This window comes from Camarhynchus parvulus, chromosome 7 (assembly GCF_901933205.1).
Source record: "Camarhynchus parvulus chromosome 7, STF_HiC, whole genome shotgun sequence".
NCBI lineage: Eukaryota > Metazoa > Chordata > Aves > Passeriformes > Thraupidae > Camarhynchus > Camarhynchus parvulus.
The window spans coordinates 15,971,956-16,116,134 of record NC_044577.1 but is presented as its reverse complement, the minus strand read 5'-3'; the positions used below and the strand labels follow the sequence as shown (position 1 = coordinate 16,116,134).

At 40.4% G+C, this 144,179-nt stretch overlaps 1 long non-coding RNA gene across 2 annotated transcripts; it reads right to left on the bottom strand.

Moving 5' to 3' along the window:
* Positions 1–42,038: 42,038 nt before the first annotated feature.
* On the bottom strand, positions 42,039–102,321 carry LOC115906039. Of its 2 annotated transcripts, XR_004060898.1 has the most exons (4): positions 102,026–102,321; positions 84,703–84,797; positions 52,119–53,123; positions 42,039–47,357 (listed from the first exon to the last, which is right to left on the bottom strand). It is a non-coding gene; the product is annotated as an uncharacterized LOC115906039 (long non-coding RNA). The 2 variants fall into 2 exon arrangements; XR_004060897.1 differs by having other exon boundaries at positions 42,039–53,123.
* Between the last annotated feature and the right edge of the window lie 41,858 nt (positions 102,322–144,179).

The following is a 144,179-nucleotide window of genomic DNA, read 5'->3' as shown; positions in this document are numbered from 1 at the left end:
TATGTTTAGCACCTTGAAGGATTAGGCTTCTAAATGTTTCTTCTGCTGATAGCACACTTGCTAGGAGGATTGATTTGACAAGGGTAGCAATGTATGGCCATTAAATTGTTTGCAGATTTGACCTATCTGTCCATAATAAGAAATAATATCTGAAGTGCCATAACTCTGTCAAACATTTGAAAGGAATACTTGCTTAAAGCCTGAATGCATTATGTAATCTCATAATGTTAGATTAGGACATAAAACTATGGAACATGACACAGAGCAGCATTACAAGACATACTAGGTCAGAAACTGTATAAACAATTTCTTCTGGACCTCTCACATGTTATCAGTTTGAGAAGTGACTATGATGCATTTCACATTTCTTCTGGCAGCTGGAGACAAAATGATGTGGCAAAAAAGTGACTGGAAATATCATCCAGGGGCTCTTGAAAAATAATTTTTCTATAGCAAAACAGTACAGAGCTGCAGATTTTGTCCTGATGTGAGAGAACCTATGGGGAAAACGAGAAGAGAGAAAGAAGAGCAGAACAATCAAAATCAAGGCAAAGTTACAGAGCTTAGTCCTGTCTGCCAGTAACTGAACCACAGTTCCCAGTTAATAGCCCCAAACCAATTAATAACAAACTAAATGTAAAAACCTGTTACCTATAACCAGTACAAGGGCTTAAGAGTATCTAACACTTATGCCTATGACTTCATAAGCACCAATTTCCTCCCTTTGTATTTATTTTTATTATATGCTATTTGCCTAGGTATGAGACTACCTAGGCAAGATAAAGATCTTTCACTTTGAAAGATGTGTTTGGTTTCTTTTAAGTATGAGGAACTTTGGAATTTGGGGAAATAGAAAAGCAAAAGAAATTCCTACAAACTAAAATTGAGACAGATATAAAAAGACAGAGCTGAGAGGAGAAAAGGAAATAAACCAGCAATTAAATAAACAGTGATCATTTTTTTGAGAGTCATAATAAAGAAAAATGATTTTAACTTTCCTTAAGTGACAACTAGTAGAAAAATAGGTAGCAGTTAAAAAAGTAACAATTGAACATGCTAGGCTGGTGAACGTAAGCAGGCATTGCTTTTTCTGTAATTTTCTTTTTATGTTTAATCTTCACAATTTTTACGACCTTATTCAATTCAAAGTGTGTATAAATGTACATATGTATATAAAAGTATATATGAATGTCACATGCAGCATTTTTGTGAATTAAAATTGAATCAAGCAGAAGCATATGGTGGGCACCTTCAGCAACATCTGCCTTGGCCAGTGTGGAATAACAGCTCACACATCAGTGATTGTAAAAGCAATTATTTTCACTCTCACACCCACCTCCACCAACAAGCACCGCTGAGAGCAGCAGAGGGGTTTCAATGAAGCTGGACCAGGGTGCAGACCAGCTTCCACTCAGCTCTTGTCTTCCCTCTGCAAAACTGTGTGTGGTGAAGGGACTGCAGCCCTCCACAAGACCTCAGAAATGAAGAGTTCAGGCCTGTCAAAGCAGCACTAGCGTGACACCCCTTCTTGAAGGAAAGTGGGGTACAGCAGGAAAGTGGCACCCAGATATTGCCTCTGTGGTGCTGCCACAATGCTGTGCCTTGGGGAAAGGGTGACAGGAGATGGATGCCAAGATATGGCTCTGACAGGGACCAGCTGAGAAGACCCCAGGGTTTTGTCTTGCTTGCCTTGGCACAGCTAGTGCCAAGCTGGTCCTGCACCCCAGGAGCCAGAGTTTCACTGAGAAATGTGCAAGTGCTGCTCTGCTGGGCACAGCGGAGTTTGAATGGGTTTGTCTCCCTCTGTGAGCCACGTGGGCGTATGAAGCGTGGGCACACACCACACATGAGCAGTGCAGGAGCTGTGAGCTCTCTGTGCTTTGCTCTCAGCACTGCTCTCAGCCCCTGGCTGCCCTTGCCCCAGCAGGCTGTGCCCTGGCCCCAGCAGGCTCTCCCCTGGCCCCAGCAGGCTGTGCCCTGGCTCTCTGCACAGGTGGCATCTCCCAGGACTTCGCTGCTGCCGCAGGACAAGCTGCTGACAGCACTGCTACAAGCCTGGGACCTGCACTTGTCTCGCGGGACAGGTGATGCCTTCCACCTTCCCCCCTCTGTGCCTCTCCATGCAGGAGCTGTGCAGAGCAGGGCTGTTGGGAAGCTGGGACCAAGCCATGCTGAGCAGCCTTAGCCTTGGTAGGGGCCTGTGCAGGACACAGCACTCACCACAAATGCAGGGAGTCCCCATGGATGGCTGCTCTCTGAAGCCTGTCAGCCAGCACCTCCACATCAGCAGATGCTAACTGGGTCAGTATTATGTTGCATTAGATGTAATAATGCTTTGTTCACTCCTTTTTCTTGCTAATAACTAGCTGCTTCCTTACACCCCTTCTGGTCAGCCCTGTCTGTCAAATGACAAGTCTGTCAAAATATACATTATTCAAAAATGGACCTGTTGCCAGCTCTGTGAGGCTGGGGGATGGGTTCCTGTATCATATCACTCTTCCCCTCCATACATCTCAATTTCCTGCTTTCTGCATGATTAATGCACATTTGCTTCCCTCTACATAATGTAGACAGCAAAGAATGAATTATGCTGCTTCATTACATTAACAGGTAACATGTCTTTCCATACCTATATATACTAATCACTGCTTTCTTGTGCCTTATGTTTGTAAATGAACTAGATAGAAAGAGTAAATACAGAATAATGGCATGTTATGCTCCTGTAATGTAATAGAAATCAGAGAGGGGCAAGAAGGCATTTCTCCTACTACAGAGTTAGTTTAGTAAATTTCCGTAACTTTAAAGTCACCACTATCCTCATAACACTGACATTTGACCTTTGATGTCGAGCTTCAGTAGTTTTTACTAAATTCAAGGAAAAGAAGATAGACCTTTGTTGCAGTTGATAGAAAATGGACACGAGGGACTGAAAACAACTAATCTATACATTAGAAATGTAGACTACAAGATATTGTTCACATATGGTTAATCTCTGCCAAAACGTAATACCAGATAAATAAGCAAATATTGGTACTCTCAGACCAACTCCAGTATTGTATCTGTAAATAACAATATTATGCAGACTTGAACACATTAATAGCTTGAAAACAGGGAGCAATAGCAGATGCTATAAAATACACAGAATCAATTCTGTTTGGACATTTATTGTATTAATACTATTTTCAATTCATTTAGCAACAAAGTGTTTTTATTACTGACTGCTGCCTAAGTATGAATGAGAATGTATGTGGGTGTTGTACACTCAGACATGTGCATATTAGCTGCTCTGCCTGGCTTAAAAATTCCCTAAGAGGATTCACTATCACGTTTTAACCACACCTAGCAGCAGCGTATAATATGCCATACAGGCAAAACACAAGAGAATACTGATGCCACAGATCCAGTCATAATTTTGCTGGAGGGGATAAAGGCATTATTGGCCAAACACAATTTGATTGGAAAAATTATCAGCTGGTCCTTGAGAAATGTCATGGGATGTTTAAGCAGAAGTAAGAAACCAGCTGTTGGTAGTTGTTTGTCTTTTTTTACTCTCTTACTTCACAGAGCCTCCAGAAGGTTATGTAGAAAGAAAATCAATTAAATAAAAATGGACAATGATAAAGAAGTCAAGAGAGCAATTTTAAAATCAATACATTTCTTCAAAAGAAGCTCTCAAGGTGGTTGTACAATATGGAACAGAAGCCTGACATAGCAAGCAGACACAATGTCAAGAACCAAAAGAAGATCCCAAAATACTTTCATGTTTATCAGAAAGGATGGCATGGAAAGATTTGTAATAACCCAAGGTCAATCACACCCAATCCTCTACTGCCTACCCTGACTCCTGGAGGACAAGTAATAAAGTTTCAGACACCAGGCCATGTCTTTAAATGGACAATGTTTGTGTTTGAAGAACCCAGCACCTAAAGAACCATCCAAGAATGAACTTTTGTGGTAGCAAACAGCAGAAATATCACCAACTTCTGCTCTAAGTACAAGATACAATTATTCAATCTTCAAAAAAACACATCATACATACACCAGCCTCCACCAAACCCTACATTTGAACAATAAAACTCTGCCAAAGCAAAATATTCCATTATGCATGCAATTTTCTCTCCAAGAAGAAGACTGAAGAAAGGACAGACGACACGTGAAATGTTAGAAATTAGCCATCAATTATGCACTTTGGTTGGTTTGATGCACTTTTGGTTGGTTCTCAACGTGGCAAGGACAGTAAAAGAGCTTATATAGACTAGTGGAGAAATCAAGGAAAAAAAGCTTCAACCAAAAAATGAACTTCATCTTAATGCTTGCTTACAAGCTGATGGGCAACTTTATGAAACCATCAGAGATCAAAATAATTTAAATCATCATAAAACACAGTGATGCCAAACTATTTCACTTGAAAAATAATTGTCAGAAAAGGGTCTTAAAAATGAACAGTGAATTGATACACTTAGCTCTGCTTTAGTGATGCCTCTAAATTTGCAAACTGTAAAACTCAGTCCAGAAAATATCTTGACCTCTTCTTCGGTGAAGATTAAGGCAGAATTAAATGTGACTCAAGTAGTCAGGTAGAGTATTTAGCTAAATAATTCTTAGCCATATTCACTTCTCATTTCAAAATCATTTCTGTTTTACTGCAAATTCATGTTTCTGAAAACATAGAGTCAAAAGGATAACTTTAAAGAAATTCCTTTTTGTTTTCCGGCGCAGAACATCTGTGTAGTGATAAACCATGACAAGCACGAGGCGTGCAAACACAGCTCAGAGCAACTGGCACTTCTGTCAGCACTGAAAGCACTGATGTCATTCAGCATTTGTGGTAAGCCCCAAATATTCCTCTTGCAGCAAAACAGTTGTTGCCTACTTCCTATGGAATTTCTGAGCAGGAATCTGGTCCGGCTATATCATGTTCTATTTCTTCCCTTAAACAAGGTTTTCTTTTTCGAATTCTTCAGTATTAAATGCTCTCAAGTTCACATGTGTACTTAAATATTTGGAAGTCCTGCCTCTTCCCAAAACCAGACTTGTTGACTTTTCTTTCAGCTATTACTATTTGCAGATTTCTCATCCATGCTCATGTTGATGAAACAAAACAATGTTGTAATCTTCCTTTTAACCAATACAGTATCTTCATTAATTTAGTCACAAAAAAATTGTACTGAATTTTTCTAAATAAAATTTTTATTTGTGTGTAAGGTGTAATTCTAGATCATTAACACTGAATCTTTAATACAGTCACTTTGCTTTCAGAAGCTGACATCTCACCAACATAGCATGTTTTTCCACAGGTAGTGGCCAAATTCTATACTCATTTGGGGCTGCCTAAAAACAGAGGCCAGACCAAGTGAAGGCAGTTAAAAGTGGTTACATTTATTGAAGGGCCCTAAGGTACATTTTGGGCAGACAAAGCCTCCCCAGGGGCTACACCCAAAATGGATGATGGGTCATGGGTTTTCACACTTTTCTAAGTTTGGTGTTTTTGCATATTGGGGGTGAATCTTCCAATTACAGCTCCAGGTAATGAAATAGTTTTCCCCAAATTTGCTCCCCCACAACTCACTTTTGTTTACATTTCTCAGAGCCTGGACAGTGAGGTGTCCCTGCTGTCCAGTAGCTAACACTCTATATGGAGTTTAGAGTTATACACTAAAGAATTGTAAGATTATGAATATATAAAAAACATAAAAGCTAAAATCTTAAAGGATCATCATTCCAGAGAGAGCATCAGTGATACTGTGTGTCCAGCTCTCCTGTGGTTCATTCTCTGGGATCTTGGCTGAGTGCTACTGCATAGGCATCAATAAGCACATTAATCTGGCAGCATCATTACTAGGAACAGACTTCAGGATTTCAGTACAACACTAAATCTACAAAAATATTTTCCATAAAATACAATGATTTCTGAAATTAATTTTGTATAAAGTCCTCTCTTTTTTTAAGCTGCTGTCTGAATGCCAGATGTTTGTGATCTGGTCATGCCAGCAATGATGTCTGGGATCAGCACAATGCTAACAAAAATACACAGAACTTAGGCCAAAAAAAAACCCCAAAGACCAAATGAGTGTTATATTTCAACATTTACATTTCAACATATACATTGTAGATATTTGAAAGTAATATTCCCTCATCCTTTCCATGTAGACCTGTGACTTGTAAACAAGAAAGCTGAAAACCCAACAGAAGGAAACAGAACAAATTAATAATCCTTTCCTTCAGCAAGTTGAATTTCACTCTGCTAAATTAGCTGGCTTTCAAAGTTTACCCCAGGGGAATCATGTAAGTTTGGAGGGTTTATCTCAAGAAACAATTATGAAAATGGGTATGAAAAATGTAAGTGGGCTAGTAGAGTGGATGGGCACAGAGAGCATGGTCTAGTTACCTTAAAGAAGGGTCTTTGAAAGGGGGAACTACCACCACCTCCACATAAGATTACATTTTGTCCTGACTGATTATTTACTGAAAGGGACTTAGCCTCAGCAAGAATGTGTGTGGACAGAAGGAGGAAATATTCTTCACAACACATTTAAGAGTGCTGCACCAGCTTGGACAGGGAACAAAAAGGAGGCAATACAGAAAGATGCTGGTTTTTTTCAAGATGGTCCAAGTTAAGGTACAGTGAGAGCACTGCCCTGCTGACACAAGGAGTCTTTAGAGTGGAAAATATTTCAAACCACCCCAGACACATGAATTGAGACTACACAGATGTCTAAGAACTGTAGCTCAGCTCCAGAGCATCTTCTTCTCTCTGGTACTTCAAACACACAGGGTTTCTGTCACAATGACCTCTTACAGCTGAAGAATAAGAAAAGGACTAGATCAAGTAGAAAAGACAAATTACTGTGTGGCTTCTTTAAAAAGAATTCTTTTGGAGTCAGCATGGAGCGTTTCCTTGCACAGCTAGGGATCGTTTGCTCCTGCAGACTTGGGGTCGATTGCCTTACCAGAGTGCACTCAGGGCCCTGCCTTACAGACTGTTCTGGAACAAATACTTTTCCTTATTTTGGAGGTTTTACTAAGGTGATTACCACTACACAAATTTCTAAAATTTATGATATGGGCTACCTGTACAATGGTTGCTGATTATGAATGAATGAGTAGACAGAGGTACTTTGAAAAGCCTCCCCCAGTCTCTCAAACTGTGAAAGGACAGAGTTAGTCCCCAGTACGAGGAAGACTCAACCACATCTCAGTGCAGATGGAACTTTGCCAACAGCCACAGGCAGATCCTCACTAGTGTGGTTCTTGTGACATGGTGATCTGACTAATATCTGAAGACACTTTACACGCTGGCTGCATTGATAGAGAGCAGGAAGTGTAACCTTTGACCAGAGAGTAATAACAGTGTGAGCTTTTCTGCAAACAAAACCTAGAGGAATTAATGTCCAGTATCAGTCACAAAGCGTATTTAGGACTCTCTATAAATCTAACTGAAGCATTTAATGAAATTATCATCTTCCTGTGTAATTTGAAACAGATGTAAGAGTTTTGCCAAAACAAAAAGGATGTTTAAACTCCTAGAGCACTAGGGTTAGAACCAACAGAGTGTATGACACTGAAGGGTAGGGGATTTTCACAGGCTCTGATCTGGTATCTCAAATTCATATGTGGAACTTCAGTGTCTGGAAAAGCCACCTCTGAATGGGTCTCCCAGCATCAACATGCTGAACAGAGGCCAGTTACCTCCAATCATTTGGAAGTAGTGGGGAGAGCAGGTTTATGTTATCTTTAAAAAAGAAACCACCATAGATTTTCCATTTTGTGTGACCTTTGGTTTTCATGCTCCCATGACATCTCACAGTTCACACATCAGAATATTTTTCTGCCATATGAAAAGTTTAGATTCAGTTTCTTCTAGCTCTTCCTCATCTGTGTGATTACAAATCTCTCTGCTCCATTTCTCAACAGAGTCTCTCCAAGAAGCATCAGAGCAGGATTGTATCTGAATACTGTGGTATAGTCAATGGCTGCTACTGAAAATGGGAGTGGCTGGTCTTTTTTTTCCACTGTATGTTCTGGTACTAGGCATATCTATAAAACTAACTCAAAAAATCAGCTTGCAGGCTCAAGTACATAAATAGTCCTAAATAAGAGATGGACCAAGAAACACATTATAAATTGTTTTCTATTAACTAATTAAAGACAGCTTATTCTACTAAAGTGTTTGGTGTCAGCTAGGTTGTTTCTTTCTTCACTTGAGGAAGGTAAATTTAGCTTTTTCTCTACCTAGATTTCATTATGATAGTCAATTTTAATTTTGATTTTCTATTTAATCTGATTTTATAATGACTTTTTAAATTGTCATATCTGAGCTCCCTAATGTGAAGCTTTTTTATGACCTTGCTGAAAATCTCTTTCTGACGTCAGAACCCCTGTGTGAGCAGGTGTTACATGCTTTGGCAGTGATAGAATTATTCTTTCATAGTCTACAGAAGCTCTTAAGCTGCCTTCATCCCCATAGCATCTCAACTCCATTGAGTAGCACATTAACTGACAAGACTAACATCCATCATCTCTGCCTCACTCTCCTCTCTGGAAGAAGCGTGCATGTAGGGCAGTGTATGGTTTGGGTGGGCTTTGCACTGTTTTATTTTTAAATGTCCCTGCCTCTAGGTATGTACCCTGGAAAAATTCTCCTGTCACATACAGCAGAGGCTGCAGAGAAGTTTCTAAAGATCTTTCACTCCTGCCATTTTTTACATTACATTTACACCTGCGTCTCCAGTCAGTCTCTATCTCATCCAGAAATGAAGTTTATCATGACAAACGTTCTAGTACAAGTGTTAAAAAAGGGCCCCTTTATTCAGAGCATTTCATTCTGATGAATCTTCTGTATCTACAGCAGAAAGTGCTTTCCAAACTTAAGATTATTTTTGTATTGTGTCCCAAGTATGCATAACACATGTTGCTAGAACAATTACTCCTTACTGGTAAAAATACACCCAGATGAAGCTTCACCAGTGAGTAAAAGCTGCTGTTAAAAACCATCTTTAACTTTCTGGCTTACTTATGGTTTTACTCATTTAGCTTGATACTCTAGGAACATCTTCAAGCTAAGCAGATGATAATACTGATGATAATGGAGCAGTCCAGTGCAAGGGTACTCAACCTTGGAGAGCTGCAGTCACTCTGTTATTAAGAGATGTCATGAAAACAAAATATAATTGCAGATGGATATCTTGGCAGTGTAATTGTGTTAACTTCAAAAACCCTGTAGAGGTAGCACTCCCTCACCACACTTGTAAAATGGATTGGGAAAGCTGTATAACTATCCATCCATGATATGATTATCCTGTGATTGTATCCCCTTATCTCACTCATGGTTTTAACTTCTAGGGCACTCCTCCTCAGTCCTGGCTCACTGCCTCTCTTCCTCAGGGAGAGGAGCTGCCAAGTCCTCTGGCACTCTGTAATGCTTGTGGCAAGATACAGCATCCTATCAAACAGGAAACAGACCCACTTCAGTGTGCCATCAAATATACAGATGATAAAATGCTGCTGGACCACAGAAGTTCTCATCTAATCTAATATGGTCTGTGTTAATCACAGCCCAGTGAAACACCAACTCATATGATGTTTTTTACCAGTTGTGGTGCATTCATAAACCACTGTTCTTAAACTCTGGAGATTTCTTGAAGAACACAGACAAATTTTGACATTATTTTGTAGCTCCATGAAAACAGGATTCAAATATATAAGGCATCAAAACCATGAGAATGCAAAGAGAACCCAAAATATATTACTTTAAAGAAAATTTCATTATCTGTGAAGAGCTAGAATTGTGATTTTTGAACTCTTAGTTTTGGTATTGCTGATGTTGCCAAGTATGAACTAGTCCCTGCTGACAGACCTATAAAGAGAACTTGAACTGGGAATTGTCATACATCCCAGATTCCCCTGCTTTGTCTGGAGCAGGTCAGCTTTCCTCTTCTTATTTCACAAGAAATCCCCATTAACTGTCCCACTCACTCTTGTCCCAAAGACACTCGTACCATTTCCTGCTGGATTTCACCCTCCACCTCCCTGTGCAATAGGCAAAGGAATTTTTATGCTCCGGTTTCTTCCCACCACCGCTGTTCTTCTGCTCTGTGCCCACCTCTCACAGCTCCTTCCCTTTCTTCTGCTGGCTGACTTTGCTCCATCCCTCCTTCTCCATGTTAACCCTCCTTCCACACCTTCTGTGCTCTCCCTCCCTCCATTCTGCCTCCCCGTCACTCCAGCAGCAGAAATCAAAGTCACAGCCCTGTCCCTGCTGCTATGGCAGAGCTCCGGCGCCAGGTCAGCTCTGGGGGCTGCGGGCAGAGCAGGGCACTGAGGGGACAGAGGGACAGAGGGGACAGGTGGGGACAGTGGGGACAGGTGGGAGGGAGCAGGGAGGCATCACAAAGGGCACGGTGAGGAGGGAGGGACAGCCTGCGGTGACACCGGGGGTGTCCAGGGAACGCGAGCTGCTGCCGGCTCTGGGCTGCACCATGGCCATCCCTTTGTCCATGAGCACAGCAGCTGACTCGCTACCTCACAAACACTGGGATATCCCGAAGATGAAAGGGAAAAATGCACGCTGCACTTATAGTCTTGTAATTAGCATTTGGCAGTAGAGAACCCATTAAAAAAGTCGTGACTTTCCTGTGGGCAAATATGTAGTAAAAGCACAACGTAGCCTTGAATACTACTGATCCAATAATCCAAAGAAAACAAAGGAAGAACTGCTTTTAACTTCCCATGAGCTGTGGTGGGGGAGCTCCCAGTTACACTCAGTCCCTGTGTTCTGGGACTCAGCCTGTTCACTCTGCCCCTGGGAATCTCTACCACAGGCGCACCTCCAAAACTTCACCCTCCTTTTTTGTAAGGAGATCACATTACGGTGAACAGCCTTGGTGTGCAGCAGCAAAAATACACATTCTTGAGAATGTCTTGTATCCCACTGTGGGGAATACAAGACATTCTGGATGTTGCAGCGGAATGAAGACCCTGCACTGTAGCTTACCATATCAAAAGCCACAGCCCCCACGGGCTGCTGGCAGTTTGTGCACTGACTCATCTGTATTGATCCTGATGTTGTTTCAAGCCCACTCAGTATGATCCTGAGCTGTCATTCCCAATCACACACAGTCTCCCCATCACCCCAATCAAGGAACCTGCCTACTGACCCACTACAGCAAAGACACATCAGGAAAAGGGAAAACGAGCCAGAGAAAGTAACCAAATTTTACTTTTATATCTTTGTTCCACTAGATGTATACAGAACTGAAACAGCCTTAATTAAGGCTCTAATAAGCAGCCTTTCTATAAAGTCTACTCTCCTATAAAGAAGAGGAGAAATGTGTTCTGGCCAATACCAAATTAATCTGTAACTTTTGCTGTCACAGAAGTCACAGAGGATATTCCACAATAATCCTGATATAGGGTGCTGAGAATCTGGCATTCAGTGAGTTATGATCTATATTCATTTTACATATAATTTTCTGTGGAATTCTCTGATCTCATGTAATCTGCAGGGAATGCAATCAGGAAAAGCATCAGACCTGATTCTCCTATAGGCCAATACCAGCAAACCTTAACTCCTCTTAAAGTAGCTTTGTTGCTTGACCAGATTTTCTGGAGACCAGCACACAACCATTACAGCCAAGATCAACCCTATGTGGGTAATCCTTCAGAACTCAAGCCTGAAACGAGCAGGGTAAGCTGTTATGGTGTTTCTGGATCAGTGTGAAAAGGAAAAGCTAAAGATCATTTTAGACAATTCCATGCATTTCTGAAGAGGAAACTCTCCTACCTGGAAAGTCTGTGAGAACCAGGGAAACTCAACAGAAGTCATGCATTCTCACCATCCTAGGAATTGTCAGTATAAGCAGGTTTTTTTTGCCTAGCTCAGGTCTTATATGACCTTCCTATGTTTGGGTAAAAAAAGTGCCACAGTTGCATGGTAAGCCTTGCAGAAATATTATGCTCTGAGTGGCATTTTTTAACACTCTACAAAGGTCTAGATGACACAAGAGGGCTTAAAGTTCCCCTTTGTAAAAATCCAATAGACTGTTCATACTTAGTATAAAACCCTGTAACCTTTTTGGACATTTATCTTGGTACAGCCACTTTACAAAAATGTTATTTTCTTTTTTTTCCCTTTTGATATATTTCCTATAGAGATTACAAAGTTTATGTTAATGTTAAGAGGGAAAACTCTCTCACCTTCTTTTGGCATAGAGGAGAGTCTGGAACTGACAATGTGCTTTCTGTCACAGGCTTTTTATCAAATCCTATTATGTCCAGCTCTTAGGATATCTGAATACTAGGGAGAATTTCATACTCAGCAGCCTGATATATATGGTCATCCATCTTCAGCCCAGTGCAAGGGATGACAGAGTTTCTCCAGCATCACTGTAGTGATTATTCTCCTGCTTTGGCCCAGAAGCAGCATGTTGTTAGCCCAAATGGAGAGGAGACCTGATCACTAACCCACATTCTTAATATATTTCTTTATCTTTCTTTGTTGAAACCTACAGTGCTGGGGAGGTAAGTCACCTTCTGCAGACAAAAATGCAGCACTGCACTAACTGGAAATTACATAGTCACTAGTAAATAGCAAATGTACCAGTGCTGTGCTGTATCAACACTGTGATGTCTCTATGGGGATATGACACAAATGGACAAAGGGAGAGATCTCTGACACCATTTAAAGCTCATTCAAAATATCATGTCAACCTACAATACCCACACTTTATCAAATGGATGCTTTAAGATGAAGTTCTGAATGCTGATTGTGCTTGCAATGTTGATGGGATTGCTCTCACTGTGCAGGCCTGTTCTGCTTTGACTGGAAAAATATTTTAGACTGAGTTCATCCTCACTGTCTCTAGTAAAATTAACATTAAAGCTAGAGCCTATTCTTGGCCTATTTGTTTTGATTCTCATTTTAAAAAATAGAGTGCACTTTAGAGATAACTGCTTCCCCTATAAGACATAGTCTGATAATGAAAACATCATTAATCTATAGTATGGAGACAGATAGATCTATGACAAAATGCCTTGTAAATGGCTCTAACAGAGTAATATTGACTGATTCTGTCAATACTTAGTCAGGAATTTGTTGCAATATCACAAAATCATGGAACAGTTCAAGTTGGAGGGACCTCTGGGACATCATCTGATCCAGCCTCGTACTCAAAACAAGTCCAACTAGATGGGTTTGCTCAGGGCCTTGTCTTGTCAAGCTTTGACTGCCTCCAAGGAAGGAGACTTGGCCTCTCTGGGCCCCTACTCCAGTGTTTAACCACCTGCACGGTGAATTTTTAAAAAAAGAATTTTTTTTTACATCTAGTGAAATTCTCATGTGTCACAACTTGCATTTGTTGCCTTTTGGTCATATCACCGTGTGCCTCTGAGAAGAGTCTGTCTTCTCCACAGCCTAGGTTGTCCTAGGCAGCAACAACACCCCTCTCCCTGTTCTTTCCTTAGGGCTGAATAAGCCACTTCCCTCAGCCTCTGCTTTACCTCAGGTGCTCCAGAGGCCACCCTGGTGGGCTCTGCTGGGCTCATTCCAGCATGCCAACATCCAGAACATCCAAAACACTCACCCTGATGCGCTGGGAATAATCACTGCTTTTGTGCATGGGGCTAAAATCTTGCTATGAAGGCAACAGTATGTTGTTGGCCTTATTTACTACAACAACACACTGCTGTCTGCTTTTCAGCTTCTCGTCAGCTGGAATCTTCAGGCCTTTCTTTTGGCAGCCCTGCTCTCCCTGTCCAGTCCATAGAGTCGCCCAGGACTATTTGGTCCTACTTGCAAGGAGTTGCTCTTCCCTGCACTGAAACCCTGAGGTCCCTGCCAGCCCTTTACTTCAGCCAAGGTCCCTCAGGAGAGCATCAGCATCATCCCTGCGCTCCAGCACATGCGCTGCTCCCCACAGCGTTGTGCCATGCACAAGCTCACAGATCATGCCCTCCCTGCCACTGTCTGGCTGTTCGGGATGTTGAGTCTCCTGGCCACAGTGCCAACACTGTGGGCCAGCCAATTTTCCTCTTGCCTTAACACCCATTTATTCAGGGCAAAGCTATCATTTCCCCTACAAGGATTCCACAGGAGACTTTGACACAGGCCAAAGCCAAAGCCGACCACATCCTCATAGTGAATAGCTCTCCCCACATTCACAGTTACTTATCTTGCCAGATCAGTCAGACTTCTGCAGATCAGAATGGCTGCTCTTGTCTTTCAGAGAGGTTGTCCTTGAGGATAAAATATTAATGCCAATTACATATATATGTATGTATTTTGAACACTGCTTAGGAGTGTACGCTCAATTTATCATATTTAAATAGTTAAGAATTGGAAGACTTACTCTAAGGAAGGTTTTTCTTTGGTGTGCCTGCTCCTGTCTACTGGTTTCTCATTCAGAAAACAGAGAAACAGCACAAACAAAATCAATGCAAGCTTGTCACCAAAAACTGCACATTCATGCTGTCTTGGGCAAAGGCAGTTTCTTTTGGGGACGTTTCAGCAACACTTGCAGGTGCTGACAGCCACCTGGAAAAGAGAATTATTGTATAAGCTTTGAACAGTATGAATTGCAATGGGAATGAATTGCAACAAGAATGAATTGCAAATCATCAGGTCTTCCCCACAAAAGGGAGACTACAGAGATAAGATTAGTTGAATGACAGGCACAGTACACTACATCCAAATGCAGTTGGAATGTATATTTTTTTTCTTTTTAATCCCTCATCTCTCAGGTCTGGCTTTTCACTTATGTTGAGACTTCTGAATTAAAAAGCAGATATTGGCCTGAATGTAAGATTTTAGGGAATAATTTTTACAGAAAATTGATTATATGGCACTACAAAGAGACTCCCATGAAACAAAGATGTGTTTAGGAAGTGATTCATGATCAGTGTGAAAATGCAGTTAATGCGTTTGGGCTACTCTGGGCCACCTAGGGAGCACCTGTCGCTTTATTAGAATAGAGTACACTTAAAAGAAGTTGTTATTTCTGTTATGAACTACATTATTTTTGATGGTGATAAAAATCATAGATGGCTTCAAAAATGTCTATGTGAATTCTGCCACCATCTACACTCTTTAACAAGTTGCCTTTTTGGCAGAGCCATGACTTTGACGAGCTCCTGGCCACCTGGGCAGAGCTGCTCTCCTGCTGCACATCCCTCTGACCCCTGGGTTTCAGTGGGAGAGCCAACAGGGCCTCCAAGTGAGAGCCACACTTGCAGATCCTAACAGAGCACAGAGCCTTTGGAGCATTTCACACACACACTGTGAGAATAAATAAAACATGAAGCACAGAGCCACAGTAGCTCCAATTAGGAGCAGCAGCACACTTTGTGAGATGGAACTACACTGCCATATAAACAAAGCACATTTTCATGCTTTTCCAAATATTTGCAGATATACCAAAGGGGAGATTAAACAACATAGGGTGAAAGCACTAAAATTATTTTCCTCCTTTTTTGCTAAAGAAAGGTATAGAAGGAGCTGCAGCTGTGATTACATGTAGAGGAAAATTCCAACAATGTGGTAAATTATTAATTAATATTGATGCACTATCACTCAGCAGAGTGCATTTATGGAATATCCAAAGTTAGAGAGAGGCTAATTAGCAGTCTGGAGTGAAGGCCATTTCACAAGGCACAGCAGAGACTTTGGCATGGATTTACAGTGGTGCTTATTTAGAGATTTTATGGGTGTATGGAATCTGTACATTCAGTGGTTTCAGAAAGTTAGTTACTTGCTGCTTCATAGGGAAAAAGTAAACCTGAGCAGACAGAAGTTTCCCCAGGTCAGCTGAAATGGAAATGCCTACACTGGACCAGAAGAGGAGATCCTTCAGACCAATCCATCACATCACTTCCAGAATTGCTCATTTGAGGTAAGAAAAACTATAGTTAGGTTATTTAGCCAATACTAGATTTCCATTCAACCCTCTAAAGCATGTTCCTCTGTCTGTGCAATATAAAAATATCCCTACTACAACAGTTAAAAACTGTTAAAGATTTTGGATATTAAGTAAACAGAGCCACATGCATACTTGTTTTCTCCTGACATAACATCTATTGCACAGCAACACAGATTAATTACAATGGTTTCAGGAGTTTTCCTACAGTATTTACAGCATTAAGATTCATCTGTGTGCTTACTGAAAGCAATAACTTTTGAGAATATTAGAATAATAATATCTGAGTTTCAAAATTACATTTTTGAAATGAAAAGACAAGTCCATAGACAAAATTTTACTTATGATGACATAATTTCAAGCGATAAATCGACCATTTGTTTTTCTTGCTAAAGCGATGCTTGATGACAGCCACTTTACTGGAGTGATTTGATTAATATTGTTTTAAAGCCAGTCGTCAAAATCAACTTTCCTCCTTTTCTTTAAACATTCCTGTAAGGGTTAATGCCTGCCTTGTGCAGGTTCATTCACATTTCCTACTCGACTTCATTGAGAAGTGAAAAATAAAAGTAGATTTGAAATTGTAATTCAGATTTCATTTTAAACTGCTTATATCTGTTCGTCTTCTGATTAAGCATAATTTTTTTGGAACCAAAATGTCACGTTATCTTTATGACCACACGCTCCATCAAAGCAGTAAAAGCTCGAAGGTTTACTGCAAAAAGGGTTCCCCTTACTGGCGTCTCAGTGTACTGCAGCACTCGGCTCTCCTCTATGGCTCTAGACCGCTAAAATCATTTAACCAGAAGCAGCTGCTGGCTGTGTCTTGATCCGGGGACCCCTCAGGCAGTCTTTGTTCAGTGCTTGTGCCTGTGTTTAACAAACATATGCCAAATCAGCAATAAACACGGGCTACTGCTGGCTGCATTTGCCAGTGTCTTCATGATATTTGATACTTTTCCATAGGAGGGACATGTTTGTGTTCTGTGTGTCAGCAAACATTTTGTGCTAAGATCCCAATCAGCATTTACAGCTACAATACAGACATGTTATAGTTCTGTAGGATGGCTGAAAGGTTTTATTGGCGTTTACATAGAGTGGCTACAAAAATGACTGAGGGACAATTATTTAAGTCATCCTGTAAGTGCTGCTGAAGCCATTATCCCCTGAGAGTCTGCACAGAGGATTCCAAAACCTCATGGCTTCAGAGAGAGGGTGCTTTCCAGAGCAGAGGCCAGCTTCAGCAAGGCATTTTCAGTGTCACACAAAGAACCCCACAGGGCAGAGCCCAGCAAATGGAGCTTCTCATTGAAGAGAAGATCCATTGCTTACAACAGCTCTACCACAAATGTGTGGAATAAGTCCTGAAAGCTCAGTATTTCCCATGGCTATTCCCAGTCTAACTTGCCAGAATAAGGAATATCCTATTTCTGTTTTTATTTTAAAAAGTCCAGAAAAGAAACATACTTTTGCTTTCCATTTGGAACATTGGAAGAAATCTTCCTCCATTTCCCGTGGCTTGTAACTAGGCACTTTACACTGAATTTTTTTTTCTGCTGGTATGGGTATAGCTATAACACACAGAGAGCACAAGTGTGTGTCTCTAGATGCTCCCCTTCACACTGAAGGCAAATTAGTAACCTTGGTCTGGAAGGCTGCTGCAGTCAGGTCAGGGACTTAGAAAACAGGTGCCCAGGCTATCCAGCTCCTCAGCTGGGTACTCTAGCATCACATCTAACCATCACAAGGTTGGGCTCCCCTCTGACAGTGACAAGGACCGTGCTGGAGTGTGAGATGAAGGATGCACACTGGCCAGCAGCACTGGGGGCAGTGCCACAGCCTCTGCACACCCTTCCTCTCACAGGCATTGCTTGCACATGCCCTACACTTATTCCCAGCCACACAGGCAGAGGTACTTTCACCGGCTGTCAGACAGCTGGCTTGGCAGAGAAGGCTCCTTCCCTGACAAGTGCTCTCCTGTGGCTGGGGTACAAACAGCTCAATTTATTGTCTCCCAAATGATTACTGGATTGCAAAAAAAAAAAAAAAAAAAAAAAAAATTAAAAAACCCTCCTAGAACATAGCCCTTTACCATCCCCTCCACACAGCTGATACACATGGATGTGCCCCAATGCAGGCACAAGCCAACTACCAAACATTTTCCCAAACCAGCCAGCTCCCACTATGCAAAGAAGAGAGGAGTGCAGCAGAGCTGAACCTGCTGCAGCCCCCATCACCAGCAGCACAGCTAAGCCTGGCTCTTGCTAAGCAGTGAGTGGCTCTTTCCATCCTGATTCCAGCCCAAGCTAGAGCCCCAAGGAGGCCACAAGGCCTCCTGAGCTCCACTGCCACACCAGGTAGGTGCAGGAAACCTGAGCTGCCCAGACATCCCTTGATCAATAATCATGGGACTCCTCTTTAACACCCCTTGCTGTGGTGGGATCTCCCTTCTAAGTCCCACCTGCAGGTTTTTAAGGTCCTCGGCTGTGAGGTTTGGCTTTGAAGGCTGTATTTTTTAACCATTTCCAGTTTGAATGGAGAAAAGACATTCCACAATGCCTGTATTTGAAATATTTTTTATTGTCAGGCACCAGAGGAAGATTCTGGTGAATATAGTTCCCCGATTAACTACCAGGCTGGGATTCAGAAAATGCATGGAAACTGTATTTAGAAAACACATGTAACTTCTCAGTTACAAAACATCCTAAAATCACATTCTTATGTGAAGTTATTAAACCGTAAATTCCTGACCATTTTTGAGGATTTCCTCTTTGTTGTATGGGGTAGTAATGGTCCTGCAAATCCATACTGGGCTTCTAACTAATTCTCAGGCTAAATGCAGCTGAAGCAAGTCATAATACTAGAATGCTGCTAGGAACTAAACCAAAGCCTGATGCTTCCTTTTTGGTAGTTATTCCTGTTATCACTTTTAAAACTTGTATTTTCAGGCAAAAATATGAAACTTCTAATACTTCTCTAGAATTTCACATTCTCTATTCCAAGCACTAATTTAAACAAGAGTATTGTCAGGAGATTCCCATGTCAGCTCTCAAGAGACTCAAGTTTTACTCAAGGAATATTTAATTTAAATTATGGTTGGTTCAAGTGTTACTGTGCCCTGGCTAGCTTTCAAAGGAAGGATAATCTGTCCTACAAGTGGCCAAGAGTCTGAAGCATCTGTCTGGCCAGGATGTACATTGTAACTAATTTAGGCATCTGCTTTTGATGATGCCTTTTTGGACAGTTGTGGGAAGCATCCTGCACTAATAATCATGCATGCCATTTTTGGCAGTAGGCCTGTTTCCTTAATTAAAGTAATTTCATTCATACAATCAATAAACACACATTTCCTTCCTAAATATATCTTGAAAAAATGTTAATTTAGATTGAGTAATAGAGTATTTGGCCATGCTATAATAATATTATATCAATATTTGAAGGAGATTAGGGAACTTCATTGAGACTATCAATATCTTCACTAATGGATTAATAGTTTGTCACATACTTAACAATAATTTAAAAAAAATCCATATTTAAGCCACACAGACCAACTAACAAGGAAAGTCTGGATTAAGGCTGCTTTTGGTCCCAAATCTGAAACACCCCCAAATATATAAAAATAGAATGACAAATTAAGTTTACTTTGGTACTTAGGATTTTCTAAGTCAGCTTCTTAACACTGTTTGAAGCATATTTTATGCTCTGGAGCACTTTAAAAAATGGCATGCTTTATTTCTGACTTTCTCACTTAACTAAGAAGTTTAACTACAGGCTTGAACACCAACAGAGAATTCCTTTTGAGAACTGCAGAATTTCAGATTAGACCCCCACCAATCTACTCCAAAAAAGCACCTTTCTCTAAGCAGAAGCAAAGGAGCATAATTAGCCAGTTCCTATTTATCTTTTCCTGGCACATGGCCTCTTCCCCCCTGTGAGGCTGCAATGAAGCTCTGGGTGTTTGGGGCAGTGGGAGCTCCCACAGCACTCTCAAGATGGGCAGTGCGAAGAGCTGCTCTTCAAACCATCCCATTTCCATTCTACCAGCATCTCTATCACAGCTGATCTCCTGCCTCTCCACCCAGGAAAATCCTCTCTTGGCCTCAGATCACAAAATCCTGACTGCTGATGCTGTGCTTTTCCTGCAGCTTTGCCTTTCACTCCTCCATGGCAGAGAAGCTCAGAGAAATCTTTCACCAGAGCAGCCATGGTTGGTGGAATCAGGGAGTGGGAGAAAAGGGTGAGAGAAGGGATAAACAGCAGTTCTTGTCCTATGCTGCAGATTTACTGCATTTTTAGCTGACTATAGAAAATATTCTACTTTAGAGTGTTTATAGGGAGCTACCAGAATTTCTTGTTGTGTGCAATTTTCATTTATTTGGAAATTAATATAGTCTGCAGTGTATATAAATTTCACAAACTTAAAGCTGGCAAATACATAGTACACACATGAAAAGTACTGTGAAAGTCTCCCAAGGCTTGTTTTTCCCCCATCTAAAATCTGTATTGAGGGACCATCTGGTTGCCACTCTTAAATCTCTGCAAAATGATTCAGAAATGACCCATTCCCCATTTCCAAAAAGATGACTTAATTCTATCTGTGTGTTACTGCAAAGTGAGCATAAATTCCCCAATCTCTTCCTACTTATATTATTGTAAGTCAAGTGACTTCAGTGCAACTAATCCTGATTTACATCAGTGTAAGCCAAGAGAGACATAAGGGCTCTAAATTTCCTTCTGATAGTTATCCATTAGCCTATAAATCTCAGTACTCCTAAACTCATACAGCTCATTAATTTTTGAAGTGCTTTGGCCTATTTTTAGCAATATACTTGAGCCACCCCTGGCAGTTGTGTCCCCTGATGCCTTGAGAAGATGCCACTGTGAGGAGCTCAGTCTCAGCTCTGTGCCCATGCAGGCCCATCCCTGCTCTGACGCCTTGCTGTGCATGTCTTAGGGTGCCTGAGCACTTGCTCAGCAGTGCAATATTTGAACACTTCCATTCACAGCTTCTGTAACTTCTTTCGTTAATAACAGCTACCAACTCAACCCCGCAGTTCTCAGTGCAGTACCTCTAAATGTTCCCAAGGGAAAGGAGGAGCCCCCAGAGGTCTCCAAGGAGCTCCCCCCCTTCCTTACTGCTCTCCAGGTGACATTTGGACACCTGCTAAGTGGAACAGGTATCAGACTGAAGCTGGAGCAACAATTTTAATCAATTCAGTAGCAGTTAAGAGATTGTTCAATACACTAAAGGGAGAAAAGGGAGTTTTCATCCACATTGTACCTTAGGAATCAAATGACATACTCACAAAACCAAACATTAGAAGCATGCTATCACCAGAATGGTTTGCCTTGCCTCATCAGGTCTTTAGGTTATGACTTTAAGTCAGGTTCAAGGGTTTTGGAAAGTTGATAACCCTCTCTTCAGTTGTTACAAGGCTCTGTGTCTAATAGTTGTTCATTAAAGAGTGATATCACTAGAGATTTAATGGTTTAACAATCCCCTGCTGAGCCTCCCCATGCAAACAAACCTCCCTAAAATGTCAGTTATGGGAAGTGATGTTATTTCTGTACAGGAAACTGAAATTATTGCCTGGCAAAACATCAGCCTTACATCCCTCTGCTTACAAATTTCTAAATTATGTAGTAATTTGTATTTACACAGTTTACATGCTTTCTACCAGTTGAATGATTTAAATTAATATTTCAGAGCATTCTTAGAGCTGTAATACTTCAACCTTCCCCAATGCTGAGATACAATTCCTTTAAGAAGGAATACACTTTATCATTCTTTTGCCATCGGCATGCCACCACTGAATTTAGACAACGTTATTGTCTTTCTGTAGTGAAACATAAGAAATTAAGTGATTTGTCTCAAGTCATGCACCAAGCCATGTATGTACACCCAGGAACTGAGTTTGGAATTCTTCATTCCCCATTTTTCTAATGCAAGTGGCACAGTATGATAAGGACACATGTTCTAGCACTGTAACTTTTCCATGCCATTTTGCTTAAAAATAATTGTTTGTTTTGTCTTTGCATAGGGTTGCTATTGAATGATGTTGCTATGTTTCTACTCCTGAGACATTTGCCTATCACCTGCCATGATAGGAAATTAAAACTGTATAATTTGCAACATGTTTTGGGGCTCTTGTGAATCAAAGGGACATTGGAAATAGAAAGTATTTCATAATTTTAACTGAACAGCTTAGCTTCAGAGTTGTTTCTGTGCAAGTAATAAATTAGCATTTCCTCTTCTAGTTGCTGTCTTTTGGTCTCTGCTATCTTTAATGTGAATTTGCAACTGTCAAAATGAATAATATGCAGCATCAATTTAAACCCTGCTTTTCGATAAGTTCAGCATAATAGTTTCACTTTGTCTCGATTCTGTTGATTGCTATTAAATTCTGGATTGTTTTAAATTCCTTGAGAACATCTTGGAAGTATCAATTATAAACTGTAGGGATTTATTAGAATTCAGCTTGAGGTAGAACACTCATTTGACTGGAAAGCAACTTTCTGTCCTTTGCACTTCATACAGAAGAGGTCATGGAAATATAATTTACTATTTAAGAAAGCAGAACGTTTAAAGAAGAAATGTGATAAATTATTGTAGAAATTAGAAAGGAGAGAAAGTAACCTTCAACAAGAGCATAGATGGAGATGAAGAACCACACACAACTAGCTTTATGGCCATCTACACAGTTCATGACTGGTCAAAGACATTGGAAGAAAAGTGACTTGAAAGCATGGAGCTCAGAAGTAACAGCAATTCTCACCATTTACAAAACAAACTTCCCTCTGAGCTGGAAATGGAAAACGAAGTCTTCAATTCTTGCAGGACAAAAGATTTCTATAATGATATGGCTTACAACACAATCCCTAAGAAATCTGTTGTTTTTGCATGACTGGAGGTTCTAATGGGTCAGAGCTGGGAATGCTGTTTGACACTAAAACCTGCATAAGTCTTCCCACCTTTTAAAGTTTTCGTTATTCCAAATATTTGGTGATACTCATTATAAACAGCAGCATCCATAGCTTTTCTCCACTGACACTTTTCACAGCATCAGCTGTGAAAGTACATAAAGTATAAAAAAATATCCTTTTCTCTATGCTTTGCAAAAAATAAAAAGCTTGTTATCACTGAGATCAGTATCAGGAACAGATTCAGAAATTAATGTCTAAGAGGAGATTGGTAGGTCTAGAACTAAAAAACTGGAATTGCAATTCAGACTGGATAATATTGAAATCTAGTTGGCTGCTCATTCAAGAGTACAGATGATTACTTGGAAAGTGTTTATAGCATCTTGATATATATTCATATTTTTTACATCTTGATTGTTACTTCATATACTTAGTCTCTACGAGCCATCCAATGCGTGAATTTCTATCTGAGTTGTACACAAATATTAAGAACCATTATTCAGGCCAGATGAAGGTATTAATTCTTTTTAATCTACATCCTACTTTTAAATCCTTCTTTGACTTCTTACACTTCAACCTAAAGACCATATTTTCTATTAATTATTCCAACTGAAGTCATCAGTAATGGTGATAAACTGATTAAGAATTCTTGATACAAGCTCAAATGGGAACCAAATTGCTACCAAATGTGTACTGCTTTCCATTTTAAATTTTTTTTCAAGGACGCTGAAAGTTTCAATGAGAAAGATTCTGCAGTGCTATTAGGAGGAGTCTTGAGTTTCTTACTGCCCTGATCTGAAGCAATATTCTGTTATTCCTCCAGACCCATAAAAAGGAAGGGTACAGCCTCGGCTTCTGGCCAGCTTCAACTTGGCCTTGATTCTAGTGTTGCAGGTGAAACTTCATTATATGCCTGGACAGTTATTTGTGCTTGAAATTACATGTCTAAATTATCTGGTAGAATCACTGATGTAACCTTTGGCACAGGTGAAATCCCAGCATGAATCAGTCATCTTCAATATTATTAAAATGCATGTACCTGAACATGAATTCTTAATTCATGGTAACATTTCCAAATAAACAATGCACTCAGTAGGGAAAGAGAATAGGAAGTTTTCATGCCAATGATGTATGTCAACTTAAGGAAATGCATAGACATGAGATTTAATCAAACTGGAAAAAAGTGGCAAAATATGATTACACTTTCAGAGCCTCAAAGTCCATAAGATCAAAAGGATAATATATCAACAATATACAATTATAGCTTTAAATGAAGAAAGATAGAGAGCAGAATGAAAAAGAAACTAAAGGTAGATGGTAGAATACAACCTTTGTCTAAAGTATTATATAAATGTCTCTCTTTTAATCTCCAGTTTAATCCAGTTTTAATCTCTCTCTTCTTGTTATCCAGTCTTAGTCATTTTTCCTATCACTATTTATTCCACCTAAGTTTGCCATTTATCCCCCTTCTTTCCATTCATATGTTTTTAACCTTTAGTCCTTGACTGCAGCACAGTAAGTCTAGTGTGGCATCTATCTTATCTTTCCTATTAAAAAAAGTCCTTCTGAAAACTAGCACTGAGATTCCCTTTCTTTTTTTTTCAGAACAGTAAGTTGATCTGGCAGAGGACTTCTGGAGAGGCCATTTCATTATTGAACTGAGCCAACTACCTTAGATGGAAATGGCTAAGTCAAAATGGATGATTTGTAAACAGCTGTGCACGCACACAATTCAAATCTGGGGCTTCCTGTGGCGATGGTATTTATTGTTTTCAAAGCTAAGCATTCCTGCAATGAATAGTGAAGCCAAGAAACTGAGCTTAAAATGTCATTTTAGTTCTGTCCACTTTTTTGCCAGACAAGTTGGAATTCTGTTTGGAGGCTTTGAGTGTGGTGATAAGTTCAATTGCGTTCCCTTTTGCTTTACATTTCTCTCCCATCACATCATCACTGGAAGCAATCAAGTGACTGGAGAGAAATTAACTAGAGTGGACAGAGTCAGAGAGTTTCCTGGAGAGACAGGGAAGACCGAGGTTGTAGTTCTACTTCCCTTCCTAGGAAATTACATTCCAAACCCACTGCAGAATCTCACCTATTTGCCAAGTAGAAACTTACTGGTGCTCAGCCTCAGCCCAAGCTCAGTACCTTTTAAGATGGAGCCTACTCTTGTTCTTGAGCTTATCCAGGGCTGTTGACTTCCTCTCACCAGGAGATGAACTGAGCCCATGCCTGGTTACAATAATTACCAGAACATTCATGTTGCTTATGTTCCCCACACTGCTGATGGGGGAAGAGGAAAATGGCATGTCATCAGCACCACTCAGGCACAGAACAAGTCTGCTGCTTTATTCAGTGCCCAGAAATCCAGATTGACACTGACGTCAGAGCTGCAGTGAATCCCAGCATGTCCTGGAAGCTGTGAGGGCTCGTGGAGCCTCCTGACTCACAAGAGCCAGGCTGGTCCCCACACTCTGCAGGGTTGAAAAAGGCAGGGAAGCAGAACAGAAGCCTCCTGGCAGGCTCCCTGACATCTGCACCCCACTGCCAGGTCAGATAAAGCTGTATGCCACTGAGAACACTTTGTGGGTGGAAGCTGGGTTTATTGGGCTGACACGACACAGGCCACTCTGTTTGCCATAGGAGAGACAGCAACTGGAAGCTGAGCAGAGAATTACACGGAGCTGTAATGACTGTGTACACTACACAACATTCATCACTGCTATTGAAGACTGACTGGGACCATAATAAATACATGACTATTTGATATATGTCCTCAAAAAGGTCATCCAGAAGCATATCCTGGGAAGCCCCTCCTGGCATGGTGTGTAAAACCAGGCAAATTGTTTTAAGTCACCAGTATATTTTTAGAGTTCATTCAAAGCATTTTGTCATGTATGTTCTCTTTTGCAGAATGATACATCACCACCGCCAGTCAGTGCATACTGTTTTCATAGCCTAACTTTCATAAATATTATGAACAAATATCACAGTGGTATTGTTATAATGAATTACAGTGATGTGTTTCTTGAGAGAGTGCCAATGACTGGTTTATATCCTCTGTGATGTTACTGTCACAAGAAACGCGGCACAAATCTTTTCCCAAGGTTCAGCAGTGTGTTTAGGGCAATAATACTACACATTTTTTCTTCTTTAAACAGTTCTCTGAGCCTTGATGTACAGCCTTTTAAAATTTTATTTTAATACGGTCAATGATCTAACAACACTTATTATGTTTGAAGTTGCTTTATTGTAATCTGGAAATAATTTTCGTCTGACTCTCACCAACAGCCAAACATAATAAAAGATGTATAAGCCAAGTAATGTTACACAGAGGCTCTCAGGACTACATGAGGTTCTCATACAGTTGTAGGGTCCTGCAGTATCATAGTGCAGCAGCACAAGCAGAAAAGGAAGCACTGAGCTTTCCCTGTGTGCTGGTAGCCTATCTGAGAGGGAAAGAACATTCAGCAGAGCTGCAGAGAGCCCTCACCAGGTTTCTGTCCTCGCACCTGTCCCTCAGAAGCTGGGCACAAGCTGAGCTTTCCCTGGGGGTGCTTTGCTCCCAGTCCCTGGGCACTGCCTGTACACGAGGATTGGTGCCTTCCCAGACCCCAGCAACCTTCCCAGATGAGCCACTTCCTTCAGGAACGACGTGCCAGCAGGCACCCTTAGAAAGACAAGGCTGGGTAAACACAAAATTCATTTTTAGAAGATCTGTAGCGGGGAAAAAATGTCATATGTTTGCCAGCTGCTTGTCTCGATACAGGCTTGTAGCTGGAGCTATGAAAAACACAGGATTTTAAACTTTTTCTTTTTCGTGGTTTTTAATCTAGCCTACCCTGTGAGAACAATAGTTCATTTAACTCCAGCTGTGTTCCACCACATTCATTTCAATAATGTTTGCTCTACTGAACATACAGAATTAAGCACCTGTGTGTTCTGAAGTGGCATAGATACTTTGTCATAGGCCCTCGGAAGTAGTTCTGTACAAAAATATACTAAGGGAGAATTATATGCAAATATATACCTGGCCATGGCTGAAATGGCATTATTTGCTAAGAGAAACACTGCACAGTATGGTATGCATTTTTAAACATACAGAATAAGATATAAAAGCAATTACCTTTGCAACTTTGTGACTCTACCTAACACATTAAATGCTGCCTTCCAACAGTAACCCATCCATAAGAAATTCTAAATGCCCTCTTTAAGCATCCTGAGGAGTTTTGGATCTTACAATGCTTCTCACATAAAGATACTTCCCTCATTAAAAAATCAAAAAACCGACCCCCCCAAAAATGAAATGCAAGCAAACATATTTCCAGAATAAGGAGATCAAAAGTAGTGAGTGAAAACAAAAAACTCTTTACCTAAAAGAACAAAATACCCTAAGGGGCTCAGAGCCACATTTTTTTAATGTGACAGGTACTTAGAAGTGTAATTGATGGGGCAGTTAACATGGCTCTTGACCAAAACAGTTCATATGCAGTATCAATGTCACATTTATAACGTACCAAAAATCATGCTAATATGTATTCCCTGAAAACACAGGTACTTCATAAATAGGAGAAAAAAGATCCCTGATGTTAGTAAATATATTCAAAGCTTAAGTTTGAAGGGGTATATTGTTATTTCAGATTCTTTATACTAATAGACATGGAATAAACTTCCAAAAGATCCCTCTTTTCTGTTGTATTAGTCTGTGCTACCTTTGCTACAAATATGCCCAAGGAAATTGTCTGTAGTCCAGGTTTACAGTGGAAACCAATTGCCTCCCACACTGGGGAGAGGGACAACCAGGCCATTTATCAAAAATCCCTCATGCCTAAAGCTATGGGTCACTTTTCAAGCCAAAGGATAATAGTTTTTCCTTTCAACTGCAAATTCCAGTCTAGACATGCTTTTGGATGCCTTTTGAAATGTCTTTTTGGTTAAAGTGTGCTCTGGTGTCAGTTACTCTTTTCTGAGGCTTTTTCACATGAGCCCAGAGCCACCTGCCTTCCACAGGCAGGAGAAAGCCTGAAGCAGGCAGGGACAGGAGTTCCTCAATGCACTATTTTTTTTTGCAGGCTGGTGTTCACTGACTCCCTGACACCTACAGCACTTACAATTAACATATATCTGCTGGATGTTACATAGATATCCATACACATATAAGTTGGTATTATTTTTACCCTGTAAGTATTATTTACTGCACTGGTTTGATGCACAATGAAGCAGAGGAACAAAGGGACACGTACTCACAGTGAAGGTGTGACTCTACAGGTATTATGTTGGCTCACCTAGGGTGTGGTAAGCTCCAGAAAAACATATGGAAAGACAGTTGGTGCCACAAGATACTTGGAGCCTGGCTCTGTCATCAAACTACACGTGCTGCAACTTGATAGTCTTTCCTGACAATGTTAACTGGTTGCCTTATATCATAGAAGAACTTTGAGCACACCAGAGTGAAAATTAATCTTAGTAACTATCTGCAGCCCTCTGAGACAGCTTGCTACTAATTACAAAGCTTACATTTATTACAGGTACATGGGGTCACTGTTGACATTTCAGCTCTTAATGGCCTTTCTTCCAGCACACACCAGAGCACAGCATGTCTCTGTTGTTTAGTGCCATGCAGACCTCACACCACCAGTGGAGCCAGCAGCAGCTTGCAGTGACAAATTCACTAGTTGTGATCAAAGTTCCTACTGTATCTTAACAGCTGCTACAGAGAAAAGCATCAGGAGTGAGGGCTCCGTTGTTCTTTAGCAAATGACTTCAAAGAGTTACAAACTGCACTCCCGACTGCCTGGAGGCAGGCTGAGGTGGCTGGGTGTGAGTCACCTGAAGAAAATGCAGTTCCCTCAAGCCTGAAAAGCAGAGTCAAGGTACACTAAGACATTGCAAGCTCCCTCTGCCACACTCTTCTTCCCTCTCCTACAGACTACAATGTCCAGAAGCTGTCAGCCCTGCTACTTGTGTGCATATTAATTTCATGGAAAGATAGCAATTCTACTTTGGAGTAGCTCATCTCTCCAGGCTACATACCAGTTAAACTAAATGTCTATTAAAACAAAACAACACAAAACCAAACCCCCCCATGCTCTCAGATACCAACACGTGGTAGTCGTAAATATCAATTTATGAATCATGACTAGCTTGGAAAATATGAATAAAGATGAAAGTAGTGAAAACAGTGGCTGAAATCTTTATGACTGAACATGCTGAATTTGATTGGTTATGATTAATGGGGGTCACATTTTGTCCCTTGTAAATAGTTGAGTAATTGCTGTAAATCTATGAAAATATTCTCAAAAAGTGAAAGGTTTTAGCACAAACATCAACCCACACAGGACATGTGCAATGCGTTACTGCAGAGCTGTTCAAAACCCAAATTCTTTAAAGCCTGTGGTATGACAACAACATTTTCCTTGCAGTTTCTGGCATTACCTTTCACTTCTTCACCTAAACATGATCACAAAACATAGCAAATACAACTCCAACTTTGTAAAAATTATTATTAGAAAAACAAGCACACATTATTGGCTACTTTGACTTTTCACGTTAAAAAAAATGTAATCACTATGTTTAAAGATCTTATAACAACATTAATGTATCAGCTAATAACTGCTGGGGCTGAAATAAGGATGTGAAAATTATTTTCAGTTGTTGACCAGCAATACAAATGTCTGCACTGAGTTTCCTTTGGTCAGAGAAAGCACGAGACAATTTAGATTCGCCATCACAAACAGGGGTCTCTGTGATGTCACACTCAAAACACAGTCAAACAGTCCATAATGGGGAGAAATTGAAAGTTCCATTTCATGTGTCCTTAGAACCTGGAGACCACTTCTGTGCCCTGCCACCCATCAAGCTGGCCCTTAATTGGGAAAACTCCTTGCATGGGGTTTGTCATGGATCTACTACCCATGGAAACTATCTGCTTAAGCTGAAAAAGCACTTTCCTTTTCAAACAGGAAAAGCTTCTGAATTTGAATCTCCTGCCACCTTATCTAAAGAGTCTTCATGAACTTTTCAGGTAGACTTCATGGTTAAAGTATTTTAGGTCCACCTCAGGAACTGTCTGCTTATCCAGACCTCAGTGGTGATTTAACATCCTCCCAGAAGTCCACACACAAGTTCTTCCAACTTAAAATCTTGCTGCTAAAAACTGAAGATGCAGCAAGGTGCATTTACAAAGTCATTTCTGTATTTGATGAATTCCACCAAGCTGTGCAAGATACATTATTGAACTGTATCTGCCTTAAGATAAAAATATTAACCAGCAAATGCCAGACAAGGTATAAGAATGTTCCTTGTTGCTGCATATTTACTCAATCAACTCTGCAGACAGGAGCATAAATGACCCACAGGGAATATCTTTCAGCTGTCAAGCAAAACTCAGTTTGGTTTTCTAAAGCACCAAAGGTTTTTATGTTCTGAAAGCCCTTTTGTCTGCAGAGACTCTCCTCTAATGAAAATCTGAAAACATTTGCATTGCTTTTAAATCTCTTCAGAGATTTTGTGTTCTATGCTTCCAGTATGGATAAGGAACCTAATTTTTCAAAGTAAATACAAAAGAAATCCCATGTTAGCAATGAAAACACATTTTCATTCTAAGTGACATTGTATTTTTTTTCTCAAAGAAGAATGTCCAATTTTACCCCTTGATTGTTTTCATCTGCCTTGAAGAGACTTGCCAAAATATTATGCAGATAGCACTTTTTCCTCCCAAAAACAAAGACAATTCCCCCTTTTTTTCCCTTTGAAAATATTTTTTTAAAAAAGGACTTTACTCCTCAGTATCCTCTGACAATGGTAACTGAATTTCTGCAGAGATCCCTTGAATGTGTCTTTCCCTCAAGCCTGCTACTCACACCAGGTAAGACAGGCTGGTCAGCAAACATCCCTGAGTCAGTGACTGTTGTACAACACTGCACACACACTACAGCTTAAAACTAGAAAAAGAGAGAAGGCTCAATACATCTAGTTTGTGACTATTAAATTCCAAGAAAAAAAAAGGCTTTTTAATAATTAGCAATTTTAAAAAGAATAACCCAATATCCCCTTTCCCTTCCAAAAAAAAAAAAATCAAAGGGTTATTTCAAAAGCCAAGAGGTCTACATAAAGCCTACAGAATGAAATCCACCATATTAGAAGTTTAGGTAATATGTCTGACACAGAACAAGAAGAAAATGAAGCAGTCCAAACCCCCTCTGCACAAATGGCTCAACTGCAAAGCAAAGGAATCTTTCAAAGGTAGAAGATCAGCATTAAGAAAAACCCAAAACAACAAAATCAGTAGAAAGTTTTCTGAAGTGAGCACAGAAACATCCCATAAAATAAAGCAGCCCAAATGTAAACAGGAAATACACAGGACTAAATCTTGAAGAGCAACTTGCAAATGATGCTCGGACTGATAGTAAAACATTCTTTGAACACATCAAAAGCAGGAAGCTATCTTGTCATTAGTGGGACCAGTTGATGACAAAGGCATAAAACGGATGATAATACCACTGCAGACACTCAGGGAACTATTTGTTTCTACCTTTACTGCTGAGGTGGTTCGGGAGATTCTTCTTTGTTTGACAAACTAGTTGTAGCACAAGGGTAAAAATTGTCTTTTAAATTTGTAATGACATTCGAGACTACTTAGAAAAGACCAATTGAAATCACCAGCGGGATAGAGCAGCTCTCTCCTACAGTGCATAGTCTAGAACCCTTCTGTTGAAAACAGAGAGCTAAAAAGGAGGTATCATCAGTTTACCATATCAGAAAAAAAGAAAAGCTGAATTGCAAGCAGGATCAAACTGAATAAAATCCTGCAAAACCTGAAAAAGTAGTAGAGGACATTCTATGAAACTAATACTAATAGCAGACTGATTTAATCAGAGTGAAAGTACTTTCCACAGTGAGTAATGACCCCAAACTTGCTGCCACGGGAAGCTGTTAGCACCAACAGAGAGTATCAACAATTTCACCTGAGAGTGAGGTAGGTTAATGGGAAATGTGTCCATGAGCACTAATAAGCCCATGCAGGTGTAAGGCCCCTATTATCTGTAATACCCCAGCTGTGATGCTGACAGAGAACGGGAAGTGACCACAGAAGTGGCCAAGTTTGCACGTTATCCCTAAAAGCCTCTCCTACTGCCTCTCCTGGAGGCAGAGCACGCTGGATTCAGCACTGGTTTCCTGCAGTCAGGCATTTCTTTTTCATGAATTTTGCCCAGCTTCTGCATCTCAGCTGGTGTTGTGGTTTTTTTTTATTTCTCAGTGAAACAGTCCATCCTACAACAGGCTGTGTCATTTCCATCCTTTCCAATACACTGCTGTTGCTCCAACCACTTGGGTACAGGTGCTCTTCTGCGGCTGCTGCATGAGAGAAGTTTGAATGATCCATGAGGGAATATTCCAAACCAAAATGGTATATACCATTTCACAGAACCAGCTATAGAGGGAAAAAACCCCTTGGTGTGCTGTAGATTTAATTCTCAATATCAAATACTTCTGTTTTAAATAAAGGGGGCAGAAACATGGGAAACATGCCCAGAAAACTGTATGAGCATTAATTAACCAGAGCATTGCAGAAGTTAACAACTTCACTTGCAAGTGAGACTGATTCTAAGAGTAAAAATAAAAACATAAAGGAAAAGCTGGGGATCACAGTTAAAAAGGAAATGTAGTCTTCTGAAGAGTAATTTCTGCAGCTTCTAATCTGCAGCGTTGCAAAGTGTTCAACAGCAGCCAGAATTACCAAAAAGATAAATAACTGCATCATAAAGGGATTGTAAATTACAGCACACCAACAGAAGTCACTCGGATATGGTCATTAGTACAAAAAAAATAATGCAACAAGCAGCAGCACCCCCACTGTCCTTCACTAACAATCAGAGGAAACAAACAGATTCCTCAGTGCACATGCACCAGACTCCCATCTGGAATATCCTGTATTTCCTTTCTCCTCAGAGTCTGATGAAAGGTGATAACAGACACTACAAATCATCAGCACGAGCTCACTTACTGGCTCGATGGAAATTCTGTGCAAAAAGATGTTAACAGTATTCCAGCCATCTCTTTTTCTGATTTGTTGGTGCACTACAACAAACAATCATCAGAGAGTTTTACAACCACTGCAATTGTGTTTTCTATTTATAACTACTGGAATGTGAATTTATGGTCTGCGAAAGGCTTTAGAGTTCTGACTGACAGACTGAGAGCCTTTTTATTTCATAAGCACTACATGATTTAATAAGCAAGAAATCAGGAAGCTTATTCTCAGAAATGAGCCTCCAGAAAGTATTTTTCAAGCTGAAGACAACCATGCTAATAAGTCTGAGGTTATCCTCGGTGTTGTTATGCACAGATGCACATGTAGTGCTGTACAGAAACACAGCAAGTTGCAGGGTTTATACAAACTCCTAGAAGGGAGAAAGTGTTGGAACAGCATGCTGGAAGGCAGCTGAATCAGAAACCCACCATAAGAAATAAATGACTTTTCAAAGGAAGCATAATACATGCTTTTACTAAGGACCATTTATTAGGGACTAACACATCGTTTATTTTGAGTGCAGCTTTGGAAAAAAAAAAATTGCAAGGGCCACTATGGTTAAATCTGAAGATTAAATTACTAGTTTGGAATTTTCAAAACATACTGTGCTAGTTTAACCTTGCTCCTCTTAAAGTCAAGAACAGATTTTTCCAATGATTTTAATAGGAAAGGAACTGAAGCAAGCAGAGCTATTCCAAAAGTTCTGCCATGGAGGTACTCCAGCTTTCCTCTTTACAGGAGTATTAGTTACATTTTTATGTGGATATCTAGACAATCTGGGCTGTAAGAGCAGGCTGAAGAGAAAGTTCTTATTAGTCCAAGGGGTCTGGGAGTTCAATCAGACTTCTAAATATTTTCCTGAATGAAGTTCATATGAGAATTTATTGATGGGTCACAACTTTCTAAATGCAAAGGCTGTTGACAGAATTATAGTGTTCAGCTTCAGAAGAGCTCAATAAATGCTGTAACAGTGTCAAGGTTTATACCTGCACAGGCTTTCCAAGATCCTTAAAAATATTAATACTTGTAGTCTAAATCACCTCTAAACTGGGCTATATCCATGATCACCCCCCACTTTTTAAATAAAGATGAGGGAGACAAAAATATAGAGGCTGGAGCAAAGAACCTACACAGTCAATACAGTCACACCACATGGAAATCTGGGGCCATTCAAGCTGTTCTCCTGCAGAGAAAGCAGCACCTAAGCAGTGTCCCAGTCTCATTTGGGCTCACATGCACCACAGAAGTCAATAAAATAATGCTATGTTTTATAAAGTGCATACAGAAGAACCAGGGTGTGAAATGACTACAGAAATTTTAAAGGCTGCATTTTTACAGTCCTATTTAGCTGCTTAAGTGATTGGCTGAAAAAAATCAGCACTTAGTGTCACCAGATGCAACCTGTCCTTGAATTTGTACAAACTCTGCTTCATACCCTCAAATTTCTTCTTGTATATGCTCTTAGAATAGGAATGTCCAGAACTATTCATATTCAATTTGCCATAGTGCAGCTTCCTCACTTTTAACTTCAGCTGCAGAACTCAGTTAACTGTAACAACAACTTTAAGTGTTTTACCTGTTTTCCCAGAGGAAAACATTGCTATGGTTTGCAACGAAAAACAACTTGGAACATTTTCCAAAATAGCAAACAAAAATTACACCTTTCAGCAGTGGGACTAGATCCTACATTTTACTAGATCTTACATTCTTAGCCACAGCTTCCTTTCAATATTATGGAGATGGAAAGTTTTTTTTTTTTTCCTCAGAAGCATCTTATAAATGTCATCTAGAAGTTTCAGCAAGGTAATGATTAAAGGCACTGTTATATCCCACCCCTTAGAAAGAAATCAGTTTTAAAATTCATCCCTGACCTACACTTCTCCCTCTGGGCACGCTACACACCAGGCTAACATCTGCACATCTGTTCTTCAAACCTGCGTCTGTCAAATGAAGAAATACAGAAAAATAAGCTACTGTCTAAATCAACAAGATATTGTATTACACTTTGTGGTTCCCATTAACTCAAAGCAATCAAACTCATGAAAATGAAACCTTATCATTAATCATATGTAATTTTACATAAAGAAAGACAATTGCAATTAAGATCTACCTAAATACAAAAATCTGAACATTTATTTAGCTTGTGATTTGTGCAAATCTTGTCTGAAAAATGCTCAAGAAAGTGATATTCATAATGTCACAGTCTTGTCTCTGAACTTCTTTGTCCTACAAAGTTCCCTTAGCTTCTGCAATCCTGATGCCCTGGATGACCCTTCTAACTACCTTGACAAGATTGCTCTTTAGCCATGCCTGGCTAGATGCTTCACTGTTAACACTAGGTTGTGGGGTTTCCCCCGCTGAAATGCTATCTGTTGCAAGACCCCAAAAGCTTCTGCAAAAACAACCCATGATGTGAAGAGATGAGATTTGACACAAGCATAACTGACAGGATCAACAAGCAATGCTTGTGCTCTTTCAGCTGTTGCTGGATGTGACCTCTACTAAGATAGGAAAGAAAGAAGTAGATGTAGAAGAATTCTAGCCAACAGTCCAGAATAAATAATACTTCACAAAGGAACTAAATCATAGCAAGCACTGGAGGCTTCTGAGCTGCCCCTACTCACAGTTAGTGGTGGGTCATCCATTGTTCCTATCTCTCTGTGAGGTCAATACATTTTTCTGTGGCCACATAAGCATCACTTTAAATTGGGAGAGGCAGTGCACTTGCATGGCCTTTCAAAACACTCTCTGGAAGCAGAGGTTTGATGAAATTCTGTGTCTGGTGCCAGCTCACTTGTTGAAGAGAGAGAAAATAAGTATTTAGTCTAAGAAAATACCATAAAATACCATATGATTCCAAAATATCTCACACTAAAATCAGCCATCTCCTTCAGACTCCTGAAACACCCTAGGCATCCAAGTGCTGTTCACATATCCCCATACAGTTCTGCTTGCAAAGCAAATGTTGTACTGATACCAGTACATGGATGGCATAAATACTGTGAGCTACTGAGGACTGCCCTAAAATTAACAAGTAACAGTAAGAAATGAAACTACCAGGACATATTGTGGGAATTTGTCAAGAGTCAAAGGACAGAAAGAACAGCCATCACAATCCATACATGAGTTATTCACACAGTACCTGTGGAAAAGTGGCATTGAAATGTTTTAGTTTGAAGACCCGATTGCAAAGCACACACTTCAGTATTTTCCTGAATTAAATCCTGGACAAATGATGATGTTCTGATGTTATCATCAAAAATGAGAGGTTTTTTGGAATCTCTCACATTCCAGTACCCAAAACTTTGCAGATACAACATATAACCATATCAACTCTGTTGGAAAAGAATTTATATTAGAGAGTAATGGAACAGACATGTCTTAATTAAAATTAGCGCTATTGTTCCTGAAAAACACAAGACACATCCACAGCTAATACTGCCCTTTTCACTCATGCTGATTGGGATCTTCTTCAGTGTCCACAAACACACAGGAACTCAAGCCCTCTATTTAGCTCTGCTTTCACAACTCAATGCCTACAATTTCCTGGGACTGTCCACCATAAAATCCTTACATGAAATATTTCTATTTGATGTTGTCTAGTTGGCTCATATAAAATGAAACATTTCAGATTAATTTTTCAGAATTTATAACAAAGCCCTTTCTATCACTTGCTTGCACAGATTGAAGTACAGTGGGTGTTTTTCAGCATGACATTCTTTCCACAGACAGATTAAATAAGATAGCTTTACTGCTCTGTACATGCTCCCAGGCAGCCAGAGGCACAGGAGGAGACAAGTCCTCCAGGCACTGTTACGCACATCCTAGAACAGCAGGAATACTCCTACATTTCCTTTCAGTTTGAATATTGGTCCAAAGCACCTATGGACAGTGGAACAGATGTACAGTGGAACAACAAAATGACAGCTAACAAGGGGGAGAGGAAATGTCCTCTCCAGTCAAGCCAAATATAATCAATCCACGATTAAATACCTTAAAAAAAAAGGAAAAAATAATTTGAACTTTGACTTCCTTTCATCACACTTAACGATGCTGTTTACAGCATTTGAGCATCTTACCAGGTTTTAGTACAGTAAGTGTGCTCAGCTACTCTCACAGTGCTCAGTGTCTAACCCTACATCACCCCCGGCCCAGCACATGTGACTGTTGCCAACAGAACACACACTCAGGGCATTTAAATCTCAGCTCTGAACAACGCCTGAACATTTCCTCTCTCAGTGCTACAAATGCTTGCAATAAATTACTTACAAAATATAGGCCTGATTCACCACTGCATTATACCATTTGTACACAGCTGACTTCAACAGAGTGACATGAGTGTAAAAGAAGTAGGGGAGCCCTGTGTGCAGATAATTAACCATCTTTTTCATTGAACCATAATATACTTCCTCCATAAACTGGCAACAGAACCAATCAGTGTATACATCCTATTTCAAATACAAAGTAATTTTAGGAGCTAGCATTATTGTACCGTTTGAAATATTCTCTGTTCTCATCAAATGACTCCCCCTGTAATTGATGTCATAAAGAATATCTGTGTTAAGCTGTCTTCATTTCCACAGTTTTCAATCCTTATGATGATCAATTATTTATATACAGACTAGATGAAAAGCAAGATTGTAATGACTCCAAGAGATTTAAGAGTGATATAATAAATCTTGAAAGCAGAACTCAAGTGGGTGATGGTAACAAAAGCCAGTCCTGGACGATCATATTTTACTATTTTTAAAAGTTTCCCTTCATCCCCTCCTGTAAAGAGACAGCCAAAGCAGCATCTCCTCCTGAAGCCCTCCTCCTTCTGTGCTAGAATAAACCTTTTTGCCCATGAGTTTCCTGCCACCCTCAGCCCTTTCAGCTTATTTTTCCTTGAGGACAGCAACAAATATGTGCTTTTTCCTTTTCATCAGCCCAATCATTCTGGTTGCCAGGAGGATGTCACTAAGCTACAGAGGAAACTCCTTGATCTAATAAATAAAATCCTAGTTGTACAAAGGACATTAACACACCTTTAGCCCACCTAATGACAACCCAGAACTTCAAGATTTACATTTGTATCCAAACTTTTCACAACCATCTTTGGCTTTGGTTCATGGCCACAATAAGTAAGCCTTGTCACCAGTCAGTATCCATGTCATATGTAAATGAAAAAAGACATAGACTTCATATGATTCTTATATGAAAAAGAAAGCAGAAAAAATATTAATCATTTAAATAAAATATTTGAATCATACTTCCCTCTGCCTCCTTTTCCCTCACAATTCTTTAAAAAGATTCAATTCCTAAGGGTCACCAGTGTATTTTCAATGATCCAGTGAACCATCAGAGAAGAACTTAACTCTACCCCAGGTGAATCCAGGGCACATCTAAGCCTGTGGGTTTGGGCCTGCTTCCAAGTTTAGCTTCCAGCCATATTTTGGGACATACATCCCAATGATTGTTCAAGAAAACCAACCCACACCTCTGGATTCTATGAAGACATTGTCCCAGTCTTATGAGTCTTCTTCAAGCTTGCAGTAATTCTTTGTAGTATCTTAGACAAGTGCATCATGCTTGGAAATAGACTTATAAACATACATTGCAAATTTAACCAATGATTAGGGTAACCAGCTTTGGAGAACTGTAAATAACCTAATTTCCAAATTTGCTCTTCATTGCATGAGCCCACCCTAAGGGGTCATGTTGAATGCTCAACTTGGACAACAAAAACAAAGGATCAGTAATTCTGCAGAGTTAAGGTCATAATCTATGGGTAAATAAAGGGCAAATTCCAAAGCCTTTAAATAATACAAATCTCACCACCACTTTGTTTCGACAAGTACATCAGAATTTTAGTACTTATATTAAAAAGATGTAGAGGAGGTACCTGTTGCAACATGATCTTACATTTTCAGAGTATACTAAAAAAAGTGTTTCCCCTTGTAGAAAAACTATGTGATTAAAAAATTACACATTTGAGGATCATGTTTTGCAAGCAAAAAAATGGCAGTTTTCCTCAATTCAGATTCACAAAATATGGTCCTAATTGATTTGTATAACAATAAACATAGCCATGGCTACAATTAGCGCCAAAGTCTTCTGTTAATTTGTTTCTTTCTCTCCTTTGGGATTTCTCCTTTTCATAATACACTTGCAAGAAACAATAACCCTTCAAAATGTCTGCATGGAGTTAATTCTAAACAATAAAGCAATCCAGTCCAGAAAGCAGCTAAGATTGAGCTCATGTCAACAGGTAGAATTTACAGTCCCACAAAAAGAAATGTTTAACAGTCAACTATTTAGCTGCAATAAATTAGACTTTCACTGTGTTCTTCTTATCACCACAATCTATAGATGAAAAGCAGTATATAGTAATTAATTTTTAATTTTATTTATTACCACAGGCGAGATTTTCTAATAGTATTCTGTTTCTTAATGTGAAACTAGGGATCAGAACTTTATGATGACCTGAAGCTGATTTCTTAACAGTTTTGATTTCCTGCTCTTCATAGTCACCATAAATCATGTTTTCCTCCTCAAAACTTCAGATGTTTCTAACTTCTTATCTATCAGCCTCTAAAGTGCTTCCAGACTCCCACAAATGTTTTAGCAGACTCCACAGGCTTGCTTGCCACCCTGCTAAATGTCAGGCCATACATCTCCTTGGGGGAGTTCCCCACTGAAGAAGCTATACCCTGGGAGAAACATGTAAGAAGGGAGGACTCGGAGACACCCCAGCCGTGGCCGTACGTGAAGTCTGAACCCAGTGAGGTCTGAACCCACGCTGTCATCCTTCCCTGGCACACTAACTGCTTGGAGAAGACTGCTTAAATTCCCCAGGCTAAAGCAGGACACAGGCTCCAGCAATTCCCTGTGCCTGCCAGGGTCAGGCAAGGCTGTGCCCTCATCCTCAGCAGCTCCTCCTCTGCGCTGGCACCGCGCTGCTCTCGGCAGGAACGCGCCCGCCCCACGCACAGACCGCGCTGGGCTCTACCCAACACTGCCAGCCAAGACACCACCACGTGAGTTCCCAGCCTTCAAACTTCTTATCTTAAAATAGGAGGGATGGGGACTGAGGAAGGACAGCACAGACACTGGAGAGCAGGGTGGTGACGAAGCTAAAGGAGTTTGCAAAAACATGGTTCATAACAGCTTAAGCACTTGAGAACTAGAATAATAGAAAGGTATTTTGGATCTGCCCTATCTTTGTTTTTACAGATCACAGCCACCAGAAGAGGCCAACAGAACAGACACTTTTCTGTTCTATCTGACCTTGATACTTGGTTGAATGCCTTTCCAGGGTTTTCAAACCAGGGTTTTTTTTCCCAGATTCACTATGACCTGTCAGGAATTGTCATATTTCTAGGGAAACCACAGGGCAAAGTCAAAAGGAGAGGACAGGGAATTTAAAATGTGTACATAGGTGTAAGAGCTGCTTCTGTAGTACAAAATGCTAACAGCAGTGGAGCTCAGCAAAGACATCCTTTTACCCACAAGTAATCTTTAAAAAAAACCCCAAAAGCCATGTTATAAAGGATATCCTGATACTGAAAAACAAGCAGCGTAACATGAAAGGACAGTATGGTATAGAATAAGAAATCTTGTGTGACACACTGGCTCCTCATGTGAAAAATGGTCTAAGATGTCATTCATTACTTTGGGCTGCAGTTCTTAGAGAATACAAAGTGAATATAGAAAAGGCTTCTCTCCTTCGACAGCAGTATCCTTTCAAGGGTGGTTGTATGTTTGATTAATATCCAGCAACCTAAGGAATAAGGTGCCACTTCTCTGTTGCATGAAATGACAGTGGACTCATTGTCATGCTTCCTGATGGTGTTTTCATGTTCAATTATGTTTGTCTTTAAGCTGTTTGTTTTGCTTCTGCCGCTTGCATGGGCTTATGTGAATAGTTTTGGGTCACACTGCTTTTGTCACATGTGGCAAAGCTTATTGTATTTTATACCTACATAAGTAGGTACTGAGAATATCCTGCCTTAGCACTGCACTTGTCTCCCAGATGCAGCATTCACAGAAGAAATTCTCTTGTTGAGGAGCTGAATGTCCACAGATGTGTCTCAGAGAATTAGCTTTTCTGCTTAAAACTCTTCCCAAATCACATTTCTCTTACAAAAATGAGGGAGAGGTCATAAAATGGGAATCCATGTTTGATGGGAAACACAATGCTAAGAAATACCATCAAGTTGTGAAACAGGAAAAAAAAAAGTGAGGTAAAGTTATGTGATGTCATTGGAAACCATTATTTACCTCTACAAAATTAGAGGGGGAAAAGGAAAATCAACAGCACCTCTGTTTATTTAGCTTTTCCCACATCTAGGGCACCCTGTCTCTGTTGGATGTTCCACTAAGTGCAAGAAAAACAGACTATTTTTCCCTAGGAAAACCAGATACTTTTTAATGGGCATTTAAAAGAAAATAAAATTAAGTGACCATTCTGTTCCACCTTCTGCCTTGTCTGCAGCTGCCAGGGCTTCCTACTCCTGTCTCCACCCCCTTTTCAACCTCAGGCAATGGGAATCTGCTGGGAAGCATATGAATGAATCAATGTTCTCAGGATTTCTTCTCTCCCCACACACCCTTAATGCAGCTCTTCCTGCTGATGTAAAGAGTTGCACTGACAGTTATAAAATTACCCTTCTGATTCCAATTATTTTTCCAGGCAGATGCCACTAGGTTACATTCTATTTGGATGCATTCTTATTATTTACTCATTCACATTTCTCAAGGGCAGGACCTGCCTAGTATTAGCAAAGAGCAGAAACTCTACATCTGTTCTCAAGCACCTCCCCTCAATTGCTGTATGCTCCTTCCCCCTCCCCTAGATCTTCCACGCCTTAATATTTTTGTCCACTTTGCCAAGTCCCTCAAACATCTGCTTCCTCCACCCTTGCTCCTGGGCTCAAGAATGTATCTGGCAAAAACCTGGAATGACTTTCCCAATCAGAAACCTATTCTTCCCGTTTTCAGTCTCACCCCAGCAGAACACCTCTCCCAGCACAAAGAAGTCTCTGGACTGCAGTTTTTAGTGATACCAATCTCCTTTGCCTTCCTCTGCTTTCTTTTTCACTGCACAGGGCTGTGGCAATCTCTCAACAGCAGCTTAACAGAGCATGACTTGATCTCTCATCAGTTTACCTCTGCTGTCAGTGATTGCTCCCAAGTCCCTTCCACGCAGTCTCTACTGCAGGTGTGCAAATTTCTCATCTTTTTTCCTCCAGCCAGTCCCTGATCACCTCCTGAACACCCCCCTCAGGCTCTGCTGCATTCTTTTTCACTCTTTTAAAATGGAAATATAGAACAAATGCTTCCTCCTGAAACACATACACAAAATCCAGCCACACAAAACCACAGCAACCTACTTCTTCCATCTCCTGGCTCATTCTGTGATGTCAATACCATTGCATAGTTGGTTTTTTTTTCCCCACACCACTTCCTCTTTAGTGTGACTTTCCTCCTCACATTTCAAGAAATATGCTGTCATTAGAGCCTCAAGAGACGGTTTCCTCGACAAATCTCACAATCATTTATTCAATTTTCATTCCCTCCATGCATCATTATTTTTAACATTCTCCAGTGCATATGTTCAAATAAATATTTACATCCTTATACCCTCTTAATTTCAATGATAACCTCATATACCCAAGCACCTTCTTTCTTCTACTGGTCCTTTAGAAGGACTCTCCCCTTCTTTCCTCCAGTTCCTGTGGGACTTCTGCTTTGCACCACACAAAATGTTACCCTTTAGATTCTTTTGGCCTAATTTCAAGACTAGAGACTTGTTTGTTGTCTCTCCAGGCTCACAGCAGCAATCTCCATCGGCATCACTGAAACCTGATGGATACGGAACCAGCAGCTAAAGCCCAGCACAACTTCAGGACATTCTTCCTCCTTCCTCCATTTTAAGCACCTCCCACCCATCTCTTGATCTCAACCACAATGAGCTACACCACATGATCACTAGCCTACTTGTGTTATAAATTTGGGAAGATTCTTACTGTCTTGAGCTCTTTAGTCTTTGCATTCAGACCAGGTCTAATTTTCTCATGTTTTGTAGCTTGGCTGAAAATCCTTCTTTCTCTATCTAACTGAATTAGCTTTGTCTCATTCAAAGGCAAAGCACAAAAATCCTTTTTCTAGATTTAGCTCTAGGCCTTCTCTTTAAGCATCTTTTGAGGTGCTACTCCTTCCTTACTGCATTTTCTTTTTGAGTTTTCTAATGGAACAAATACAGTACTGGTTTTCTTGCTCTGGGTTTAGAAACATAGAGATTAAAACAAACATGGAAAACCAGACCAGAATTACTCACCCCTCTCCTCTTCCCCTTAACTGAGCAAAGCTCATGCACCAGGCAGGAAGGGGTAAAATAGCTTTGGAGACCAAGGCAGCTGGTCTCATCAGACAACCGCACCCAGCTGTTTTATATATGGGACAGGAAGAGGAAATTAGAAGCTAGAGTGGGAGGATAATTCCCTGTTCAGAACCTTAATGTGAAAAGACTGTTGTATTAAAGGCTGTATTTGTCTGTACCACGTAAAGATTTGAACAAATAGGAAGTATAGTTAATGTTGCATGGAAAGAAGAAGAAAGCATTTTTATTTATTTCTCCTATGGCTTATGCCTTTTTTTCCTTAATATGACAGTTTGGTTTGAATATGTTTTATCAGGATACTGAAAATTGAAACTGGTTTTGTTAGATTTACCTTTCCAATTTTTTTCCCCATTGATATGTGTTTTCCTTTATGCACTCATTTGTCATAAATGACAAACTATGAAAATTAATATATTTTATAATTTCTAAGAAAGTTTTAGCCTTGAATCTGTGCCAATTTAAACAATTCTCCCAGTACAAACTTCACCCCCAAGATGCATGTTTGGTGTCCAAAATAATCCTATCAAATTCCTATGGCCTATCAAACAGCTGGTTTCAACTATTAAAGGTCACTGGAGCAAGCAGGGGTTTCTTTCTTTCAGTTTGTGAAACACTTTGTGAAAATACTGTAGCTAAATTTAACTTTTAACCCACGTAGTATCAGAAGAAGCAAAAAGAATTATATACCTGTTCTTCCCCTGCTCTTACTCTCTGAATAAAATATCCATTTATTTATTGTAGTGGTAACATCTTTCTTTTAATACCTAAGTTAATTCATTAGTTTATGACATGAAGCCCTATTCATAAGGATAGAGAGGAATACTGAGTCTCAAAAACACAGCTTTTGTTTACATCATTTTTCTCATTAGGCATGGTTTGTATTACAAGCAATACACAACACAACTTAGACTTGCCAGTCTTGTAATAATTTCCATCAGAACTACTTTAAAATGAAACAAACATATTTCTAAACCTCATCACAAGCTGTATCTTCGTTCTTACTTTTCCTTTCATTAATAAAAAGACACAGTCCATATCACATTTCCTATGAATCAGTGAAGACTAATGCAATCATACTTTACACACTTGAAAAGAGAACTAAGTAAAAAATAAATATGCAAAGCAGTATAATGTATTTAGAAATTTACCATTACTGCAGTAAAAACTCCAGCAACATAATAAAAAAGACCCATAATGACTGCAGATCTATTTCATGGACTCATAGTTTCCCTTTTCATAATCAACTATAGCTTCTAAAAATGAAAAGTCTAATTTCTTGGGTTTAGTTACTAAACTCTTGTGTAATGTGTTTATTGCATAATGACAAAGTTTTAATACCAAGACCATTTGGCTTATGTGAGCAACAAGCATCACTATTTTTACCTGGTTCTTATAATCATTGAGTTCGATGGATGTAAATTCCTACATTTTTCTCTTTTAATTCCTTGTCATTCTTAAAGAACAGATAGTGAAGAAAAAAATATTCCTGTTGATAGTGGATATTGCTAGAATGTTCGCAGTTCCACAACACTTGTGGACTGCGGTTTTCTTCAGCTGCAGGTGCCATCTGTAATGATGATGTTTCTCTCAAGTTTGGGAATACCAAACAGCAGACTAAGTGGCTCTAGTTATCTAGAGAAGTCACTTGCTGCAAACACCTCACAGTGGCTCCACAGCAGCTGATTGTTGGTGGCATTCCCCCTTCTGTAGGAAGACTTAGGCATATGGTAGATTCCCAGATTTAATCTCAACTTGTCTCAAAGCACAGAACGCTGTGCTTGGAATCCTAATATTTTTCTGGCAGTGTTAGATATTGTTGTTTACATCTATGCCAGTGTTTTTTATACTAAATCACTACAATGCCAATGAAATGCATTACTTCCAAGAGTTTGGCATCCCTGGAATATAAATGGAGCAAGTGTGTTGCAAATGAGTTTTTTTCCACATAAAGGATTGACTTCTCTGAGTAACTCTGCTGAAACCACTTGAACGACTTGTTTTCTAAGAATTCCAGAGGCTTACATACATAGTAGAAACTTGCACTAAATATTCTTCAGATTATTGATCTCTGATGAATACATATTAAATATGGGACGACGAAGAAAAATCATTACAGTCACTTTAGCCACCAATGCCTATTATGATATTAAAATAGATACTCGCACTGACTTTTGCATGCAAAAATACAGAGGCTTAAAACCTGAAGCAACATTCTTAAATGTGAGTTCATGGAGCAGCCACGGCTTTGTGCAAGAGCACCTCTGCAGTGCTACAGACTTTCCTCTGGGAATGAGTGGGAATCCATACAGGCCTCTGAAGGGGATGGGAAGAAATGCACTCTATTACACCTTCATTGCAAACTTCCAATAATATTTATCTTCTTTTGGCAAATGTCAGTAGAAAGAAAATTTCTTTGCCCAATAGATATATTACAAAAATTAGCATGTTGACTTTGATATGCTGCTTTTTCTGCCTTTTTTTTAGCATGGAAAAATACTGGAACAGATGGGCTATTTAATGAAGAATGTAGGAAACTGTTACTATTCTAGATATATGTGTGTAAAATTCAGTAAAAAAAAAAGGTTAGCTCTAACAGAATCTACGTTCCAGGCACCCATGTGTTGTATCTTCAATCTAAAAACCAGAGTTAAGTTGTAAAGTGGAAGCAAACAGAATCTATATTAAAAACTAATGATGTAAAAAATGTCTTCAGTAATAACAATTTAAAATGTGAGTAACCTCAGACATGCTGCCTTATTCCATTATGGAAATTTAAAAATATATTTTCTCAATTCTACTGTATTCCACACTGTTAGCAATACCTTCTCACCCTATTACAAAAAGTAAACCTTGTCATGTGCAAGTGGAGCAGCTGCCTATGCAATAAAGATGTATTTGTTTGTCTTTATGACAGAATTTTCTCAATTTATCTTCATTCAGATTTGTTAAATATTCATTTATTCATTGCAAGAATATTGTGTATTTCCTTACTCTGCACTCAGTCAAAGTGTTAATAAGGGACCTTAACTACAACCCGTATTTTCTGTCATTCAGTCGTTTCTAAATATACCAGGAAGCACTTCAATATACACTAAATACACCAGAAAGCACAGCTTGGTGAAGGCATTTTCTCTCTTGTCCTTTCTATCACTGACACAAAACAGCCTATTTCATAAAAATGGGTTTGATGCTTTCTGTTACTTACTCTGCTGTCTTTCTGATTCTGGAAACAAGGCCATTACTGTGCAGCAGGAATGGAAATGAATTTGTATGTAGATTTTTCTATATCATTAAGTGTTTATTTCTCATTATTCCATATAAAATGAAGACTCCCTATCTGAGGGACCCTCTCTATCCTTTATATGGTTCATCCTTGAAGGTTGGTTCATCCCTGAACCATCCTTTATATGGTTCAGGGCTAAACAGTTCAGGGAATATGGTATCGTGCAAATTCACACAGACCAAGTTATTTCTGTGAAGCAATCTACTGCTGCAGAAGCAGAAGACAGAGGGGGAAAAAATGCCCATCATGTTTGATGCAGAAGTCCTTGTGCGAGTGGAAAACACATGCTTAAGCAGCTGCCTCTTTGTAGGAGCTGAAGCAGGCCAGTTCTGGCTGGCAGGCAACTCAGAATTTGGACATGTTTGTTAACGTAAAGAAAAGCTCTCAAAAATTTCATGAGTGGGGGTAGAGTCAGAACTGAGCCACAAGCATGCATCTCATCAGACTTCAACACGGTAACGATTCATGTTTAAGTCCTAGTACTCCTCTGCTGTCTCACACATGGCCTCAGTTCTCCAAGGAGGCCTCTCTCCTTTGGTCTGAGAGCTGCTCTCATCTCTGGGCTATACCACATAACCATAACTACACAACCATCAGTTACTGATTAACCTGAACCCTCTGTAATGGGAGGCAGACAAGGAATGGCCCAGCCTATCTGAGCCCTACTCAGTGGGCTGATAGCACATACAGGACCTCTTGTCATGTGCCACTGAGAACCTCTTCACGAGGTCCTCATCCCCTCTTTGTGGTCTTGGCTCAGTGAAGATTCGTGTAGATGGTTCTGAGGATAAGGGAGGTTGGGCTGCTGCATTCCTGCACATTGGATTTTACCTGTGGATTTAGAAAAGGGTATGTCACGCTCTAAATTTTGGAAAAAATATTTTATTCAAAACAACACATAAATTCCTTCCCACTCGAAACAGAGTTAGTAGATGGGAACCAAGGATGAAAACAATTGTAAATATCCCAGAATAGCTGGGAAACAAATGGAATAAAGTAGCAAAAAATAAAAAAAGCAAGCAGCACAGCTCATTTGAAGCCTCCTGTAAGTGTTTCTGAATGAATGAACTGCAATTGCTTTAGGAATACAGGTGATGCCAAGGTCTTTGCCAGCCTTAAGTAATATATGAGAAATTAATGGGAAGGGACTGGAAAGTTGAGTGTAAAGTAGCTTGGAAAACTTCCCTGGTGCCCACAGTCTGAGTTATTTTGAAGCCCCTGGTAAGTCTGCTGAGCCGCTGAAGTCATGTGGAGGACTGCTCAAGCCCCTACTCCTCTGAGTCACTGCAGGGGCCAGGCCACTGCTTGGACTCACTCCACAGCCCCTCCATCTAGAACCCCTGCCTGTCAGCACACATACCCTGCACTGGAATCTGCAAGGTCTCTACAAAGCGTACTCCACATCAAAGGAATCCTTTTGCTGCAGAACTGGGACTTTTACAACTCCATCCCACTACATTAAAAGGACTGTATTGAGGATCTTCACCATTTGTGCAAAAGACTTCCTTCTGTGTGCTTACTTGGGGTTAAGCAAACAACTTATTTTTATATGGCCCTCAAAACCAGCTTGAAAGCACTAGAAAATCAGCTGCAGTGAGCTGTGTTCTGCTACCAGCAGCAAAACAGAGGGGGACTTCAACATCTGTGATTTTATTTACAACAACTGTGCCTTGGACAATTACTACAACTGCTGGATGACAAACACAGAAATCTCATTTGCCTGTTCAAATTCAGTTCAGCAGTCCAAAAGGACTGGTGTGATCATCGGATGGTCACCCACATAAAATAGGCGTGCAGCTCTAACAGAGACCCTCCACCACGCAGACTGCTGTCACCAGTACATCCTCCTGGCTGTGTGGGTAGCAGGGAGCACCCCTGCCACAGCTGTGGGGCTTTTTCCTTTGGGATGGACACACCTTGGGTGATTACTCACAACACTGCTTTATTTTGTTTATTTATTCCATGGCTAAATTCACAAACAAGGTTGGGAATAGTACTTGTAAGAAAGAAAACAACTCCCGGATGAACTCCAATCTCATCTGTCTAGTAGAGAAACACATGTTCTTCGGGATGGGGATTGGCTTCAATATGTCCCCCTTTGCAGCAGCAGAAAGATCTCTTTTGCTCTTTATGTCTTAATTGATGTCAGGCTATGACACAAACTGCACACAGCAGGTTTTGGGACCCAACACCTCTTCTACGGCAGGATTTAGAATGTTTATAAAACATGGGATTGCTCATTCCTAAAATCAAGGATATTAGTACAGCTTTTAAATGAGAAAGATTAACCAAAACATAAAAAAGAAAGAAAAACCTTGTATTCATTAATCCCTTCTGGTGTTTGTTTGATGTCTTTCCCAAGACCTGTTCTGGCTGTCTGTGCTTTCTGATTCATGTTAAGCAGCAAAGACACTCAGTCTAGATGCCCAAGGTTAGCAGGCTAAGGGCCACCAACTCCAGCTTAACAGTCTTGGGTTTCTAAAGAATTTTTTGAGTTGCAGATATTCCAGCTAAATTCTACCTGGAACGGGCAAATTCCCAACTTTGGATGAGAAGTGTAGGCTTTGCACTTTGCTTTGCAGGGCAAAGCCATGAGAATGATTTAAACCTATCTAGAAATGATTGTTTCACACTTGTCAGCAATCGGCTGCCAGGGTAGACTAGACTGAGTCTGTGTGCCTGGGTGTGTGTTCAAGGTGCAAAAACCACACAAAACACAACAGGCTCCCAAAGTGTCCCTGCTGCTCTTCTCATGGACTGCCAAAGCTTCTTGCTTCAGCGCTGCCACTATTGATGTATGCAGGCTTCTCATTTGAACTGCAACATTTTTAAAGCTGAATTTACACAGCTCTTTGCTGTGATGAGGAGTGTTCCAAAGGTCCTCTCAGTCCAAAGGGATTTGCAGAGCTCTTGAAATACCTTGTTTTATTAGACAAGGTATTTATTAGATACAAGATACTGCTCCCTGTAAACTCAGGCAAGTGCCATAATCAGCTCTTCAGGAAAGTTCATAGACTAGGGAGGAAAGGAGATGGGCACAAAAGGAACACGTTCTTGTTTATGTTTAGTAACAAACTGCCAGTAGTTCCTTTTACAACTTGCTAAGGCATCACAGACCAGCAGCCCTGCAGGGCTCGGCAGGTGACAGCTGTGGCTGTGTAATGACCTACCAGGGCATGAATGAGGGGCTGCATTTTGCTCCCCTCCACCTTAGTTCTGGAAGGAGGAAGGTGTTCAATCCAAATCCTCTCCCATCTCTGTTCTTTAATGGCAGCAGCACCCCCAGAGAAAAACAATCCTACATAGGAGAAGTAGGAACCTGCCTCAAAATGCTGCTTGAGCTGAAATATATGGATTTGCTGTGGGCATTCAGCAACTTTCACAAAATCAAAGAATTTTGGAAAAAGACAGTATCTTGCTCTTCCACATACCCTCATTCAGATCAAATAACTTTCCTGTAAGAACCCAACAGCTTGATTCTGTGCTGTTTTTCATTGAGTCTGCCTTTCAAAATCATCGGCTTGTGTCAGAGTAGTTCTGGGCCCTCTACTTGCCTAAGGCATTGAGCATCTTTCACCTCTGCACACAGTTGTCATGACAAATCATTCTTATTACAAGCTTCTCAGCTCCTAATTTGCATTCTTCTCCACTTTTATTAAGTGTTCAGACTACTGCACACGGGAGGGTCTCCAAGTGGTGCTGCCAGAGGGATCCATCTGAAGAGGGTCTGTTGCTGAACAGTGGCCCTGACCAGAAGGGCTCCTGGCATATTCCTGGAGAGGGATCACTCTGTGTGACAGATTGTTGTGACAGACCCAGCCCGGGCTCCTTGTCCCTCCTTGTCCCCCTTGCAGTGGAGCGTCCCTGGCGGGGGAGTGTTACCCTGTCACTTGGGAGTGCCCTGGGGATGGGAAACATCTCCCATTTGGAACCAGATGACGCCATCAAAAATGTACATGGACACCGTGGCCTAAATCAATGTCCAGGGACAAAATCCGGGGATAAAGGGGAGGAAGGCATAAGTTCCATGACGAAAAATGTCCTTCAACGTGACCTGTCCTAAGAAGGGACCAGGAATGAGTGTCCATTTCTGCAGCTCTGACTTCCCCATAAACCCAACTCCAGGTTTAAGGAGGCATAAAACCCAAACGCACCTGCACTGGGCATCTACGCCTTACACCACCTCCCACATCCTCCCTCAATGTCAGGTAACTCAGCCTGCTCGGCCTTTTCTACAGCTGCAAAACCTCCACAAACCCTTGTTCAGCATTCTTATCACTTTTCTGCCCCTAATCTGATTTTCTCTTTGCCCCGAAATTCAATTTTCCAGCAAATTATCCCAGCTGCTCGCAAGCCTCCCCCGAGCGCTGGCAGCGAGGTGCGTTCCTTTGTGGCACAGGCCGCTCGGCGAGGAGCGACGGACACACGGCGGCGGGGCCGCCCTGTCTGCGAGGGAGCTGCTACACCGGGCCTGGCGGCAGCCGACCACGGGCTGCCCGAGGGCTGCAGTGCCAGGGCCCCTCCGGCCCCGCAAGGTGCGAGCTCGGCCGGGCAGCGCCGCGCCTGAAGGAGCCGCGGGGCCGGGCGGGGCCATGCAAGATGGCGGCGGCCGCCCCGCACCGCCCCGGCTTTGTACCGCGCTGCGCCGCCCGGCAACAGCGACACCCAGCGGCGCCTCAGCGCCAGCGCCGCCGCGCCCGTGCGCCACACCGCGCGTGACGTCACGGCCGGGCCCTGTGCTGGGTCTGGGCTGGGCCGGGAGCCGCCCGTGAGGGCCGGGTGTGAGCGGCAGGCGCTGCGGGGCTGCGGGCCCGGCTCCGGGCACCGGGCACCGGGCAAGGGCCTGTCATCACCGGGGCACTGGGCGTTTGGCTTGGAAGGGAGCTTTAAAGCCCCTCGAGCCCAGGCCCCGTGCAGTTTCCACTAGACCAGCGTGACCACCCTGAATGTTTCCAGGGATGGGACGTTCACCACCTCTGTGGCCAACCTGTTCCAGTGCTTTGCCTCTCTCAAAATAAAAACTTCCTTATATCTAATCTAAATCGACCCTCCTTTTGAATCATTATCCTTTGTTCCTTTGTTCTTCACTACAACAGGCCGTGCTAAAAAGTTTGGCCCCACCACAATCTGCTGCTCTGAAGTGCAGCAGGTGGTGGGCTTTGACAATGTGACAAGCACGTGATTATTTTCTGTGCTTTTTACAATTCTTTTCCTTCTGCTGACAGTTTTGGAATTCTCTGTTTTTGAAAGCCGAAGACCTTTGATAGGAGGGCTATATTCCTTAATCTGTTTAGGTATTTGCATATTTTGCCCAACAAAAACATGTTTACAGTTGCATATTTCTAACACTGCACATTTCATGTTTGCATTTGCCTGATCCTATTTGTGTGATATAAAATGAAGACCAGTGCTGTAATACGAGTCGATCTAATGGATTGGGTCAGGGATAATAACCAGTGAAGGCTGATGAGTCTGCAGAGAGTATTAAGAGGATGTTGCAAGAAAATTAAAGGATCACTTATATAGCAATTACTGTAAAAAATACACATCTGCAATTTCCAGGAAACTCAGAATCCCCATGAAGTTTAGTACCAGCTCTCATTCCAGGATGAGATGGATTTGACAGCACTGAGTTTGACTAAGGAGTTTGCTTCGCTGTCTCAGCCTCCATTTTTACAAGTCCCCAGTGTCTAATAATGCAGCTAGTCTGGGTTTCTGTTTTCTGTTGGAAAAAGTGTCCTCAGGTGACAGCTCCATGCATGCTCTGAAACTGAGTTGTTCTAAATACAGATCAAGCTCTGATTCTGTGTGCTTTTCAATAAGGTCTTTATTGGCACCTTTTCCTACTGAAGTATTAATGTGGGAACTTTATTGTCATCAGCTGCAATACTGTCTGCTGTTATGCCAGAGATTCACTTGGATTTTTAGTTTTTATCTTCCCATGCGTGTCCTGCCAATGGCTCCACACATATTTTCCTGGGCTGGCACCTCCCTTATTGTCTGCTGCTTGTGTCAGAGCAATCACTCCTGTAAAATTGCCTTTGCATGAAGTGTTGTCTTTTTCTTCATGACAAATTATAATTTAAAACATTTAAATAATTCTGGTACTGTTCCACTGAGATTTTTGTTCCAACTCACAACGTTGAAGTCTTACCAGTGACTCACCCCAATTAGTCCTCTGTACCAAATCACCACAAACTTTTGCAACAAACCTTTTTCATTCCCCTCAGAGGTATGCACAGTCCAGAGGGAGCCATTTTGCCCTCACAGCCCGTGCTGGGTCCTGTGTTACACAGGCAGGTCTCCAGCACATGTTTGCTTCTGCAGCATCCAGCACCCTGAGCTGAGGCACTAAGCTGGACCCATGGCATGGCAGTAGTGGATGAGGTTCCACAACTACAGCACAGGGATGCAGGATAGGGATTAATGGAGGGGAGTGATGGAGGCCATTGTGTCACGTGGTGGATCCATACTGATTTTTATAACACTTTCTTCTTATAATATCCTTGTGAAAAACTGTAGCCTGTGTCTTGGTCTCTTGGTGGAGTGTGCAGTCTTCACTGTCTGTCTGTGGGGGTTGTAATTAGCCGTCTTCACCTAGAGTGAAAGGAAAGCTGTTAAGAGTATAAGAAACCAAACTCCAAAATAAAGCCAGCCTGTCTTCCTTGTACTAGCAGGGAAAATTCACTCTATTTCAGTAAATTTGCATGTGTGGGGAGATGCTCATTACTCCAGTGCTTCAAGCTGAACACTTTTCTTAATTCCCTTTTACTGGTGTAACCATGGCTATTTAAGCCCAACTAACAGCAGTCTTTACACCCCTTGGTTTCATGAGGAATAAGCCCCCAGCTCTGTTGGAAGGCTGAGATGTGACCTGCAGGTGGTTTGCTGCAGCCCTGCTCTCAGTGCTGGGTGCCCACTGCAGTGGTGGGGAATTGACAGGATAGCTGGCTCGGGGCAGCTCACCCTGTACCCCTGAGAGCTCATCACCCCTCTGCACAGCACAGCACAGCTCCTGCAGCTCCTCCTCAGCCCAGAGCCTGCTCCAGCCTTGCTGCCAACGCTGAGAGTGAGGGACAACAGTGTCTAGTTCTGGTAACTGGTGCTAGCTCTCTAAAAACTATTTTAGTACAATGGGACTTGATGCTACTGCAGCTTGATAATAATAGAAACCAGTGATACATGCAAGTGTTTGAATTATAGGAATTATTTCAGAACAGTAGGACAGAAATGGCCCTTTTCTCAGCCCCTCCAGCTTACTGAAACTGGTTGTCTTTTCTGGCTTTTCTTAGTACACCATAACTGCTATTTACATATAATTTATTATAAGCACATGTTGAGTAATAGACCATCAAGCTTTTGGAGCTTCTATTTTCAGTTACATTGTACCGCTGCTGAATAAGAAATGCAACTGCTGAAATTTGTTTTCAATGGTATGTTGATTAAAAGCTGCTTGAGTTTAAAATTTCCAACCATCTAAAATGAGAACCCTTCATATGCTTCATGTCCCTGGCCAGCCAGAGAGTTTATTTCCTACAGTGTATAAATTATGGATTTTGCTGTTTATATGTATCCATCATCAAACTAGGTTAAATTCTCAATTGGCAGTGTGAATTGTCGTGCAGTGAAGCTAACTAGCTGGAACTAATTTTGAAATGGGTATAGTGCATAATTATGGTAACCTAGTGTACAGGGACTGATCTACCTGAATCAGTCATGTCTGATGAAGAAAAACATGAATAAAAATTACATTGAAAACATAGCTGCCTGCTTATAAACTAAATCAATTTTTTTAGGGATTTAAATTCCTTTACTAGGCAGAAAGCAAGTGCCAAAGTTGAATATATTTCACACTAGGTTCTTCAGTGAACGCTTTAAGCAAAACCATTGGCAGCAGTTTATGGATAATTTTGCCTCTGGAGAGGGGAAAAATGTCCATGGAAAAAGTGAAAACCTTCAAATAACTTCATGGTTTTAAAATTGACTCAGTCAATTCTTTGTTCTTGGTTATTATTTAAATAATTTAGGTTTCCAGTACTGGGGAACTATTTACCGGGAAAGAAAGTAGCAATGTTGATTTCCATAATGGGCAAGTTTTTGATAGAAAGGAGGTTGCCAGCAGAAGGATTCAGCAAGGATGAACTTAGCAGTGAAGTATTGGAAGGAAATAGGTGAAAGACATGGAAGGAAGTATGAAGAGGAAGATAATTTAAGGGGATTAAATACAGAGAGATTTGCCAGTCGTGCTGGAGTTTGTGGATATCTGAACTAGGGAGGGACTGGGGGAAGGGATGAAGCCTTTGAACACAGAGAAATTTATGGACCTCTGAAAGCAGAGATAAAGATAAGACCTTTCAGAGATGGCTGAAGATGAAAGATACACAATTAATCTGACTTTGGGAGATATATCTAGCTAAGGGAACTGCAAGATTTAAAACTTCTGCTGCTGCTGCATGACACGTGTTATGGCGTTGTGTCTCCCTGGGAAACACTCTGTGGCTGGATGAAGAAGGATTCCAGTTACCTTCCAGCTCCATGCCTTGCCAGGTTCATACTGTTTTTCCAGTGTTATTGGCCAACCATGAGCTTTCTGACAAACCAGAGTAGTCGGGCTTTGCTATACTGTTATTTTTTAACTTTAAAAAGAAAGGAAGAAGCACTTGCATCTAATATTTACCGTGAATGTAGCTCATCAAGAGCCCAGTCACTGAAAGGCTCTGTAGGTGTCTGACTGCTGGTTTGTTATTTGCAGGCAGTGGTAAGACAGGTGCTGAGACTTTTACTGGCCCTCAAGTAACAAAAGTACTTCTCTAACAGCAGCTCCATTTTTTTTTTCATTTTATGAATGCCAGGGGAGCAAGCAGCATGGGAAGAAACACAAATTAGAATGTAACAACTGTAGAAATATGGCCAAATCATCTTGCGGAAGAGGGAATTATAGACTGCATGCAGCTTGGCTGAGCTACAATGGATCAGAGAGGTCGGAGTTCAAACTTTTGCAGTTGTGGGTACCTAGGTTTCTTAAGAAATTCTTCAAGTTTGTGTTTGAAAGCCACAAGTAAAAGCCACATTCCTCTCCTACTGAGGAAATTATTCCTCACATTGTGATAATTCACGATCAGTAAGCATTTCTTGATACTCAGTATATGTTTTTGCTTCTCAGTTGCTCTCTGAACTCTGATGTTCCATGAGAATACTGCTGAAAAATGCCTTTCCTTCAGCGGTGGTCTTCTTCAAATATTAGTAGGCTGTTATCATGTCCCCCATTAATCATTTCTTAGCCAAGCGATTTATATTTTTAACTCTTCTAATGTCTCCTCATAAATCAATCCTCTTAGTCTTTGGATCATGTTTGGTGCTCTTCTCTGAACTCTCAAATTTGTCAATATCCAGAAATGTGTATGATATGCCAGATGGAGCTGTACCAGCAGCATGCAGAAAGCGGTATTTGTTCCTTTCTCAGTGATGTGACACTATTTACCCTGTCCCATACTGTACTGGCCTTTTCACACCACAGCACGTTACCAATTCTCATCATTTAGCCTGAGCTATCTCCCTACATCTCTTTCATCATTATTGCATCTGAGATTTCGCCCTCCTGTAATTCTTTGTCAGATGCATTCCCAGGCTGCATTATTTTCCATGTTGAATCTCCTTTGATTATTATGTTTCCATGGTTCTATCTTCTCTAGGAAATTCTCTATTATTTTCTTTGTACACTGTCTTTCACACTCATACCTGTGAGTTTCATCAAAGTGCTGTGTATTCTCTTTTCCAGATTAATAAAGTCCAACAGTCTGTTCCTAGCAGTCGTCCACATGGCAGCCAGGAGACAGTTCCCACCACCTTGCTACATTGCTGCTTATTTCCTGTTATTTCATTACCTCAGCAACTTGAAAGCCACATGGAAATGGCTGAGCCAATGTGAATTACTTTTTCAGCTAAGATCCTGTGAGATAGAACATTGTGCCCCTATTAAAGCTCATCTGCACTAGGACAGTCCCCTGCCCTTGCTCAAGGCCCTGCACCCAAGGCTCACTGAAGACAGAGTGACCATTAGGGACAGAAACTGGATTTACGAGTCTGTCTGCAGTACCCTTGCTGTTGTTTAAGGTGGTAATGTTAATATTTCCCTCTACTTTAATTTTTCAGTTATTTGTCTTGTGAAGATGAAGGAGTTTAGCTAATTCTTTAAAGTCTTGTAGAATGCATATTGTCTAGGTTTTTTACTTTGTTCACATTTCCCCAATGTGTTTCCCTGTATGTCCTTCATTAGTTGTTGTAGTTTCTTTCACAGGATCCTCATCCCACTCTCCCTCAGTGCTTCCAGGATTTCTTCCTTTTTCTTTCCCACTGAGGAAACACTTGAAAAGGAACTTAATGTCAGAGCCATTTCTGAATCTTTAATTTACTCTTCTCATGTGTGAAAGGATCTGTTCTCACTAGCATTCCTTTTCTTCAAAGAATACTTCTTATAGCCTTTGAAAGAACCAAAGGTCAATCTCCTTGAACTCTTTGCATAATATGAGATTTTTGTAATATGTTTTTCTCAATTGGTTTGGGAGGGCTGAAGGTTTTGGAGAGGGGTGTATTTTGGGTTTGGGATTGTGTTTAAGGTGTGTTTATATTTGACTAGCAATTCTTGATTGATCAGATAGAAGAGAATAATTTGGTTTTTTATTTAGCTCCACTATTTCTGTGAGGAAAATGAAATCCTTGTTGTGAACAAACTTTTGCTCCATAACTTGATACTAGTTTTATTTTTCTGAAGCACTGGTGAACTTACACTGTTTGAAATTAGCATAACTGACCTGGATTTCTTATGCTAGACCCTGAAAGTGGATTAGAGTATATATAGTTTTTCTTCATTTCATAATTTCCATGTATAATTACAGTTAGTGATCTCCAGAATAAGATGAAATTGAATGATTTTGCACTCTTTAAATTATACAGCTAAAAAAATCATTAGAAACATAGCCTTGGATGACAGTAACCTTCAAATAATTGATGAGAGAAGGAGTAGAACATGATAGCTATCAGAAACGAGTCTTGGCTCTCAACACAAAAAGGAAGAAAGAAACATGGTGAAAGGCAAATTTATGTCTCATATTGCCTCTGTGACACTTCTTTCAGTTTGAAAGATTTTGGTAAGTGATAAGTAATCAGCATAAATGTCTTAAGGAGCAGACAGGTATTACTATCTCTCCTATTAAAGGTGGGAAAGCAAAGGGATGGCAGTGAGGCAAATTGACCACACGGCATGAACAAGACCTATAGTGAGGTAAAAAAAACCTCTTACTTATTCTGTTTACCCAACATTCTTTGCCACTTAGTGTGATATATTAAAAAAAATAACAAGCACACAAAAGAACTAGGAAATAATATTGCAGGAGAGTCTCCAGTTGTCAGGAGAAACGCATGAGACTGATCTAATAATTCACATTTCTAATACTTAACATTCTGAGTTATAATCCTGGATAGAGCAATTTTTTTGAGATGCTGTCTGGTTCTATCAAGATCTAAGTTTAAGTTATTAGGGATATTCTTACAGTGACTAATTTGATCACAGGTAGGGCTCACTCTCTCAGAAGTTCATGGAATATGCTGCAATGATTGCCTGTAGTCCTCCCAGATGTGGTAGTAGTGCACTGTAGCTGGGTTAATTGACAGAACCATTGTTTCAGCCCAATGCATGTTGTCCTTTCCCCATACTGCTGGATGCAGCTCAAGTTCAATACTGTCTATGCAAAGTCTGCTCTTGATTTCAGTGTTCTATGAATCCACTCTGCTTAGGCAGAAGGGACTCAGAGCAGCATGTTTATTCTAAGTGTCTCATCTGATGTTCTGATGCAGCTTTGTGCCTTAAATGTGAATCTTACCAAAGAAATTGATAAAAAGTGTGAAAAGTACCACATTTAGCAGGTCAGGTCTCTGGCTTTCATTTGATTCCTTTTAAACAGAGGAATGTCTGATTTTATATGGAATACAGTAAATATCAATGTTGAGTTAGAAATACAATTAAAAAAAGTATTCTTGGCTTACTCAGAGATGAGAAGGACTTAGATGTCAATTAATAGTAGTTAAGAGCCTACATGTAATGAATGGCTAATTTCAGTCATGTTGTTAGAAAATAGGTGACTTCCTTATAAAACTTTATCATAGTTGGCACTCTTTCTCTTATTGAAAAGAAACAAAAGAATGGTCTGGCATGAAGCCTATGCTGCATTTTGCCTTTAATGGAGATCTCTTCAGATCTAAGTTTTAGGCAGACTCATGAGTTATATTGCAGCAAACTTCCATTTTTATTGCTTGTTATGAATGTGAGTTTTATGGAAAACAGGACTCTCAAGCTAACAGCTTTTTGGTCTTATAAAAATTTAAAGTTTTTTTTTAAACCTAGGACTAGCAGAGTATTATTTTCTCACAGTGTGCAAGCTTGAGAAATAAAAGCACCTGAAGAACAGCCTGCATTTAGGTGACTAACAGCAAATGTGTGTGGTCTGAAGGTGGAGCAGGCAACGCTTAGGTGTTGGCTGTCTTGCTGGCTGCCTTCATTCAGAATAGGTGTTGTGGGGGGCTCCTCTGCCTTTCCCCTGCACAGCTGCTCAGGAGATGCCAGCGGTGCGTACACAGCCATAAAGGTTTAATGCCTCCCACTTGTGGACTGCTTGAACCTCATGGCTGGTTGGTGCCAGCAGCAATATTTCAGCCTTGTTCTCTGCTGGGTCAGGGTTGGTGGTGGCTGTGGGCACGAGGAGCAGCTGGGGGCAGAGCAAGGGGGTCCTACCTGGCCCCAGCCCAGCAGCACAGCTCTCATGGAGGTGTGCCAAGCTGATTTTGTAGGTCTGCAGTGGCTCTTCTCTTCTAGTCTTCATACAGTTGCCTATAGTTATCTGAATTTATTGTTAGAAAAACCCCTCTGTTACTTGAAACATGTTCTTCATGCTTTCTGATGTTTTTTCATTACACTGGAAAGGAATGTGGTTATATTAACGTTTGATTATCTCTGGTGGTTTGCCTCTGCCGTTGCATTTCTGTAGCCGATGTTTTCCTTTTTTGGGCTGAAACGCTTTTCCCCTGGTTGTGCGGCCGCTGTCCCTCGCTGTGTGCGCAGTAACCCCTGGCAACACGCGGCACCTCGGCACAAACACGACGGCTGGGGCTGCCCGCGCTCCAGCGCACGTCTGCGGCGCCCATCCGGCTGGGACACCGCTCTGCGCTGTGTGGCCTGACACGCTCCCTCATGAGCTGCCAGGAGCCCTTGTCCCTGGCTGGGCTCTGTTCCTCAGCGGCAGTGCAGCCAGTGAAGGTGCTGTGAGCCTCTTCGTGGTTCACACCATGTGTGGTTTTCAGACTCGTCCATCACTGGGCTTATTTTGTTTCAGCAGGTTTTGCTGACATCAGTAATGACACAATGAGGTCAGCACTGAATTCTTCTGCAAATCTGTCCTCTAAGGAATTTGTTTTTCCCCAGTAAACCAGTAAATAAATAATCTGGTACTCTATAGTGATTTAGCTTCTTGAGACACTTCAGCTCAGCAGTGCTGTGTGGCTTTCAGAGAAGACCTGGTTTTGCCCGGTTGGGTGGCTGGGTTGGCAGAGGAGCAGCAAAGTTAGGCCATCTGTCAAAGGGCTTCACCAGCAAAAGGATGGCTTTGAGTTGGACCCAGCCATGTCTCGGATCTGCGAATCCAATTCAGTGAGAAGTGTTATTTTGCTTTTTCCCTTATGCTTACACATCCAGAATGCACTGAACAGCCATGCTGGTTTCCAATAATGCTTCTGATAGTGAGGCAAGGAAAAATGTGGTGATCTTAAGGAAGGGTGGGTGGCGATTTCTGTTGTTGTCTGTCTGTGCAGAGACAACTCGAATTAGTGGAAACCCCTGGGAGTGTCTGAAGACAAAAGCTGACCCACTGAGTATTTTGCCATCTGCTTTCTTTTGGAAGGAATATTCCAGAGAAAGTTGGGAAAAAGTCATGAGTGCTTTAGAGCTAGCATTGTGATATTATTTCCTGAAGATTTATTGCCTTTTGATGGCAGTCTTTCAGCAGAAACTTATGAGTAGTTATGTTGTGAAGGAATTAGGAACTTTTGTGGCTTGTCTTTAATTTACAAATCAGCAAGAGTATATCTCTCTGAGGTGACATGTGATCTTGAGTAATTTACATTATATGACACGGCAACTTTCTCCTGTGTGCAAATTGCCTTCCAGGAACGTGACAAAATGGCAGTCACTCACATTCAAATGTTGGCTTATAACACAAAATTTAGAGCCAACTCAAAAGTTTTTTGGACTTGTCAGTGGTCCCATTAGAAAAGAAGAGATCCAAAAACTGAATTTGAATCAAACTGGAGTATTGTCTGTAATTTCAATTTGTTTGCTCATCTTGTCTTTCAATACAACTTATATTTTAAAAGGCCTTTTTGTGTTCAGTATTTCTTTGTTTAGAAGCACCCTTTTGCATATTTATATCCTTCCATATGTCTGTGCACATTTAATTATTGTTACATTTTTTGTCTTATTTTATTTTCCTTCAAGATCAGAACAATATGTTAAATATGCATATTCGTGCTGTTTCTCTCTACTCTTATTGCCTAATTAGGAGAATATTTTCCTATTTGTGCCTGGAAATAGAAGATTTCTAAAACAATTCAATAGATCTAGATTTACTGTTAGGTTCTGTTTCGGAAGAAATTATTCTCCTGATGAAAATACAACCATTGTATCAATTTATTATTCAGTCTAACTCCCTGAATCCAATGTTTATGGCAAAGGATCAAGTCAATAAGGCTTTATGACTTTGTCACAGTAGAGTCCTTTCCTCATTCAAGGAATAAATCCCAGGCCACACAGAAACCCATTATGTATTCTTGATATGTAAACCATTCCAGAATAAAATTTAATAACAGTAATGAAACTAAATCAACGTGACAAATTTCAAATAATGCAGTGGAACATTTTTTTATCCTCCAGCTGTTAAGACTAACTGAAATGGCAGAATTATGATGTGCAGAGTCCTGCAAAAAAACGCTATGGATTTTGCTGCTACTTCTGCAACAAGAAACAACCTTTATCAAGAAAACATCTGCTGAGTTCCTGTTGCAGTCACTGGCAGCTGAAACTACTGCACAGTAAATTACTCTCCCCATTCCATCAGCTCTGTTCTTTATTCCTCTGATACAGCATGCAGTGCACCACCAGTAGTTGTTAGAATATTTGTGGTGCTTATATGCTTGCTCTTATAAACAAAGAGGTAAACAACAACAGGCAGAAGTCCACATCCATGAGGTTTCTCTTTCCTACCCTTTGCATATGTTTAAAAGGAGATAAAAACTAGATTTTAGGAGTGTCATTATCATTTTAATTGTGAAAATAATCTGCCTCAGATTCTACGGCAAGAAAGATCATCTCTATAATAAGCAAAGAATTTTGGGCACATTTTTGATTGATTCAAATCAGTGTATAGTTTGGACCTGGCCTAGTTTTTGGTAAGTTCTTTCTTGTCTATTGTTGTTGGCAATTTTGTGAAAGGTGTAGATCTCCACCGGTGTATGCTACTGGAGAGTGAGCTAACAAAGGCTGTGTTAACTAACAAATTATGCTCCCAGAGCTGTGGAGGTTGCTGACATGATGGATGGTGCTGCAGTGTCAGGTAGGGCCCTGCTTAGCCCCCCTTCAGGGGCTCCTGAGACTTTGGAATGCCTTGTGCATTGGTTCCATGTCAGGACTTCCTATAAAGTCAAGTCAATCCCAGTATGAAAGGCCCATAAAAAGAGCCAATTAAAGCACAGCCTTCCCCTGTGCTGTCAGATAGCTGCTCCACATCAGACCTGGCTGCTGTTGCAGAGGGCTGGTACATATGGCTGGGTTTGCTCCACCTGTGGGAGCGTGGAGAAAGCAGATCCTCTGGAAATAAAGCAGTCGTAATGGTATAGGTAATGGTATAGTAAGTAAGTAAATAAATAAATATATAAGGGGGTGGGGACTTGATCCACATGTCCACCCCATGCCCATCGTTCTGGCATCTCTTGGTCCACTGCAGAGGGACTGGAGGAGGCAAGAGCCACCTGGGACTGGATGGCTTAGGCACACAATGCTGCTGGATCTGCAGCTGTAGGAAGAGGACACATGGCTTACGTGCTTTTAGAAAGGTGACAAAAGTTTGTTCCTTCCTTGAGGGGAAATGGGGAAGGTGGACTGGCCTCAGAGAGAGTTTTGCATGTGGACCCTTGTGCATTTACCCTTCCTGTTTATGCATTACTCCCATTGGCACGACAGTTAAAAACAACTCAGATCCTGGTAGTGCTTTTAATATAGATGTCCTGCAACTGTAAAGGGATATTCCCTACTTATATGATTCAGTATTTTCTAATTACTTGATGTACTTTTGCCTCTGTGGAGCCTTCAGCTTGTTGTGCTTGCAGAGCTATTTATATTCTGTCTTGCCTTGGGACTACTTTCAGAACAGTTGGTATTCAACCTTTCTGAAGAAAAGCCTTTAGGCTCTGGAAGCAGGCAATAAAAAACTAGAAGGTACACAACACAACAAATAATACTAGTTGCACCAAATCCTATTAATTATTTTTAAGTGTCCTTCAGCTCAATTACAGAGGAAACGATTGCCTCTTGGTTTAGAATAAAAGCAGAGAGGCTGCATGATGGGCTGCTGTAACCCTTCCCCTGCGCCCTGATGGGAATGGAGAACAGACTTGTGTTCACTGCCCTCACTGTGTACATAAGGTCAATGTATCAGAAAATAGCCAGTCAAGCTACTAGTTTCAAGGCCTTTCATGCCCTGATTATGATTTTTATTTAACTGTTAATTTTCCTTTTAGGATTGATATTAATCTCCTTATTGCATTACACACAAAACACAATTTTAATTATTTATTTATTTTTAAAATATATAAAGGAAGAATTAAAATACTCCTGAACCATCTACCCAGTTCACAGAAATGTTGAGCAATGGACCCAAATGTGTGACAGGATGGGAATCTGCTCTCTCTAGGATTTCACAAGGGGATAGGGAGTCACGTGTAGTCACAATGGTATGTTTTCTCATAAAACTAGCGAGTCATTGCAACCAAAATGATTTCAAGGAAGGGTCATAGTTTCAAAATTGTTTGATTTAGAAAGTAGTGGGAAATTTTTTTAATTTTTGAAGGACTTGTGTCAACATTTTTTTAATGGAAAACAAAAATTGTTTGAGGTTACATTTTCCTTTGAAACTCAGGCTAACTCAAGACAAGCTTAAATATCCAAAAAGGAAATATTAGCATTTTGAAAATAGTAAAGACACTGTCATGTTTTATCTTCAATTTTGTGAATTTTGATAGCTGATTTTTTTAACACAATGAAGCCTTTCTTGACTTGTTTGTGGTTATACAGAATCTGAGACAAATTAATTTGGAGTAAACATTCAAAATGTTATTAACCTCACTGTGCTTTGAGTGAGGTCTCCTACGACTGACCACAAAGTAAGAGATATTTGTTATTCACGTTGTCTGCCTCTTTCCTGGGTTATCTCTGAGATAGCCCATGGTCTCATGCACACATGTTGCCCATCCCTCAATGACATTTTGGAAAAAAGGAATTCTCAATGAATGCTTTTGGAGAGTTCTGAATATTCTGGACTTCCTACATCATCTCTTGGTTAGCAGAAGCTGAGAAGCTGAGAAGATGCTGTCCAGTTCTCTTGCTTTCACTAGATAAGCTTCTATTTTGGGAGATGAAACAGGCAGCACCTGGTGTATTGTAGATCAAGTAGTAGGAAGTCTAAGAAAAGGTTGGGCTTAACTGTTTTGAAACGCATATAAATCTTAAAAAATATGTTTAAAATGAGAAAAAAATTGCACCTGTTATGTGCCAGTGTTCTTGCCAGTCTAACCTGGCAATTTTTAATATTCTACTTCTCTGCTTGCTCATAGCTGTTATTCACTCAAACTTGTATTGCAGTGCCAGTATAATGCAAAATAAGCTGTGTGCAGGTACAGTGACCTCACTGGTGTTCTGGCTGAAGTGTAAAAGGCTCTCGTGAGCTGGGCAATATCAAATTGCACTGTATATTTTGCAATCCTTTTTATAGCCCAGCACTTTGGTTTTATTAATCTTATTTCAATTTCCATGCCATAAATCCACAGGAAGATGGGGCTGTGTTTTCAGGAGGTTGCCTGGGAGCTTTCCCATGCCACAGGAACCACCAAACCTCTGACCCAGTCTCAGCATACTTGTGGTGGGGGCTGTGTGTGACTGTGGCTTGTGACCAGGACAAAACTTGCCCTAAGTCCCACAGACTGCAGGGTAAACTGCAGGGTATTAAATTCCATTTTGGAGAAGCCTCCTTTAAATTTTGATTTCCAAAGATGAGGACAACCAAAGTGTTTCAGGTGCAAGAGGGCATGACATCCCTGCCTGACAGTCCATCAGAAGAAGGACCATGCCCAGAAGAAGCATTAATTCCTCTAGCTATGAACCACGAGGCCAGCAAAGCCAGGCATTGATTCCTGGACTCATCCTGCCCTGTTCTATAAAATGCCCAGGTTTGACTTTAAAATTAACTTACTGACCAGCAAGAGGTCTTTCATAATTTGTAGTTAAACCCGTGCCAGCTAGAACTTTCATTTATTTACCTTTTATGTAATAGTGAGGTCATGTGAATAATAAAGGTTAAGAAAATCCTGATTATAGGAACTATTTGTATAGCTCATTCTATCAATTTCCCCACAAGTATGAAGTAAGAATCACCCTCTTGTGACAGCTATGACTAAGAGGACTCATTTGTTGCAATGTCTGAACTGCTTTGCAGGTATCACAGCAAACTAGAATAATTTAGCAGACTCTGGTAATATTCAGTCTTTTCTTCAATGACCTTTACTAGAGAAAATCAGGATTTCTGACTACATATTCTCATGTTTGAAAAGTCCAGACTAATAGATTTTAAAATTCCCAAGTGTTATTTTTGTTATAATATTCATTAAAGAATGGCTTGAGGTTTTTTTGATAATTATACTGTTATTAATCTTTGAACTTTAATGTGGCTTTATTGTTCTCTAACCAACTGAGCTTATAATTCTATTGCTGTATTTGTGGTTGGCCAGGCATGACATTGTACCACACTAACTTAAATTTTTTTTTCCATTCTGTTATTAATGGTCTACTGTTTTTTTTTTTTTAATAGCAGGAATCCTATAACATCTTGTAGTTGACTCTTAAAGTACAGAGGAGAATTAGTATGTGGTAGTAAAGTTCCAGCCTCTTGCAAAACCAGGAATATGAAATAGGAAGGAAAACTAGTATTTCTTACTGACAGTCTTCTAAAACAAGAAGTTAATAATTGTTAAAAACATAAATGAAAGTGAATAAATTTGTGGTTGGCATTTAAATACACTTGCCTAAGTAATGACTACATGCAGTTTAATGTAATTATATTAATTATAACAAATGTTTTTATTATTGCCATGATGACAAGTACACATTCTGAAGTGGGCTGAAGTTCTCAAGAACTTTCTTTTGTGATTTTCACTTTAGAGAACACTGGCACTAGTGTAGCAGTCAAATTTGCAGCAGTGACAATGCAGCTGGACATTTCAACAGCGGTGTAAATGCCTGTATCTCTGATAACCTGTTCTTAGGTGCTCATGAAATTGCAGGGTTCTGCAGTCGCACAGAACCCCCTAGAGGCTGCTGAACAAATGATCACGGGTGGTGGCGAGTGCTTAAAAAATCAGTTGCTTCCAATTGTCGTAAGAATTTAACATCCTGTTTTTGTCTTTCTACAGTCTCGGTTCTCTCAGTAGTTCCAAAGTTGCATTCCTGCATGTTTTTAACAGGATGCAACTGCCATTTCCTTATTTTGTATGGCTATTTTTATTAGATTACAATTACTTTACGTTACGATTGATTGAAGGCTAAAACTCAGCTATTCATTTGATGTTCGTATCATCAAAAATATTTCTTTGAAGTTAGAATTCTTCTCAAAACAATATTTCTCCTCAGTTTTGAACACAGTTTGCAAAATTAATGAACAGCCGTTGTAGTGGAGAAGAGTGCTGTGTTCTGTTTATGCACAATCTGTATTGCTTCGCATGAATTAAGCTCATGTTAGAAATGGATGAAATCACTTGAAATGGTGTAAAAAAATTTGCTTTGTTAAAAAGACATGCTTGCTTTAAAGACTACATAATGCATTGTATGCACACCTCATTTATTACTCCATGCTTTTCTGCTGCTGTAAAACTGCTGTCAAAACAGATCATGCTAGCAAAAATTTTCTCAGTTTCTCGGTAAAGCTAAATGAAATCAAATATAAAGTTTGTGATACATTAAATCACAAATATAAATATATTCTTTACAGCCAGCTGTTATGTCTAAATGTGCACATTTTAAAATGGAAACATTTATCCAACATGCTGATTAGCAATTTCAGTTCTGAAAAGCCTGATTACATTTAAGATGCAAAAGATTAAAATGACTAAACAGATAATGTTAATAGTTCATCTTCCTTGATGGGTTTATATGTTCAAAATCACAAAAGTTACACCAGAACTTCTCACATAGTAAACTCACCAGAAATAGGGTGGTTGTAATGTCTCTCACTGCAAGTTGTAATCTCTTATGGCCACTGTTTGAAAGAAAGCTTCTGGCTGAGAATGCCTGTCTGTGTTTCTTTTATGATATTTACACACACGCACACATCTATATCTAATTTAAGCTACAAAACTACATAATAAATGGTTGTACTAAAAATGCCTGAAAAGAATAATGAACGGTTATCTTAATTACTAGTAGAACTCTAACTCCTGTAGTAGTTCATATTTGCTGTTAATAATTCATTTTTTAACTATTCTGCTGCTCTATGAATACAATTAATTAAAAGAAAAAACAATGTCTGGGTTTACATTTTGTCTAATCTAATCCTGGTTACAGCTTAATTGTCCCATTTTTGTTATCTATTTCTTATACATTTGAACATGCAAATGCAGAGGTAAAAATATTGCTAGCCTTTTTTAATATGTTGGCAATCAGTGGTTCAAAAGTTCATGCAATACCATATGTCCTAAGAATATTTATCTAAATCTAAAATAATATGGAACTGTCAAATAGGATCCTACACAGTAACAAATGATGGAATGCAGGGGAACTCTTAGATTTAGCCTTTTCTTTTTTGTCCTACAAGCTAATGCAATAAGAGCAATAATAAAAGGTTGTGTAGTAGGCCAAAAGTCTGTGACAGATAAAAAAGAAATGTTGGAAACTGATGAAGCTTTTGCACAATTAGATTTTTTGAGGCAGTGCTGTAAGGATTGTCCAGGGCCTGTTCAGTTCTGATTGATGGTAAAATCATAACTACATCATATTAGCTGTGGAGTTCACTGACAGGTTACTGCAGATTAATATTGCTACTGCTGCTCCCTTACCATCAAACTGGTGGAAATATGAATTGAGCTGCTCCTACAACAAACCCTGCATATTAAGAGGAAGAGTGTTTTACTGAACCATCTCCATTCTGTCCTTAGGGAAGGGGATATGAACAACATTTATCTCCCAGGTATGCAGATATATAGTAACATACTAATTAGTTTTTCCAGGGGACTGTGATGATGCTGACCACTTAGCAATCATGCACACTTAGTGTTGCTTTGAGGTTTAGTTTATGATTAAATGATAGTTGCAAATTATAATGAATGGTATTTTTCAGTGATTGAGATATGGAATCTCAAGCAAAAAAGCAATAGCATGTTGTAGATACATGCTTGTTGGGGAAGATGAAATAAGAGATATTTTTACGGCCCAGGCTGAGGGAGATGCTTCACCCCTTCAGTCCTGGCTGAAGAGACAAGGCTGGGTGAACTGGAAGTCAGCCCAACGTGCCTGGCTCAGGACTGTGCATCACCAGTTGCCAAGGTAGAAGCAATATTTTGTGGGTTTGAAGTCACAAAGAGCCCTCTGGTTTTTGTTTCTTTCTCTGTTGATATCGAGAATTTATTCTGCAGGATCTCCTCTCACATGGCACCTCTAACACCCTCCAAATACCAACTGATATTCACTCTCTGCCTCACGGGCCTTGAGAGATGCACACTTTTTCCTTGGAGGAAAACCCAAATCTGGCCATTTCCTCTGCACACCCTGTAGGTATTTTCTTCCCTTTCCCATTGTCAATGATTGTGACAAGTACTGTTTCTCACCATTTCAGATGTGACAAAAGCATACCGACATCCCCTGGTAGGCACTTCTCACCTGCTCCTATCCCAACTGCCTGAACCTGTCTGTTTCTTTCCTCATGGGCCAAAACTGTATCAGAATGCTTTTGGCTGGAGAAAAAAAATACATTTCCATAAAAATAAAAAAATTTTAAAAGTCCACCGGCTTCTGCAAAAGGGCAGCTAGAGGAAAGGTACTGCTGGTGGGTAGTTGCAGAGGAAGCAAGGTACCTATTGTTGGAGCTGGCAATCATGGGAAACATGGGGCATCAGCTGCCCAAAGCAGCATTTACTTCTGCCCTCTGCCTTGAGCTTTGAACTTTGCTTCTCCCCTGACCTCCTTACTGAGCTCCTCTGCCTCAGTTTTACCATGTGCAAAATGAGAATAATGCTGCCAGGAGCAGCACCAAAGTGCACAGGTCTACAAAAACAGTTCCCCAAGTGTAATGTAATAGTATTTGTGATTTTAAAAATGTAGGCATGAATCTTAACTGCAAATCTCAGCTGAGTTAAATGTATTTTTTGTCAAGGAGACATTGTTTTTTTTTTATGATAGCTACTCTGTGATTCATGAGTCAACATGCTATACAAATACCAGAAGGCATAAGTGAATTATAGACATTTCTCAGGAGTGGCACAGCAGTTCTCTATTACCCAATTCAGTTAAAATATCCTATTTATCATACTTTTTTTTTTTTTAATGGATGAATCCTGCAGTTTTTAGTTAAGTGAAAAATCTGTGTGAGGGAACATGCTCTTTGGCTGGAAATGAGTTTGGATAAGAACTGCAGCTTATGTTATAAAAACAATTTAAGAAAATGATATATAATAGTCTCACTGTAAATTATGTATCTTCAGTGAAATTTAATAGCCTGTCATTTCTATCAGTTGTACATTTATTTAATAAGACATCTAGATTCTTATATCTATGTGGTTTAGGATATTATTTCCCCTTGACACAAATAACATTTAAATTAAAGTGTACTAGTCTTTTAGAAAAGTTTTGAATGTGTTTTTCTGAGGGTATAGGAGGTTGGCAAATTTGTGATGAGGCACTGTTCACTGAAAAATACCTATCTGTCAGTATGAAAAATGCTTTGTGAGTATGCAAAATCTTTCAGGGAAGAAGCCCTGTTCAGAACAGAATTGCAATTTCAGTCCAAAAAGAAGCCAGTGTGGGACCAGGAGCTGGCATATCTACCTGTCATATGTGGGAGACCCAGGTTCAAGTCCCTCCAGGAATTTGAACCTGGGCTTTCTGCATTCAGGTGGGTGCCCTGGCAATGGGACAGGCTTAGATCATGTGTTGATAGGTTTTAGTCAGACTATTTTGCTTTTCTTTCCAGGGCAACACGAGAATTCTTTGGTTACTTTGAAATTTCCCAGGTCAGATGAAGCAGTTTCTTTGAAATCAGTTCCCTGCAGTCCAAATTTTCAAAAATTTTTAGGAGATTGGATAAGCAGAGTTTCTTACAAGTTAAATGCATCACAGGGGCAAATTTATCCATGGCATAAACTTGTTGACTTTCAAGTTGGTCTTATTACCAGCAGGATTGAATTTGGCCAGTAGACAGTATTTATGCAATAAAGAGCAACATATTAGTAAGGAGAGGATCAGATGTTCATGTGGGGACAGGGGGGAGGAGGACATATGGGGGTGAGCTGTAGAGAAGCAAGGGGAAGGCAGAGAAAGGAAAAGGTCATAGCGTGAAAGGGTGCTGTGAATTCCAAAAGTGTCTAATTAGGTTTCTGGCTGTGGAATTTGCCTTTGCCCCAAGCCAAGAAGCCCAGCTGTTTTACAACAGGGCTTTTGCCTCCTAGCAATGACTGCAGACAATGTGTGACCTAAACCGCAAGTGTATTTATAAGGACAACTTCCTTCACTCTTCTCAACAGATTCCATAAAATATGTTCAAATGTTATTTAGAAGGTTGCATAACTGTTTCAGTTTTTAATGCACTTTTCTTGCTTTTGTTGGGCATCTAAATGCAATTTGGAAAAGTCCTAAAAAGTGGGGAATGGCTCTCATTAAAGGCACTCTTCTGAACTTGTAGTCTATTGCATTATTTTTAAAAAGTGTCAGTCTTCAAAATTAAATGTTCGACGGAATATTAAATTTGATGAATCATTACCAGTTTCCATGTTTGTTAGCTTTTATATACCACATTAAAGCATTCATTAATGTCACACAACACTGCTTTGATTGAGTCCTAAAAGGTTAATGACTTGATACGGGCTGGTATTCTGAGCTTTACTGTTTGCAGGAGGGTTGTGGTGAATGCGAACTGCTTTGAAATTCTAACAAAGAGAAATCTTTCATTTTTTCTCTGTTTCAAGTCCAGAAGGTGTTCTCAAATGATCTGAGTGTGCTAGACAAACTAGAATTAGCACCATTAAACTACAGTATTTTTTTTCTTTTTTTTTCTTTCTTTTTTTCTTTTCTTTTTTTTTTCCCTTACAGGACTTAAATTTAACAGTAAAAAGCTTCATATTCATACGACTCCTCAGAGAAGGGTGGAGCGAGGTACATACAGAGCCCATGTTTGCTGTCCATCTACTGTTGGTATCTTTAAGCTGCCTTGTCAGTCGATTTGGGAGGCTGCAGCTATATTTTCCCCCTTTTGAAAGTGATGAGCCAGTCCAGAATTATTCTCTACTCTTAAATATGCCAAATATTTTACAAATTATCAGAAGCTTTCAAAATAAAGTTATTTTAGTGTAGCTGCTGTGGACACATCCTTGAGGTTACACTTTGAACAAGTCAGAGTGCAGGTTGGAGATACAATTAATATTTTGCCCACTGCCCTCTTGGCAATGGCCAAGCTGGGTAACCTGGTCAAGTACAGGCATTTTTATACGCTTAAGAAAGCATTGCCTTTATGTTACCTGAAAAATCCTTGGGTGAGTGGCCACTATGGGCAGCACAAAGAAGGAAATAACATTTCCAAAGTTTGTCCTCCTAACTACACTGCGTCCAGATTTCATGAAATTTGAACTCTCCTGAGATGGAAATAAGCTTCTTGACAAAGTCATGTGTGAAGTTAATTTTGCTTTAAGATGGTATTGAGGTTCTGCTCTGAGGGGAGTTGTTAGTAAAACAAATGACTCTAACTGTTTTAGTATGGAAGACAAATCAAAGCATTTCCATGAAGTAACAGGGGTGACCAGCTGTAACTTAACCATTTCCTGAGCAAATACAAGCTGCACTATTGGAGGGGGGATAGTTCCCATGTTAGCCATTGTACGGAGAAAAATAAAAGTTCATATAAAAGAGCCCACCAAGGGTTATATGGCTGCAATTGTTTCCAAACTGAAACAACTTAGTATCTGTTTATGATTGTCAGTATCATGTTATATTGTTCTGGTAGAATCCATAAAACATAAAAGTCTGCAGTATTGCCTCTAAACACCCAGCGTCTGCAGCCAGGAGACTTCAGAGCCAATGCCTTTAAACAGAGGGAGAATAAAAAGCAAAAGCTAATAAAAAGTGGCCCTTGATTTTATTTATAATTGTAATGTAATTTTGATTAGGTGCTTCATTTGAACATAGAAGAGCAAAAAGCCAAGCCGAAGCTGATGAGATTAAGATACTTAAACTTACGTCCTTTAAATGTTTTTTTTCTTTTATTCAAGCATTGGAGATGAGAAGAAAGAAGCAGTAAATCTGAATTCCAACTTTTTCGCCATGGCTCATGTTTCCACAGTTCAAAATGGTGCCCATTAGTTTTCTGAGCCACTCAGATGTATAGCATGCTATCATATTTGCACCACTTACATGAGAATATTCATTTGCATTTTCACAGTTACTTCCTTTGCATTGTGTATGGCAAGCGATGCAGAAAACAAGTGGGCAAAGATGTGATTCTCCGCACAACAAAACTATCCCTTGGAAGAATCTACAAAACCATTCCGTGTCTTAGAGACAGGGATTTTGTCACTCAGTACAAATATAAACTATTCTCTTTTTTCAGATAATGCCAAAGTGTTTGTAAAACAATACATACTTGGACTTGAAAGCAAGGTGATGCAAAGGCAGAACATTCCTTTCTTGGTAAATCAGATGTATTTTCAAGCACTGTCATACTGGCTAACTAGAATGGCTTTTTATTTTCTGATTTTAGCAGTTCCACATTTCTCTATGCTATTTCTGGCAGTCCACACATTTAGTGTAAGATACAGACAAACTGCTCACAAGGTGTACAGATACCACGTGGGTATCTGCAGTCCACAAACATTTCTGTAGGAACAGGACCACAATGATGATTGACAACACCACCACCACCAAGAGAGACAGAGGGAAAGAGGGAAAATAAAAAAAGAATACATCATCTGGCTAATCCTATCTTAAAAGATACTTCAAAGCAAATTATGCAGAATAGCTCTTATCAACTGCAGCTGCTTACTAGGAATGTCATGTGAGCAACACAGTTTGTAGGATAATGGATTTATGTCTAGCAGGAAGTCAAATGTGTGACGACTTCATGCAGATTCTGCTAGGAATCATGTTGCTAATATTTCTTCCCATCCTGACAATGTCATAGAAAAACAATGAAAATTTGATATTTGAAGCCCATATCAGATGACACGGGGAATGCAGATGAGAGGAAGCTTTATTTCAAGGGCAGATTGCATTAGGAATGATTCCTTTTAGAGTTGTCCTTGCCAGAAGCAAAGCTCTTAGCTTTCCTGATTCAAAAATAAGGGGCATATTTTCACATGGAGGAAGTGTCACTGTTCTCTAAAAGCCAACAGTAAGATGGTAATTTATGATTTGGCTCACATACTGATGAGTCTGATAGATGAGTTTATATTGCTTGCTCATAAACCCAGTTTGTTTCAGTTCTCAAATTATTAGTTCTATATAATCACAGGTGCTCCGAAAATGAAAGAGAAAAATAATCATACTTACTGAACTTGGAAAACTCAGCACTTCCTATTTTAAACCGGTCATTATATCTCTCATAATGATTTAATATTTTATTATCCTTGCCTACAGTGGTCTTTTACCATGTCTATATAAACTTCATTTGTAATGGTCTCAAAGGGCATACGTGGTATTTCCAGAACAAAACAAAATTAAAACATACACCCAGAAACCACACACATGCACACACAATCCCAAAGTACTATAATAATACTTAAGTCTTGATCCAAAGCCCATGGAGGTTTCTGTGTGGGATCTGGGCTGTGCTGACTGACAGACTGGGGCTGTGACACGCTGAACAGCAGCTGAGCCTCCTGCCTTCCCCCTGGCTCCTCCAGCCACTTGTGGGGTAATTCAGAGCTGTTCAGCCTCTGGAGATGGCACTTTGTGTCAGCCTGGAACAGCCTCATCTGGCGACCATCACTGGTGAAACACACACACCAGGGGGTAAAAATGCTGCTCAGCCCAACAGCAGGCTTTAGAAAAACCAAAACTAAAAATGACTTGTGTGGGGAGAAAAGCCATAGAAATTGTCTTAACTAATTGTTTGTTTTTATAAGCTTATGGAAAGAGAAGAAGTGATCCAACAATGTAAGTGGCAAAGTATGTGAAATGGCTAATGAATTTAAAGTTTTGACAGTAGGAACTGTATGGAATTGTTGCAACTGATTGTTATTTGTATTGCAGCAGGTTTTCCAGGAACAGTAGAGGCATGGACCACTTACTCCACAGAGGTCTGAGTTTTAATTGGGAATCTGTCCTGCTGCAGTGGGGGATGGGGTGCACATGTGGCATGCACGCTCCCAGAGCACGCACACACACGCAGCTGTGTGCCTTGGCATGCAGATCATCAATTAGCAGGTATGTCCTATGCATTTTCATTTCCTTACGCCTGTCTCCAGCCATGCTACATGTATTACATATGCTTAGGTCACAGAAGGGTTAGGGACATAACCACTGGATCCCAAAGGACAGGTGGAGCAAAGCTAGCATAATCTCTGCATCCAGCTCTTTACTATTATTCTCTGATCATGAAAAGCCCCATGAACTTGGAACACACACTTCTATCCAACAGCTGTTTGCACATCAGAGGCTAAAATCATAAAGAAAATTTCAGACTTCATGCATGGTCAAAGCAGGCAGGAAACCAGAGTCCTTTTTTTGTCATGGCAGCAACTCTGAAAGAACAGCTCGAGTTTTCTGTGGAGCTCTTTCTTTTTGGGCTGCAGCTCTCTTCCTGTGCATAGATTGTCTGCTCCCTGCCCTTTTCTGTTTGCAACTCCCAGCACAAAGTTCCTATCAAAGCAGAGCACTAGAATTGTATAAATGTTTAGTGCTATTAACCATTAGAAGTAGCAAATATCCTCATATACTCCTGTCCCTCCTCGTGGGAGCTCTGACTATAAACTTTGGTGTTCTGAACTCAAAAGTATAGCCCTGGAATTGCACTCTGTTTGCTCTTTTTGGCATAAGTGTTGTATTCTCTCCTGCAGGCTGGTATCTTCCTTTCTTCTCTGTAGGAAACTCAAAGGGCTTCTGTTTTACAGATATGTTTCAGGCATGATTAAATTCACCTCAAAGGAATGGGATTTAACTGAAAGAAGGCCAAGTGGTATTTTTTAACCATGCCCAAGAATCCATGCTTCATAAATAACAACTGGTGAGCCCATCACCATGTGCAGTCAGAATGCCACCAGATGAACTTCAAGGAAAAAGCATGTCTTTTTCACACTGTGTTTAAAGGACAGAAGACATATATTTTAGAAAGCATACCTTTTCCCTTTCCCTTCTCTGCTTCTTTTCCATAAATTTGTCAATAATTTTTTCCACTGAGCTGTTTTTCTTTAATTTAATATATTTTAAAGACGTTCACCTCAGTCTTTGCACAATTCAGTTTCTGCATCAGATGCAGATTTTCTGTTTGAGAGAAGGAATTTCTTTTGTAAAGACGCAGTCCTGATTTAAAGACTTCAAATGATCTACCACATCCTGTGGTAGGTTGTTCCAATGATTAATGACCCATGCTAGAGAAAGTACGACAGCCTCCAACCATTGGATCTTATTGTGCCTTTTTCTGTTAGACTAAATAGCTATTTGTTATCAGAAATCTCTTCCTTATGTAGATACCTGCAGACTTTGATTAAGTCACTTTTTAACTCCTTCTTGGATAACCCCAACAGATTAAGGCATGTTTTCCTGATTCTTTTTTTCTTTGAATGTTGGGGTTTTTTTAAACCTTTTTTTTTTAGTTTCATAATGTACTTCAAGAACCAACTCAATATTCCCACGAGCATTTTCACAAATGCTGTTTTTAGGTATGGTAGCACCTTCTGAAATCCAGTTAAGGCTGTGTATCTTCTTGCCTTCACATCCTCCTCTGTATATTGTATGAAAAGTCTGTGTTCCTTTGTTTATCTGCCACAATTCCCAGATACCAGCTGAGGCCCTGAGCTGCTCTGCAGATTCTTCTCCTCAGCCCCACCATGGCTTTCACTGCTGCACCCTCTAATGCCATGCAGTTGTGGGGCTCTGGATTGAGCTGCTGTGAAAGCAGCCAGGCTGTGAGAATGAGCTGCATGAGAAAGATCTGGAGAAGCCTTGTTGTGAGGCTTTTGTCCAGCGGCTTCCAAGCTGCATTTAAGGTCAGGCTTCCACCCTTGGTCCTTGCTGAAGTTACACTTTAGGTGTGTCTGTGCCTGCCTCCTACCGTGCCAAGCCCCAGGTGGCCTTGCTGACCTGACTTCCTTGCTGGACCCCAGACCAGCCTTGGCTCTGTGGACTTGTCTGGGATGTGAGGATTTGGCTGACTCTGGTTACTATCACTGTTCCTATATGGGTGCTGTGTTCCTGCCCCTGCCTTGCTGTTACCATCAGCTATACAACAGGAGAGGAACGAGGCCCTTGAGGGCTCAACAGAGCATGGTGACTTCTAGTTTTCAGTTACTCAGTATCTCTTTGTTTGGTTTAATCCATTCAGTGTGACTGTGTGGCTTTGTTGTGGTTTTTAGCACCAGAACTTGCTATTTCATAAATAAAAATAAGACCATGCTTGTCTGACAAGACTTAACTTCCCTGAAAATGTGCCAAGATGAATGTTCTGTTGCCGTCATTTAATTATGTACTGATTGTCTCCAATGTTAAGCTTCCAAGACTGGGATGATGCCTCTTTTCATCTTAATAGGTTGAATGTCTATTAGTCATCATGTTGACCATTTAAAAACATTAGCATGACTTTAGCTTCTTTTATAGTCCTCTCCGACTCTTCCAGCTTTTAAAAGAAGTCAGTGTATGTGGATCAGAGTGTTCCCTGGCAAGATGCTTTCATACCCAAGTAGAAGTTGGCCAGCAGCATTTATTTGCAGCCTGGCAATATTTCTCTGCCGGCTGATGGAACGAGAAGACGCTCCACAGTCACTGCAGGATCTACGAGCACTCCCACACACAGAAGTGCTGGCACAAGCATGAAGTAAATGCAATCATCAGAAGGACTTTAAAAGGAGTTAAATATTTGCAGAGAGATTAAAAGATTGGATTTTCCATTATTCTCCTCTGTAATGGAGACAGAAGAGTAGCCCTGGCTCTAAGTCCTCCCTGTATTATTGTATTAAATGTATGCCTGCCATGAACTTGTTTAATTTATGCCTTACTTTACTATCCCAGTGCAAGCCTCATCTAGAATTACCACTGAGCCCATAGTCCCCAGACCCTTTATTGAAGAAGCTGGAAGCTTCAGCCCAGCTCTGGTCCAGGTGGGAGCTCCCAGCTGCAGGGAGCTGCCTTTCCACTGCTGGAGCAGGCACAAAGCACCCTCAGTGCTCCTGACAGCTCCTGACCCTGTTCTGAAAAGCACTTCAGTTCTCAGTGACAGGGCAGGAAGTGCTGCAGTTTTGGGTTGTGCAGAGACATTTTCACTCATATTCTAGTTCAAAAACTGGACAACAAACCCAACCGTTTTGTTTTTTCTTGGTTTTTTTTTTTTGTTTGGTTTGGTTTTTTTGTTTTGTTTTGTTTTGCTTTTTACAAAAGAAAGCACAGTAAAACTAGCCCCAGAGTGAGAAATTATTGGTGAAATAATTTGCTTTAGGAGTTAAAAGAGTGAGGAAGTGGTCAAAATAATCCAGATGACTCTAACAAAGAATAAGCATGAGAAATAATTGTAGTCATCAATAAGCCAATATGGGAAAAACATTTTATGTTCTTTTTCCTTTGTTTTACTTTGAAAACTTTCTGAGTTGTAGAATATATTGAGAGATTTCATAATATGTTAGATAAAAATGTATTCATTATTGAATACATTTGCTGTTATTAAAGTACACTGTTAAAGACTCAAGGTATCTTTTTCTAATCCATAACCAAAATTTCACACCTCTGGTCATCTCTTGAGCTCCACTCATCATTTTTCCTAAGTGGAACTTTACTATTAATTTATTAGACTGTGCCAGCGAGAAAAGCAGAGGCAAGGGGAAACAAAATAACGTTCCTAATAACTCATTTCTTAGAACAAAATCCTTCCAGCCCGCTGTAGTAAAGACAGTCATATGGTAGAGGTTTGTGCTTCTTCTGGGATACAGCACTTGCTGTGTCTGGGTTCGATCAGAGTCCCATTGCAGTCAATGGGAGTTTTGTGCTAAAATGTATCTTGTATGCTGTCACATGGGCAAACGTCCACCTCGGGCTACAGCAGAAGCAAAATCACCACATTTGTTTTCACTTCTGACCTGCTGAAAGTAGGATTATATTACTTGTATATTTCATTCTGATTCTTTTTTTTTTTTTTTAACTTGGATTTAAACAAAGATACCACTGTGGTATAATCTGATACCAAGTACTGTGTGAGAGGCTGGACAAGTCAATTATGACTGAAATTGCAGACTTCCTTTACTGTTGCCTTGCTTTTAACTCAATGTTTTTCTTCATAGGCAATCAACATGTAATTTCCTTTCTTCAGCTCATACTTTTGTGTCTCACAAACACTAGCAGTGGCACTGTTCACTCTGAATTACCAGATTTTTCTTACATTGTGCCACTTCCTTCATATTATTTAACTCCATCTTTCCCCTGCACAGATATATTACAGAAGAAAAGTGAACATAGCTTCTAACAAGTTGTCAAATGAGTGCAGCAACACTGAGACATGCTGAGACATTAAACACCGACTAAGTCAATTTTCCTCTATACAAAATGCAATTATTAGTATTTTGCTGAGATAACTCAAGGGGCAGAAACACTCTTCCAGTGTCCGGTTAAAACTGATTTTTGCTTGTGACCAGCATGAATGCTGACCTTTGGCTTCTTGACTGATCTTTGCACCTCCTAGAAAGTTCATGGAAAGGTCACAGAGCGGCACCAACTTCCTCCGTGTGTGCCTGTGTGCCTGCATGTGCGTGGGGACACCCTCCTGACACTGGCTCCATGCAAGGCTGGCCTTGCCCACTGACAGCTTTGGTTTCATGTTTGTGGAAATCTGGACCCACTTACACCAACAGCAAACCAGGCTAAAGGGCACATAATTTTTTATTTACCAAGAACCTTTGCTTGCTTTTCGTTGGCAATTGCTCCCTATTTAGCTTTAATGTTTGTTTCAGTTCAGATACATCCTTGGCTTAGAAACTGCTGCACAGAATTATCCTTTTTTTTGTAAAAACAAAAGGACTAAAACATGACTAGAAACAACTACAAAAGAAATGGCTAACATTTTTTTTTCTAAAATACACACATATTGAAGAGAATGAGTTCTTTCCTTAGATTGCTTTGTCATAGGCACATCAGAAAATTAAAAAAGATTTATTGTATATTCTTTAGCTGATTCCTTTCACTGAAAAGTGCTGCCTGTCACTGCAAAAGAGAGCTGTGAATCTCATGAAAGTTGCTTTGCTGACACCATCAGCTGTACAACATCCGCTTCCAAACCAGACCTCCGAAAGCAGCACTGTTAGAGGGTTTTAAATCTCTGCTCAGAAGCTGTATCTATTTCCAAACAGCGAGAATAGCTCTGAAATTGTGAAAAATGCACTCAAGTCATATTTAGAATGATTGTATGTGGGGGATATAACAATACTTTTCAAGACTGTAAGCACTGCGTATATTCATATCTCGTGCTATTTATCTTGCAGATATACGGCGCTGGAAGTCGCTGGCTGCAAGCTGGCAAGCTTGTAGCAGTGAGAAGGAAAGATCTCTCCGTTTGTCACTGGCCGTATATCACTGCAGCTGTGCCCTTTGATTACACAGAGGGCTCCTCCAGCCATTAATAATAGGAAACACTTTTTGTCTGGTGAATGCATCTCAACGCCATCCTCTAACACCTAGGCTTTGCAGTGAGGTAGAAGAGGCAAATTAAGGATGGAGCTTGTTCATTTTACATTCACACTAGATGTGTAAACAAGGATAACCTTTGTTTTCCTCAGAAAAGAAAATATGCCATTCTTTCTCCTACCACCACAGTGACTGCTTTTTTACAGAAACAATATGCACTGCCAATTACAACTTGCTGAGGAAGTGACACTAATGAATCACAATAATGCTGCCACAGCATCGCGGAAAGTCCTGTGACGCCAGCCTTCCAGATTAATTGCGTTACATATAATAGCCAAGCCACATCTGCTAACCAGGTGTATCAGTGCAAAAGATTTTCCCAAAAAAGAAAAGCTTAGAGGAAATAAATATACAGGGAATGAAGTCCTAGGTATGAATACTGCACTGCCAAAATTAGATAGCTATCTGAAATTGTCACAAATAATTGATGCTAAGATTGGAAAATTCTAAACTGGTGTAAATCATTTAGCACCAGAGAGCACTACAAGAGGCATTTCATGCTTGACCTGCAAAATGAATCAAAATTAATGCTAAGCTCATGTGGCATGCTGTTGCTCTTACCTATTGCAGCACAGTGTATCAGGGCTGCTCCAGAGAGGTGTTTGCAGTGAGTGGAGCGTGGAATCTCTCTAGGCCTGGCCTACATTGATCATCTTCCACAGCATCTTTGACACAATAGGAGAAAGCTATAGACCATTTGCCTTAATGCTGCTTTTAGTCATGTGTCAAAAGCTTGCTTTAACCCATCCCAGTTTTTATTTAATATTAGGGCTTTTGAGTAGTGAAAAAAGCCAACAAGAAATTATGAACTCCCTCAAAACAAACCCTAATTTTGCTAGCCATCATTTTACCTCCTCTGCTCTTCAATTGCTAGAGGTAGCCACTCCATCACCACAGCCATGAATGGATTTGCACTGGGGGAAAGCATTCCACAAAATGCAGCTGTTTTGGAGGTATTCCAGATGTCACACAAAAAGGTATCATTCCCATCTCTGCGTTTATCCCAAAACAGTGCCCTCTGTTTATATTTTGGTAGAACCCACAGTTGCTTCATTGATGGTCCTGTGACTATGGTATGTTCCTCTTAAATCTGTGCTGACAACTTATTTAGGTCATGGAGTCAGAGTTTAATTTCCTCAGGTTAGATTTATTCCCTCAACTGCAAAGAAGTAAGAAAGAGCATGCTTGTTGCTGAGTCAAACATGGAGCTGAGAGTCTCCAAGGGGAAGCCTTTGGCCAACATGCTGTGCCTCTTTTTTCAGCCTCAGTTACTGGCTTCATGATATAAGAATTTGGAAGCTGAGGCTGTTGCAGGATGCTCCCCAGCCTCAGCTGCAGGCCTGCCTGAGCACTGCTGCCCACCTTGCTCCGTGGGTGTCTCTCTTTACTGAATCCTTTCTCTGGTGGACAGGCAGTACATCATTCTGGGAATCACAGAAAAGCCTTTACAAGAGAACCCACCCTGAGTTATGTGACTGACATAACACCTAAAAAATAAAAAAAAGGATTTTATTTTATATAGGGCTGTTCTTTCACGGACACATAACAGCCAAAAACTACCATCTATCCATATGAATGCCCAAATAAGAATTATTTATATATGATTGGCTAAATTTCACCAAGAGAACAAACCTATCGGTCAGTTTATATTTTTCTGGGAATCCAAAAGTCATATTTTTCTAGAAATCCAAAAAACTATAGCAATCTTTTTTTTTTTGCTATTTTTATAAACTACCTGTCCCAAATACAGTTGTTATGTTAGTCACTGAATTTAAATGATGAATTTCCTTCTTTTAAGGCTAAGAGGAAAAGATCACTAAGTTTCTTATCAGGAGATAGTGATAGACTTTGCAAAAATGCATGGCATCTTGAAAGTTTTGTCTCATATCACCATTTATATTCCTGAGAAATAGACATGTCTCACATTCTCTAGCAGTGTTTTGTGACATTTGGATTTACAATGCTCAAGTTTAAGTCTCTAGCCCTTTGCAGTCTGTCAAAAACAGCTTCTCTGTCCATTTATTTTTGTCTTCTGTGCTCTGTCTAAATATCTTTTGTAAATTTATACTTGACAACCCTCGTATTTCAGCAGCTGGCTTTGTTTCACAATCTACCTTGCTTGCTCTGTTGCATTAGCTGAAACAACAAATTTAATCCATGATGTCAATAGTAAATTATAGCGAAGATATAATATATGCCTGACATCACTAAGGTCAAGGCCATGGTGAAAATGTTGCAAATAGATCCAAAGGGTCTCCTCATTGTGGTAGGTGCTTGCTGCACATTTAATATTACGAGAAACAGATCAGTGCTGCACACTGCATTATGTTAGCCTTCTAGTTATAGCTTGCATAAAACTCCAGCTAATGTGAGAGTGCTCCCTCAACACGAAAAGGGATTCCAGAGAAGTTTGCTATGTCATTATATTTAATATTTTCTAACTGATAAATAATTAAAACAAGAATTACTTTACTGAAAAGATTCATTTAGAGCGCACATTTTCCATTACTCTAACTGTTTGAAGGGGTTGGGGGAAACATTTATTGCATACCTTACCTAAACTACCTTGCCATTAGAGTATCTAAATTACCTCAGTGAATTCTGAGCACAGAAGTGGTTGATGAATTGCTTTTTGCATAAATGCACTTTCCCTTTGCTAGAATCTAATTCTGTGTATAAACATACACACACATACGCACACACACAGAGAATAAAGCAACTACTGAACTCTCTCAAGAAGAAAATTGAAGCCTGGAATTTTCTCTGTGCAATGAAGTTTTTTGAAACGTTGCTTGTATTATAACATCCTTGGACTCTCTGAGGACTAGCCAAAAATGGACTCTTCTACAATGGCTAAAGAACAGTTAATGAATCATTTTCTCCTGTGTGAAAGTGCTCATTGCTGTTAATTTGTCCATTTTTTATAGCCAGAGCTTTCTTAAAGTAAAAATTAACTTTCAGCTTAAAAGTCCATTTATTGTCCAAGGGGAAAAAAATTGTGCCAAGTGAACCATAAACAAATTCAGTGTATGGCAGACTATAGAGATTTCCATTCCATTGAACTCTATTATTTGTTTTATCTGGCATAAAGAGCATCAACAACCCAAGGACTTTCAATCTGCAATTCATGCCTTCAACTTGGCTCTAAAGTATTTTCATTCCTAAACAAAAGGAAGGACCAAATTTACAAAGGTGCAGCCTATACCAGAGCACAGGTATGGCACTTGGCTTTACCGATGCCCTGGCTGGATGTATGTGATTTAATAGCTTCCTCCTCAGAAAATTGGTTACTCTTTGTTCCTGCTGTCTCTAATGCTGAATGGAGGAATGTGCGTGGTAACTTTTGGCTTCCATTTCAGCTTAGTTTTAAGAATGTGAGTAGCTCCATGAGCTGCAGAAACATGCAGGGGAAAATAGTTGAATCAACATCTTTACATACAAATCCATACTTTTAAAAATAACCACCTCTGCAGGAGCTTTGATCTTCATGTACCTTTGTCTATGTCCTTTATTCCTTCATTCAAATCTATGCCAGATCAGGGTGACCAACAGTAATTATCATTTATCTTGTCACTGTATTTTGTGTTCTACATGCAATGGTTAATGGGTTTAGGTCAGTTCTTGTGGGCCAGGAGTCAACACCACCTCTGGCCCACTGTAGTGTCAGTTGGTTAAAGCAGCCAAGAAATTGAATGACCAACCACATGATAACCCTTTCCTGAGGTTGTCTGGCAAGCTTAAGTGAGGCAGGATGACCAAATGGAATTACTGAATCTTAAGCTTCTGGTCTTTGGGCTGGTCCTTTTGGAAGGGCAGTTTTCATTATTGATAATGTAATGGTCAACTGCCATGAAAATAATTGCTTTATATCCATAAGTAATAATGAAAACTCCAAAACCTGTGATAGTCTCTTGTGTGCAAACGAAAAATAGAAAATGGAGCCAGTGACTCAGTATGGGCTGCTTTAATGACTATTTAATCTCTCCCATAAAAGAAGTTTAAATAATGCTGTTACGTGCTGATACTCTTAGCACTTGCTTTGGTGCATGATATATGGCCAGTGTCTGCTCCAAGAATCAACAAATGTGCATTATTCCATTAGCAGTTAGCTGTTTTCTACAAAGCTTTACAATCTATTAGTTATTTATGTTAATGTACTAGTGCCTTATTTTACGTATTTGTAATATTTTCTTTCCTCTGCCACGAAAAGAATTAAAAGTTTAGGTATTGCAGATCAGTTCAGTTTACACACATTTACAAAATGTTGTTTATAGAAACAGTTTCATAGATAATCCTTTCTATGCTTGGGACTGCTGTTATAACTTACGTGAAACTCTTACTGAGATCAAAACAAGACTGAGGCTTTTCTAATACTCTGCTCCTTCTTTCCTTCTGCTTTTCAGGAAGGGGGAGAATCTCAAGGTGTATGAACAGAAATGCCACGTTTTCCCCAGTAAAATCTGGGAGAAGTGTAGGACAACGAAGAACAACAAAAGGCTGAAGAAGGTTTCAGTAGGAGGAAGAACTGACAGGGCAGAGCGTAGTGGAGCTCCAGAGGGTTTCTAAAAGCGTATCTATCCAACAAAAATGTAGCCAGTATCACAGGCTACCCAGGAATTTATTCCTGTGCCTGTGTTATGCAGCGGGGGATCCTACATCTTGGACACAAGTGAGTTACTTCTGGCTGATGGTCTTTCCTTGATTTCCATGGCACATGGCCTTTACAGCACTTACCAACTCTGAACGTTGTCAGTGTCGCGGCTGCAGGACAGACTTCTGAAATTCCTCTTTGGAAGATGTCTCTGTCACACTCAGCATCTCAGCTCTGCCTGTACAAGAGATTTAGCACCATGATGTCACTCTGGGCTAAGTGCAAGCAAAGGCACTGGGTTAGCGTGATGCTTTTAGTTCTGGCTGCTGACTGTATGAGGTCAATCCTGGAGCATCTCTATCCAGCACTGCAATTTAAAAGCACGCGTGTGGGGTGTTAAGAGTTTCATATTTCAGGGTGCAAATTATCAAATTATCTGTTGATTCCTTATGTGTGACTTCAATTTGTATTTTTAGCCATGCTTATGTCCTCTAATCACACATTATCAATGCTTTTGAGTAAATCCACTCATTCAACTCAATGACCTATGCTACCACATCACCTCAGCCAAGGCTCGAGTTCATTAGCATGTGCTGTCTCCTTGGTGGCCTGCGTGAAGTGAGTGGCCTGTTGATGCAGTTCCTAGATATCTTAGTGCTGCATTTTCAGATGTTTTTAGTTGCATTTCTGCCTGTGCTAGTGAACATGTCCCTGAACACAATGACAGTGAAAAAATATTTTAATAAAAATGTTAATACACTGTTTCAGACACAAATCTACTTTAGAGGAGTTTCAAAACCTTTTGATTAGCTGAAAACCACACCTGACTTCCCTTTTTGTGTCCCCATAATGTGACTCAGCTTAAGCCACATTGGTTCCTAAATCCCCGTGTAAAACAATGAAGGATGTGCTGCGTATGAGAATCCCTTATTGACTAAAGTCTGCATCCACACTGACAGCTCACTTTGCACAGCCCTCCTAACAGACATGAGAGGCAAACAGGTTTCAGCTCTGCTGAGATGACATCAGTTCATCTCAGTGACAGAGACCTGGGCTTAGTTTCCCATGCTCCAAACACTCACAGAAAGCACCTGTGAATCACATTCATGTCTTCCAACTAATTTTCATTTACTTGCTTTATCAGAGATTTCTTTCTTGACATTTATGAAAGCATTTCTCAGTTGTAGAGAAATCCTTTTCTCCCCAAGAACATTTCCAAGGCTCTGGATTATTTAGGGTTTAGTTCAGTTGCATGTAAGAATTTAAAGGTTAATTTATCTAAATTAAAAACAAACAAATGAAAACAAACAACCCCCCTCCAAAAACCAACAAAAAAACCCCAAACAAACAAATGAACAAAAAATGCCAAAAATTCCCCAAATAGAGCTTGTAAATTATGTCTAAGCTTCAGCTGACATCAACTTCTCAGTCTGCCTTTGATGTTTTCTGCATGATCAGAAGGGAGAAATCTAATCCAAAAGCCAACAGTTTAAAATGACCCATCTTATTCTACATATTCATCTACATGTTCATCTTTACTGAAGAAAACGAATGCCTACATGGCTGTAATAATGCTGCTTCTACCGTTTTAGCTAAATAGGAACATGTCTGTCCGTCCTGCCATAGCACCCCCACACCACCGCACTTGCAGTGGGTTCACTCCAAAGGTGTGTTGCAGTGAGAGCAGGTGCAGGAGCAGAGGAAGACTTTTCAGCTGGGAAAGCAGTGTGTGCAAGGGTAATGCTTTTCAGAAGAACTTGTATTAGGACCCAGAATGCCCATGGCTTTTCTCATGCCAAGCAAGCCAAGGCTCATACTTTTGGTTCCTGAACAAGTGCTACAAATACACAACTGCCCCAATGACACATGCTGCAGCCTCCTCCTAGACCTTCCACTCTCTCCAAATGGCAGGCTTCCTGAATTAAAATATAAATAAATCCTTCTATAAAAGGCCAAGAAAAGGAGAGTTCTGTTTTCTGCAGAAAACCCAGATGATTTAAAAATAAATATAGGGGAAATATATAGCAACCAAGAGTAAATGTTATTTCTCTTCGAACTTGTAAAACTCAAAAAATCAAATGGTCTTAAAATGTCCTCTCTGTCTCTGGTCTTCCAGAGCTTACTTCATCCAGCAAGCTTACTCAGAGTTCAGAATGTTGACAGAAATAAGTTACAAATAATTTTATAAGGAAAAAACCAGGAGCAATTTTTGTCTTGTTTGCAGGAATGTGTATCTTCCTAGGCCTTGAAGAACACTGCTTTGGATTTCTTATATAGCAGGTAACATCTTTGGGGAAATGAAGAAGCAAATTAAAGTGCTCTTTATGGCTGCTGAATCACCCTGAAAGCACATATTAATTATTATGAACATGTTATTCCTACAGATGTATGTGCTACCATCATAAATTATCATTTGTATCACAGCAGCTCCTTAGGCCACATCTGAGAGAGGAAAGCCAGGGTCTGTCTGGAGTGTGCACCCACTGGTGGGAGTGCCTCCTCCAGCCATCTCAGAGCCTCCTGCAGGTAAAACGCAGATGTGCTTGGATTTTCTGATCCCAGCTTATCCCTCATCCTCCCACAGAAAGGACACTGAAGGGTATGGCTCTGACAGCCCTGAGCATCCCAAAGCTGCCTCAGGCTTCCCAGGCGCCTGCTCCCAGCATGTACCATCAGCTGCCTGAAAAACACACTTGTGACCTGGACCCTTGTTCTGGGAACCACAAAAACCAAGAGCAGTTTTCCAAGTTCCTGCATCAGTGCTTTACAGCCTTATGCACTAGATGCTTGACAGATGAAGATCAGAGATCCACCCTCAAGAATGTACAAGAGTCCAACTGAAGGAACAAATAAATTGAACTTCAGAAAAAATCTGTTATTTTTAAAACTGGCTTAATACTTGGGAAGTTAGCAAAGCCATGTGAAGAAATTCTGGCAAAAAAACCCAGTAAAAATACTGTTTTGTACTATTACTTATCTAGACAAAGTGAAATAGAAATTGCAAAATGCACAACCAAATGCTGAAAGTTTTGATCTTGCTCAGGCATAAATGGGTAGATTGTTTTCCATCATTGGGGATTTTCTGATTAGATAATTTGTTCATGCTTCTTGGTCAAATTGAGACATTTTCAAGGGAGAGTTTCAATGGCTCCTTTGTCAGGAAAAGTTTCTTAGCTTTGTTCTGCAGTTGAAAATGTGGATAAAAGAGAATAGGCAGATAAAAGAGAACAGGTCCAGCCTAGCAGACGAGTCACAGACTCAAAACAGGTGAGACCTGCCTGGGAAGTGGCCAACGCACTCAAACAGTTCATACCATGACCTGCAGAACCAGGGATCACGTTTACCATCTGTTGATTCATTTATTTGTTCCTTTTGATTTTTTTTTTGCTAGTTTCTCCTTTCTACTAACATTTTACCAACATTGTTTTTTTTAACCCCCACAAAGGTTCTTGCTCTCCTTCAAGTCATTCCCCTCACCTCCAAAAGCAAGGAATTGCATGTGCTCAGTGCTGGGGTGCCACGCCAGCTCCTGTATATTCAAACCTGTGTTTTGTGAGCTCTCTCTAGTGCAGCTCACAAAGACAAAGCAAGCCTCCAACCCTACTGAAAATTGCAGCATATTTTTGTAGCAGCTAGAAATTAGTATTTGCCCTCCCTTCCCTGCTGAAGTTTCACTTACAGAACACCTCAGAAATTCAAGACCCAACTTATAGCATGTACAAGACTTTATGAAAAAACCCAAACAACCAAACCCTGTAAAGAGACCTTACATTTCGTTCATCTTAGCATTTGTGTCTGCTCTGCTGGCAGAGAGCTCTAATTGCCAGGGCCACAATAAGCTGTGCTCTTATCTGTGATTAATAGACATGATCTTTCCAGAATGATAAATGCAGGTAGGTAAAGTCTCTGTGACTATATCTATGCTACATCATAGATTATCAAAACCCCTACAATGTGGACATGATAATAAGTATCCATGGTGTCTAAAAGTGCTGCCTAAGAGTTCCTAATGTCTAAATTCAATTTTTATGATTTTTATGTGGCTTTGTGGGGGAATATCCTCCACACCATTGCAAATCAGTTTCCTAGCTTTTGTTCAGCTCTCTTCTGGGGATTTGCCCCACATTCCTCTTTGAGATTCCCTTTAAACAGGAAGAGGGATCAGTGACCTGCACAACAGGCCAGTGAGGACCTACAGAAGTGTGCACCATCCCCAGTGTGGCTCTTTTGAGGGCAAAAGGGCAGGAATGGATCTTACTCACAGAAACCAGCAACCCTCTCTTGCCTGTTTGCCATGGTGGCACCACAGCTACAGTCCCTCAAGAGAAGTGATGAAAGACTCATGCCCTTTATTTCTGATAGCAGTGTTTCAGAAGCCTGAGGGCCTCTGACAGCTGCTAAGAGATGAAATACCATCATTATTATATCTCATGCCATCCAGTCATCAGGGCAGTCATGGTGGTTGCAAATGATAACCAGCACGATTAGAACTACCCATTAAAGAGATTGAGAAACTGCAAATGCTGTGGTATGTGAGATGCACAGCACCACACTACTGTGCAGACAGAAACATCTGCAGTAGAGATGGGACATTTAGAAATGTGCTACAAGTTTTTCAGACACTCTCGCAGCCCAAGCCTCAGGCCCCACACTGCGAGCAGAAGGCTCCACCATGCTTCGTCATACACAGAAGCACTGCTCTGTTGTCATGCAATGGTGTAGATTTTCGTTGATAGCAGGTTCATGGCATTTGGCAGTAACCATTGTGGAGCTTTTTTTCCCATTTTTTTGGTGTTATGGGTTATTTTTCCAGAGGAATACCCAGTGGTGCTGAGATGTCGGCTCTGGTATTTCCTCAGACCACCATGTGATGATGGGAAAGGAGCAGCGTAGCTCCTCTCTGTTTGCGTGGAGCCAATGACCAAGGAGGAGGTTTTGGCTTGCATACAGCTCTCTGAGGCAAGCTTGGAGATAAGGAGGTTTTGATACTCAGATCCTGAGAAGTAGTTTTTTTTCTGTGTAAATATTATGTAGCAGGCTAAGAATTAACCATGGTGGAGAAACTTGTATGAGGTTTGTATTTGCTTTTTTACCTCAAGTTTGTGATAGACTTTCTGTCAGAGAAGTATTGGCCAGAAAAGGTGTTCAGTAAAGGCTGCTTATTAAATATCTCTTAAATTTCTTCCTCTTAGAAATGTTCAGCTCTAAAACTACTGATAGTTTTTCTTGCAGCTGCTTAAGAGAGAAGCAGACTACCCAGAACTCAGGACTGTGTTAGCTGAAAGCTCCAGCTAAGCTACAGTGAGCCTGCTTGTACTGCAGGCAAGCCTGATTTGCCCAGCTGCACCAAACTTCTGTTTTGGTGTTCCTGACAACCATCACCCTTCTGGGGAGAGCTGACAGTTTTGTTCTGTGCCCTCGCAGCCTTATAACCCACCAAAGCATCTTTTCCACAGAGGCAACTCCGTTTTACCAAAGTACTTCACCCAGCAGACCCAAATTGGGAATCTACAAAAACAAGAAGCAAAAGATGGTCTGACAAAGGTTGTCCCTCAGAAAAACATTTGAGCCCATGACTGGCTATGTCTACTTTGTAAGTGTCTTAATGCCTTTTTTTACATCAGGCTTTATCTGTCTAATTGCTAAGTTTCCTCCAAGACTATGAGTTGCTACAGGTATCTACTTCCATTTCTGCATATCAACAACTTTTAATCTTCTAATGAATACCAACAAAATATGGGAAAGCTCATCTCCTAAATACTGATGCTAATGATCAAGATGATAATGTTCAAAGACATTTAATGAGCACATTTATTCCCGCAAAGCACATAAGCCATGGTATCCTGGGTGCAGAGATAGGATATATAAACAGGTTTTTTTTTAACATGAATGAAGAGTCTTCTTCTATTTCTAAATAACAAAAGATACAACGAGTGAGAAGAGAAATTATCAACAACTTGACAATTTGGTGGGCAGAAGTACTGTCAGAGAAGCAACAGGGGGAGGAATCAAAAATATGAAAGAAATTTTGAAACAGCTGCAGGAAAATGCCCACTCAGAAGCCACATGGGCATTTTTGGATGCCATATGCTTAGAAGACCAACATAATTAGTTTTTTATCACCTTGAGGAAATTCTAATAGGACAGGTGTAGAAGATATTTCAGGAGAAGCAATATCTTTTAGACTGGTCACCTGATTAAACGAAGTTAAGCACATGTTTAAGGGACTTGTTGCCTTGGGATCTTAATTATTACGGACAATTTCCATGTGTGTGTTTGCTTTAACATTGTCTCCTGCTGGAGAACAGCTGGCTGCAAATGGGCTGGCAAGGTAAACAGAAACAGGCCTGCAATGCCCAGCAACTCAGACAAGTCTCATCACCAGCACAAATCCGTTGCCAAGCTGACAAGCATGAAACATCTCGGAAGGATCCACATTTCATAGCTTTGTGCCTCGTGGACTGTGTCACAGGCAAGCAGCAAACATTCAGGGCACAGTGACACAGTATTAGTGCATGTCAAACATTGAGGAAAGAACATAGATCCTTACCAATTCATTTTTGTTCTGAAACACACAGGTTAATTTGGTGTTTGCAAATGGACCCATGCTCTGTTCATCTACAGCACAATTGTCTGGCTGTCCGTTAGCAAACCTCAACAGCATATTATTTTTGAGTTAATTGCTAATTTTTCAACTCAAAGACTGATCCAAGTGATTCACACGTTGACAGACCTACTGCTCTGTCTACATGCCTAAATTTTAAATGACTGTTTGAGGTGAATCTCGTTAAACAAATACAAACAGAGCTATGTCAAGAAAAGGCTGCATAGAGCTGAGTAATTCCATAGTTTGAACAGTGAGAAGATGTACAGAAAGAGATGAAAACAGATGTACTAGGGGAAGGTTATCTATAATACTGAGTAGTGGAATAGATACTGGCAACAGAAAGCAAATATCTAATGATGGTGCCAAGGTTTTGAGCCTGACAAGATAAGAGAGTTGTGATGACTGAGGAGACAAATGGGATGTGATGGAGAAAATTAAGAAAAAAAACCACCATACTTTTCTTTTGGAGAATGATAGTATAATATAGTCATCTAGAACAAACAGCAGAGAAAGGAGCAGGGGCAAGGGTGCTGGATAAGGCAAAAAGACAAAACCCAGGCTTTGAGGGGTAGTTGGAAAAGAAGAAACTGATACATGCGTGTGGAAATACAATTAAAAAAACCTCCCAGAATCACAAGAACCACGATGGGGTAAAAGGGATCAGGAGATTGCAGGTACCTCACATTTCCCTTATCTATCTACTCATGGGCTGACCGGAGTGTGTATTAAAGTACACAGCTTAGGAGCTTCTCCCCTTGTCCTCACTGATAATGAGATACGGGTAAGTGAAGGAAGCCTGTTAAAAACGGCCTCAGACAGGTACTCAACAGATGAAATGCAGCAAAAATAAAAGTTAAAATATCACCCTTTGAGGAGTGGCTCAACCTATGAATTGCATGAACTGCCTGGTGGTCCTGTCCATGCTTCTTCCATGGATGTCATACCTGGGAGGCACTATCCTTGCAGCCTTCCACTTCACAGGCAGCAGGACACCTCTGACTGCATGAGTCTGGTCTCAAAAGCCATAAAGTTGCAATACACTGGCCTACTTTGCTGTCAGGACTGAACTATGAAGTGGAAAAATTTGAAATTATGTTCAAAGAGCAGAAATAGTGTTTTTGACCACCAGGGTTCACAGCATCTATATTGCAGTAATGAGACAAGTATAATTTTATGGTTTTCCTGTCTCATATTCCACAGAGACTTAATACTTCCCAGCTTCACTTAGTACCTACATGGAGAGAATACATATCTACAAAGCATTCTTGAAATCACAAAATTCATCATGAAAATATTAAGTATGCATTTTTTGGAGCAGTGAATGGCACTGCAGCAACCATGCACTCACAGACCTCTCGGTGACTGCAGGACTGCGCTGTGTAAGTAGCAATTATGTTGCTACAGCTCCTGAATGGCACCATTTTGTTGTTAAAGTGAACAAAGGATGCCTACGAGGCAGTGAAATGTAAGGTGCTGAGAGGAAAGTTTTCTGTGGCGTGCTGGGGGAATGTGGGCAGCAAGGCTAACATGACAGGACTTGATGAATGATGTTACACGAGGAGAGGCTGGGCCAGATGTGTGCATGCAGTGAACGTCTGTCCTCGGTGAGCCGGGTAACTCACTGGGAGTGAGTGAAGAAAAGCTCCTTTCTGTGACAGGATTTCATCCCCCTCTTTTGTCAGGACCTTTCATTTAGAAATGCTACTCTTGTAGCATGGTGGCCATGGGCTACACTGTGTTGACCCATTTTGACAGGAGGGTAACACAGTGGAACAGCTTCATCAGCAGACAGGAGTGACTTGGGCTCCCTCCAAACCAAACCTCAGGAACCAAGCTTGCTGATGATGAAATAATCATCACCTCAATTGTCAACAATTAGCCCAAGCAAATTTGACTCTAGCTACACGCTGTAAACTCAGTACTAGGAATTAAAAAATGTTGCACAGTTAGAAGTGTCTTGATTGATCTTTTAGTCTTGAATCTAAAGACAAAAAAAAGTTTTATTACATTTGGGGAATTAAAAAATATTTATATAAAATTCTGATAAATAAATTACTTGAGCGGAGTATTTTGCCCACCTCTGGTTAGCACTGCCATATCTGAAATCTTTTCTAAACAGGTAATATTTAGTTCCACAACACAACTATCATCCTACTCTGCTGACTATTTGGATGTATTGTTGACAGCAGTGCGTGGGGAGGAGTAAGGTTAAAATGGTAACCAGGTAGAACTTAGTTCTCACAGCACTTCTAACACCAATCACCAAAAAAAGAAATTAAAGAAGTTAATAAAGTCTTCTCTGAGTAGAGATTTCCTTTACACTGTAGTTTTTCCATCTTTGCAAATGAAATGTACAGAAACACGTGCCAATTGTAAGGTCTTTTTTGTGTAGTTTTGCACTGAAATCTCCTGTGTTGTAATCTTCCTGTACTGAGAAATTTTTTATTTTTAATGTTACATGCCATCTCCAGCACTGTGGGACAAAATATCTCATGAAGAAAGATGTTAGAGGTAGGTGGGCTCAGCACCATTGTAATGTAACACTGCAGCCCACAGTGGTAAAATATAAATGTTAGAGGTGGCAATGTAAAATATAGACGTCTGTGGCTTTATACGAAAGCAAAGTGTGTGGAAAAATTGCAAAGCATTCTGCAGCTTGCTGGTGATTGGATCTCTGGAAAAACAGCATTTTTTTTACAGCTAAACATGATATAAAGTGTCTGATTGCATGTTTTCCAGGTTTTTTTTTCCTCTTGACTTACAAAACTTCAAGCAGATTAACAATAAAATCAATTAATGTAAACTTTATGTGACTCTTCATTGGCTGTCAAGGACAACTGGGATAATGGACCCACCAGATAAAGAAGCATGTTCCCCTCCTGAACCCATTTTTTATCTCGGTGTATTACAGTGAGTTGTCTTTTCAGTGGATGTTTGATGAGAAATCATGTTTTTCCGAGCCCTTTTTAGGACAGACAAAAATGAATTGGTCCCTTTTTAATGACCTACATCAGGCAATTTATCTAAACATGGTAACATAGTCATACATAAAAGTTGGGGCAATTCCTTCTCTTAAACCATGTAGTGATTAACTTTACTTGTGTATCTATTTCAACATGCTAGAAATGTCAATCATGGGACTTACTTAAAAGTGTTCTAACAGCTCCCTTTTCCAGGCAATTATATTTAAGAAACCTTAAATTTTGTTGTACCTAATCAAAAGAGGAAGTTGCTTTAACAGTATATGAAAATAGTTTGGATACATTAAAATCACATATAAGCACAAAATTGAAACAAAATCTCTTATCAGGACAGTATTTTATTACAAAATACTCATAAGCAGCTTTGTATTTTAGTATTCTTATGTGGGCATTTAAATGTCAGCAGTTTTCTTTCTGTATTCTTGCTTTTCTCTGGGTCACTGGCAGAGTAACAGCTGAGATTTGTATTTCTTTTTCAACTACCATGCTGTTAAAGGCTCTTGCAGATACACCCTTGATTTCCAATTTATTACCTGATACCAACTGTTATAAACTGGTACTTGCACATACAAAGGACGGGAAATATGGGGCAGTACCAGAAAAAAAAAAGAATCCTTGAAGCCCTTTTAGTGCTTGAAACAGTGAAATAATAAAAACAGTGAACTAGTATGTCAATCTTACTATTTCAGCTACAACACAATCCAAGGCTTGTATCTCCCCCACCCTTTGATGGGAACCAGTGGCCAGCCATGTGTAGCCACACTGTGTTCACTGGGCTTGCAGAGCTAAGTGCAGCACCAGGCTTTCTGCTGGCTCTGCTCATGCTGAAAAGTGACTTTCCTACTGCAGTCACCTGAAGAACCTGCATATTTAAGTCACCAAATCAGAATCTGGCATTTGGCATACAGTCCTACTATTTCCCACGGAGTGAGTAATGATCTACAATGCCCAATAAAACACAGCTATTCTGGAGTGAATGTTATGATTGTCACAAGGTCCAGATACACTCTATCAGAGAGCAAGGGCAGCATTAGGTGTTCACAGGCTGCAGGAGTTTAAGGTACCTTGTGTTAGCACCTGTTTGCATTACTCCAGGAGGAGCTTGTGTGCACTGAGTCAGAGCATCCAGCTCCAGAGGGGGTCTGCCAGCCCTGGGGTTCAGTCCTCCTCTCACACATGTCCCACCCCAGAACTGGGAAAGCCAGAACTCTTCCAAACTGGTATTTTCTCATTCTGGCTGGCAAAACTGGCCAAGCAAAGCGCTAAGGTCTGTACTGGCCCTCCTTAGAGGGACATGGCAATGTGCAGCCCCTGGTGTCCTGGCAATCTCTGAGCAGTGAGCTCATTAAGGCTCAGTCCATACTCTTCCTGGCCCTCTTTTGTATTGGTATAACAGCCATCTGATGGGAATGGGAATGAAGTAAAACTAGCAAACTTCTGATAGTTTTGAAAATGACAGTGTCACTGTCACTGAATGGATGATGCTGGAAAATGGTGTGGAACTTTAGAAATGCCCAGTCATCTACCCACTGATCAGACACACCATCAGCATTCATACATAATAAGGTAAAAATGCTCTTCTGGAAATGCCTAAGTATGTTGGCCTTTGGCCTTTGACAAATACTGTAGGCTGGTTTTTATTTTTTTTTCAACTCAGAAGTAAATAATGCATATTTTATAACCATCAAAAAAATTCTCTGCTTTCCCTCTTCAGATCACCATAAGAATAAGTGACACAGACAACAATTGTCCAAATAAGTAGACTGACTGATGTTTTTAACATTGATATTCTTCCCCCATTTGGAAATCATAGAGAAGAAACAGCAGCTATGCAACTTCAAAGAACTTTCTAGCACTGGATGTCATTAGAGATACTACAGCTGTTCTTCCTTACTCTGATGGCTCTGGCTCTCAGATGCAGCACATTCTAAACAACAGTGAGCAGGGAATGGATGATAGTTTACTCACTTAAAGCTTTGGTGTAAGTACATACCAGGAGGTATATATACCAATCTATACCAGAAGGTTTGTGCCTTCTGATTTGATTTCAAAATTCTGCTGACCCTGCTTACAGCTAAACCATGGGAGCCTGGAGCTGACCAAGATGCTTTACTGGTTAATGGACTGAATGTGTAAACCATGAGGGAGGGGTGGATGTGTGCTTTTGGGTGCTGTGAAGAACCCTGAGCAAGGCAGAACTTCCGGGTGGTAGAGGGACTCCAGGCAGTGTGAGAGGATCCATCCTAAGTCTTTGGTCTTGGGACCAAAGGCATTTCAGGAGGAGTTATTCAGCTTGTCTGCTACAGGAACAGACACAAGAAGATGAGACTTTACTGTGAGAGCACCCATGGCATCATGACTTTGGTTTCATTTCTGTGTTACACTCTCAGGTACCCTGGTGTAACTGGCTGTATGGTTTGTATAGAAAAAAACTCCCCAGACAAAAATGAAAAAAAAAATACTACTGGTCTTAGCATCACTCATACTATTATAAGGCCAAAACAGGTATCTGTCACTCAGTAACTTATTTTGTTGTTCATGCTAATCATCAAAATTTTAATGTATCAGTCCTTCCCATAGCATTCCACATCACCCTGCACTGCTTTCACAGAATCAGAGGGTATTCTGAATTGAAGAGACCCACCAAGATCATTGTGCCCAGCTACTGATATGGGCCATAAGCCAGATCCTTCTGCTTATTCCCCATCTCACCTCCCTCACAGGGCACACCACGTACGTGCTGATTCAGCAAAATACACAATGCTACCAAGGGAGCAGAGTGACAAGAACGAGATGTCCTGGTACTGAACTGGGACATTCCTTCTGCCTGGGAATGCTCAAGCCCTGGTAAGTTTGCATTTCCTCTGCATATGGATGGACTCCCCCAGTGGGATGAGCAGGTTAGCCAGTTATTTGTGTTACCATTGGGCTTGCCATTAATAGTTAATATTGTCTGCCACTGAATGCATTGTTATCAGGCCTCTAAGGTATCACATTTGATGGGCACAAATTCACACTTCTCGGAACTATTATTCCAAGCTTCCTGCCAGCTCCTTAGTTTACTCAGGCTTCTTATTTCCAAGGTTATTTTTGCAGCAACAAAGGCTGAAATGTAAGATCTGATTCTCTGCCAGAGAGAACTGTGCCCTGGCTGCCTGTGCTGGGGCACACGGGGCATTCCACGGGCTCCTGAAAGCCGAGGCCACCCCAGCAGGGACTCCCCAGCTCTGATTACAAGCCTGCACCCAGCCAGTCACACTAATGTGTCTCTCCTTCAGGACCACAGTAAAGCACTTCGACCAGCCTGAAAGCCATGGATTTCCCTACCCAGCTTTTCATTATGAAAATCTGTAATTTCATTTTCAGTTTGCTGATGTAGCCAGGTGGGTGTGGGGCTTCCTCTTTACTCGGCTCCATGACCTGCCCTCCACTGTACTACCATACCTCCGTGTTTGGTATCTGCAGGCAGCAACTGGCAAATGAAAATCACCCAGCAGCTGATAATGCTTTATTAAAGTGTGTAAATATAAGGCCAAAGACACAAAAGATCATGAGCCACAAACTGAAGGGAAGGTGGGAAACTAAACAGGAGACAAATGCATTGCTCTGTACTTCCAAGTCAGGAAATAAGGACATTCTTTCAAAACAGCAGAAAATGAGTATGGAAAAATACCTACAACCAGAAAAATGTGAAACTAGTATTATCAGGATTATATTTAATGGAATGGACTCTATCTGGTATATATTAAAACAGTCCTAAGCAATACTACTGTAGTTAAAGACGGGTCAGGGTTTTCATTGCAAACACAAATGTCAGGGTGTATAGTTCAGCCTAAGCATGTGATAGAAGTGCTGTGTCTGGGTGTGGCTCCTCCTTCCCTACACAAGACTATCCAAACCAGCTATGTTGTTTCTACTTAGAACAACAAACACAAAGAAAGACTGGGGCTCCATCCAAATATGACCGATTTCCCTTTGACAAGAAAGAGGATTTAAAGCAGAGAGGGAATGTCAGAACAAGTTCTCGCTCTAAGAAGATTCACTGCTTGCAATGGATGAGGATTGACTCACTTCCATAATTATTTCCAACACGGAGTTCTGTCAGCATCTGGCACTGTTAGTGGGATATTACTGGAATATACACAGTGAAGAGTTTAGTCCAATGAGGATAGTAGCTCCCAAAAATGCTAGTGTGGCTTTCCACTTCAAGATATGCACAGTGCAGATTATGTTGAACAGTAGCAACCGATCATGTTTACACTTGGAGTTATTCCTCTACAATCATGTCTGGATCCTCCCTATTCCAGAAAAAAAAAAAGTGTGTTTGATGCTGTGCTTAAGTAATTTTCACTGTAAATTAAAATAACTGAGAGGAAGAAGTTTTATTCTTCAGTAAGTGAGTCCATACACAGCGTTCTTTAAATATCTTTTGCATTATAAAGTCATATCCTACCACAACCTAGCTCTGAATTGCAGATAATATTGTATTTATAAAGTGTACACTCTCAGGGGATAAGAAATATTGCTCAAAATGCCATCCAAATGTTGAAAATGTAATATTTACACTGGATAGGTGCCATCCTTGTCTGGCAGGCTAATGGATCAGAAAAAACTGTCTGTGAAAAGACAACTGTGGCAGTGGCAAGGAGTCCAGCAGTTTCTTTTTCCCTCCCTCTCCTTTTAGCAAAATTGTACTTCCTGGTGTTATGGTTTAAATCAGATTTTGTGAAGTCCATTATGATGCATCTGTTTAAAATATCAAGGGGAAGCACAATTCAATAACACTAAATATACAAAAGCGAGGGCTGTGAATTAATACCGTCCCTCCTGCTTAACTCCCTGCCTCTCGTGTTACAGCATCATTGACACACAGTTTCACATCTTCTAAAACGTGTCATGAACAGCAAATAGCCTGTTCTGCCTTTGAATGTCTTCCCATGCCCTTGCATCATCTACATCAGACCTGGTGGTCTTACATAGAATAATCCAATGTTGTTGATTTTAAGATAATATTTTAGTTGAGTTATGCTGTAGTTACAGGAAATCAAAATGTTATATACCTATTTGTCTTTTTGGCAGTTTATACTTTGTGTTGCCATTTATATTACCTGGAGAAAAGCCCCCCAGATAACCCATGCAAATCATTGGTAGAGGAGCTAATTTCTATTTCTTCTAAAGCCAATTTTAAATCTCCTCCATATGGCTGATAGAAAGTATTATGAGGCAGTTGATAAAAACGTGGCTCCAATGAAGTCAGTGAGTTCTGTGACTGACTTCAGGAGAGCCAAGACTTCATCCATTATCTCTTTCTGTAGCATAGGGTCCAGCTTTATTGCAGCAAAAAAAAAAAAAAGTAAAAATAAAAATCCATCAACAAAATACTGTAGCTATTAATCAAGCTAGAAAGATCTGGTTAATGTATTGCAAGGTAGGCCTCTGTTGGACGGTGCATGCCTTTAAATTCTGCAAGCATTTAAAGCAACCCTGCCAGAAAAGTGCCACATGTGCAGCCCCAGCCGCGGAGCCCAGATAATTTCCATCCTGCCTACTGCAAGTACTGCACTCTGCCGTGACTGGGCTTTCCTTCCTCACCCTCTGAGCCCCTTCTGACAGGCAGCCTGCAAACTTCCCTAGGCAGAGCTCCAGTGCTTGCTTGTGGCAGCTGGAATTGCAAGGCAGTGTCAGATACTGAACGGCCAGGGATGAAGCTGGATGGAAACAACAGGAGTTCCAGCCTTGTCTAGCGCACTGTCAGACATTTGCACATGGAACCTTTAATATGTCCATTTAAACAAGACATACAGTCTCCTGGTGCATCTTTATCTTTTGAATTTTACATCACATTGAGCTGATATAAAAATACCACCGTGGAAGTAATGTTGCATACTCAAAACCAGCCATCACAAACTAGAATGCTAAATTTAGGAAAAAAAGTTTCTCCTACCACTGAAACCCGGATGCTGCACACATAAGCATGTACCCCAATTCCTGTCCATAAACCCCAGGGAACAAATGGGATTCTTCATGTTGTGATATTGTACAAGTACTTGCTCAGGCAGAGAGCAGCACAAAATAGCAAACAGCTGATCAGCCAGATGACAGAGTTATGTTTTTAAGACCATATTTAAAAATAAAAGTGTTCTGCACACCATAGACTAAAGAGGGAATTCCCAGGAATGTTTCCAAAATCCAACAAACATTAGCATTGATCCTAGAAAATCTTTCAGTAAAGCAAACTAATTCCAAACCGCTTCATTTCACTTAAAAACTCTTCAAAGTTATGCAGGCATGCACACACCTTAGCCACATGTATGTGGAATTCTGTAGTGCTTTGCTGACTTTTTAATTCATCTAAGTTCAAAGCCTTGATCACAGTGCTGCTACACTTTCTGTTTGCATTTTTGCAGCCTTTACATTATAGTTGGTGAGAGAAGACTTAAAATTTAATTAGAGAGAAAAGTAAATAATTATTTAGCTTTCATTGAAAATGTGTGTGTTTCCATGCATGGTGTAGAGCTCAGATTTTTAAAAAATGCAGTAGACAATGTGACATGGTAATTTTCTTCTGCTTAAAAAGTACAACTTTCTGCAGGCACTAATAACTGCAGTCATTACTGTAAAATTATGGAAAATTTATATAAAAATCTGAGATGGAAGAAAAATAAGGGCTTTGCTCCTTTTCCAAATGTATTTTATTTCTGTAATTTGTCAGTAAATGTATAATGAATTACCAAGTAATACCCCCATTGTCTTAATCAGAGGTGATAAACATAAGGGTATACAAAACATTACAAGTTTTGAATCAGTGAGATAAATGTGCATTTTAAGGCTGTATGGTCTGCACATGCACCAAGCCAATTATGTGCAAACAGAAATAGCTATTTTTAGAAACTAGCCTTAATTCAAGGCAGCTGAGCTAAAGCAAGCACTGCTCTATACTATACCTACAACTTTCCCGTTCATTCAGATGTCCCAAAATAAATAACTATCGTTTCTGTTTTTTCTTTGTAACCCTGCCTTAATACACAGTGTAGAGATTTAAAGTGACTGAAATGCACAGAATTGTTAGACTAAAAACTACTAAAACTAACTTCATGGTTATTTTTTTCCCTCTTAATAACAACGAGGCTCGTTGTTGCTGCTCATATATCGTCTGTTTTCCAGCCAGCTTTCCCTTATGGATCCCTCACTGCCCGCTCCCTGCCGGGGCTGCTCCGGCTGCACTTCAGCGAGCACCAGCTCAGGCTCAAAGACAAGCCCGGCTCCGGCAGCGAGTCACTATTTTTCGTACAGTGGCCTTGAACATCAGCCTTGCCGCATGAGAAGCAGCTATCCTCCCCACCTGAACAAAACGAAACTTAAAATATCTTCTACCCACAATTTCCTTGTTTTATTACTATTTACTCCCCTCCCTCCTTCTTTCCCCCCTCCCTCTCTCTCCCCCCTCCCGAATGAAGTTTCGGGCGGCTCTGGCAAAAGCGATTCCATGTGACGGCAGCGCGGTCGCTTCCTTCCCGGCCAGCCACGGGCAAATCCCGACGGAGCGTCAGGGGACGGACATCCCGGGGGAGGAAGCGATGCCCTGAGGACCTGGCATCGCCGCCTCGCCCGCTTCCTCAATGCCCGCACCCCAGAAACCCCGCGCTGCCGGCCCCGAAGCAGCCGGGACACAAGCGTAGCCCCTTCCCACGGGCAAGGACGGCCGGCACGGCACGGGGGGAGCACGGCGAGCAGCGGCAGCCTGTCCCGTCCCGTCCCGTCCAGTCCCGCTGTGCCCGCCGCCCCGCCGCGGCCGTGTGCGGCGATGCTCGCCGCTCCCCGTCCCGGCCGTGCCTTTTCCCTGAGCAGCACCGACGGCGAAGAAAAGGCTGACCTTACCTGGCTCCTGTGGCGGCCCGGAGGCGCAGAGGGCGAGCAGCTCTCCCTGCAGCCTCGCCCGCCCCCGGCACGGGCCGCCCTGTCCCGGGCGTGGGGGAGCCGGGGCGGCGGCGCGGCCGAAGCCGTCGGGAGCCCGCTCAGCGCTGCCTGCCCCTCCAGGAGCCTTCCAGCCCAGATATACCCGTATTGTTTTCCTCGCACCATTTTTTTTTTTTTGATTTGCAAGAAGACGCCAAAATCCCCGTAAATGGCTCATTTCTGGGGCGGGGGGCGCTCCCGGCGGCCCGCGGGGGTCGCGGCGCGGAGCCCGGCGCATTCCCGCTCCCACAGCGCCGCCTGGCGGCGCGCCGCGCCCCGCGCCGCCGTCCCCGCGGCCCGCCGGGAACACGCGGGGATCGCCATAAACGAACCCCCCGTGACCCGTATGCAGTTCAAGTGCAATCTTTCTTTTTTCTTTCTTCTCCGCTCCCCCCTCCCCACCTTTTCTTTTACCTCCTGGATCCTCTTTCAAGCCCACTCCACGCTGCTGCGCTATTACATGCTAATTTAATTTTACTATGGACGATATTTTCAGCATTTGCTGAGGACAGTAAATTTTGTAGTTTATGTTATTTCACTTTTTATGACTTTTTAACACTTAATAAAATTTTATTAGAGCACTTTTGTGTTTACAAGGCCACAAAACTCTTGGCAGGTTGTCAGAAGTCCTTTTTATTATGATCCTACTGATATACTGCGAGTAATGAAATAATCATGTCCAGAAATGTATCAAAGGCCAGAGGGATTATCCAATTTAATGGCTCTACAGATGCGCTGTGAGGGATACGGACAGGCAACGCGTCGACAGGCTAAAAGGCGTGTGCGAGGCGGAGGCAGCCCTGCTTAATTTCTTTCCCATTGCAGGCTGGTGCTGCGTTATCCGGGAGGCTCCGGGCTCAGTCAGGTGACTCCCGGTGCTTTCAAGTGAAATGGATTTATTCTGGTGCAAAAAGCTCTTTTCTTTTTATTCTTCTTAGGTGTGCATCTAACGCTGACGCGCTTGCTCTGGCGCTTCCATTGCTTGTGACACTCAGCGAAACACAATTTACTGGAGAACACCCAATGTCATCGTGCCATTGTGCAGCAAACAGTGGCTTTGGGCGTTAGGATTTAGTCGTGCAGCCAACAAATAATTACACAGAAAAAAGAAAGACCAAAATAAACATCAAAAAAATCAAAAGCAGAATAAACTGCTGAGATCAAATACAAGTGAGATATTTAAGAGCATTCTGTAAAATTATTGGTTTTTTGCTTTTGTCAAGAGCAAAGCTTTTGTTTCAGCACAGGGTTGTAGGATTGCTCTCATTTGTGCATGTGCCTTCCTTCCACAATGGGCTGTTTTTCTGCACTGCTGCAGTGCTACAGTCTGAGATACTGCAGCTGTTTTTAAGGCAATTTCCTTTTATTTTAAATAATTGTTCATTTAACATATGTTGTTAAGCTCATTCTTGCGTCAAAAGGAGGCGATTATACTTCCTGACCCTGACAGCAAGGTGGGTGGCTTTCTTTTATAATTAAATTTGCTGTGTTCAATTTCGTATTTTTCTTTCTCTACTCTTTCCTAAAGACATGCCAAAAAAAGATAAAAGGTACCAATAGTACCAGGAACACATCAATGCCAGTTTGGTCTCTTTAACACACATTGTTCCAAACTTCACGGGGACACTAGAAGTATATTCTTTCACAATTTTACAATTACTTGTGTAATTCCCTGTGATTTTAACCCTACCCCATTAAAGTCTCCAACAAGAACATATTTCATAATTTCCAAAGCAGAAAGAGAACTTTTTTCTTCCAGCACAAACATACGTATTATATTCCAATATCTCATGATACTGCCAGTAGGGATTTCTTTTTAAGAAAACAGGCAGTATCTGTGTATCTTTAAAATATGCTTGAATAATTTGCAAGGACTTTACAAACAGATCTGAAGACAAGGTTAGAAGTGATCAAAGAATTTATCTTCAAAATCATGACAATATATGAGGACCACATGTTTGTATATTTATTCATATTGTGAATCTGCCTCACTTTGGAAGAGTGCCTCCAAAATCAATGGAGCTTCACAAGGAGTTAAAAAAATGTACAGTGTTACTAAATATGCCAGAACTTGGCCCAGGAGCAGTAATATTAATCATTAAATGGAGTTAAGCTTCAGGACAGAAGTTTTGTTTTTCCAGAACAATATCATCTACTGTAAATCACATGTTTGCAGGTCAAGGTCAATTTAAACTTCTTAAACCTTTAACAGCAATCAAACTGGAAACCTGCAGGGTGAAATGATGGGGTAAAAGAAGTGATGGACTGGAAACTTGAAATTTGGAAGAGGAGTTGTTGCTATTGTTCTTTTGAGAGAAAAAGCAAACTTTGAAATGCTTTGAATATAAATATGTGAACATGCCACACATTATTTAATCAATGAGGCATCTAACTGATTAACCTTTTCCTGGGGGGCTTCGGTTTTTTTCTGGAACATCAGAAAAGGCCTGAGGAAGCAGTTCCCGCCATCATGGAAACAGAGAGGTAGGATTCAGTAACTGCACCTGGACTGGTGCCTACAGGAGGCGTGCAAGGCTGGCAAGACAGTCCTGGCTGAAAGAGAACAACCTTTGTGGAATAATTTAAGGAAGCAGCACGACTGAGGATGGCCCCGTCCCCGGGATGCACCAATGCCAAGCCCTGGAGAGGTCCCTCAGACCCCAATGGGCATTGTCAGGGCAGTTTTGTGGGTTGAGACATTCCTCTCCACCAAGGATGGCCAGAAGATGGTATGTGGAGAACATGGGTCCAGGGAGGAATCTGTGGATACAGAAATCTGTGACTGTTTCTGCAGATAACCCGTTTCTGACTCAGTCATTCTCTAACAGCCCATCATCAGGTGCACCAGTGCGCCAGTGAAATGCAGCACACTTGGCACACGGGGCATTGCCAAACCTACTGGTTCCCTGGGGAACGTGAGAAGATACATATTAATCATTTTAACAGGCCAAACCCTACTATTCAAGCCAGAGGAACTTGTGCCATTGTTCACAATGAGACTGAAAGTGCAGTCATGATGAATTTGTTATTAATAGGCAGTTTCCTGTGAGCTTCATAATGACTTTTTGCTAAGCACAAAGCTGGAGTACAGTGTTCTGTAGGCTGATGGACAAGCAACAGTAGATTAACAACTTATTTACATGCAACATGCCAACAGCATGAAACTCAACCAAAAAGTCCTAACTAAAGAAGATAAGGTGTTCTGTAAAAGCCATTTTTGTTTTAGCCATAGAACTCATATGCATAAGAGTGGGATGTGTGCAGCTAAAGCCCATTCAATTTTCTGAAAACAAATTTGGGGTTGATGAAGCCAGAAAGTCAAGTTCACTCCCTACTGAAATCTGTTAGGGGACTTTAATAAGGTCTTTAATTTTCCTTTTTCAAAACTGCTGGCAAAACAAGCAATAGGTACTTTTTAAGGGCTGTTTGTTATTTTTATTTTTTGGTTGGCAAATAATTTGCTTGTTGAAAAGCTGCCATTTCCCAAATCAGGAGAAAATGTAACAAAAATTATGGGTCCCTCAAAGTGATGAAAACATTCCCTAGGCCTTGGTTACTATTACTTGAGAAGGAAGATTATAGATTAGATATTAACATAGTCCCCTGCTATTCAGGAAACCATAAGACAATCCTTTCTCTGTAAATTAGAGCACAGACTGGAGTCCACATCTGCCATGTCCCAAATGAGTGCCTAATGCCTAAGTGATGGGATCTTTCCAGTGAGTCTACTCCAGGGAGCTCAAGGGAACACAGAAAATAACAGCAGAGTTTAATTAACCTGTCTTATGAATTTTTAATAAAATTCCTGAAGTTTGGGGAGTTTGTGGCTTGTGACTGAGGCTGGAACTCCAGCCTAGGTCATCAATTGAGAAAAACACATATTTCCTATCAAAACTCTATCTTTTTTTTTTGATGTAGTTATCTGCTACAAAGTTTAGTATGCTGCAGATGTATTACAGAATGAAAGTACCTGAAGATAATGATATAAACTTAAAGTATATAAAAATAAGACAGTTGAAGTGCTACCTGCACTGTAGTTTCATTACAGTTTAATGGACATACGCCGATGAGCATTGTGCCTCTGTGTCCAATCTGATAGATGTACCCCATAAAAGCTTTCCTCAGAAGAAAGTCAGATAAGTGAAACTCAGTAGAAAAATAGCTGTACTTTCTGCAGCTATAGATTATTCAATCAATGAAACTCCTATCTAACTCAATATTACCCACATCCTTGGATTTACTTTCTGAACTCTCATCTGAAATACAAACTGGCTCCCTCAGTTTCCTCTTATGAGTGTGGTAATTTTGAAAGCCCAGAAACTCTTCCTGAGGAGTAAGCAGTAGCTCCAGACTATGGTTTTTGTGGCTGAGACCAGATAAAGAATAACAGTTACAGTTCTCAAAACAGAGATTTGGCTTTGCTTGAACATAGCGATTGCTTATAGTGCAATGTCATTGAAGTTCTTAAGCTGAGTGGTAGTTATGCAATCATTTAATGTTTTCTATTATTTTGGCTTAATCCCATTTGTTTTCTTTATTTTCACTCTATGCAACTATATATCATAGTTATATAGTTATCTATCTATCTATCTATCTATCTATCTATCTATCTATCTATCTATCTATCTATCTATCTATCTCATTACTTGTTCTCAAGAAATTGTTAACATTTCTTTTACTGTCTCTTTCCTGGTAACTTATGGAGACAACTTTAGTAATGGTAACCATAGCAATAGAGAAATTGAGTCTAACATGACCACCTTAAAACACACAACTCAGAATATCTACAAGGAATCTAAGATGCAATCTTAGCTGGAGGAATTATAAACAGCAAACCCAGCTGTAGAACTTCCTACCTCATACTAGAAAGTCCTACCAAATTTCTATACTCATCCTGGTGACCTGTTAGGGGTCAGGGACTCTTACGTTATTTAACACCCCAGTACCTGTCTTGTGCCTTCTGCATGAGAAGCATTGGCACAAGTAACAAACATGGCAAGGGTGCTCCCAGAGCCACTGGGAAGGGTCTGGCTGCCCAAGTGCTGCTCTAGTTATTCTTACAGGACAACACCCTGCAACTTGCTGAGTACACCATTATCCTTATAACCATTTTCCAGAGGAGAAACTGAGGCACTTGCCTTGAAGGTATTTAGGTTCCTAGGGAAGTCCCTCCAGTTGCTCTGTTTTCACAGGATATGCCTGACTTCTGTTTTTAATCTTTATCTGCCTAAAATATCCTGGTGAGTTTAAATAATATCTTCAAGGTTTTACAGATCTGAGAGGCAAATGAGGAAGATAAATTCATTCCCCCAGGTTACTAGATTAGCCCTTAAGCACAGCAGGTAAGGCAGCATGAAATTGCAAAAGCAATCTGCCCTCACCTTTCTGGGTAAAACATGATGTGGCAGGGAAGGATACACAGGGGTCTCATGGGCAAGTGGTGCCAGGGCAGGTATGGCAGAGGGATTAATCTGAGGTGTCACATAGGTGCCTAGCATTTAGGGTGTTCAGGAGCAGTGCCTGCCCAGCAGCCAGTGCATGGGGAAGCCTGGTCCAATGGCTTTCCTCTCCCTTTTACTCTGGGATCAGAGGAAGGTCTGTTTTACCCTGGTGGCTGGGGACAAAGGCCATTTCAAGCATCATTTTTTGACCCAAATTCTGCCTTTAAGAGAGCATTATGGAGACTGTCTACAGCCCACCCTGGTCTCTCAGAACTTCCTCTCTCCTTGCAAAGTCCCAGCCATACGACTGGGAAGTTTGCCAGGGGAGAGGGAGGGCTGATACAACTTGCAGACTTTTTTTCCATCTTGATCTGTGTGCATTTCTTTCCTGATGCATGCTGAGGCAAAGGTGAGGAGATATTTATATCTCCCTTATCAATGAGAATTACCAGGATCTTAAAATACCATTTAGAAGTGTTGAAACAATGAACGTTACACTGACAGTAGCTCTTTAAAGGTTTCTCATGTAAATAAAGACTGTCTCCAAGAAGAGTCCCATACATAGTATTACACAGTAATCATTAACTTTAAAAATTATTACAAACAAAATAAAATTCAACATGTCAAAATGGATTTGGATTGTGTGACCATTCAAACCTTATTAAAATGACAAACTCGAAAAAACTGGAATGCTTAAAAGTCAGCACTTGTTCATGTGCTAGTTTGATTTAAAGAAGACTCCAGAGGCTTTATTGAATTATATATTACTATATATTACATTCTCATGAATTATTCGCCAGACTGCAATGCTGGCCAAAATAGGGCCACCACTAGGCCCCAGGGCCCTCCCTCTGTGGGATCAAGCTTTTCACAGAAGACTCGAACCTGACAGTCCTTCCTCTCACATCCATACTCTTGGCAACTCTTTATTTTCCATGGGGAATTCTAAGGCCTTTATTCACACTTAAAAAAGCTGTGGTTTGAAATGCTTTAACACTTTTACTAAAGCAGCAGTTTCTTGGTACATAGCATAAACCTGGGGCCTTTCCTCTTGGCCTGAAGGTGGGTTGGGACACGTCTGTGCAGTGCTGCAGCAGTGCCTGGGGGTGCCCCAGTGCCCAGCCGGAGCACCACTCTGCCTGTGCCAGCTGGGGATATCCAAACAAGCAGTGCCTGCTCTGGGAATGGGGGCCAGACAGGCACTGACAGCCAGGGCAGGAATGGAAGCTACAAAGACAAGTTTTGGTCATCCTTCACCATAAAGGCCATGCAGTCAGTCTGGCCCAAGGAATGTGCAGGGGTCTGGTCAGTTTTCAGGCTAGTTGAAATGAGTCTTCTGTGAGTAAAAGTTTTAGCAGTTCATCCAGCAGGACAACTTTGCACATCAGGTTGCTGTGATTTAAGTGACATCCTTTTTATCACAATGACATTGAACCAACCTGAAAAATGTTTCAAGATACTAAATCCTTCAAGCTTGATATTTGGAATGGTGTCCTCTTTCAAAATTGGAATTTTCCCATCACTGATGACATCTTTGTATTATGGAGTCTCTTATCTTTCATTCTAATAATATTGCACAGACCTGTCTTTGTGACACACTGAAGACCTGTGATAAAGTGATGCAGTGAATTTTCTCACTGGGATATAAGAAAGAGATGTCTCCTGGACAGCTTCTGCTCTTTTTTTTTCTTTTCTTTTTTTTCCCTTCATAAATTTTACAAAATCCTGCTACAAAACAGGAGATAATTCAAACCAGATAAACTTATTATCAGATATCAGATATTTTAAAGACAGTCACAATATCACAGGAAGAAGGTGGTCATAAAGGCATAATCAAATATATCAAATATCAAATATAATACTTATTTTTAAAGTGTCTAAATTTTTTCTTCACATTATTCACATGTCTTCACTGCTTCAAATTGTTACCATCCAAACACTCTTCAGCCATTTCCCTGTAGGGTAACATTATTGTATGGTGACTGTAGGTCATTTTAACAGCAGATTCTTTAAAAAATATCAGGAGAACCAGGTAGGGCCTGGTCTACTGCCCATAGAAAACTAATTAAAGCCTTGCACTTCTAAAGCCTCTGAGTTGGTTGGTCCCATAGTGAATATTAGTAAAAGATAGGAAGATAAGAGCTGCTTTCTTGAAAGCTTTGCACCATTCTCTGTGTACTCCACATGTAAACCTATGCTTGCTAAGTCAGTAGGTCTGTGCACATGCTTCACAAAAGATACACAAAGTAGGATGCTGTATGGACAGAGAGAGCAATCTAAAAATTCCTACAAGTACTGTAAGAGACATACATTGACATCAAATTTCAATGTGTATAATATTGTATATAATAATCAATTGTATTGATTATTGTATGCCACAATCTCTTGTATATAATAATCAATTCAGACTCTGGAAAGAGAAGAAGGTCCATTTTTAGTGTTCATTTAAAAATGTATTTAGTTGGCAATACACCTGGAATGATCACCCTGTATTACAGAACTTGCTGCAAATGCTCCAGACATATAATTTAATCAAAATATCAAATATCTTTCACTACAGTCTAGTTAACCTCTATAAACTACATGATTATTTAGGGGACTTTCCTCACAAGGTGAACTTCTGGCAGTGGATATATAAACACCCTTCGTGGGCTGAGACTTTTTCCACAAACATACTTTGGTTTTGGTGCAGTTAAAAATAAGAGAGGAGAGGGTGGAAGGGTCAGCCTCTTCCTGACATCTAAAATCTTTATCAGTAACAGCAACCCCTCGGCTGGTGTCAGTGATTTGTGGTATTGTTGTTTATCTGTGTATCACTCACTCGGATGCACTGTTTAGATCCAAAGGTCTTGGGACCATTTGCAATCTCTTCTAGGCTTGCTGTACCAGACAGGGCAGACATCTGGCTGTCAGTAATAATTGCATCCTGCACCAGAAGTTGTTTTTAAACACTCCTGATTCCCTTTGAACGCAGAGCTGTGATGCACAACAGTTTCAAGCCATTACTGCAAGAGGCAAAGTCAATCCATGACTTTAGCTGAGTTTGAAGCAAGATTTATGAGAGATGGTGGGGAGGGGGGCCATTTTACAAAAGGGTGGCTGTTTGAGCCTGCTTGGGTCTTAATGATACAGCAGTTTCCTTTCCAGCCCATACAACTTATTCTTTGAACGCTGACAGAAATAGTCAGAAATATATTTGTGGTGTTGCCATGTTTACTGTTTCCTGTTGTCTTTCTTTGGAAGTATTTTAACAGAAATTAGGACTTCACATAAAAACTCTACAGGCTCTGGGATGAAAGGATTTACTATTAGGTTTCCTTCTCACTCTAACTTGGTGGACTGTGATTTAAACCCTACAGACTCATGACAGGATATGATGCCAATTAAAAGCATGAAACCTAATTTTTTGACAGAATAATCACATAATCCCCTTTCTATTATCTGGCTAAAGGATTATTGACAGCACCTTTATTTCTCAGCCCAAATCTTGTATTTATTAGGCTAACAAACTGCTCTTGTTTAAATTATACAGGCCAATGAATATTGTTGAATGTCCAGGCGCAGGACTGCATTCAATATTGTAAAGGGATGTTTTTCCCCTGGTAATTGTCACACTGGGTCAAGAATGCACAGAAATGTAAGTGGACAGCTGGTTTTGGTTGAAAGCAGAGTTCTGATTTGCTGTTTAATACCAAATCAATTTTAAAGTAATTTAATAACAAATGTTATAAAATAAAACATTGCAGTGAAAAATTCAGCTGGAATTTCTTCCAAGATCTGAATTTACTTTGCATGAAGTACATAGGAAGTTCAGTGAAAAAATGTTCCTGGAGTACAGAAAAAAAAGAGGTTAAGTCCTGCTTTTCTGAGTTTCCAGTCATGACTTCTTGAGCCCAATACATGATCTACACTGTTTTGTGAAAGCAAGACTTTTGGTAGGCTAGACCATGCTGATGCACTGCTGGAAGTGGACTAGCCCTCTCTGTTTTGACCGCATCTGATGCCAGTGAAGAGCCCAGGGGCCAGTATTTGCCATTCAGTTCAGCCCCTGGTGAACTACTATCTACATTACATATGGGTTTTCCCTGGAAAAGTTTCACATTTATATGCCTTTATGTGCATTTATGTGCAGCAGTGTCTGAAATGAGGAGGAATCTCTCTCTCCCTGTCACATACATGCTCACATAAACTGGAGCCTGCAATTTCCCTAATCACTAAAATCCCTTCTCCCCACGTGTAAGTTGTTAACCTTCATTACATCCCTAGGGAGACATACACTAAGCAGAGGCCTGTTAAAATGAAAGTAACCATCCCTCCAAATTGCCAAATCATCATATTAAAAAGTCCCCTTCTTATAAAGCAAGGTTCATCGTTTGCCGTGCCAAGCTAATTTCTGCTCAGAGTTGAATGTAATTACTTCGATTTTATTTTAAAAAAATACTTCATTAGCTTCAGCAGCAATACAACAGTACCTATTGTGTTAAATTTTCTTAAAGTTACATGATTTAAGATGAAGATACATCTTACAGTTATTAGAAAAATCATGTGGAGTCTGCTTTCTCATGTATACATACATTGTTTTCTTTGAGCTTTGAGTTAATTTTTATACTGTGTGTTTTCCAGATGCACATAGGATTTTCCTCTCATTTCCTGTCTCATTCCTAATCTAAAATCTATTGCCATTTCAAAATAATTAAAAAAAGAGCAGGGCTGTTGAGTGAGCAGAGGAACTCGGTGCTGAGGTGGGTGTGTTAGCCGTTCTGAACCACCATTTTCTCGCTCTTGCATGTGGGCTGCAAAATGGTGGCTCTATGATTTTGATGAGCAGGGACCTGCGTTACACTCCTCGTGCACGCTCGTCGTGCGGCCATGAGAAATGCCCTGGCCCTGGCTAAGAAAGGCCGTCTTCTCCCGCCAGTGCTCGCCTTTGTGCCGCATTCCCTGCGCTTTCACAGCCCTCGGTCGCCCCAGGACTGCTCGTAATTCCTCTCTGAGATCTACAATGCCACTAAATGCTAATTTCTAATTTAAAGTTTCTCAGGAGTAGCCGCAGTGCTTGTGTGCATGACATACAACCCCAAATGGTAAGAGGACAAAATCACAGTAATTTTGTGTCTTGTGTTTATTAATAGAGGCCCAAATGTCACACAAGCAGCAGTCTCAGGACCAGTTTGTAAGAAGAATGAATGTTTTGCTCGTGAATAAATGGTCCCTCCAGATCAAGGTTGAGGTCATTGGCAAGATCTAGGCATAAGCTCATTCTAAAGCTATGTGCACAAGCGAATAAAAGAATTAATACTTGACTGTCAGTATCGGTCTTTCATAAGAGCTGTGTTCGCCTAATTTTTTTCCTAAAAAAAAGCTGGATACAAACAGTTTATTCAACACTGCAGTGTAAATATGTTGCTGGCAAAACAGCAGCCAAAGCAGGCAGTGACCTTGGCTACCACGAGCTAGCTATCAGAGAGCTCCAAAAAGAGGGTTGCGAAAATGTTAACGAAATGGAAATTGCGTGTGATTGCCCATAGCAGGATGAGGATCCTCCTTTGCCTGGGAAGAAACAATTTCCTTTCAGCAAGGTACGCAGCCGCTGTGGCACGTTAGAGAAAGCAGCTTCACAGCGTGCCAGCAGCCAGGGATGATACACAAATACACTCCCAGTTGAGAATCTGTGTGTACTTTCTGCCCAGATAAAATAGATTCACGGCAACAGTATTTATAGTCTACACAACAATATTATTTTTCTCTCTTTGGTTTGCAAGGGTTGTAAATAGAAAAAAGAAATGACTAAGCTATTAAATCTAGGAATAACAAGGCTCTTAAAGCCAGCTTTATTGTACCGGGATAGGTAAAAGCTTTACGTTTTTTGATCTGCGGGCGTTAAATATCCTGTCTGCGCCAGGATCCCCGCTCGGCTGTTATTTATCTCCGAATCCTTGGGAACAAGGAGCGGGCAGATGTCCCTAAACTGCGGGCACCACCTGGCGGCGGGCCGGGCGCGGGGCCGGGCCGGGAGCGCCTCCCGCGGGTCCCGCAGCCCCCGCGCGGCCGGAGGGGGCTCCTCTTTGGAGGAAAATGAAATGAAACGGTCCCTAGTGTTTTGATTTTACTGACTTGTAAGCGCTCAAGCCAAGTGTTATCCAATTTTCCCCATACAATCTGTTTGGAGAGCTAGCAGTGCATTTCAAAATGGCTTATTTTGATGACATGGTCATAATTCTAAATAATTTGATTTCCAAATATACACATCATATGGTGGCCTTGCCAGAAAATCGTTCTATTGAAAGTCTTCTGTCTTAAGATTTAAACTAAATAAAGGAGAAACGATTACATGATCCAAGCACCTTTCTGGGGGAAGGGAGCGGGGTATGATGTGTTTGCTGGGAAAAAAAAACGCTGAACAAAGAAAATATTTTCCAAACCAAAAAGCTTCTTTCTGAGGGTCATGAACTGGAGACATTGCGAGTACTGTCAAAAATCTGAAGAGGAAATGAAAAATAGCACTTGCTCCTTTTGAATGCATGTGTGTGTTTTCTTTCCTTGATGGCCGGAGGAGCCTGCATTCTAACGAGGCTTCACAGTGCACTAGAAAATGCAGAAATATGGCATAATCCCTTGGTTCCTTCAAATCAAAAATCAGAGAGTGTGTTTAACATACAAGAACTCTGTGTGTGTGTGTGTGTGTGTGTGTGTGTGTGTGTGTGTGTGTGTGTGTGTGTGTGTGTGTGTGCCAGCCTGTATCTGCAAAGCAGAATTTCCATGTATATATATTGTATGTATGGTGGAATTTAAATCTTCAGTCTCCAATAAAATTGCATTCTGTAATAAAACTGCTGCACCTTGACTCCAGACTACACTCAATCCCAAATTAAACACCCCATTTACTCTACTGTAACAAGCAGAAAGGTTTGCTACAGTGAACACTATTACAGACAGGAAAGGCATATTATCATTCTCTTTACCTTTTGTACATATGACAGCAACACCTAAACAGCCCCTGTGAGCCATATTTTTCTCTAGTTCCTGGTTCCTCTTACAAGAAAGGATTGATGAAGGGAAAAGGTGAGTTGAAACATGATGCTTAATTTCACATTGCTCCCTTAATTATTTAGGAAGATGGACAGACAGCTCCAGACATTTAGAAGCAAGCAGGTAGCATATTTTACTACAAAATGTCTTCCTGGATTTCATGAATAACTCAGTGTCATAAACAGAAACAGCTGGTGTGCTGAAGGCTGTGTAGATTTCTTTATGCATTATATATAATGCAAATGCTTCCAATGTAATGCACACGAACTATCAGCTTCATATCAATGTTTGTAACCCAAAAATACCATAAGTAATATACCAGGGATACAAAATGAGGGGACTTAAGCTTGTTAAACCAGGTCATACATTTAAATGCCATTGTCTAGTAGCCATTTATCTATTGTTTAGAGGTCTAGCTATTTCAGATGCATACTGTTCTTGGGTGCTAATTTTCCTATCTCTCTCTAGGAAAGCCATTATAGAATTTGGTGTTTTTGTTGTGGTTATTAAATTAGAAACGGGAGCTCACCGAGGGTAGCAGGAGGAGGGAGAGGCTGTGTGACCCAGGCGAGCCCTGGACGCTGCGCCTGGGGCCGGCCGAGGCTTTCAGCTCTACTCGGAGGGAGATTCCCTCTAGCGGACTGAGGGGGAATTTTATTCCCCTTTTCGTGCCCCATCCGAGTCTTTATCTGTTAAATACAAGGTACCTTCTCTAAGGATACTCTCGGCTATTAACCTTCATGCATGAAGCAGGAGCTGAAAGTTAATAAAGAAGGTATTTCTAATCAACTGTGGTGATGTGAGGCACAGAGAAGTCACTAGTAAGCCAAGAATGTGAATTCCCCATGCCTCTCACAGCTGAAGATAATCTGAAAAGAGCTACAAGTTAGAAGGTTTTTTAGATCATATGTCTAAAGTGAACAACGAGGGCTCCATTCCCAGACATCTGATCTAAACCCTTTGAGGCTTGGGAATTTTGACTCCAGATGCAGGTTCCAGCCCTGCAGATGATCCTTATCTTTAATGGGACCAACTCAAACAACCACACATAGATTTGTTGCCATTGCAAAGGACCCAAAAAAAAAGAAGTTGGCTCTCAGCCTGTAGCTTTGGGGGAATTAATTCCTTGCACACACGTAGTCTGAGTTTGGCTCACCTCTGTTTAAAAGTGGAGTAGCCTAGGAAAAAGAAACAGGCCAGGAAAGATGAAGAATAAAGCATGTGACTGAATTTTAAGTTTTCCTGGGCCCATGCAGGGCCTTGTTCATAGTATTGCTGGGCTAGAGACTCTATTAACATCTACTGTAAGTTTTGTTCTGAGGGATCAGATTTCTGGAGCCTGAGACCAGTTATGATACATCAGAGAAAGCCTCATAATAGGAAGCTTTATTGCCTTCTGCTAAGCGAGCCAAAGGCAGGGACTTTCCCTTGTAAGCATAAGGTTGGGAAGGGGGGAAGGGGGAAGGAGGAAGGGGGCGGGAGGTATTTTTTTCTTTTTGCCTGATGTGTTTCATCCTTCCCCACCTCCAACATCAAAGTGTTTGCTAGGGCAAGTCAGCCCTGTGATTCTGGAGCTGTGTATTTCCCCTCTCCCAGTAGTTTCCATGCCCATTTCCTATGCCCCAGCTGCCAGAGCACTAACTCTGCTGCTTTAATCACTCCATTAATCAAGCCTCTGCAGTGATCAGCACACTAGCTCTCACTGCCACAAGGAAGCCTGTTACTTCTTCAGGACACATAATCTCCCACTAGCCCTCCAAGGATTTTTACTCAACTGAGCCATATTGATCCACCAGCTAAAAAGAGTATTTCACTCCATTTTCAATCAGCTGTGTTTTTAACATAATGTAGCTCACGAAAGGCACAACTCAAGAATAATTCTTGTATTAAGGGCACTGTGAAATGTGAAAAGACACAGCCATTTCATAGCTAAGCTACATAGACAGTGTGATTTCATTAAACAGACAAACACTGCCATCAAATCAAAGATCAGCAGATACAAACAAGTCATTTCTGCTGGCTCCTAGAGAGCCATGATTGCATCCCCACGGGCACAGAGGACTGTCATATAAAAGCATGTGCACAGACAGTCTCCAGTCCAGTCAGAGTGGTTTTTTGACTACTATTTTGTACTGGGTAGTGCCAAAAGATGGCAAATCCTATTATGCTAGGAGACTTTGAAAAATTTAAAATGTAGCCATAAACAAAAGATCACAGTAAAGCCATACACAGAGCAAAAAGAAATTACAGGAGAACTCGGTAACCTTCAGTGGCCTCTTACACTTCTGACTCTTGCAAGGGGAACAATGTAGTACTTGAAAACTATTTCGCAGTGCCTTTTGGAGAGCAAAGACTGGGCACTGCTGACTTGCAGGATGAGGAGGTAATTTCCAAAGGTTAAGGGGAAGCAGGGAGATTCCTGAGCGCTCAGGGAAGGTGCAGCTCCTGCTTGGTGTAAGGTGGGGCAAGGTTTGTCCCGCTGTAGCTCTGACTGCCTTTGCTAGGAAACCTGTCTTCCCACCCATCTGTCCTCCAGCACACCTTGCCTTTTCCTAAGCCATCAATTTCCGAAGCCAGGAAAATCAGGAAAAAGGAAGAAAAAATCCCAAGCCCCAGAACTGCACCAGAAAATACTCTCATCACTTCCACCATCACCCCAGCAATATGTGAGAGCAAAGGCAAAGGTGTGGGATATGAAAACAGTAGCAGAGAGGAATTGAGCTTGGAGTTTGAGAATCCTAACCTGCTGAGAAGGACAAGCTTCCAGTTGTGTCAAAAAATCTAGCAAAGAGCAGGTTCTGCAGGACTGGAGTCTGAGAGAAGTGGAAGTGAGAGCAGTCTGCTTGCTGATGGCAGTGGGGGGGTAGACATGAGCACATTCTGAAACTGCCAAAGTCCAGTTTATACTGCTATTAATTCCCTTCCCAAATCCAGACCTCCAGTGAATTCTTCACTGTGAGCCAGAATTAGGCATAGCACTTGTCTTATATGAATGCACACAGGCACACGTGTACATATACACACACACACTCTCTCTCACTCTTGGGGTGGACACCTGCAAAAAGATCAGCAGCAAATAGAAGTGATAGACCTCGAGCAGTTTCTGAGTATGAACATTGATGCTGTACAATCAGAGCAAGAGTTTTGCAGAATCATTTCAATGAAATATTTACTTTTCCAGCTGCTGTGATTGTATGTTTAAGCTTTCCTTTCTGTATATTAATGCTCGTTTTCCTGTTTAAGTTCCGTAGCTCTTGTTTGGTAACGTGCATCAAATCCAAATGACAAGTTTGCATGTGTATACTCAATGAATAACACAAATAATTTATCCCTTGGGATATAGGACTTCAAAATGCAGATGGTCTTGATACAGTCTGATAAGAATGTAAACAGGAAAATATCTTTGTTGACTTATTTCTTAGTAATCAGTAATAATTAGTTATTGTCTAGAGATTCATTATATTATTTCATAAACCTTGCAACAAACAATAGTGAAATGAAATCAACTTTGATTTTCTTAGGATTGCAAAAGATAACATCAGATAACTTCCTTAGCAAAACAACAAAACCTCCATTTTCCATTGTTTTTTTTGTCTACGTCAAGTTTAAAGGCAAAAATCAAGATAATGAAAAGCGGCACAGAATTTTATCTTGCCCCTCACTTCTACAGTTTTGCAACCAGGCTATGGAATTTTTTTTTAAAGTTGCATACTTCAAATTATCACCCTCATTAGATGTCAATATTAAATCTGTTGTGTGGTTTTAGCTCTGAAATTATTTCCCTTTCTCACCACTTTTGGATCGATCACTTCCACGTTGTGTTTCCCCATTTCAGAGGAGGAAACAAACCAAAATCTTTCCCTCTGTCACTGTTCCATTGGCTGTTTAGATTCCAGGTAGTCAGACCTATCTCTTGTAATGACTTAGCAATTTTTCCAGAATGCTTCAATTTGTGGATTAATATTGGCAGGAAACTAATCTCTGTATTTGGCTTTAGCAGCATTGTTGTATAATGCTAATCCTTTCTCTGACTTCCAGAGTGAGGTAATCACAAAGTTACTCTGAGGCTTGGCACACATAGCTGTCCTCATGTCAAGGCAAATCAAACACAGAAATGATCCCAGAGAGAAAATGCAGAAGGATGTGAGCATGGCTGGAAAAGTGAAAGCATCCAAAGAATGCTCCTCTTTCAGCCCTTTTTGCAGAGCTGTGAACTTGCACTGTCACAGACTCTGCTGGTACTCCTTGTGGCCCTATCAAGCCTCTCTCCTCTTTGTTCCTTGCTTGCTCTTCTGCCTTACCTCTGCCTAGATCTATTTAGTGTTCATCCACCAGCCTAAAGCAGTCTTCAGACACGGTCAGTGTCTTGTTCTTACTGTGTGTCACACATTGATAGCACACATTAAGCATGAATGGCTTGACCAATTGGTCATGCACAATGATGGCTCACTATTTTAAGGTTGTTGTTGATAATATTATTGGTTAATAATTTTTGTATAATTTCAGAAATACCAGAGATGTTTTTTTATTTTTTCATGTGTAAGGTAAGTAGCTCTTAGGCAATATTTTTTAATGCATCTGTTACTGTGCATTAAAATAGGAGGGAAATTCGATTTCCCTTGGACAGTCAACTACTGAATGCAGACTAAAGCTATCTGAATATCTGTGAGGCTAAGAGGTGACTTTGAGTCAGAGCAGGTGAGGTTTCCTGAGGCTGGTGTATAAGCTTGATTGAAAAAAAGAGATCTTTTCTACTGCATATATGTTGTGTGAGTCGTTATGAAGTTCCCTGTGTTGTTGCTCTACAGCATAAGTACCAATGTCCAGAAACCGTGTAGTTAGCATTACAACTTCATTTAATATAAATTAATAATATAGAATAATCTCTGTATATGTCCATTTTAATATGGGAATAATCAAATTAGCACCCTACTGGAAAAGCTTAACTAATACAGAAAAATAACAAGTGAAGTTACTGAAAATAAAAGATACATGTTGTCATGTGGGCTGGTATTGATATATGGAACTGTGCTACTAATCTCCAAGAACTGCTCATCTTGTAAAGCCGTGCTTTATACCTTGGTAATGGTTGATCTCTTGATAGATGGAGTCAGCACAACTGACTGGTGCTTTAGAAGGAGCAGTGCTTGCCTCAGTCACTGCTGGCAGTTTGGGGATTTAAAAAAAAAGGAGAGGATCTACAAACTAAAATGTCACAGAGGATGGACAAATCTTCACAAAAAGTAGTCTGATGTAAGGAAATGTACTCTAAGGGTGACACCACTGTGAGATTGCCCTCTTCTGACAGTTCTTAGAGGAGACTGACCACATCCTGGGGAGAAATTGTGGGACTCACAAAGAGAGACACAGCATCCCCCAATGGACTCTCCATCAGTCCTCAGCAAACAGGCTCCCATGAGGCTGCCTGCTTCCCAGCTGCTTCTGCTGACAGAGCAGGGCACAGGAGTACAACTTCACTCAGGGAAAAATGGAATTTACCTGCACACTGCCTAGTAATGACTACCAAACTGGGCTGTAGTTCATCATTGGCCAGCTAGAATCTGTAAGCTCAGCACCTGGGGATAACTACTGGGGTGGATTATCTATAAAAACACAAAGTTACTTGGGTGGGTACAGCACAAATTTATCCTCCTTCAGTAACAAATTAATTTTAAAAAATCATGGGGAGGGAGGGAGGGAGGAAGTGGTGGAAGGGAAAAAAAGGAAGGGAGGAAGGGAGGAAGGGAGGGAGGGAGGGAGGGAGGGAGGGAGGGAGGGAGGGAGGGAGGGAGGGAGGGAGGGAGGGAGGGAGGGAGGAAGGGAGGGAGGAAGGGAGGAAGGAAGGAAGGAAGGAAGGAAGGAAGGAAGGAAGGAAGGAAGGAAGGAAGGGAGGGAGGAAGGAAGGAAGGAAGGAAGGAAGGAAGGAAGGAAGGAAGGAAGGAAGGAAGGAAGGAAGGAAGGAAGGAAGGAAGGAAGGAAGGAAGGAAGGAAGGAAGGAAGGAAGGAAGGAAGGAAGGAAGGAAGGAAGGAAGGAAGGAAGGAAGGAAGGAAGGAAGGAAGGAAGGAAGGAAGGAAGGAAGGAAGGAAGGAAGGAAGGAAGGAAAAGAAAGAAAAAGAAAGAAAGAAAGAAAAGAAGAAAGAAAAGAAAGAAAGAAAGGAAAGAAAGAAAATGAAAAGAAAGAAATAAAGAAAGAAAGAGAGAAAGAGAGAAAGAGAGAAAGAGAGAAAGAAAGAAAGAAAAGAAAGAAAAGAAAGAAAAGAAAGAAAAGAAAGAAAAGAAAGAAAGAAAGAAAGAAAGAAAGAAAGAAAGAAAGAAAGAAAGAAAGAAAGAAAGAAAGAAAGAAAGAAAGAAAGAAAGAAAGAAAGAAAGAAAGAAAGAAAGAAAGAAAGAAAGAAAATATAATATCTCCATATTATAGGTATTTCTTCCTAATCTTTTCAGCATTTCTTTAGAAGTCAAGTACAGGATTGAGGAAACAAATGTGAAAAAACACCATCTTCAATCTCTAACCCAATCTACCATGGATTCTGTCCAACACACTTGTCTGTCTTATTCTTGCAGCTTTTTAAGTGGGAATAATATTAATTCACCTCTGCAAAGTGCTTTGAATTCTTCAGATGGAAGAAGTGCTGTGTATATTGAACCCTGAACCCAATTTTGGCAGGTAAGTGAAGAAATTGATTTTGAGCCTATATTTATTTGCAGTTTTAAATTGCAATAACTTCCTTAGAATTACTCCAAGTGCACAAATTGGCAGCAGAATTCATCCCATACATTCCTATAGACCATTTGTCTAGTCACTGAACTACAGCAGGCAAGCTGCCACCAGAATCTGGCTCTTTGTATCTTAAATTGTTTTCTAAAACCAATAAAATCAGCTTCACTTTTACAGTTTTTTTTTAACAAACTGCTAAAATCTAACATTTTTGTCTATTACTTGAATAGTTAGATAATATAAATTAGGTGGTTCAGAACTGCTTCCTTAGTTTTAGCTTTTTGATCTGTTGCAGTACAGGTGTGAAATGTATTTATTTCATTTTGCAATAGCTGAGTTTTTTATAATGGCTGCTACAAGAAGTATTGAATTTTTATCTTTTAATAAATAATATTTATAGATTTAGAAAAATCATTAGATATGAATTATAGCTACTGTAATAATTATAAATACATTAACAACAAATGGTCAAGCCAAATTAGAAAAGCTCTATTAAAAATTAAATAAAAAGATCTATTGAGTAAACAGATGTCTCTTCACAGCAGACATATCCCCACAGTTATTGACTGAAGCTTCTAAGTATTAGGAAATGACCAACCATGACAAAATAGTACTAAAATAATGCTCCCTAAAATACAACTTGCAATGTCTTCTTGATTGGGCACAATCAGGAGGGTAATTAACAGATTTGTGTATAATATTCACAGAAATACACTAGCTTCTATATGGAGGTATAAATTATGTGCTTAGAAATAATTGAAGAGGTCACAAAGCAAATAATTAAAAGAAGAGCTCTCATCCAAGATGACTGTACTTTAAAGGTGACCATCTCTGTTGAGGTCCTTTTTTTACCTTCTGCAGATAAAAGGTTCAAGAGAACAGTAGAGAAGAAAATTGCAGCAAATGGACTATGAACTTTAGCAAGGTAGAGTCCTCAATTCCAATCTGATCCAACTCGAATAGAGTGGGGAATGTGTAAAATCTGGTAGGCTTGGGCCCCCAACTGCTATTAGCTTGTTACAAGAACTTATTCAGCACATAAGTATATGACATAAAATGTATAATCCTACGGTGTCAATGCCCACGTTTAAAAAGTACTTAAAGAAGATTATACTTCAATTATTATGCTACTTTGCTTTTACAGAGGGCTAAATCTGATGCTTTAGATTTAACAGCAGGGCTAACTTCCAGGCTAAAGCAGAGCTAGTTTAAGGAATTGAAATGGCTCCAGTTCTTGATTTAAAACAGGTTTTTACTTTCAGTGATCTCTGGCAGTAAACACACATATTTTTCTTTTCAAGATGGTTTATGATCAGTGATTTTAGTTCACTCCACATTACTCTACCACATGTCCCGAACTGCTTGGGACAATCCCAGATTAGGAAGCACATTCATAGGTCTCACACAAAGACTACTTTATACAGAAATAACAAAATGCCCTAACATCTGTTCACGACCCATTTAGTATATAAGCTCATATACCCTGACACTTTCAAAAAGGTCTTCCTAGAAATTACCATTATCTCTGGGAGACAAAGCAGCCAGGTGGGGTTTGCACATGCACTTTCTTTAAATCTTATTATCACTGGTGTTGTTGCAGAGGCCATCAAATTCTGTCCTTGCTTCCAAGGTGGAACATCTTAGCTCAAACTGAATGGCCCAGTTGTGTGGCAGGTCTGAAACACACAAGGGCAGTGGTGAACACTCTCTGCCTACCTATGAGTCACAGAAAATCATCATATCTTGTCACACAGGGAAGAGAGAGCCATGACCAAGGGAAAAGGAAACCCATGGAGACATCTCCATTCTGTAGTCTCTGTACTGACAGTCTCTTGAGAGACCATTAGTCTCCCAAGAAAGAAGCCATCTGGGGATGGTATGAGCTATTGCCCTTTGACATTTACAGTTTCTATTTCAGGCCAGAAGCAAGTTTCATGCACTCAAAAGTTCAAGTGTCTTTTTTTCTCAGTGATGACAATCACTTTCATAAAATGTCACTTATCCCTATAAACTTGCTGCTCTGACTCTTTCACAGACTCATAACATCAAATCCTCATCAGAATGATGCCTATTAGGCACTCAGATGACTACCATTCAAAAATTGGCCTATCTGGACAGTAACAGACTGTTCTCTGATGTGGGTCCTTGCTTTTTAATACTGGATTGATAAAGTTTATTGCAGTTTTAGTGCTCATTCTCTTTCCACAGATACCCTGATTTAATGTGAGGCAATTGATTTGTTACAAGGCACAATGTGAATACTTGTTTTCACCTCCTTCCTGTACCCACATCCCATTCCCATGTGTTCTGGTTGGAAAGTTCTGCAGCATGCAAGTGCCATCATCATCAACACCTACATCATTCGACCCACTTTGTAAGGGTACCTGTACACTGAGTGCTGAAGCCAACAATGTTTACAGTTCAAGCAACCCAAGTGGTCATGTCAATGCTATTTTGGCACATGTGCATGACTTACAGTGATATTTTTCATTGTAGTAGAGATACACTGTTATAGACAAGAGATGCAAAAATCCAGCCGTTTTTGGAGTGCTTAACAGTCAGAATGGTCTTAATTTTCAAGTCTTAATTTTTAAGGCAACTTTTTGAGGAAAGAGACCACACTGGGAGTAAAAGTAATAAAACCTCCCGCAAAATCATTCATTAAAACAACAATTGAAATGTACATATTAAGTGACACAATTGACATACATCTGGGTATTTAAAATCTATTTATATTCTAGTGGGAAAAATGCTGGCTGCTGCTGCCTGGCCTGATGCAGATTAGAGTAATGGTGCCGCATCACTTAATGTTGTGTGGTAACTCTTATGTTCCATCTGAAAACATGTTAGAGATAAAAAAGAAATAATAACAGGAACGAGAAATTACAGGGTATAATGCACAGAAGAGAGATGTTTTCAGCTGAGATTTGAAATCAGATTGAGAGTCAATGAGGTAGAGCGATAAAGAAAGGCTGTTCCAGATGGCGGGAGCTGCAGAGCAGAAGGCTGTCTTACCACCAATTAATTGAATGAAACCCACCCACCAGTTTCCCATCCTGACTCTTTTCCTGAACCATGTTAGGCTCAAACCTTGTAGTGTGAAACCACAAGAACTCGATGTGAAAAATTCCATGCTCTTGGCATGCTCTGGTGAGAAACGTCCATGTACAGATCCATCTGCAGCAAGGCCCCGCATTCAGACAAAACCTTTCCCTCCCAAATATCACAGTTCAGTCCAACAGATGATCCTACAGGAGCCTGTCCCTGCACAGTGGTGAACACCTCCATTCCCAGATTGCCTCACACATCCTGGGAGCTGCTGCTCATCCCCCAAGGGAGCAGGCTCATACAATAGAGTGGGTACTGCTCTTTGGGCAGAGAGCACCATTCAGGGGATTTGGTGGGTGTGCTGTACTCCTGTACAGTATCTTTGTTGTGAGGCCACAGCAGCGTTCATGGCACTTTATGGTATGGCTAGTTCACTCTTTGACACAAACAGAGGCGCCCATCAGATGCAGAGTGCTAATACCAACAAAAAGTAGCTCAGCACTCTGTCAGAGCCTAAAGGAAATTCCTCCCATCCAGGGCTGGGTACACACACATCAGACTAATATGCTTCTTCACAGAACTCCTGTACATCTGAAGTTTAATGCAACATAAAACAACCGCTGTGATAATTACCCTTGCACAGTGGAATTCACCAAAGAGAATGTAAATATTAATCACATGTATATACTGTATATACTGAAACAAGAGAAAGCCTGCATCAAACAGTATTCCTAAGCACATCCCACCAAACAAGGATAAATCCTGGCCACTAAACCAACAGTTCCTCTAACAGCATCAACAATTCACCCAGAGGAGCATAGCTTTGCCCTGTGCTATGCAGCCCATCAGAACCAAGCTATTTCACAGAAGTGCAGGTTCAGAAGCCATGGTTGGTTCAGCCTGGTGCCTCTTTGTAGCCTGTTGCCTCTTTGGAGCTGTTACTGATCTTACAGCACAAGCGGAGGAGAAGCAGTTTTTCAGACATTTGGATTTCAAGCAGCACATGGCTTTCTAGGTTAAAAGTAAAGCCTTCATTTTCATAGGATGCAGGAAGAAGCATCCCTGAACCATCAGAATATTGTGTTCTCCTTCAGCTTCAGTTTCTGGATAATTTCCCCTCCAAGTCTGGAAGACCTGATTTTGCAGTATCTGATTCTGAAGGAAGCATAATTTAAAAGTCTGTGTTTGTGTGAGCAATCAAAAACTTCTGGCTGGATGTAAGTGACAGGTAAAAGCTGATGTAGTTATGACTACTTCCTTACTTGATAACAGTTAAAAGTTCTGGGATGTATTACCACCAAACAAGAAAAAACTCAACTATGCAACCAGCTAAATCCATGACCTTCAAGTTATTTTGGGGTAAACCGAATAATGCATGAGTGACTCATCTCCCAAACATGGTAATTGTAGATTCACAATATTATTTGATTTTATTCCTTTGCAAAATTCTACTAATCACAAATCTGAAAAACGAGATAGAAACTATTAAAGAAGTGATGACAAAAATGCCATGTTAGACTTCCATTTATTTTATCATTAAAAAGATTTACAGCCTGTTCTGATATCAGATTATAAAAATTAGGGCCCTCCATAAATTAAAAGGGCTTGCTCTTGCTAAGCTATAATAAGGGAGCTAATATGTCAGATTTGAAAGGTCTGAGAAGCAGAAAAACAAGCAATAATGAAAAGTGAGATCTTAAAAGCATGTAGAGATTTTACAAGTGGACTTTTGTAGAATGCAATGAAATATTAGTAGCAAAAGGTAACTTGCCAAAATAACTACACTAATCCTCCTCTCATAATAGCCTTCATGGCAGAATCAGTAATAGTCTTTTTTTTCATTTAACAGGCTCTGATATAATGACATTGAATTCCATGCAAATATTCTACTTCTTTAGGAATAATTTATTGTAGCTTTACTGGAAAATTTTAGTTGGATCTTAAAAGGTTTTATGGCCTCAATTATAGCACTTTTACTCCTAATAATCAATATTGATTTTACCGTATCATTCTTTTTAAAGTTTCTGTTGGTTTACATAGAATCCAAACCTTGAATAAAGTTGTATTTTCATTCTAAAATCATATTGTTTTATGTAATTATTCCACCCTTCAATAGTTTCTTCTGCTATATCACTAAAAATACAAACCGAATCTTAGTTTCTTTGTTAGCAGGAAGCAAGTGTAGTGTAAGGCAGTGGGAGGGAGAGAGCTGATGTGTTCATCCCTCTATGGATTTGCACTGTACTTGAGCCTGTTCCTCACCTGAAGTTGCTGTCTACACTCCTGTTGTAATGCCCCAGAGAGAAATCCCAGGAAACATCACACACTGACCTACGTGGAGCTCTCACTACCCACTCCTCCTGGGAAACAGAGCCTTTGGAATCAGCTCTGTGCATACAGGCAGATGTAAGGGACCTGTGTGTCCCAGCTGCTTCCCTGCTCAAGCAGGCTTTTCCAGCTGAGCAGCTCTCTGGAGCTGTGACACCGATGCCTCTGAGCTGACTTCTCCAGCCACAACCCACCCTGTTACCATCTCCTGCAGCCCATGGCACTTCCTTAGGGTTGGCACTACAGTATGTGAAGTCTGAGGCACAGACTCTGCCCTCTCTTCAGAAGTGCTGCCCCTACCCAGGCTTCTCCTGTGACAGAGAGCAATGAGGTCCTGTCATACGAGGTGTCCCAGCATTTGCTGGAGCTGGAAACTGTGGGAAGGCTGTTATTCAGGCAGCTGCCTCTTTTCAGTCCCATGGGGCATAACTTCCTTGTTCTCTCCATTGAGCAAAACAATGAGGAATAGAGGCACTTTCATTCATTAGCCCCATGTTTTATTCAGATTTTGACAGATAAAATCTGACTTTTTTCCCTGGAGGAGGGAATGGTTAAGTGATATCCTTGAAGGCTCTGTCTACAGTGGGCATATTTATTTCTATTTTACTAGGAGTATCTCCATTTTCCACTCAAAGTATAAGGCTCATTTTGTCCTTACCTTTTCTGACATAATTAAATGGCAACTCACATATATGGACATAGTTTAAATATTGACTTGCTTTTTCAACAAATTAGAATATGGAACAAACATGACAAGCATTCTATTAAAGGAATGGTATACAGAAGATTTCTGTGACTGTTTTTATTTACATACACCTGCTTTGTAGGGGCTTGTACTGTGTTCTTCTGCTCCCTTACACTGGGTTTATTTCAGCATCTTTGAAAATGAAAAGATTGCCTTTTGTTTCAGAATTAGTATTTGACTGATGAAAAGAATGAACCCCAGGGGCTGTCTTTTCCAATCAGGCACTGTACAAGCACTTGAGCTGACTATGTTCTGCAGAACATTGAAAACATGGCATGCCCAGGAAATGTTTGCCATCACATTAGTGATGCTGTAATGGGCACCACAAATCACCTGGACATTAATAGAATGAAATCACTTACTGCCTCTGAGAGCAGCTTTATTCTCAGTTGGTGTCCTGAAAGCACCATGTGTGCAGTCTAGAGTTTCTATCACAAAGGAAAAAATTTCAAATATCATAAAAGACCTGGTTTACTTGCTGCTTTTGGGGTTTATTTAAATATCCACTGATTGTTTCTGATGGCAATCCCTTAAGCACAACTAGTGTTGGGGAAAAATATAAAAAAAAAAATTAGTTGTCTTACAAACTTTTAGTGATTTCTGATTTTCCTAAAAGCTGTAGCAGGACAGGACACACATGACTTCTAATGAGTGCCCTTGCTCTCACCTAACTGCAATAACGCATCAAACGTGGTTCTTTATCCTGTTATTGCTGGTTTGTAATTTGATCATCAGACAGATTTGAATTCTCCCCAAGCTGTTCCAACGTGTCTGTAACAGAAGCAGAGGTACCTACATGCACTTCCCATTTTGTTCAGAAAATAGAACAGCTTCCATGTGAAGCAGACAGCAGTGGTTAAATTAAACGTTGTGATCAAAGAAATGGGCTGTTAAAAATACCTGATTTCCTATTGGGGAAGACTTTTAATTGTGCTTCTGGTGCCTAGAAAACGTTGAACTTTTTATGAGATAATTCAGGTAACAGTCCATTAGAAAGTGTATTTGATTTAGCCTGAGGAAGTTTGGGAGAGGAGAGAGCCCTCCTGTGTGAGCAGCGGCTGCCCCCTGCCCTGCCAGGGCAGCAGAGCCCACTCCCCAGCACACACAGCCTGCATGGCTGCACTCTGGAACACATCCAGGGCTGAGCTGCAGGACTGAAACCCCACTCTGCTTTCCTTGCTACGGCAGCAGAATCCCCTGCAGCTAAACTCAGGACATCTCAGGATGTCATGACAGGACTGTCCATAAAAAAAAAAAATCAAAAAATCTGGCGTCACAGGGTTATCTTTCAGGTTTAACTTATTTTCCCTTTGTATTACTAGAATGTTTGTCATACCACTTTCAAGAAAGCATCTAGTTTCTTTAGTGCTATTCTGGCAATCAACCTGATAGCTGTAAACCAGATAAATAGGAGCTGTACACCACTTTTTCTGCTGGCCCATTTTTCATTTTTCGAAATAAACCCCCCAGAGTCTTTTTGCAGAATAAATTGAAGATAAAAAAGTAATCTTTTGATATGGATAGTTTGAACATGTCAGATTTGTGAAGCATTTTCTTCGGCTAGCTTAGCATTCTGTCTTTTGAAAGACTTATAAGGCAAAGCACATCTGTCAGAATTTTTAAGAGTTGTTGTGTAAGGCAAAATTAAGTGTCTCTATTAAAAGCAGAGGATCTAGAAAGTAGGTTCTACTCTACTTGTTAGTGCCAAGCAGCATTTCACTTTACAAGTCTTCCTTTCTGAAATCAGTGAAATAATACTCAGTATGAGGAAGCATGCCTAAATCTGGACTTAGCTCTGCTGGGTTTGGCAGTGAAGCTGCCCTTACAATCTAGGATGCAGCAAATGCTTCTTGCTCTGTTCCTCTTTTTCTAAATAGGAGAGGAGAGCAAAATAATCCTGCATAGAGCTGAGTAGCAGGTTCACTGGTTACTGGGGACCCATTTATTTTAAGCAGTTATTTTGCTTCTTTAAGTTATACTCTGAGAAGTTTTGGCTGAGACAGTAGCAATAGGGAAATCTGGTTTCCTTTCTCATGCCTAATTCCTCTGCAAAGCTAATGACTGAATATATTTTTTTCAATATGGTTCTAAGCAAAATATCAAGTTTAAGCTTAATTCATACACACAGTTTGTACACACTTCAAATTCATGGCAAGCTACAGAAACTTAATTACTTTCTGCTATTGGAAAGTTGGTCATATCTGGATCTGAAATAATACAACTGAGATTGTTAAAGTTAATAATTCTTAGTATTGTATGAGATTTTTATTTGCCATGTAGGTCTTCAACAGTTCAGACAAATATGTGGCATCATTTCACTGCTGATGAGCTGATCATCCTTTGCCTGACAGAACAGCCACTAACCCATGACTAGCTTCAGGCGAGTCCTTTCTCAGCCTGTCTGTGATCACAGTTGAAATGATTTTACACAGAAAAATGATAAAATTAGTGCAGCTATATGTGCCCTTCATCAAGACTCTGCTATTCAGCTGCTGTGAATCAGGGGTTATGCCATCAGTGTGATAGGAAGCACCAAGCAGAACAGGGCTCTGACTGGAGCTTTTAGAAGTCCTAGTTAATAACACAGACAGTAAGCATGATCCATTCTGCTCTGTGGTGTAACAGTGACCTCACAGGAAATAAAGAAGGCAACTAGTAATAGAAAACAAGAAAGAGTAGGATTCCTGATATTCCTGAAATTTATACCAAGGACATACCACCAATGACTTCTGATACTCATCTGCACACATGTAGATTTAGACTCTTACATTGTTCCAGTAAAGAAGGAGGAAACACCAGAGTCAGAGACCTGTATCTGCTGACAATCTATAACCCTATGGATTATCCTGTCACACCATAAGAAAACCAAAGTTATATTGAAATTATAAATTATGAAGGGCTAGCCTGTATTTGAGGCTTGTGTGTAGGAACATCCCCACTGCCATTTGGTTGGAGCTGAACACTTCAGGTAAGACATGGGATAATGGAGAGGATTAGGAAGAATCAGGATTTTTGCCTCCAGCTTCACCCAATCTGTAGGAAGTTGATACGGCAGTGGAATGACTGATTTGGTAGGAAAAGAAAGTCCTAGAGAAAGAAATCTGAATATTGGTTTTGGTTGAAAGCAGTGAAAAAGGCTTTAGCTGTGGTCTGTATGTTCCCATATAAAGACATTTGTGCAAAAATAAATGGAACTATAAGAGAAATTACCTTGCATCTTATGGAGCCATGTAAAAATGTTTCTACCTCAACTGGATGAAAGCCATCATTTCCAGCTTCATTTTCTCTCTGAACATCAGATTGAGGGTTTGTGGGGCAATGTCCTGTGAAAGGAATTTCCCTTCACTCACAAAAATCAGCTAAAATGTCTCCTGAAAAATATATTGAGTGAACCCAGTAATGATTGTCATTTGCTGATGTTCACCCAGTAAAGAAAGGAAGCGGCACCCTTCCTCTCAAAGGAAATGAACTCTGTTCTCAGTATGGGGGGTATTGGGAAAGCTAATTACTTTTTCCATGCCAGGAGAGAAATGACATGTGGCTAGAAAGCAATGTGAATTCTGGTGACCCTGCAACCTCTGCAGAAACATGACCTTGTCCTGTTGTGAACCGCCCTGTGGTGGGGCGCATGCACAGTGCAGGGGGCACGGGCTCAATGGCAGAGAGAGAGAAGTACAGCCCAGGAACCTGAGAAAACCAGCACAGGGGAAGGGATGTGACATGAAGTAGTCCATGTCACCATAAGGCCATGCTTCCTTGAGCCAGAAAGTCACTAACTGAGCCTGAAATAAATTTGATTTTTGTGAAGTTTGGTTGTGGCTTAAATATTGTAAAATACCTTTTCCAAAGCGGTACTTAAAACAAATTGTACAATTAAAATGTAAAAAGCACTGTTGTTCTTGTTCCTTTGGCTCTGAAACATTATTTCCATCTTCTAACCACCTTTAAGAACCTTCTATTGCCCTACCAATGGCAACTGTCATTTGTAAATTGATTTTTTTCCCGTGAAGCTTGGCTTTTTGTTTCAGCTCCAGCCCTCTCCAGTTGGCCCCAATGGCACTTTTGTACCTGTAATTTACTGACAGGCCCGGGAACAGAGCTCTCAATGCCCCACTCCCCACCCAGTGCTCTCAGAGTGATGCCTCACCCTGTTCCTACAGTGCTGGTGCCGCTGGCACACCGGTGCTCCTGCTGGGATTGGAGAGCAGCTTCCTGTGAGCAGAAGCCACTTGGAGATAAAGACAAGGATGTTTCTTAATTAGCTCTTGAGGACTGGTGCTCTTTTTAGCTTAGGTGACTTCTAGCAACATTTTTTCTAATATAAAGGTACTTTTACAGTCAGATCCTTCTCTGGCCTCACAGTGATAAAAAGGCAGTTTAGTTGGGATTATCTGCTGTTTGTTAGATTGCTGCATTTTACATTCTAAGAGAAGGTGTCAACACAGGAAGAAAGATTTACACAATAATTAAACAAATATGTAGAAAACCTACTTAAACTTCTGTTTAAATACAAAAAAAAAACCAGAAAAAATGCATCCTGAAATACAAACCAAAATGGTAGCTCCAGAGAGAAAGACATGGAGAGGAGAAAACACAGAAGGTAAAAGATAATTTTAAGAATAAAATCACTATTTTATAGAAGAACACTAGTAATTCATTAAAATATTTATAAACATTATCTATTATGCATTAAAAAGCACTGCAGGAATTTTCATGCCAACTATTGTATAGTGAATGCATTGCAAGCCCTTGTATGATTTATTTGCTTCCAGTATTTTGTTTGATTTTCAAGATTCTTGTTTCACATGCTTAAGAATCAGACATTGCAGTCATGTCCTCTATCAAACCATCCTTGTACTCTGCAAAAGGTCAGGAAGTGAATAATTTTTAAAATTAGTAAACAGAAAAATTTAACTTTATCATAAATAGCCTCAGCTTGAATGAAAACAAAATTAAAGCTTTTAAATTTATTCCATGTCTTCTAGTCCTCATTATTGCAAATGTATTTGACTTCATTACCCAAAACACAGAAAAGCATTTTCTTCTAGAATGAATAAATGTTTCTTTTCCAGATATAAAGATATAAAACTCCCTTGCTTATCTCTGTTACAAAGAGGGTTAAAGGCAAAGCTGCTTGCTGAAGTTGCTGTATCAAGCAACACAGAAGATTCACTCCTCATATGATTAGCTCTGAAAAAATCTGCTCTCAGATTGATCTTTGAGGCAATAACTCTTGTCTTCCCTTCCTTCCCTCTCTGAGATTCAACCAGGCACCTGTTGGGGGTCAAACATGTGTCCTGTTGATCAAAGACTTTCTTGAGTTTTTACATATTGAAATATATACTCTTGCACTTTTATGTATGCCCTATGTATCACATTGATGAACTTGACTCCAGGTTTAAAGTTACACATAATATCTAAAAGCTAAACTAAGCTTAGCTGAACTAAGGTCTGAAAAAAATCTAATTAATTAACGAACAAAAACTTCTGAAACTAAGGTCTGAAAAAAACCTAACTAAGTAACAAAATCTGGAATAAAAATCTATTTGTTTGTTCCTGTGTTATGGGATAGCTATATTAATTGTGTGTGCCTGTTTTTAAAAGAGCATTAAAGTGTCCATGATGAATTACACAAAAAGCCAAAGTTTAATTAACAAAACTAGAAACACAATTGCTAGACCTGTTTGGAAATGGCCATTCAATGATCCAAACCTGTAAGACTGAGATAAATTACTTGTGGAAACATTTTCCTCTTGGAAAATCACAGATGAGACTAAATGAGATGTTTTATATATATAGTAGCAAACAGTCATAGGTACATTTCATTTTGAAAGTCCCATCTATCTTGCAGCCCAAACAGTTTTTGACACCACAGAATGATTGCTGCATTTCACATTATATGAAAAGGTAGTAAGAGCTGATATATGCCAGGGCTCGAAACATCAGAGCTCCATTTTACTACACCGAGCATTTATTCTAAGGAACTAGGTTAAAAAAAAAAAAAAAAAAAAAAGAAAAGAAAGGCTAGATTAATAATTTATAGTCATTGCCCTAAAAAATATGATCAAGACTTGATTTCAAGACTCTGAGTTTCAAGACTCCTAGAAGGATCACCTGATCCATAAATCCAAGCAGTTGCTTTTTTGTTCATAGAAAAGTAAACAGAATGCATGCACAGGATTTATCATTTCATCACATTTTAATTGACTATAAAGCTACAAATATGAAGGGAACTCCGCCTGGGTACTTTTTGGAGCCTGATTCAGCATGCATCCTAAACCTAACTGTGTGTGGCAATCCACAGTCTGTAAGGTTTAAATTAATAATCTAGTATTAAGCAACACCATCAAAGCAAAGAGTTAATTGTTTTCCTATCTGTAGTATGACACTGAGATGCCACAGGAGCTCAAAGTGATTGTTACCATCCTTGGGAAGATAAGTGTAGACTTTACCCAGGATTAAACAGGGATTAGTGTGCTGTCTTATTCTTTAATAAGGAGTTACCAGCAGTATGCTCAGTCACAGCTACAATTGCCTTCCTTATCAAAGCACCAGCAATGACTTTATCTACAGTATAAACACACAGTTATTTCTGAGATTCAGGTTATGCCTCTGTGCAGACACTGATTGGACCCTCTGCATTCTGCAGCAGACAGAAGCACATTAGCTACAATTTCCCCCAAAGGATCGCTTACACGACCCTGAAAGGCAAACAGAAGATATATTTTTCCTTTAAATGATTCATAAAATTCCACTACAGATGATTTTAGTCCATTGCATCCACACAGGAAAGAATTTTCTATCAGATACGGAAAATGGTTGTGTATCAGACAAAATAATCATATTTTCTTTGTAAAAATGGGCATCTGTCAAATGATTGCATGGTTTCAAAAGACTCCAAGATGCAGCATGAGGAGTAATTTCCGCTACTGGTCAGCTTGCTGCAGGACTAAAGTCAAGGTCTCACTACCCTTCTGCCCTTCTATGTCTTTGTAGGCTTCAGTTTGCCTCAGTATCATCAGTATTCCCAAGTATTCCCAAGCATCAGTATTACCAAGGATGACAGACTGCTGACAGAATGACAATTGTTTGCTCCTTTTGGTCCCCATGCTGGCAACTGAGGGAATTGATCAAAGCAGTTTGGACTGGAGAGTACAATTACCTGGGTCTTTTTGGATTTCTGAAATGCTGTTTTTAGTGGTTGTTGAAAATAGTTTTCCTTTGAAATTGTTGCTTGCAGGTGCTAAAGAAAACTAACAAAACAGATCTGCCTCCTTAGCATTCTGGCTTTACAACAATGTTATGGAAGGGCTTCAATCTTCATAGACAAACAGAATAGATAAAGATGAATTTTCATATTTCATGTAATCCAAACCAATGTAATCTGCTACGGCTCAGCATGTCATGGTAGAATGTAACACAGCAAGTTATAAAGGAAGGCAGATACAACATCAGTTTTTCACATTCCTAATGAACAGTGTGAATTCGTTGCCTTCAGAATAACAGATGATTTAATTGAATCTGTATAATCTAATGCAATCAATCTCATTTAACTAAATGTCACACAGCCCTTTTTACCAAGAGGCAGTTTATGTACACACACGAAGGAGCAGAACTAATTTCTGAAACCTTTACTAATGTGAGATCAGTTTTTATGAGTTGCCCAGAAAAAGCATGCACATCTATTTTGTTTCTAACTTAACTGCTAAAAACACTTCCTTCAAGAAACATTCAAAAGTTATGGTCTAGCAGCAAAACTCCAAGGAATTATGGTCTGTTCAGCCAAGAGAAGAGGAAACTGAGTGCAGACCTCATTGCAGTCGACAACTTCCTCATGAGGTGAAAAAGAGGGGCAGACACTCATGTCATCTCTGTGGTGACTAGTGCCAGGACCTGAGGGAACAGCCTGAAGTTGTGTCAGGGAAGGTTTAGGTTGGATATTACAGAAGGGCTCTACACCCAGAGGGTGGTGAGGCACTGGACCAGCCTCCCGTGGGAAGTGGTCACAGCAGCAAGCCTGACAGAGCTCAGGCAGCATTTGGACAATGCTCTCAGGCATGTGGTGTGACTCTCTTGGGGATGGTGCTGTGCGGGGTTAAGCATTGGACTCGATGATCCTTATGTGTCCCTTCCAACTCAGCATCATAACAACAAACAAAAGAAAAAAAGCAAAACCCTTTACTCACTATACTCAACCTGAGTTTCAAGCAAAGCAAAAGGCAGGACAGAATATACTTCAAAGGCACTTTCCCCCCCGCCCCAATGAGTAAATTTTCATTTTCCAGGGGCCAAGCAGTTTTTAGTTCTGGTATATAGATAAATTTTCTGTCAGATATTTCATCTTGCAACACTCTATGGGAGGTTATGAGTATGGCCAAGCATTCAGTACTGGCAGGTCAAATCCAGCTGGTTTCCCTAACCAGCTCTCACATCAGCAGTGTTTGCAGTGTCTCCTGTCTGTAGAGAAGTGCAGGGCCTGAAGAGCAGCCTGTGTCCTGGCCCTTGTCCTGGGGCTCCAGCCTGCTCAGCTGCCAGCAATGCCCACACTCATTGCTAAACTTTTGTCAAATGACACATGGCAGGATATCATGCGGAGGGCTCTGTCCAGGCAGGCAGCTTTGTGGCCAAAGCTCTCTTGTGTCCTTCACAGAGACGAGCAAGCTTTTGATACTGCCATGAAGTGATGGGCCTTGCAATTTTTTCCTTTGCTGTGCCACATTTATTATAAGATGCCAGTGGCTGAGGGTTGGCTGTCACCTAGCATGAACTCCTGCTCAGTGTGCTGTACAGATGCACCATCATCTACCTCAGGAGACAAGCAGTATCATTAGCTAGGTTTGGCAAAGCAGATAAATGTGACTGGATATCCTGCAAAGACTACAAAAGGAGTGTTTCTTTGTTGCATTTTCCTGCAAAGTAGCATTTGCGGGATGGTAAAACTTGAATTTATTTAGCTGTGTTAGCGCACCCAAAGAATTACACTGAATCATGATAGTTTTAATAGCCACACAGTTTTAACTCGAAATTATTCCTATCAGAAAGATGTGAAGTAAAGGAAAATCCTTCAAAAAGAAGTGCCTCATGGGCTTAAATTTCTGGTTTCAAGAGCTAGATAGAATGAAACATTTGAAGGCACCTAAATTCATTTTGCTTTAAATATATAAAACCTACATTTATGTAGCCTAAAATGCAGTTAAGTGCTTAAGTATGTTTTCAAAAGAGATCTTGGAACCTAAATCTCATTATGGGAGAGAGTTGCTTTTGAAAATAAAACACAAGATCCTTAAAACACTCTGTCATTTTGAAAATAAATATGACATTGTAAGTGACCCCAGTGGCCTTAAAGCTCAGTCTAGATAATTATACCAATAGTTGCATTTTACAATTCTCCCTAATTAATTGTCATTTTGTGTCAATGCATAAGGAAGAACAAAACTCACAAAAGTAATCTTTTCTAACCTATACTTTACTTAAAAGTTCTTTCATTTTCCAACCCCTACTTACCTTTTGAAATTTAACAGGCTCAGAGACCAAGAAAGTAGGGGAATAAGTGATCAAAAGATGCTGATTTATGATCTAAAGCATTTGAACATTTTTAAGACCTTCAAGAGTACAATTTAACACGTCCCCAGGTGACTTTAGTTTACACAGCCAACCCTTACAGCACAGATAATCTAGGCAGACGTTGTCTTTGGCAGCATTACAGGACTGCATTTCACAAAACTGGCCTGTTTGTTAACTGGTTTTCACTGTTTCAGACAGCCACTCATGCATTATTTATGGCATCAGGCATTGCGATATGTTTTCTTTCACCTTCTATTTGATTACAGAAATGTAATTGTGGCCAGCAGAAAAGCAATGGAAATACTGCAAATATAGATTTAGCTCTCCTTTGTGTCTCTTATCTTTTTTTCATGGTGCATAGGAATATTTGGTTTTGGGGCTTGCTTGGGTTTCTTATTGACCTGATTCACTATTAAAAGTATAAGCATACAATATTTGATTCTCTGAAAGAGCTTCTGAAACTCTGAATGGTAACTAACCAACTGAATGGGCTATTAATCACTGGAATGTTGAAATCCACAATGCTTGCCCTGCAAACACCCCCTTATTTGCAGTTCACAGGTTAGGTTACCTGAATAAAACATCTGGAATCCACTTATTTTTTTACAGTCATTTATACTCCCTCCTGCTCCCATGCCTGGCCCTGCCATTAAGAGCCAAAAAACATACATAAAAGATGCTGGCATTAATCTGAGAAACACATAAGCACTATTAACACAAACAGAAGGAGCACTTTTACAGGCCATCAGCAGAATGACTTATCCATTTTTATCTACTTAGCCATTTGTCGAGGGTAAACTGCATGAGGGAGTGTGTATATGTGTGAAAACTGAGTAAATTTGGGTTGATTCATCACTTGTCCTACTTTGCAGATCAATCAGTTAATAATTTCATTGACCTGGAGGATCATTTGGAGCAATATATTTAATTCAGTCATGCATTTAGTTTAATTAAGGTTTGAAGTTACAGTGCTCTGCTGGCAAAAAATATATTAAATCTGTTTTCTTTCTGCTTTTCATTCACCACGTGAACTTTCTCTAGTGGATATAATTCATAAAGGATCTTTTATTTTAATTTGTCTAATTTACCCACTTCTTCTGTGAAATTCTGCACCTTTCTTTGGAATGAAAACCACCTGAAAATCTTTTTGCATAATTTGATGAATGTGCTGGAAGTGTTAGGCCTCTTGGACACTTCAGCAAACGAACAATCAACATTAATATGTCATTCAACTGCTCCTGAAAATGAGTGAAACAAGTCTGTGATAATCAACATGTTCAATGAATACACATGGCACTCCACAAGCTGTCAGAGCTGAATTTAGTCCCACAGATGATGCTAGAACATTTGGAGATGCTTTGCTTTATTGTGTGCTCTTACAGTGCTGTTTTCCCAGCAGCTGCTATCTCTTTCTTTCCTGGTGCAACTGACTCTCATGTTTCAAACCCCAGCAAGTTTGCCACAGGGTGACAGTTGTGTCCATGTTGTGCACTGCACTAAGTGTCCACAGTGACCCTTAATCTGGCCTAAGAACCTCTCTGGTGTGTGCCTGTGCCAGCCTCCACAAGCATCAGAAAAGCTGGATTTACACCATGTTTCCCTGACTGTGGCTATCAAAGGTTCATCATCATCTTTATGAGATATAACTTAATTTAATGGGACAGAACATAAAGATTTTCTTCTGCTTTTGGTTTCCATGTAACTGGCCAGCCTCCTCTTTTGGGTAAGCTGCTTGGCTTGGAAATGCAAAAATGCTCCTTTCACCCATGAGTGGTTTTTACTACTTATGCTAGGGTCGTTTCAACCTCTGAATTGCATTTTGTTAAGTAATATGTTTTCAGAACAGTGAATAGCTGAGATGCATATAAGTTCCCTGTTTTCAAGAAGATCAGCTACCTGCAAAAGCTGGAGTGTTCAGGAGGGAGAGTTAGCTGGACAGCTATTTCACTCATGTTTTTCTTAAAAACGTCATGTTTGACTTAAAAATCTAGTCACTAAATCTCTTCTGTTACTAAGATACAATTACCCATCTGAGACTTACAGCCAGAGGATTTGGGAATTCATTTGCTCTGAATTAAGGTTTTACTTCAGCAGCTATGGTTTCAACCAGCAAATTGGTTAATGGCTCTGTAGGCAGACCCAGGACTCTGACAAGGCCCAATACACATATCCATCATTCATGTGCTGTGATTGAAAACATTTTTTGTTCTGGCAGTATGAAACACAGCACACACGATTTTATTATGCTACTCAGCCTACTTTCATTCTTTTCTATATTTTACTCGAAGAGGCTGTTCTAACAGTCTTGTCTTCTCAGCTCTTGTGAGGGTGACAGCATAAGAGACTGGTCGCATGTAATTTTGGATGCCTGAGGTTTGGTCATATGTAATTTTGGATGCCTGTATAATGAATCCTGCCATCAGTTTTATTCTTCACTTTAATTTTATTAGGTACATGAGGAAATCTCCATCATAATCAGCCTAATTGTATTACATAATGACATTCCTATTGTTTTCAGGGTGTTACCTGAGAAATCTCAGGAAATTCATTGCCAGCTGGAGAAAACAGTTGCAAAATAACTTCACCCAAATGTTAGCGCCTTTGCTGTTCATTGCTAAGGTATAATTTTTACCAAAGAACAGACACATCTGATACTGGTATTTTGGTTTCAGAAGGATGAAGTTGAAGAGGCACAGGTCTGTTTTGAGAGCATATCCTTGAAAAGTCCATTTGCTGTTTGAACATTATTTGGCCCAGTTTGGAGAAGGGCTGGGCAGCACATAATTCATGCTCTGGCTGTCATGGCACACAGGCAACATGACTTTCCCTGTGATTATTAACTTTCCCTTTCACTCTTGTATTTGTATTTTACTTGGCTGAAAAATGATCAGAGAACAGAGACCATGATTGAAAAGTATTTTACTGTATGTGGAGGGAGGCACAGGTAAAAGATATGCAGTTTTGTTTTCCCTTTGTGAACTGCGCAAACCCACACTTTCCAATTTTGCAGTCTGCTCCATGAAAAACTATACTGGGTCTGCACTAATTCTGTCCATGAATATCTGAAAAAGCACCAAATATGTTACTTTACTAGCTTTTTCCCTTTTCAGCTAAGTCTTGTTTTTCTATTTCTACGATGCTTTACCTTCTACTTGAGCTGGATGTTTCCCTCTTTACAGTAAAAAACTTCTTCCTTTATGTTTTGTCACATGCTCTTCAAAGAAGCCTCTTACTGTCCAATAGCAGAAAGATACTTGAAATAAAAAGATGTGTCTGGAGCACCTGGAGGACCACAGGCCTGTCCCCCAGCCATGGCACTCTGGGCAGAGAGCCTCTCTCACCCAGGGAATAAATACAATGTCATTGTTCTCCATTTAATGACCTCACATCTTCTTACTTTGTCTCACTTTGAGTTTGTTCTTGTTAAGGGCCTGATCCATCAAAGCACTTAACCTCATGGTTGTGGGCTGTAAACCCACCAGGGTAAGTACCTTGACTTTTTATAACCCTGTAAAGTGTGTAAAGTGTGTACCTATGGCTCTATAAAAGATGGGTTCAAATGATGTCTGTGATAAGAGCCAACCTTTTCTGTTCAGCACTTCTTCTCCTCTGCAACACAAGAAGTTTCTGCAGTTTGTGTTGCATATATTTCAAACAAGGCTGGTTTTGACAAATTGACTGTTTCTTTTTTAGTTCTGTCTTTTTTGCACTTGTCTAAAAGAGCAACTACGCCTAATAAATTTTCAAGACATTCTTGTTTATCTGTATTCCTCAAAAAACTGCTCAGATTCTGTTAGACACCCTGAAGGATTACGTAATACTTAAAAATTTTCAGTTCAGCTTTTTAAAACTCTTAAACCAAATAAGAAAACAGGACTATCATAGCAGGCTTTTCCTGCAGACACCACCAAGGGTAAATTTTAAGTTAAATCCTGTTCTGAGAACTGAATTTGGTCCAGTGAAAAATTTTAATTTCTGTAAGCACTGAAAATAAAAAGTAATTAAACCTCTGCATATACCTTGTGTACTATAAATACATTAATAAAATAGGCAAAGGAAATCAACTCCTAAATTATTAGCAGTAGTAAAATGCTGAATATTGAAACACAGTTTAATTTATTAATTTATAATTTTTATCAGGCTAAAATAGGCCTCTAGGAGCAATTTAGGCATAACAATAATGCAATGGTTCAGTATAGTCAGCAGTTAGATACACAGCTGGTTCAGTGCCCACTGAGAGGCAAGCTCAACTTTCAAGAAACTGACGTATCTCTAAGTTAGGGTATATGAAGTGTAAATCTCTAGCTCCAAAATGAATTTAGACTATCTGATTTGGATGTATTTTAGAGAAAACAGGTTAAGCCCAAGGCAAAATATAACAAATAGATGTCATATATTAATAGCAGAGACAAGTGGAAATTATTTAGCCTATGCATTGGATTGTACATCTGCAAAAGCAAGATTGGTAGGCATTTCAAAGCTGAGCCTTTTAGGGAGAGGTTTTTGCTGAGTATTTCTTTATATGAAAAAGTATTCTCAATTCATCTGCTGTACAGGACAGCTGACATTCCTCACAATCATCACTTAGGTAACACCAATCTACTATAGAAATTCCCAAACTGTAGTGCAGTCCCAATCTGCTGGGAAATTTTCAGCTCCTGTCTTCAACTACAAGGAGCATGCATGGCTGAGGAAAATGCCCAAAACATCATGCATTAATCCAACATTCTGCTGCTTTTCCCATCTCAAAGCTCTTGAAGCAGTACTTCTTTTCTGGAGCAGCACTTGAAAGTACCGAAAGGATGACCTGCTCCTGTTATTCTCAAAGGCCAATCACCTTTTAGAAGACTTCCAGTGCAAGGGAAAAGGGAGTGGATCAGATATCTTAATAATCTCCTTAGAAAGCTGTAGCTTGAGATAGTACAAGTGACCAGTTTGGGAGGGTTTCCTCCAGAAACAGGATCATGAGATTAATGAAGACGACCTCAGGAGGTCTCTGGTGCAAACTTCTCAAAGCAGGATGAGCTCTGAGGTCAGACCAAATTACTCAGGGCCGGCTTTGAAAGCTCTGTAGATGGAGCCTACACAGGGTCAGCCCAGCCTCTCCACTGCTTGACTGTCCCCATGCTGTGTGGTTCCAGAGCACTGTAGAGAAAAGGACGAGGCAAAAAGTCCAATTTCCCAAATTGCTTCCAAACCACACCAAGAAAAGGCCAGCTCTGGCTGCTCCACAGCCTGTATTTTATTTCTATGTGAGAAGGGGAACATCCGCTCAGATTGGGAATACAACAATAAACTACGGCTTTCAGTAGAGACTGTCTCAACACTTAAACAAACTGTCTTTCTAACTGCAAATTAATATTGAGCATTTCTTTTTAACCAGGAGAGACAGAAGAGACAGAAAGAGTTGTTTCCAATCAACTTTCAATTCTAAGGTCACCACTTGAGAGCTGAAGCACAAAGGTACTGATTTAGGCCTTAATTCAATCTGATCTAAAAAGCATCTGCTTCCAGTGAAGAGAGCAGAGCGGTTTCCTGGACATGAGCTCAACTCCTGCAGAATCTGCTGAGGGGCACCCCATTTCATGGGTGGAACATGTCTTGTGGACATTGCTCCTTCTCAGGGAAACGTTACACTATAAATATGGGCAGGTTTTGGATGGGATAAGGGTACTTCCCAGTAGCTGCTGTGGGGCTGTGGTTTGCATTTGTGCTGAAAAGGTGCTGATAAAAGGTTCAGGGATGTTTTAGTCACTGCTAAGCAGGGCTCACACAGAGTCAAGGCCTTTTTGGCTTCTCACCCCACCCCATCCCAGTAAGTTGGACGTGCACAAGAAGTTGGGGACACGGCCAGGACATTGGACCACAGCTGACCCAAGGGATATCCCAAAGCACATGGTGTCATGCTCCTCATGTTTCTTATAAACAAATACTTTAAAGATTTATTCTTTAAAAAAGTGCTTTTAATTCAAGTTTTATTAACTGGCTTTCTATCTTATGCTGCCTACCAGTCAGCTGTCTACTACAGGTTTATTACTCATGGCCCAAAGACAGAAGAATTGAATACTAAATGGCATTAAATACTAAGTCATATTAAACTCATTCTAAACCAAAAATCTCATAAAATATGTTATTTCCTCATGGAAAAGAAACCATTAAATTGACTTCTGACATGTTGTAAGATGTCAATAAGTTATTTACTAACCTAAATACCCATTGCACACAAGAGAGACTTGTTTATTTTGAAAGGTTTCAGAATTTATTTTTCAACAAGAAATATAATAAAGGCTGAGAAGGACAATCAAGAAATCTGTGAAGCCCTGTTTCACTGTTTCCATAGTAACCTCCTTACTAAGACAGTAGCCTTGGTTAGGGACAATCCTATAAGCAAATATATTGTAAAAATTTCTCTGTCATAATGAATTCACTCTCATAGTTTGGCTTTTTGAGTTGCTTTCACAAATATCTTGCCCTTTTATTAGTTTCCTTGTTATCTTTAAGAGGCAAAATCTGAAACAAAATGTAGCAACCTGCCCTATTCATCTCTCTCAGCATTTTAGAAGGCATGTTTCAGGTACCGTACATTTAATTAGGATTTAGCTATGTTGGCAGGGAAAATGAGGAAAACCAAACTCAAACAGTAAAGGAATTGACTTGTACATTTGCCCAGAAAATGACCAAAACCTTTTCAAGAATGTTAAATCCAAAATTCTGAGAATTAACACTAGCTGCAGAATCCCTTGCCCAGCTCCTGGCTCCTAGCAGACCCACCCCTCTCAGGTTTGCTAAAGGCTGCGTCTAAGAAAAGACAGAGCCACATTTGATTTGGTTCTGCACAACCATAGTGAGAGGGAGCAGGGCACTGTGGGGGCCAGCAGGCAGCCCAGCCCCGGGGGCAGCCCAGCCCCGGGCACCTGCCCAGGCCGAGGGTGGGATGTGGGCTGGCAGAAGGGCTCTGTGGCACTGCTGAGGCAGGGGCTGCTGGCCCCGGGGGGCTGGCATGGGCACCTGGGCTGTGGGCCAGGCAGGGCAGACAGACCCAGCAGCGCCCTCGTGGCCCTGACGCACTATGGGTTTTGGGTAAAAAGCTTTCAACCCTTAACTGAACGGGGAGAAAAGCTTTACCCTTGGAATATTTTGCCACATCTAGAACTAAGAAACATCAGAAAGAATAAATTAAGATGATATTTTTACAGTCAGTAGTA